The 144,179-nt window shown below is 39.9% G+C and overlaps 5 protein-coding genes, 1 long non-coding RNA gene and 1 pseudogene across 14 annotated transcripts; 5 read left to right on the top strand and 2 right to left on the bottom strand.

Moving 5' to 3' along the window:
- Positions 1-32,900: 32,900 nt before the first annotated feature.
- LOC148702680 (uncharacterized) lies at positions 32,901-35,254 on the top strand. Of its 2 annotated transcripts, XR_016396166.1 has the most exons (3): positions 32,901-33,076; positions 33,437-33,690; positions 34,972-35,254. It is a non-coding gene; the product is annotated as an uncharacterized LOC148702680 (long non-coding RNA). The 2 variants fall into 2 exon arrangements; XR_015967995.2 differs by lacking the exons at positions 32,901-33,076; positions 33,437-33,690 and adding an exon at positions 34,456-34,883.
- A 4,126-nt stretch (positions 35,255-39,380) lies between these two features.
- On the top strand, positions 39,381-107,088 carry NRPC1 (nuclear RNA polymerase C1). Of its 2 annotated transcripts, none has more exons than XM_039116935.3 (28): positions 39,381-39,700; positions 39,779-39,870; positions 40,013-40,142; positions 41,320-41,469; positions 41,621-41,777; positions 51,460-51,641; positions 51,803-51,915; positions 52,030-52,129; positions 71,975-72,175; positions 72,261-72,409; positions 72,495-72,636; positions 72,724-72,864; positions 75,879-76,067; positions 80,400-80,592; positions 82,821-82,914; positions 83,714-83,948; positions 84,311-84,502; positions 85,233-85,331; positions 96,349-96,552; positions 96,640-96,915; positions 98,634-98,781; positions 99,789-99,940; positions 101,149-101,304; positions 101,387-101,503; positions 101,632-101,699; positions 102,106-102,310; positions 102,453-102,655; positions 106,875-107,088. In XM_039116935.3, exons 2-28 carry the CDS (start codon positions 39,806-39,808, stop codon positions 106,924-106,926), a joined length of 4,113 nt encoding a protein of 1,370 aa, XP_038972863.2. In that variant the 5' UTR covers positions 39,381-39,700; positions 39,779-39,805; the 3' UTR covers positions 106,927-107,088. The 2 variants fall into 2 exon arrangements, with proteins under 2 accessions (XP_038972863.2, XP_038972864.2); XM_039116936.3 differs by having other exon boundaries at positions 39,546-39,700; positions 51,455-51,641.
- On the top strand, positions 44,930-48,080 carry LOC149752979 (uncharacterized). Its single transcript, XM_089924796.1, has one exon. The coding sequence runs from the start codon at positions 45,073-45,075 to the stop codon at positions 47,935-47,937; it is 2,865 nt and encodes a 954-aa protein (XP_089780922.1). The 5' UTR covers positions 44,930-45,072; the 3' UTR covers positions 47,938-48,080.
- LOC149752978 (uncharacterized) lies at positions 47,996-50,122 on the top strand. Its single transcript, XM_089924609.1, has 3 exons — positions 47,996-48,044; positions 48,199-48,276; positions 49,019-50,122. The coding sequence occupies exons 1-3, from the start codon at positions 47,996-47,998 to the stop codon at positions 49,993-49,995; spliced, it is 1,104 nt and encodes a 367-aa protein (XP_089780735.1). The 3' UTR covers positions 49,996-50,122.
- Positions 107,089-109,271: 2,183 nt separating the features above from the next.
- Positions 109,272-118,053, bottom strand: LOC103716675 (uncharacterized). Of its 7 annotated transcripts, none has more exons than XM_088702854.2 (5): positions 117,681-118,047; positions 110,103-110,216; positions 109,864-109,989; positions 109,675-109,732; positions 109,272-109,576 (listed from the first exon to the last, which is right to left on the bottom strand). In XM_088702854.2, exons 1-5 carry the CDS (start codon positions 117,977-117,979, stop codon positions 109,541-109,543), a joined length of 633 nt encoding a protein of 210 aa, XP_088558980.2. In that variant the 5' UTR covers positions 117,980-118,047; the 3' UTR covers positions 109,272-109,540. The 7 variants fall into 7 exon arrangements, with proteins under 7 accessions (XP_088558980.2, XP_038972866.2, XP_038972865.2 ...); XM_039116938.3 differs by having other exon boundaries at positions 109,272-109,573; positions 110,136-110,216; positions 117,681-118,037; XM_039116937.3 differs by having other exon boundaries at positions 110,136-110,216; positions 117,681-118,036.
- Positions 118,054-126,330: 8,277 nt separating this feature from the next.
- EMB2394 (Ribosomal protein L6 family) lies at positions 126,331-135,120 on the top strand. The gene is made up of 3 exons (XM_039116941.3): positions 126,331-126,482; positions 128,083-128,391; positions 134,649-135,120. The coding sequence occupies exons 1-3, from the start codon at positions 126,448-126,450 to the stop codon at positions 134,983-134,985; spliced, it is 681 nt and encodes a 226-aa protein (XP_038972869.2). The 5' UTR covers positions 126,331-126,447; the 3' UTR covers positions 134,986-135,120.
- Positions 135,121-143,935: 8,815 nt separating this feature from the next.
- On the bottom strand, positions 143,936-144,033 carry LOC120109066 (small nucleolar RNA R71; annotated as a pseudogene).
- Positions 144,034-144,179: the final 146 nt, after the last annotated feature.

Raw genomic sequence — 144,179 nt, 5'->3', positions numbered from 1 at the left:
CTGAGCATTAGCTTAGTGGCCCCCCTTCGTCGGAGTTTGATATATCTGAGCCCCAGCTTGCTTCTGATGGTGCAATTCGATGGTTATCTATGTCCGTCAATCTTGTGATCTCTAGCTTACATGAAATGGTTTAAAACCACTTGTGGTTTCCTGTATTGCTGCCTTACACATGACCCTTTCTTTTAAACTCTTCTATAATTGGTGGATGAGTTCTCAGGAAAAATTTGCCTACGTACCATGATCTCCTTTCTTTTTAAATTTCAACTTCCAGATCTTGTAGGACTCTCTCTTTCTATTGGAAATAAGATCAGATTAATAGGAACATTTATTACCTTATTTATCTCCAGTATCTCGATTTTATATTGTAAATCCATTAGCACCTACAGGTTCTTTCCTTTTGGCTCTCAGAACATGCTCATATGATTCTGTAATAAATATGAAAATTGATTATTTCTAAAGGAATAAAAGTAATAGCGCACCGAGATTTCTCTTAAAAATTGATTATTTCTAACTGCACTTTGTTGCTTGCACTAACTAAGCTCAGGCCAACAAGAACTAGCCACCAACATTATTCTTCATTGGATCTCTAGGGAACCAGTGGGGGATTTAAATGCAGTACCTCCTGTACTGCAAGGAGGTATTCTAAGAGGATTTTGAGGTGCCCACATCATGAGAATTTTAATAATATGAAAAAACATAAGATTCATAATCTACCCCACACTATTCAGCCAATTTATAATAAACAAATCTTTATGAATGCGTTGCATGTTTGGTGGGTACAATATGACCAACCCAAGCCATGCACATGTTATATAAAACCAGCCAGAACTTTTCTATGTTGGGCTGCTGTATAAAAACCCAAAACATATTACATTGTCAAGTTTCCAATATTAGCCAAATACGATGTTGAGTACCCAATATCTTCTCGGCAATATTGGAAGTATTAGTAACAACAGTATGCGCCACTAAAATGATAATAAGGTGTAAGATCTTTTAATTAAAACATGCTTCAATATTCATCCAATGTTCATTCTTGGAATCACTAGCAGTGAATTTTGTTGAAAAATGACAATGTAAGTAGTAATTTGGATCTTTAAGTCAAAAGCATAAGCATAAAATATTTTGCCTAATTAAGGATAAAAGGAGTATTCTTACTTATTAAAACTTCAAAGTGCAATGGAGATTGCAAATTTCTGGGCCACTAGCTGACTGTACCTGACAGAGAATGATCCAATCTTAAGTTAGAAGCCAACAATAATATTACCAAACTCCATTAAAATTCTAAATACAAATCTATCTCTCTCTCTGTAACAGAGAAAGGAAAAACTTGGTCCACCCGAACCAGAGAGAGGAAAAATTTGGTCCACCTGAACCACAGAGGGAAATCTCTCTCTTTGTAACAGAGATTTCTCTCTCTGTTCTCTCTCGGAGAGAGATTTCCCTCTTCTGTAACAGAGAGGGGGAGAGATTTCCCTCTCTGTTCTCTCTCTCTCTCCCTCTGTAACAGAGAGGGAGAGAGATTTTCCTCTCGGTTCTCTCTCTCTCTCTCTCCCTCTGTAACAGAGAGGGAGAAGATCTCGCCGTCCACCCGAATTCCCTCCCTGCAACAGAGAGAGGATCTCGCGGTCCACCGTGGACCGAGAGATCATTAAGCGTACAGAGAGAAGAGGATCTCTCTGTGTTATAGAGAGAGATCCTCTCTCTCTGTAACAGAGGGAGATCTCGCAGTCACCCGAGGACCGCGAGATCAGTAAGGGAAGGCATCGTGGACCGCGGTGGTGCGGTCCACGGTCTCGCGGCTAGAGCATGGACCGAGGATCTCTCTCTGTAACAAAGGATCGCGATCACCCGTGGACCGCGAGAGGGGAGGCATCGTGGACCATGGTGCTGCGGTCCACGGTGTCGCGGCTACAGCCTGGACCGCGACATCGCGGTCCAGGGGCTCTTCTTTGTTCATCGCGGTCTAGGGGTTCTTCTTCGTGGTCCACGCTCGAGGAGGACCTCAGCGTGGGCCGCGAGGTTGATGATAAAAAAAAAACAGTAGATTGATTTTGGAAGGTACGGAGAAGAATTAAAATTTTTTTCTTCTAAAATGTGGTTCAAGAGATGCATACAAAAATTAAAAAGAAAAATACATTTTCTTACGGAAGGGAGTCTGACGGCTAGGGTTCTTGGCTCAAGCAGATTTTTAAGTTTATAAAGGGACAAGCTATATAATTATTATATTTTAATATGGGCATTTTTGTCAAAAATACAGCTTTTCGAAAAAGCTGAAACAGCTTCCTCCCAAAAGCTCCAAATTGGAGCTTCCTCCCAAAAGCTGTTTTCAGCTTTCCGCAAAAGCTGAAACAGCTTTTTGAAAAATTTACCAAACACAGTTTTTCATCTAAAAGTACTTTTGGCAAAAGCTCCCCCAAACAGGGCCTAAGTTCTTCGCAAATATCTCATTGGACATGTTCTAAAAGGAATTGATCTTAATATAGTCCATGAAGATCAGAGAAGAAGTCTAAAGTTTCCTGTTTGAAAGACTTCAGTCAACTTCTAAGCAAAAAGGATAAGTTTAAGTTGATTCTGATAAGTTTTATTCAAGGAACACAGTCAAAGAGTCGACCCCCGCGAAACATGAGTCGACCCTTGTGTAGTTTAAAGTAAACAGAAAGTTTTTCATCGCCTGAGAAAAACTTAAAGAGTCAACCCTTGTTCAAAATGAGTCGACCCCGAAAATGAAGAGTCGACCCTTGCGTTTGAAGAGTCGACTCCTGCTCAATCTCAGCGCTGGCCTGAAAAAACTAAAGCGTGAGCCGACCCTTGTGTTTAAAGAGGCGACTCCTGATGAAGATGAGCCAATCCTTAAGAATTAAGAGTCGACCCTTTGAGGATGACACAACAAAAGCTCTCTCCACGATTTGAAGTGCCGATCCAGAAAGAACATAAGTCGACCCCTGAGATACAAGAGTCGACCCTTGTACTGCTGGGACCACAACGGGAAGCTGTGAACGATTTTTGTCTTCTTCTGTAACAGAAAATGATTCTCATCAAAACGGGAAGAAAGGAATTCAAATCCCACTGAAGAATTTGTCTATAAATACAAGGGAACCTCAGAAAGAAAATAAGAAGAAAAGGGAAAAGATTCTAAAGAAAACAAAAGATTTTCCACTGAGAAAAAGAGAAGAAAAGCTTAACAGTTCATCATCCTCACCGACACTGAATCTAAAACTTTCTCCTGTGAGAAAATCAGTCGAAGCTTCTCACTGCATTGTGAAGAGCTGCTGTTCAGACATTGGAACATCCTTCTATAGCCAACTTCTTCAGCTTTTATTTTCATTGATTTACTCATTATATTCTGAAGCTTTGAGTTTTCTAGTTACAGCATTTTTTTAGTTGGATTAATTGTTGCTGTAACAGTTTTATTGATTTGAAACTTGTAAAGGCTCTTCCAAGCTTCGATTGGAAGTTGCTGAATAGGAAATATTCAACAAGAAAAAAAATTTTGGTTGGTTTATCTGAAAACCAACTAGGTTGTTTGTGAGTCCGGAAAAACAAACGGTGTAAAATTTTTGGTTGGTTTATCTGAAAACCAACTGGGTTGTTTGTGATCCCGGAAAACAAAAGATTTTCGGTTGGTTTCCTAGAAAAACCAACTGAATTTTGATTGTGAGCCCGGAAAACAATCAGGCTGTAATATGCTGGGTTATAGTGAAATCTCAAGCTAGGCTTGAGGAGTGGACGTAGGTGCTGGGAGTACACCGAACCACTATAAATCTTGGTGTTTGTGATTGTGCTTCTTCTCTTCCTTTCCTCTGCATATTCTTGACAGTTCTCCTAACTTTATTTACTGTTATATTTGTGCATTCTTATTTCCGCTGTTGAATCTTTAAGATAAAAGTAACTCATACTCTCTTCACGTTTTAACTTTAACTATTTTTTAAAGAGACTCAATTCACCCCCTCTCTTGGGCTGCACCTCTGGGCAACAAGGATTAATTCGAAATATATGTACAAAGGAGAAGAACAAGAGTAGCAGAATTTTTTTTATCTATTTTATTCTCTTCAGTGTTAGATGCTTGAACAGGTGCAAAGGGCAAACATGGTCACAGAAGGGCTAATAGTCCATTCTTGTGATTTCTGAACTTGATCTTTATCTTAAGCAGTAACTATCTATTCTGCAATACTCAATTATTAATTTTTAGGAAAGAATATGACCATCAACTAGCTGATTGACTCTAAACAATACTTACCTCGTTGTGCCATCGGCATCTAATCTATCTCTAGCTCTGTTAGACCCTTGCAAAGCTGGTGTTAGCTTAGTTTTTCATTCAGACCTTCATAATAATACTATTTTGGCTCTGCATTTGTTAGCAAAAAAGGGAAAAGAAAAAGAAAAAAGGCACACAAAATATAAGTGATGGAATCCTTTTTTTTTGGTAGAAGGGGCTCAAATCTAAAGTAAAACCGAGTGAAAGTGATCCCTAGGGATCAACCTGCAGCAGGTAAGCTAATTGAGCTGGAACCATAGAAGAAGGCTCAACTATTACATATGAGTGAAGAGCAGAGGAAGCCAAATAATCCGCCACCTGATTGCCCTCTGTAGATATGGGTGGCTTTGAAGGCCTACATGGATCTCTTAAGCTACCATATATCTCTAAGTTGGGGAAATGTACCCTGGAGCGTTAGCAGAAAATCTATTGATCCAAGTGATGACGGCATCCTCCAACTAGATTGGTCCTGCTCTGAATTCAAACACAAAAGTGCAAAGGCCTTCCTAAGTTGCATATAGCTCAGCATAAGGAATAGAGCAATGGAGTAGCCATTCCTAGGACTGTTGAGAAGGTGACCCTTGTAGTCCCTAATAACAAAGCTGGCTCTTGCTTCCAAATTACTCACAAATCCATCTTAATGCACCTTCAGAACTGCAGGAACAGGGGATATCCAAGTGACAGTAATACCTGGGATCAAAGGGGGCCACAAAGTGTAGGATTATTGTAGTGCCTTGGAACAGTTTTAAGGGAGTCCTTTTGATGAATCTAGGGACATTCGATCGCTAAACATAAGGATCTCCTTTCCACCTCCCTGATGTAATCTGTCATTCGGAGAAAAGCAGATTAGATCACTTATGGGCTTACATTTCTTCTGTTGCGGTCATAACAGCTACCAAGCACTTCACTCCCACATCTGCTTTAGAGCTACCTTCTGATGATCAATCGAGAGAAAATCGAGCATTTTGTACCATATGTACTAGCCAACCACTGGCAATAAAGCTTTTGATTCTTTCAAGACCTGAGGATCAGCGAAATTGTGGCGGAGAGAGTTTATAGACTGAGGCGTGTACTTTTTAGCCTAGATTACTGGCAAACCCCTCCTCGCATGGTCATGGTCTGACTTGATTTATTAGGAGGCCTAAAAATTGTAATAGTTGGTGATAGGAAACAAAGTCATCATAAAAATGCTTTGTAACCATGAGTGATGCAATCTTTTGTTACCAAAGAGTAATTATAGGTGATTTTTCATTTTTTGAAAAGAAATTAAAAGAGGCAATGAAACATCAACATCACTAAATGCATAAAAGTTTAATGATGCAATATATTGCGTCATGATTTCTTCTCCTGCTTATCATAGAAGTTGATAGTCCAATCCCTCTTGAAACTGTGATGTAATTCCATGCGCCCCTTTTTTGGTTCAATCTCAAGCTATAAAATCTAAGCATATATATCCCAACACAAGCATTACTGTCTTTTTCTTTTTAAGGTTCAATTCAATATTTTATTTTGATCCCTACGATATCTTTATATATATGGAGAGAGAGAAAGAGAAAGAGAGGAAGATAGACAATACTCTATTCGACTGAATTTGGTAAATTCGGTCACTTCCATGTCCGCATGAATCCCAATGTGTCTAGCTTTCCATTTTACTGTTAACAGATCGTCCATCCCTCAATCTAATCATTTTAAACCATTACTCTCCTAGCACCACAATGAAGCTTAAAAAAGAAAAAGACATTTTATTTAATGTCGGCCATGCTTTTGGCGGCCCCATTAGAGCTTTAAAAAAAAGAAGAAAATACTTCATTAAATGTTGGGGCCCATATATCTCGTCCCTCATTCTCATGGTCTCAAAACAACACTCTTTGAGTACCACGTTGGATCTCAAAAAATTAAAAAAAGATTCATTAATTATTGGGACCCATATCTAATGTTAGTTCTCTATTCTTGTCCTCCTATCTAGAAATAAATAGATATATCTGTAGAATAAACATTCAATCTGCAACGATAGATAGACATACTGAAACTCTCTAAAATAAACATTTAATCTGCAGCGATAGATAGACATACTAAAAAAATAAATAGAAACTGGACCCCCAACACTTGGTTAGGCTAGGGCTCACTCACGATAAAAAGCAAAGATTGAGGATAAACATAAATTACATTATAATAAATATAGACCTCTACGCACGGAGTAAATACACACTTGCCAATAATAGGTAGAAACCTACATGGGTCTCATTGCCTTCCTTTACCCCTTAAGAAATAAATAGAAACACCTGCAGAATAAACATAAGCACCTCTAGGTAAACACAAACCTCCTATAATAAACACTTAGTCTATGAAGAGAGAGGAGAAGAGCAGCTCTGTATAAGGATAGAGAAGTACCATAGATATGGGTCCTAGCAGTTAATGATTTTTTTTTTTTTTTTGAGACCCAACATGGTATTGGGAGAGTGCTATTTTGAGATGATGAGAATGAGGAATGGGATACATGGATCCCAACATTTAATGAAATATTTTCTTTTTTCTTGAAAGCTCCAACATGGCAGTGGGAGAGAAAATATTTTCTTTTTTTCTTTTTAAGCTCCAATGTAGTGTTGGGAAAGTAAACGGACAAAATGATTTGATTGAAGGACGGGTGCAAGCATGGGTGGCGTATCCCATCCCATTAATTTTTTTTGTTTTTCCCCAAACGGCTGTTGTTAACAGCAAAGTAGAAAGCTAGATTGGATTTAGTTTAGTATTTTATTTTGATCCTAAGCTTGCATAGATATCTTTCGTTATATGTATTTTTTTCTCTACATCTAGTCGTATTGGATTGCATAATCACATTAAGTAGTCACAACTTGATCCAAGAGGATCACCAGACTTGAAATGAACCACTATGACCCCTACAACAAGAATTGGATATGATATATTCGCCCTCCTTTTCTGCCTCATTAATTACCGGTGTGCTAGAGAACTTAGGATCCTACGAAACTCAGTTAGATGTCAGGAGGTGACAAATTCTAATAGCACTATATGATACATGAGAGAGCATGTCGCTGGTGTTGAATTAATTGGAAGGATGATGATTATCCGAAGGGAGGATAAAAGGTTGCATAGGTACAAGTGCCTTGACCTTCAAGGATTTTTGCCACTATTTGAAGAAAATAAATTAAGATAGGAACGAACCATGAAGCTATGATGAAAAGGTTGCATCGTGGAGCTACAATGAAAAGACGGTAGCACAAGGCAGCATAAGTGCATACAACAGAGTTATGGCAAGAAGTGTAGCATGGAGCTATGACAAAAAAAACTAAGTTATGCTTACTCCTAAGATAAAAGGGTAAAGATAAAAATAAGATAGGGTATATGAACTAGATTCATTGATTGTTGAGGGGTCCTGAATCTAGACTCCAATTCTAATATTTATATTATGATATGAAAATAACTGTAACATAATCGTTGGTCTTGACAATTTCCCATCATCACAATCTTCAAGGGTTTTGACGGTTTACTGCTATAATTCCATGTATGGTAACGGCTAGCCTCCTTGCATTATGTCTATTGGTCCATGACTCCAATCAGCACACAATGGCTAATCACTACAAAACCTCTTAACCTTTCGAACTACCCATCCGTGTTCTATTCGAACTCTATTTGTTCAGTCTACATTTCCATACTTAGTGTAATCTATCACGAATGACCTCCCATCATATCTAACAAAAGTTGTGGTTCTTGCCTATCAGGTTCATCAAATCTAACCCACATGGAGCTTGCCATCAACCACCAGCTAGATTGTAGATATCGGGTGTTAATAATGCCCCCCACATTATGTCATCCCATGATCAAGAGGTTGACAAGATGCCTGAATTTCTCTTTTCTCTATATAGATCAGGCTCACTGACTGATTACTACCTTTATCAAAGCATTATTCCTGTCCTCAGCAACATGCTTATATGCTCCTTAATTCCTTTATCATATGCTTCAACCTTACCTCTCCCCTTGCTAATTTCTGAATTGATCTGCAAAATATCCAAAGGATTCTCACAGATTCTACTCCATTTTCTATAGTAATGGGACTTCAACTTTGAGTCTTTTCTCATGCTTCCCATAGTACAGGATAATACTTTTTAAAATATTTTTCGCTAATGATTCAGTAATGAATTTTACCATCCATACTCCTCAGTGCATATACTCCCCTGGGTTGTACTTGGTCTATAATGTATGGTCCTTCTTAGCTTGGGGACCATTTTCCAAATCTTGGATCTCATAGCCCGATCGGAAGAATTGTTTTCCACACAAAATCTCCAATGCCAAAGGGTTTTGATCAAACTTGCTTATTGTAAGGCCGAGCAACTTTAAGCTACTAAGCATGCAAACAATCTTCTGAGCTTCTGATCTTCTGGGCATAATCTCCTCATCATCTTAATCTTGAAGTCCCAAGGTCTCAACATAATAGAATTCGACCTTCTGTCATAGGCTGAAAGCTTTTGAAAGTTAGGTCTCTATGGCAACCTGACATTCCCATATTGCGGAGATTGATGGGTTGAAGCATGATCCATTGCATTTGCCATGCTGTACACCAAAGTGAATAGCGGCAATGGGAAATGACCAGTGCGCATTGAGGCATGTCGATTGATTGACCTGCTTCATAACTCGAGTTAATACAACCTCACTCTACTCCATGAGTGGTCTTAACATAGTGGCTACGTGATTGGTACTCCATCAAAAAGATCGATTTGACTTTTGTTCATATGGAATTTGATCTATACAACTACCTCACATAGAGAATCATCTTGAGAATAAAAGTCACCTTTCCTCGAGCAACTTTCTTGAGGTTCTTTTGGAGGAGTAGAATCTACACGATCGCTAAAATCTCCAGCTCTCTGTGGGGTTGAGAAAGAAAACCCAGATGACACAGGTTGAGAACATGGAAGTTCCTTAGCATGAAATGATGGACTACTTGGTCGTCTGGCAGTTGAAACATCCATCTTCTTCCTAGGTGGCATAATGGTAGTTATGCAGTTATCCCATCGAAACTAATATGACGATGACTATGCAATCTGACCGTGCATGCTTAAAACAGCCTATTGTCCCTCTTTTACTACATTCTAGGTATGCTAGGGAACTCAGGGTCCCAAGAAACTTGGTTGGCTGGTAGGGCTGACAAGTTTTGGCAGTGCTCGACGATACATGCACGAGTGTGCTGTTGGTGTAGATCCAAGAAACTCGGTTGTCTGGTAGGGGCTGACAAGTTAGCCAGAAGAGTGATGATGATCCAAAGAAAATATAGAGAGTAATGTAGATCCAAGTACCTTGATCTTTAAGGTCTTTCACCACCATCACACAACTAAAGAAAATGGATCCGGATAGGAACGTAGTACGGGGCTATGGTGAAAATGTTGTAGCGCAGGGCTATTGTAAAAAGATTATAGCCTGGGACTACTATAAAGGTATAGCATAGAGCTAGAGTAAAGGGTGTAGCACATAGCTACGTAAGAAAGCTAAATTACGCTTACTCCTAGAGTAAAAGGATAAAGGCAAAAATAAGATGAGATAAATGAGCTGATTTCATTGATTATTGAAGAGACCTTTGAGGATGATAGTGTTATTTTGATGATTAACAAGTAATTATCAAGAGTATGTTATAAGTTAAATTGATACTTCATTTATAAGTTCATTACTCTCAGTATATTTGTGTGATTGATAATAGATACATGCTTTGTTCATTTGAATGAATCTAACCTTGAGAATGCAGCAAAGTGTGGATTGAATCGACCCAAAGATTATTTGAGTCGACCCCGGCACATCAAGAAATCATTTGGCACACTCCTGCAAAAATGGCACAGATGAACAGTTGGTTGGGTCGACCCAAGGTAAGCATGAGTCGACCCAAACTTCAAGAACCTCAAAATATGAAGGAAATATGTTCTCTGGATTTACTGAGAGGGTCGACCCAAACAGTGGTTGAGTCGACCCAAGCTTGAGTCGACCCAAACTCTGAGAGGGTCGACCCAAAGGCAAGACAGAAAGACAGACAGAAAATGGTTCTCTGAAATTACTGAGAGGGTCGACCCAAGAAGAAGTTGAGTCGACCCAAGTGAACTTTGAGTCGACCCAAAGAAAGGATGGGCCGACCCAAGTGAAGGAAGGCTGAAATCAAAGTTTCTGTGTTCTCTGAGAGGGTCGACCCAAGGAATGTTTGAGTCGACCCAAGGCAAAGTTGGGTCGACCCAAGGACAGGTTGAGCCGACCCAAACACGGGCTGAACAGTAACGGCTAGTTCTGCAGATGTACTTTTTGTCCTTCCCAAGGTCAGTAACGGCTAGTTTTTGAATTCTAACCATTGGGGCTTGACCAAAGAAGGTGGGAAGCTATTTAAAGGGGCACTATTCATCAGAGAGAATAACTTTTACAAAGGAATATCAAAGAGTACTCAAGAACACAAAAGTGCCCTAATCTTCTTCATCAAGAGCTTCATTCAAGAATCAAAGAAAGGGATTGAGCAGATTCAAAGATGTTAGATGTATGCCCTAGAAGCCAATTTGGCTGACACATTGTTGATTCTAGGGACATAATTTTGTACTTGACTATTTATTATTGAATAAATAAAAGGCATCTTTTCATTCATATTGTTTATGTGTCTATGAATCGTCCAAGAAATTAATAAGATGATGATACATATTCTCAAGAGTTGAGAATTTGAGCCATGTATCATTGGTGATTAATTTCTAAATGCTCCTGATCAATGGATCATCACGAGGACGGTGATCGATCCGATCAGTGCACAGATCACTTTCCTTCTGGATGGACGAGACTTGAGTCCACAGTGTAGGGACACTGAAGTGATAGTGCAGGTGCTTGTTAGAGAACAAGGGTACTGAGCGTGACCAAGACAAGAAGTCACTTGGATGTCTATCCACTCGTCAGTGACTTGCTTGATGTTGCAGTAGTGTGACTGGTCCTTTGACCTGCGGTGCTTCGGCTACTCACAGTGAAGTTATTGTAGTTTGACTGCACACATACATGGTCTCTAGCCATATGGGTCCATGCAGTGTAGATTGGCTGCAGTAGGTTCACTGTAGGAGTAGGGTATGCACCTATAAGGAATCTATCGACCTTGATAGAAAAGGAGTAATCCTATGTGATTTGTTAGACTGAGTTCTAAGACCTTGGCCAGGGCAGTAATATAAAGTGAAAAAGAGTTTTCCACTATCGAACTCAAGTCGAACAAATCTTGACATATGACAGACGATGGGGTTTGACGAGTTGTCCATGACCTCCGTCCTGTAGGGATCCACGATAGTAGGACTGTATCACATGTTAACTGCACCTAGAGGTTCATCATTCCATTCTGCTGGGTGGCCACTACATGCTGCTAGGTGTCACTGGTGGATGGTGGGACTCATAGGGATTATCTTGATGATCGATAAACCCTAATGAGTTGAGTTGGAATCGTTCCAACCCATTGAAAGGAGTTTTCAATGATATTGAGATAGAGATCACAATATATCTCACTACCAGTCAGAATAGAACCTATGGGGTCACACACACTAGAAGTATTGACCGATCCGATGGTTGAAATCGTGATTAGGAATCACAAGAAATCAATTTGATTGATAAAAAGTTGAAGAAGAAAAGGGAATTAATTAATTGGCTTGAAACAAGAATCCTACTTCGGGTAGGATACCTAGAGTTCTAATTGGATTAGGACTGGAAATCCTAGTTGGAGTAGGACTGGGATTCCTACTTGGAATAGGATTCCTCAATCCTAATGAGATTAGGAGTTTTGAATCAAAATTGGATTCCTACTTGGAGTAGGATTCCTAGAAATCCTAATTGGATTAGGACTACGAATTCAAATAGAGTCCTAATTGGATTAGGACTAAAATTAAACAAATCCTAATTGGATTAGGATTCCTTAAGTCTAAATTAATTAATAATCTAATGAATCAACATGACTCCTAATTGGATTAGGATTGAAGAGTCCAATTGAGTCATGGTTCATTCAAGTCCTAATTGGATTAGGACTAGCGTAGATTGAACCCAATATGGTCAATCCTAATTAGATTAGGACTTAACCATAAGAGAGGCACCCAATCCTCTTTGGAAGAGGATTAGGGCATCACAAGAAGGAGGGATCACGCCCCTCCTCCTCTCCTTGTGTGTGGCATGAAGAGAGGGGCCGGCGCCCCCCTTCCCTCTTAGGCAATATGTCTAGGGCTCCTAGATTGTAGGAGCCCTAGATGGCTTTATAAGGAGGCATGAGGCCGGCGCCCTAAAAAGAAGAGCTCTCCCTTTCCTTGCAGCCGTGGCCACCCTCTCCCTCTCCTCCCTTGGTTCAGCCGCCAGCAAAGGGAAAAGAAGAAGGAGGCGTCTCCCTCCTCTTGGTCTTCTTCCTTGGCTTCAGCGCGCGTGAAGAGAAGAAGGCTGCGAAGGGATTTGATCTTCTTCCTCTTCTTCATCCTTCTTCTTCCTCCTCTCAAGCACTTTCAAGAGTTGAAAGAAAGAGAGGAGATCAGCCATCAAAGAAAGTCTCTGCAAGGGAGCTAGCACCCCGGGGAGACAAGGAAGCATTGATCGGATCCTGCTTCGTGTGGATACCCGTAGAGGCCGGACGTTTGAACGGCTTCAAGCGAACCCTCTTCCAAAACCACGAATTCAGATTTGCGGTGATCATCTACCCGCGCAAGGTGAAGATTTGATCTTCCTAATAGTTTTAAAAGTTTTAATTCTTACCTAATTACGAAAGGTCTCGAAACAACGTTCATGCGATGAACGTCGAACCCGTGCATGCCGATTCCGCTGCCATCTGAAAATTTTTTGAAATATCAGCGGCATGGGCGGGTTCCCAATAGTGGTATCAGAGCCTAGGCTTCGTAGATTAAGGTCAGAATTAAATATCTAAAGGCATATTAGATCTGAAAATTGAATGATCATGCATGCTGAAAAATTCTGCATGCAGATTTTTCAGGGGTGCTGATTTTTTGCATGCTGATTTTTATGTGATAAAATGATGATTCTAATTGCGTTGTTAATGAGATTACAAAGTTTAGAATCATGATTAGCATGATCAGCGACCTATGTCATGATATAATCAGTTAGTTTTCAGATCTGAAAATTATAATTGTTGCATACGGTGATGATCATAGGATTCAAACCCTTTTGGTATCAAATGTAATGACCTGCGATGTGATCTGCGATGTCATGTAATTTTTCAGATGCTTGCATGCATCTTGTTTGATGTTTTGAGAGGCCTGCGTGCCTCCTAAAAGAAGATGTAAATTATTTTTATTTTTATTTTACATCTGGTTGTATTTCTGTGATGTGATGTACATCAACGATCAAGTTGAAGCAAAGGCATGAGATGAAAGGTGATCTAAGCGGTTGATGGCGATGGGATCAAGAGTTGATCAAGGATCGAATCAAGGTGGCTTGGAACCAATTCAAGAGTTGAAGACCACTTGATCGATTGATGTGCATGTGCTTGTAATACGACCTAATTAGAATCCATGATCATCACCTAGTTAAAGTTTAGCTTTAATTTAATGCTACGATTATAACTGCCTGTGATGTGCCGTTTGCATGTGATGTAAATGCGAGTCGGGTAGATAGGTTTACATGTGATGTAGCAAACCCAATTGAGACCTAAATCAAAACCTCCTCAATCAAGTCGAGAGTGAACCGACATGAGCAAGTCATATTAGATTAATTGATCTAATTGGTGTCTAGGAAAGCATGAAAGGTGGTTACTTAATTAGGACCTTACTCTCTGAGTAAGGGGAGCCTCCCACCTGCTTACCTGGCCAATTGTTCGATTACCTCTTATGAAGGGCTCAAGTTGCAAACACTAAGACCTGATTAACCAATATTAAGTCAATAGGTCTTCCATTGTAGTAGAGCTGTTAAGGCCTTTCTGATGTTGATTTGTCTCGGCTGGACACAGTGGTCAAGTTGCATCGGAGGGCTGGACCTCTCTATAGACATGAGATGTTGTAGGGTAAAGGTGGGGTTGGGCACCAATAACTGTTAGGTGAGGACCCAATGACGACTTTATTCCTACGGTTATACGGTGGGTCTGACTTAACTAAGAAATGGGACCAATAACTGTTAGGTGAGGTCTTCATGGCTTAGAGACCAAGTTACACTGCAACATGCTTGAGAAGCATTGTACAAGAGTTGTACACTCATCCATCTATGTGTCACCAATAACTGTTAGGTGAGGTGGCATGTAAATCGGTGGGACCGCAGTACCCACTAGAAACCCTAGTCGTGTGGGATTTCCGTTTTCCTACCAGGGGAGTGTGAGGAATTCGAGAAAATAGTGGGAGTTACATTTGTTCTAAAAGACCTTAGAACAGATTAGGATCAAGTACAAAAGTCTAACTAGAATCTTTACTCTCTGCAGATACAATGTCGGCTTCAAACCCTTTGACCCGTATTCTTGAGACCAACCGACTGACCGGAACCAATTACAAAGACTGGCTTAGAAATCTCAAAATAGTTTTGGACTGTGAGAAGATAGGCTACATACTCGATTCAGATATCCCCACACTACCAGCACGTCCTACTGATGTTCAGCGTGAGATGCATAAAAAGTGGTTGGATGATGACATTAGAGTAAAATGCTATATGATGGCATCCATGTCTAATGAACTCCAATGCCAGCATGAAAATATAAAGACTGCTAGGGACATACTGGCACACCTGCAAGAGTTGTATGGTGAGCAGAGTCGCACAGCTCGTTTTGAAGTGTCCAAGAGGCTTTTCAAAGCGAAGATGCGCGAGGGGCAGTCTGTCCATGATCATGGTCTGACCATGATCAAGGACCTAGAGGAGCTTGAGAAGCTCGGTATGGACATGCACAAGGAATTACAAGTGGATTTGATCCTACAGTCACTTTCTGATTCATTTGGTCAGTTTATAGTAAACTACCACATGAATAAGATTGAATGCACTAAGACTGAACTAATCAACATGTTGGTAACTGCTGAGGGAGCCTTGAAAGGTTCAAGGGGCAATGTTCTTGCTGCTGAGTTGACTTCTGGTTCCAAGAGAAAGTCTACTTGGAAGAAAAAGAAGCCTGCTAAGAAGCAGAAGAAAGACAAGAAGCCAAAGAAGGAAGTTCAAAAGAAAAAGGCTAACGACAAAGGAAAATGTTTCCACCGCAATGTCGAAGGCCACTGGAAGAGAAACTGTCCTTCATACCTCGAGAGCCTGAAGAACAAGAAAGGTGACACACCTTCAGAAGGTATAGACTTGCTCATAATTGAAACTAATCTAACGGTTTCTTCTACTTCTAGTTGGGTTATAGATTCTGGTTCTAGTGCTCATTTGTGCACTACCATGCAGGGTCTAAAGGAAAGTAGAAGGCTGGCGGAAGGTGCGGTAACCCTTAGGGTTGGCAACGGGGCAAAAGTTGCTGCTGTGGCTGTGGGCACCTACCATCTGCAACTACCGTCTGAATTTAGTTTAATAATTAGAGACTGCTATTATGTACCTGTTGCTAGCAGAAATTTGATTTCTGTTTCATGTCTAGCACAGGAAGGTCATGATTTTATATTTGACAAAGACTGCTGTTCTATTTATTTGAAATAAAATAGTCGCACGTGGTTTCATGATTGACAGTCTCTATCATTTACATATGGATGTATCTGTGAATGTTACCGAGCAAGATATGAGTGCCAAAGGATCCAAAAGATCCAGAGATGAGATAAACCAAAGATATTTGTGGCACCTCAGACTTGGCCATATTGGAGAGGATAGGATGAACAAAATGGATAAAGATGGGCTTCTCGGCTCATTGACTTCCGAGTCATATCCAGTTTGCGAGTCCTGTCTTCAAGAAAAAATGGCTAGACTGCCCTTTGTAGGACATGGGGAGAGGATCACTGAAATACTTATCCTAATACATACAGATGTATGTGGCCCATTCAATGTGCTAGCCAGGGGACGTTATTCTTACTTCATTACCTTTACCGATGATTATTCACGGTATGGGTATGTGTATCTTATGAGACACAAGTCTGAATCCTTTGAAAAGTTCAAAGAGTTCAAGAATGAAGTAGAAAAACAAACTGGAAAACCTCTTAAGGCTCTTCGATCAGATCGAGGAGGAGAATACCTTAGTGGGGAATTACGGGACTATCTCAAAGAAAACGGCATAGTCTCACAATGGACACCTCCGGGTACACCTCAACTCAACGGGGTGTCAGAGAGGAGGAATCGGACCCTATTGGATATGGTCAGGTCCATGATGAGCTTCACTGATTTACCTATGTTCCTTTGGGAGATGCCTTACTCACAGCGATTTATTTATTGAATAGAGTTTCCTCTAAATCCGTTCCTACCACACCGTATGAGATATGGCATGGTAAGAAACCAAGTCTTGGTCATCTCAAGATTTGGGGATGTCCGGCCCACGTCAAGAGACTACAGGCAGACAAGTTAGAGGCTAGGACCATAAGTGCTCGTTTTATAGGATATCCTAAAGAGTCATTAGGATACAATTTTTACATCTCAGAGGATCACAATGTGTTTGTGAGCCATCATGCCATCTTCTTGGAAAATCAGTTTATCCTTGATAGAGGCAGTGGGAGGAAAATTGAGCTTGAAGAGAAAGTCTCTGAAAGGCAACGAGTCATGGATCCTATTGAACCCATTCATAAAGAGCCAGTACACGATGTCCCTCGACCACCTCGTAGATCTAGTAGGGTCTCCCATCCTCCCGATAGATACTTAGGTATACTAGAAGAGGATACCGAGGAAATGTTCCTGGTGGGAGATAGGGATCACATACAGGATTCCAAAACCTACAACGAGGCGATATCTGATATCGATTCCGAGAAATGGCTGGAAGCTATGAAGTCAGAGTTAGACTCCATGCATTCCAACCAAGTCTGGACCTTAGTAGACCCACCAGAAGGTATTGTACCTATTGGATGCAAATGGATCTACAAAAGGAAGATAGGTTCGGATGGAGAGGTAGAGACCTATAAGGCAAGGCTTGTGGCGAAAGGGTATAGTCAGCGCGAAGGCATTGACTATCAGGAGACCTTTTACCTGTAGCCATGCTAAAATCCATCCGAACATTGCTTGCTATTGCAGCATTTCATGATTATGAAATTTGGCAGATGGATGTGAAAACTGCTTTCCTGAATAGACATCTTGATGAAGATATCTATATGGAACAGCCTTTGGGTTTCACTTCCAGTGATGGAGATCACAAGGTCTGCAAGCTGCAAAGGTCCATCTATGGACTAAAGCAAGCCTCTCGGAGTTGGAACACTCGTTTCGATGATGCAATCAAAACGTTTGATTTCATCAAAAACGAAGAGGAACCATGTGTTTACAAAAAGGTTAGTGGGAGTGCTGTCGTTTTTCTCGTACTGTACGTAGATGACATTCTCCTGATTGGGAATGATATTCCCATGCTAACCTCGGTCAAGGTCTGGTTGTCAAAAGAATTCTCCATGAAAGACCTTGGGGAAGCATCCTATATTTTGGGAATAAAGGTCTATAGAGATAGATCTAAAAGGATGCTTGGCCTTTCACAGAAGATGTACATAGAGGAGGTGCTGAAGAGGTTCAGCATGGAAAACTCCAAGAGGGGTCTCTTACCCCTAAGACATGGAATTCATCTCTCCAAGAAGATGTGCCCCAACACATCTGAAGAGATTCAACACATGAGCAAGATTCCCTATGCATCGGCAATAGGAAGCCTCATGTATGCCATGCTGTGTGCACAACCTGATATAGCTCTTGCTGTGAGTGTCACAAGCAGATATCAGTCGGATCCAGGCAAGAAGCACTGGATAGCTGTGAAGAACAGTCTTAAGTACTTGAGAAGAACTAAGGACATGTTCTTGGTCTTTGGGAGAAGATCAGAGTTGAAGGTAGAAGGATGCACACATATTGATGATAGAAAGTCTACATCAGAATATGTGCAATTGTGGTTCAGTAAATTGGAAGAGTTCCAAACAACCGATCATTATAGATTCTACCTTAGAAGCTGAATGTTAAGCCGTATCTAAGGGTGCAGTGGAAACCTTCTGATTAAAAGTTAATTGCAGAGTTAGGTGTAATGTCATTAGATGCCATAACACTTTACTGCAATAACATTGGCACCATAGCACTAGCTATGGAGCCATGGTCTCATCAGAAGTCCAAGCACATAGAGCGGCGCTTCCATTTCATACACGACTATGATGTAGAGGTGCAGAGAGTAGACTCCGCGGATAACGTGGCAGACCCGTTCACTAAGCAGCTGAGTCAGTAAAAGACTGAAGCCCACCTTGAGAAGATGGGCCTAAGATATATGACCAATTGGCTTTAGTGCAAGTGGGAGATTGTTAGATGTATGCCCTAGAAGCCAATTTGGCTGACACATTGTTGATTCTAGGGACATAATTTTGTACTTAACTATTTATTATTGAATAAATAAAAGGCATCTTTTCATTCATATTGTTTATGTGTCTATGAATCGTCCAAGAAATTAATAAGATGATGATACATATTCTCAAGAGTTGAGAATTTGAGCCATGTATCATTGGTGATTAATTTCTAAATGCTCCTGATCAATGGATCATCACGAGGACGGTGATCGATCCGATCAGTGCACAGATCACTTTTCTTCTGGATGGACGAGACTTGAGTCCACAGTGTAGGGACACTGAAGTGATAGTGCAGGTGCTTGTTAGAGAACAAGGGTACTGAGCGTGACCAAGACAAGAAGTCACTTGGATGTCTATCCACTCGTCAGTGACTTGCTTGATGTTGCAGTAGTGTGACTGGTCCTTTGACCTGCGGTGCTTCGGCTACTCACAGTGAGGTTATTGTAGTTTGACTGCACACATACATGGTCTCTAGCCATATGGGTCCATGCAGTGTAGATTGGCTGCAGTAGGTTCACTGTAGGAGTAGGGTATGCACCTATAAGGAATCTATCGACCTTGATAGAAAAGGAGTGATCCTACGTGATTTGTTAGACTGAGTTCTAAGACCTTGGCCAGGGCAGTAATATAAAGTGAAAAAGAGTTTTCCACTATCGAACTCAAGTCGAACAAATCTTGACATATGACAGACGATGGGGTTTGACGAGTTGTCCATGACCTCCGTCCTGTAGGGATCCACGATAGTAGGACTGTATCACATGTTAACTGCACCTAGAGGTTCATCATTCCATTCTGCTGGGTGGCCACTACATGCTGCTAGGTGTCACTGGTGGATGGTGGGACTCATAGGGATTATCTTGATGATCGATAAACCCTAATGAGTTGAGTTGGAATCGTTCCAACCCATTGAAAGGAGTTTTCAATGATATTGAGATAGAGATCACAATATATCTCACTACCAGTCAGAATAGAACCTATGGGGTCACACACACTAGAAGTATTGACCGATCCGATGGTTGAAATCGTGATTAGGAATCACAAGAAATCAATTTGATTGATAAAAAGTTGAAGAAGAAAAGGGAATTAATTAATTGGCTTGAAACAAGAATCCTACTTCGGGTAGGATACCTAGAGTTCTAATTGGATTAGGACTGGGAATCCTAGTTGGAGTAGGACTGGGATTCCTACTTGGAATAGGATCCCTCAATCCTAATGAGATTAGGAGTTTTGAATCAAAATTGGATTCCTACTTGGAGTAGGATTCCTAGAAATCCTAATTGGATTAGGACTACGAATTCAAATAGAGTCCTAATTGGATTAGGACTAAAATTAAACAAATCCTAATTGGATTAGGATTCCTTAAGTCTAAATTAATTAATAATCTAATGAATCAACATGACTCCTAATTGGATTAGGATTGAAGAGTTCAATTGAGTCATGGTTCATTCAAGTCCTAATTGGATTAGGACTAGCGTAGATTGAACCCAATATGGTCAATCCTAATTAGATTAGGACTTAACCATAAGAGAGGCACCCAATCCTCTTTGGAAGAGGATTAGGGCATCACAAGAAGGAGGGATCACGCCCCTCCTCCTCTCCTTGTGTGCGGCATGAAGAGAGGGGCCGGCGCCCCCCTTCCCTCTTAGGCAATATGTCTAGGGCTCCTAGATTGTAGGAGCCCTAGATGGCTTTATAAGGAGGCATGAGGCCGGCGCCCTAAAAAGAAGAGCTCTCCCTTTCCTTGCAGCCGTGGCCACCCTCTCCCTCTCCTCCCTTGGTTCAGCCGCCAGCAAAGGGAAAAGAAGAAGGAGGCGTCTCCCTCCTCTTGGTCTTCTTCCTTGGCTTCAGCGCGCGTGAAGAGAAGAAGGCTGCGAAGGGATTTGATCTTCTTCCTCTTCTTCATCCTTCTTCTTCCTCCTCTCAAGCACTTTCAAGAGTTGAAAGAAAGAGAGGAGATCAGCCATCAAAGGAAGTCTCTGCAAGGGAGCTAGCACCCCGGGGAGACAAGGAAGCATTGATCGGATCCTGCTTCGTGTGGATACCCGTAGAGGCCGGACGTTTGAACGGCTTCAAGCGAACCCTCTTCCAAAACCACGAATTCAGATTTGCGGTGATCATCTACCCGCGCAAGGTGAAGATTTGATCTTCCTAATAGTTTTAAAAGTTTTAATTCTTACCTAATTACGAAAGGTCTCGAAACAACGTTCATGCGATGAACGTCGAACCCGTGCATGCCGATTCCGCTGCCATCTGAAAATTTTTTGAAATATCAGCGGCACGGGCGGGTTCCCAACAGAAGAGGCATCAAGAGCTCCATCCCCCCTTGAAGAGTGAAGCATCATTGACAAAGAAGAGCAAAGCCACTTCAAAGCGATAAATACTTTCTAACTCTTCTTTGTAGTTTCTATTGTTTCATATGCTCATTTAGGAGTTTGAATCTTTTCTTTTTGTTTGTCAAACACTTTGTAAAAGTTCGTTGGTTAGCCCGCAAAACCAATAAAGGTTTTTGGTGAACCCGGAAAACCAAAGTGTAAAGGTTCGTTGGTGAGCCCGCAAAACCAACAAAGATTTTTGGTGAACCCGGAAAACCAAAGTGTATAGGTTCGTTGGTGAGCCCGTAAAACCAACAAAGGTTTTTGGATTGTGAGCCCGGAAAACAATCCAACTGTAATCCGCGGGATTATAGTGAATTCCCAAGAGGACGCTTGGGGAGTGGACGTAGGTGCTAAGGAGAGCACCGAACCACTATATATTGTTGTGTTTGTGTTGTGCTTGTGCTTACGTTTATTCTTGCATCATCTTCTATCTTTGCACTAGTTTAAATCAATCAAATAGTTTAAGAAAGCATCCACCGCACTTAATTAAGAAAACGGTTAAAGCACCAAAATTTAGAAGAAACCAATTCACCCCCCCTCTTGGCTTGTCACCTTGGGCAACAAGTGGTATCAGAGCAAGGTGCTCTAATAGTACTCATTGATCTCACAATCAAGAGTTAAAGATCATGACAACCCAAGTGGGATGTGCAATGAGTGAGGGGCAATCCACAAATAGACCACCTCTATTTAATGGCACAAACTACACATATTGGAAAGCTAGAATGAGGATATTCATTCAAGCTTCGGACTATGAACTGTGGCAAATCATCACTAGAGGACCTCACACACCCACACTTAACATAGAGGGCACTATCATACCCAAACCAGAAATGGATTGGAATGAAAATGATAGAAGATTAGCACAGTTAAATGCAAAAGCTGTAAATATACTTTACTGCTCTTTAGATGTAAGTGAATTTAATAGAATATCCACTTGCACCACTGCCAAAGAAATTTGGGATAGACTTGAGGTCACACATGAAGGGACCAATCAAGTTAAGGAGTCTAAGATAAACATATTAGTACACAAGTATGAACTGTTTAAAATGGAATCTACTGAGTCAATAACTGATATGTTTACTCGTTTCACTGACATTATAAATGGGCTTAAGAGTTTAGGAAAGTCTTATTCTAACTCTGATTTGGTGCGAAAAATTCTCAGGTCTCTACTAAGGAATTGGGAGGCCAAGGTAACCGCTATTCAAGAAGCAAAGGACCTCAACACACTGCAGTTAGAGGAGCTTCTAGGATCTCTCATGACCCATGAGTTGACAATGAGGCAAAACTCAGAAGATGAGGTCAAAAGAAGAAAGCCCATTGCCCTAAAGACTACCACCCCTAAACAACTAACTGAATCGGAAGATTCAGATGATGATGAAGAAATCGATGAAGAAGGGATGGCTGTGCTTGGGAGAAGATTCAGAAAATTCATGAGAGGTAAGAATAGGTTCCATAAAAAGAAACCCTTTCTTAAAGGTAATTCAAGCAAAGAAAAGGGTAAGGACAAGGAAAAGGAAAAAGAGACTCCCATTTGCTATGAGTGTAACAAACCCGGGCATTATAAGATAGATTGCCCAGATTTGAAATGGATGGCAAGAAAGTTGAAAAAGAAGAATTTCATGGCCGATTAGAGTGAAAGTGAGGAATCAAGTTCGGAGGAGGAAGATCATCAAGAGACGGCCCAAATGTGTCATATGGCCAATGACGATGAGGTAGATTCTGAACTTGACTGTGATTTTACTGTGGATGAATTACATGATGCATTCTTAGAACTCATGGAAGAACATAAGAAAGTAATTAATAAAAATAAAGCTCTAAAAGAAGAAAATCAATCTCTCATTAAAGATAAGTTAAAATTGTCTCATAACTGTGAAACATTAAGTAGAAAACTTGCAAATGAAACCAATAATCTAATTGCTGAAAATATCAAGCTAAAAAAAGATGCTGAAAAATATAAAACTTTGGTAGATAAATTTACTCTTAGTTCTACCAAATTAAATTTGATTCTTGATAGCCAAAAAGCTGTATATGATAGGGCCGGTTTAGGATATAGAACAAATAGGAAACAAAAATTATTAAAGAATATTTTTGTAAAAGCTAAAAGTGAAAATATTACTTGTTATTGTTGCAATAAGTTAGGACATAGAGCATATGAATGTAACTTTAGAAAATCTAATCAAAACAAATTAAGTAATAATCAAAAGATTAAATTCAAGAAAGTTTGGGTTCCAAAAGGAACATGGAGCACTAACCCTAAAGGACCCAACTTAGTTTGGGTACCTAAAGTTTCTTCTTGATCTTGATTGCAGGTGTGTCTTGCAGCTGATAAAATGGAAAAACGATGGTATCTAGATAGCGGCTGTTCAAGACACATGACCGGTGACGAAGATCAATTTGTCACCTTGGAACCAAAGAAAGGTGGAGTAGTAACCTATGGAGACAATGGTAAAGGGTATATCATTGGAAAGGGTAAAATTTTCATTGCTCCATCTATTTTTATAGAAAATATCTTATTAGTTAAGGGTTTGAAACATAACCTTCTTAGCATAAGTCAATTTTGTGATAAAGGGTTTAAAGTTACATTTGAAGCATCTGTATGCATAATCACTAATCCTAAAGATAATAGTATTGTACTTGTAGGACAAAGGCAAAGAAATATTTACTTAGTAGATCTTCATGAGTTAGGCAAGAAAAATGGTTTATGCTTAATTACTAATGAAGAAAAGAAAATTGAAACTAGTTGGCTTTGGCATCGAAGATTAGGACATGCTAGTATGGAATTAATATCAAAACTAGTTAAGAAGGAATTAATAAAGGATGTGCCAAAACTGATCTTTGAAAAGGACAAAATATGTGGACCATGTTCATTGGGAAAACAAACTAAGTCATCTTTCAAATCAAAGAATGTAGTATCAACAACTAGACCATTTGAACTCATACACATGGATTTATTTGGACCTACTAGAACTACAAGTCTAGGAGGAAAGAAATATGGACTAGTTATTGTTGATGACCTTTCGAGGTATACATGGGTTTCATTTTTGGCACATAAGAATGAAGCATTTTCAGAATTTTTGAAACTATATAATAATATCATAAATGAAAAGAAACTCACCTTAGTAGCAATTCGAAGTGATCATGGTACGGAATTTGAAAATCAACACTTTGAAGAATTTTGCACTAAAAATGGAATATCACATCAATTTTCAGCACCTAGAACGCCTCAACAAAATGGGGTTGTTGAAAGGAAAAATAGGACATTGGCAGAAATGGCACGCACAATGTTGTGTGAGTCAAGTCTTCCAAAGTACTTTTGGGCTGAAGCTATAAACACCTCTTGCCATATTCTGAATCAAGTTTTAATACGACCAATAACTAAGAAAACTCCTTATGAACTTTGGAAGAATAAGAAACCAACTGCTAAATATCTTAAAGTTTTTGGATGTAGATGTTTTATCTTAAACAATGGCAAGGAGGATCTAAGTAAATTTAATGCCAAGTCAGATGAAGGTATCTTCTTAGGATACTCCACATCTAGCAGGGCATACAGAGTATTCAATAAAAGAACCTTAGTAGTGGAAGAGTCAGTCAATATTATATTTGATGAGTCTGATAGTGAGTCTACTAGGAAAGAAAATTTTGTTGATGATGATACAAGAATTATCGAATTTGAAAAGTTGAATATTGATGACGTGTCAAATCAAGATAAGGGAGATGATTGCGTGCCACCACAACCCCAAGACGTGCCAAAAGAATGGAGGTATGCACATGGACATCCTAAAGACTTAATCATTGGTGATCCATCTCAAGGGGTAAGAACTCGATCATCTCTTAGAAATTTAAATGATTATCTTGCTTTTGTTTCACAATTAGAACCTAAGACTTATGAAGAAGCTGAAAAAGATACTAATTGGATAAATGCCATGCAAGAAGAATTAAATCAATTCAAAAGAAGTAATGTATGGACATTAACTGAAAGACCAAAGCATAATTCAGTAATTGGAACAAAATGGATATTTAGAAATAAATTAGATGAAAATGGATTAGTTATAAGAAATAAGGCTAGACTTGTAGCTAAGGGATACAATCAAGAAGAAGGAATAGATTTTGATGAAACATTTGCTCCCGTAGCTAGATTAGAGGCTATTAGATTACTTCTAGCATTTGCATGTTTCATGGATTTCAAATTATATCAAATGGATGTGAAGAGTGCATTCTTAAATGGTATTATTGAGGAGGAAGTATATGTAGAACAACCTCCAGGATTTGAGAATCATGAATTGCCAAATCATGTGTTTAAACTGCATAAGGCATTATATGGATTAAAGCAAGCACCTAGGGCTTGGTATGATCGTTTAAGTAAATTTCTGCTTGATAATGACTTTAGTAGAGGAAATGTAGATAAAACTCTATTTCTCAAAAGAAAGGACAAGAATTTGTTAGTGGTACAAATATATGTAGATGACATAATCTTTGGTGCCACTAATGATACTCTGTGCAAAGAATTTGCTGATTTAATGCATGGAGAATTTGAAATGAGTCTAATGGGAGAACTAAGCTTCTTTCTAGGTTTACAAATCAAACAAACTAAAGAAGGCATTTTCATTCATCAAACTAAGTATACAAAGGAAATACTAAAGAAGTTTGGGAATGAAAATCATAAGGGAGTAGGTACTCCAATGAATCCTACTAGTAAGCTAGACAAAGATGAAAAAGGGAAGAGCATTGATATTAAGCTCTATAGAGGACTAATTGGATCTTTGCTCTACCTTACTGCTAGTAGACCCGACATCGTATTTAGTGTAGGGATATGTGCTAGATACCAATCGGATCCTAAGGAGTCACATTTAAGTGCTGTTAAGAGAATCCTTAGATATTTAAGAGGAACTACCACTATTGGATTATGGTACTCGAGAGACTCCTGTCTAGATTTGCTTGCATATTCAGATGCTGATTTTGCCGGATGCAAATTAGATAGGAAGAGCACAAGTGGCACATGTCAATTCTTAGGAAATAACTTAGTATCATGGTTTAGTAAAAAGCAGAATTCAGTGGCACTGTCCACAGCTGAAGCTGAATATATAGCTGCTGGTAGTTGTTGTGCTCAAGTATTATGGCTTAAACAACAACTAGAGGACTATGGAGTTAAACTAGATAATATTCCTATTAAGTGTGATAATACTAGTGCTATCAATCTTACTAAAAATCCAGTTCAGCACTCTAAAGCCAAACACATAGAAATAAGGTACCATTTTATTAGGGATCATGTGCAAAATGGAAATGTATGTATTGAGCATATATGCACTGAAAAACAATTAGCCGACATATTTACAAAACCATTGAGTGAAGATAGATTCTGCATGCTAAGGAGGGAATTAGGCATATGTGATCCTTTTTATTGAAGAGATATAAAAGGGAGCTAGTAGTCTCATGATACATTCCTCTAATTTCAAAAATCCCATGAAACATGAGTCAAATTTGTTATCTATAGATTCCCTACTCATGTATCATTGTCCCAGAGAGAATTTATAAGGATTGGAAGCAAGAAAAATTTTTAGAAGCAAAAAGGAAGAGAAAAGAAAATTTCTGCACTTGGGTCGACCCAACCCAGAACATGGGTCGACCCAACGTTGAGTCGACCCAAGAAAAATCTTGAGTCGACCCAACGTCGGGACCCCACTGTTATAAGGGGGCCTGAGAGCATTTCTAGGGCACTATTTGGCCTTTGTCTTCTTCCGAAAAACCTACTCCCCACTCTCCAATCTCCACTAAACTCCTCCAAATAGTAGATTTCCTAAAGATCTTGGAGAAATGGGACCCAAACGAGCCGTGGCCAAGAGATCCGGAAGAGTGACTCGGATCCAACGGGAGGAAAGGCAACCTACCGAGCCATCTCCCGTGTCTCCACGACGTGAGGCACGTGCGGAGGCCCCTCCTCCTCCTTCCCCCTCAGTGATTCTTGCTAGATTTGCGGGGAGGCCGGTTACAACGGGGAGAAGGATCCATTCCGAGTTTTTCAATCAAGAAGGGTTTCGGATTTGGGAATGGATCCAAAGACAAGGTTGGGAGTATCTTTGCTCCCTAGATGTGGTAATCTACCCCGGCTTGGTACAAGAGTTCTATGCCTTCCTCAAGACTGGATTGGGAGGGCTTGTTTCAGAAGTTAGAGGGGTTCGAATCAGAGTATCCGAGGAGAGCTTGAGTGAGCTACTTCATCTACCCTGCATAGGAGCCACTCCGGAAAGGCCAGAAAACAAAATGAGAGCTCTACAATTGATTATGGAAAATGAGAACTTCGATTTCTCCACAAAGGTAATAGCTAGTTCTCTTTCCGCAGAAATGAGATTACTGCTCAATATGATCAATAGGATTTTGTTTCCAAAGACCGGGAGATTCGATCTCATCACTGAGCGAGATCTAGCAGTGATGGAGTGTATGATTCGAGGGATGCCCCTAAATCTTCCGGCTATAATATTGAGACAGATGAGGAAGGTAATGTGCAGCAACAGGGTATCACTACCTTATGGTATGATACTCACCTTGATATTTAGACAGCACGGTTTACCTCTCGAGGAGGAGGCATCCAAGAGTCTGCATCACACTGACACGTACACTGCACGGACACTTATACGCATGGGATATGAGAAAGTGAACGGGCAGTGGATTCACACAGGTGCAGGCATTCAGGGTGAGGCACCAGAGGGAGATGCACCAGAGGATGAGGATGAGAAGCATATGGATCATCCTACTGCACCCTCCGAGGCTGGACCATCGTCATCCATTCCTCCAACAGATACGGATGACTTCTGGAGCAGGATGACTGAGCTCATGTCAGCTCAGGCGAGGACTATCACTGACGGGCTGACGAGCCGATTGGACGCCCGGTTGGATGTCATGTCTGCTGAGATCAGTGATCTGAGGCAGTAGATTGGAGCACTCCGGAGAGAGAGAGAGACACATGGACCATCTGTGCCACAGGCTGCTGAGTCAGAGATATCGGCACAGAGTCATCCAGCTCGTCGTGCTCCACGCCAGACACAGTCTCACCAGGCTCGACCTTCCCTCGCCACGTATACTAGGAGGATGAGGACTAGATCCCAGCCATTGGATTCTCCCTAGGTTGATCTTAGCATCTATGTTTAGAGCCTAGGCTAGATATCTAGTTCTCACATGTATCTTGTTTTTCTCATATGTATCTTGCTTTCTCTCATGTATCTTTAAATCTTGATTAAGGAACATTGTATCTGTTTTTGTTTTTAATGTATGAAAATGTTCCTATTTTGATCAATGAAGATTGAAGTTTATGGTATATTGCATCTTTCCCATGTATCTGTTTGATGATAACAAAAAGGGGAGAAGAAAAGAAAGAGTATTTAATTTGAGAAGTAAAGAAAGAGTATTAATTTTGGGAGAAGTAAAGATATTGTTTAGGTTAAACAAAGTAACAAAAAGGGGAGAAGTAAAGATGTCTTAAGAGTAAATAAGCAAGCTAAAGAAAGGATTATGTAAAGAAAGAGAAATAAGAACTTATGCAAGAAAAGAGAAATAAATGGGCAAACAAATTGAAAATCATATAAGAAAGCTTATACATCTAAGGGGGAGCAATTTGTAACAATGAAATTGATTAAATCAAAAATTTCTATCAAATTTCAGAATTTGGCACATATAAATTCAGAATTTGGCACGCACCTCTCGCACCCCGATACATAAGCTGAAACTCATATTTTATCTCAAATTTTTGAAGTTTCATCACTAATGAATTATAAATGAAAGGGGGAGCAATTCAAAGAGTCAAATTGGCAACATTTAAATGATATAGGGGGAGATTTCACTCTTATATATGAAAAGCTGAAATTCAGCAATTTAATCCCTTTTATAAACTGATTTTAAAGACAAGTATCAATAGGCTTATACTCTTTATTTTGTAATCATCAAAAAGGGGGAGATTGAGGATGATAGTGTTATTTTGATGATTAACAAGTAATTATCAAGAGTATGTTATAAGTTAAATTGATACTTCATTTATAAGTTCATTACTCTCAGTATATTTGTGTGATTGATAATAGATACATGCTTTGTTCATTTGAATGAATCTAACCTTGAGAATGCAGCAAAGTGTGGATTGAGTCGACCCAAAGATTGTTTGAGTCGACCCCGGCACATCAAGAAATCATTTGGCACACTCCTGCAAAAATGGCACAGATGAACAGTTGGTTGGGTCGACCCAAGGTAAGCATGAGTCGACCCAAACTTCAAGAACCTCAAAACATGAAGGAAATATGTTCTCTGGATTTACTGAGAGGGTCGACCCAAACAGTGGTTGAGTCGACCCAAGCTTGAATCGACCCAAACTCTGAGAGGGTCGACCCAAAGGCAAGACAGAAAAACAGACAGAAAATGGTTCTCTGAAATTACTGAGAGGGTCGACCCAAGAAGAAGTTGAGTCGACCCAAGTGAACTTTGAGTCGACCCAAAGAAAGGATGGGTCGACCCAAGTTTTTGAAGGAAGGCTGAAATCAAAGTTTCTGTGTTCTCTGAGAGGGTCGACCCAAGGAATGTTTGAGTCGACCCAAGGCAAAGTTGGGTCGACCCAAGGACAGGTTGAGCCGACCCAAACACGGGCTGAACAGTAACGGCTAGTTCTGCAGATGTACTTTTTATCCTTCCCAAGGTCAGTAACGGCTAGTTTTTGAATTCTAACCATTGGGGCTTGACCAAAGAAGGTGGGAAGCTATTTAAAGGGGCACTATTCATCAGAGAGAACAACTTTTACAAAGGAATATCAAAGAGTACTCAAGAACACAAAAGTGCCCTAATCTTCTTCATCAAGAGCTTCATTCAAGAATCAAAGAAAGGGATTGAGCAGATTCAAAGAGGCATCAAGAGCTCCATCCCCCCTTGAAGAGTGAAGCATCCTTGACAAAGAAGAGCAAAGCCACTTCAAAGCGATAAATACTTTCTAACTCTTCTTTGTAGTTTATATTGTTTCATATGCTCATTTAGGAGTTTGAATCTTTTCTTTTTGTTTGTCAAACACTTTGTAAAGGTTCGTTGGTTAGCCCGCAAAACCAACAAAGGTTTTTGGTGAACCCGGAAAACCAAAGTGTAAAGGTTCGTTGGTGAGCCCGCAAAACCAACAAAGGTTTTTGGTGAACCCGGAAAACCAAAGTGTATAGGTTCGTTGGTGAGCCCGTAAAACCAACAAAGGTTTTTGGATTGTGAGCCCGGAAAACAATCCAACTGTAATCCGCGGGATTATAGTGAATTCCCAAGGGGACGCTTGGGGAGTGGACGTAGGTGCTAAGGAGAGCACCGAACCACTATATATTGTTGTGTTTGTGTTGTGCTTGTGCTTACGTTTATTCTTGCATCATCTTCTATCTTTGCACTAGTTTAAATCAGTCAAATAGTTTAAGAAAGCATCCACCGCACTTAATTAAGAAAACGGTTAAAGCACCAAAATTTAGAAGAAACCAATTCACCCCCCCCCCCTCTTGGCTTGTCACCTTGGGCAACAACCTTAATATAGAGCACAATTCTAATATTTATACTATGATACCAAAATAACTTTTGGTCTTCACAACTGTCTATATCTCCATAATCTTCAATGGTTTCGATGGTTTACTACTATAATTCCACATTCGGTAACGGCAAGTCTCGATGCTTTAGGTTTTTTGATCTATGATTCCCATCAGTAAACAATAGCCAATCACTACTAAATCTCTTAACCCTTTTGAACTGCCCATCCGTGTTTTGGCTGAACTCTATTTGTTTAATCTACATTTCCATACTTTGCGTAATCTGTCACGATTGAACTCCATCACACCCGGCAAAAGACATGTGGCTCTTTCCCATCTAATTCATCAAATATGACTCACATGGTATTTGCCATTAGTTGCCAACTTGAATGTAGATATGGGGTGTCAGTAGGTCTAAAGGCAATATATTGGGAAGCTAAATCACATGTTAAACTTTTGGATATTCTAACTTACCAATATGATGTATCAAGATGTTTTTTTTTTTTTTTAATCTGGTAAACTTTTAAGATTTATAACACAACATCATTCTTTAAGAGAGTGGTGTATCGAACGATTAAAGTCAAATTCTATCATTTTGGTCTTTAAATGGTTTGATTAATGTTTTTTTTTTTTTTTTGAGAAAGACTCTGATTAAATTTATATCTCCGCATTTAGGAAGAATTAGGTAAAGGGGTCGAAGATAAAGTTTATGTAAAAGTTAAGATTTAACTTTTATAAAATTTTAGCTTTCCATTAATATTTTTGTTAGACATATTTATTTCGGGAATGCTATGTCCTTTTTTAACTAGAAGAGAAATCTGACTTATATGATGGTGAACCTCACTGGCATCAATAGAGGCTTTATAACTCAGTTTCATCATTTGTTAATAAAAAAGGAGACCTAGACCCTACTTTTATGAATTGTTTAATTTTTAAATTTTTTTTAATAGATTTAGGTTGAACAGATTGAAAGAATTACTTCTCTTTAATTGAATTACAACTCTTTTTAAAAATTAGTTTTTATTATATAGAAGTACTATTAATTATGTCTCTAAAAGTTAACAGATCTAAATATTTTTCTCTCTAAATATAATTGCTATTTTTATTTTTGGAGCTATCTTGATGGATTCAGCCTATTCAAATTTCTGAAAAGATCTATATTTTTTTTCTATAGGCTATCATAGAAACTCTCTAAGGTTATTGTAACTGTGAAATTAAACAAAATAAAAATCTAAGTCCATCTTTCTCAACATAATGAGGTGACAAAGATCTGAGACATATTGGATTGATCGATCATATAGCAGGACTTTAACTCATGTATCAAAGTTGTGAATATTTTCTATTGCACATAACATTGGAGGTCTTCTATTCTATCAATTAAAACATGTTACATTTTATTGATATATAAGAGTTGATCTATTATTCAACACATAAGCATTCATTTTTAGTACGTGTACTTCATAAAAAATGAATTGCGCAAATAATCAAATCATCATATCATTTTGCTCATTGCAAATTTTTATACATGATGAAACTATTTTTATTTTTATTTTTGGTACATTCTGATTAAAATGCATATCCTGCATTGCTTGAGCTTTAATAAAATATATTAGGCACAAGATTCATTATATATGTTTCAAGTCCATCCATCTCATTAATTTACTATTTTCATCGAATTTGATTACCATAAATTGCTCTTCACAATGGAAATTACATGTGCATGACATTATACAAAAAGTTTTTGAAACTATTTTTAATATGTTCGATATATTTATAATTTTGATTAAGTTTCATATGGCGAAATAAATGAGCTTTAAGCAAACTTTATTAGATGCAAAATTGGGTGGGTTTTAGCCTAAGATCATTTATTAATTTTCTTATTTTTATGTGATTTGATTATCATAAATTATTATCTTTTGATGTGCTTTTCAATGAGAATATCTTTCTTTCTGTAATATATACATTTACATTATACGGATCTTAAAATTTACATGATGATATTTTTATAATTATTTATATATTTACAAATCACATGATGTATCATAATTATTTTCTTATCGCATAGCCCGTGTTTAAATATTTTATGTGCGTGTCCGCATGTGGCTGTTATACGGCTGATTGTTATTGTAATTATATTTAAATAAAACACAAAAAAATATTGTTATTATTATATTTAAATTATAAACATTTTGTATTTTAAATTAATGTTGGGGGTCGTCCCGGCAATGGGCTTTTTCCCTACCCGAGTGCGGGGGGGTTCTATATACACCCCCCCTATTGCTAAGGACACCCCCCAAAAACCAAAAAAAAAATACCCAAACTAACCTTTAGTGTAATTACCATATTGCCCTTGAAATTTTTTCAGTACACCCCCCCTTCCTCCTCCTCTGTTTCGTTTTGAAAAGAAAAAAAAAAACACCCCTCAAACCCCCCTTAAACCCCTCGATCCATTACATCGTTTAGGCGATCTTTGAAGGAGATTTAAGCCCCATTCGAAGCATGGACAAGCAACTAGTGATTTGGGACGAAGAATCGGCCGCAAAGGTACGTTCCACCTTGTTTCGAAATTTTTTTTTTTTCACGGTTCGTGCTCCGTTCGGCACTGGATCGCCGAACAAAAGGCTTCTGTTCGGCTGAACAGTGCCGAACAGAAGCCTTCTGTTCGGCAACCCTCAACCGAACAGAAGCCTTCTGTTCGGCTGCACAGTGCCGAACAGAAGGCTTCTATCCGGCACTGTGCAGCCGAACAGAAGGGTTCTATCCGGCTCTGTGCAGCCGAACAGAAGCCTTCTGTTCGGCACTGTGCAGCCGAACAGAGTATAATTGGATCGAGTATAATCGAATTTTGTGCCGAACAGATCCTCTGATTCATTAATTCTTGGTGATAAATTATTTTATATGTAGGGCTATGCTACAACCGAATCGAGTATAATTGGATCAGAATTTGTACTGGATTACACAAGCGAATTTACAACTTACGAGGTATTATAATGTATTGTGCAATTTTGTATTAGTTTAGCGAGCTATTTTTACAACTGTGTACTTACATAAATTGTTTAATGTATAGATCTTCAAGAGTAGAGAGGACTTGTGTAATTGGTGTCGTGAAGCTGGGAGGCGAAATGGTTTTGTTGTTGTAATCAAATCATCCGATGCAGGTACCATTTCTAAGAAACCCAGAATTACGTTAGGTTGTGAGAGGGGTGGGACGTACCGAACCAAAAAAGAAAAGCGAATAAAGACTGCCTGTGGGACAAAGAAGTGTGGATGCCCTTTTGCATTAAGAGGAAAGAAATTGGATACTGCGGATGATTGGATATTACTGGTCGTATGTGGAGTGCACAATCATCCCGCTGCAGAGAATCTGGAGGGGCACTCATATGCAGGGAGATTATCTGAGCAGGAGACGGAATTGTTAGTGGATATGTCGAAGAGTTTGGTTCGTCCAAAGGACATATTATCCACATTGAAGGAAAGAGATGCCCTCAATGTTACGACTATCAAGACTATCTACAATGTACGTCAACGGTTTAAGGTTGTAGAGAAAGCCGGGAGGTCTGAAATGCAACATCTATTAGGTAAATTATCAGAGGCTAAATATATTGAGTGGCATAGGATACGGGATGTGCCGTGCCGAGATGTGCCGATACGGGATGTGCCGATACGGGATGTGCCGTGCCGAGATGTGCCAATACGGGTGTGCCGTGCCGAGATGTGCCGATACGGGGCATGTCGGTACGTGCCGTGCCGAGATGTGCCGATACGGGACATGTCGGGACGTGCCGTGCCGTGCCGGTACGGGATGTGCTGAGACAGATAACTATTTGGATATTTCTGCCATTGTTACATATTTTCTATCATTTGATATTATTTGCAGGTTTTTCGTACTAGAGCCCAGTCACATACGCCCATTATCTATATTGATGCTATTCCTTCTGCCTTGAGACCATACATCCAGCATATCAAGGATGTAAAAGCTGATGGAAATTGCGGATTTAGGGCAATAGCTGACTTACTGGGATTTGGAGAAGATGACTGGGTGCGTGTTAGGAAGGATTTATTGCAAGAGTTGCAATGTCATTCGGACCACTATCGCACATTATATGGTGTGGAAGGGACGATTGCTAAGATCACTCATGCATTATCATATTATGATGATTGTCCACCATATGACAGATGGATGACTATGCCGGACATGGGTCATCTTATAGCATCCTGCTATAATGTTGTCCTATACCATCTCTCGTTGCAACAATGTCTGACCTTCCTACCTCTCCGTTCTGTGCCAGTACCTCTTCTATCCCGCAAAGATATCGCTATCGGATTCGTAAATGGAAATCATTTTGTTGAGGTACTACGTTCACAACACTTGCGAATATTTAATTTTGCTTATTTATAATTTTGTAGCTATTAATATTTTCTTATTTCTAATTTTGAAGGTGTTCTTGTTGCCGGGACATCCCGTTCCGCCAGTAGCGACCAACTGGCGAAAATATCATCTTCCTTGTGCTACCGGATGGGAAAATTCATATGAAGCCCGGATTCAACAGTTCAAAGAGAGCATCTCACCTAATGTTATAATTAGCGAGACAGTAGAGTTAGATTGATTGTTTATATATGTACAATTTTTGAAAGTTGTAAATTTTTTTGGGCTCTTAGAGTCATGTACTGTGAAACTCCATCATCAATATAAATCAAAAAATATCTGTCTTCGCATTGTTAGATTGATTGTTATGTGCACTGTTATATTTGTGTAAAATAGAACGGGCCAGGCTTTACAAAGATTACACGTAAATGTACCAAAAATATATATTTTTCATTAATATCAACAGTTTCAAATTACACAAAAAAAAAAGTCGAAGCTACATAATCAAAATAAAGGCTCCATCATCAATCCCTATGACGCCGTCATCGACGCGTGTACTGCTGTACGTCCGAATGAGAGGGTGCTGGATCCGAATGAAAGGGTGTTGTACTCGGGCCAGGCTCATCACCCAGAAGTAACTGATGCATCTGACAAATAGCATGAAATAGGTGCCCGGCACCTAGTGACGTAGCCTCTGAGGGACCCATCCGTACAATGTCGGTACTGATACCGAGTGCATCTGCAATACGCCGCCGGTGCATGTCAGCATCATCATGACCTCCCCTAGCTCCAGAATGAGTACTCGAGCGCAGATGAGGAGGCTGAACTGCAACGTGCGTGATACGGAGATACCACTCCATGTATCCCGGTACGCTGTCTGATGGCCGGGTAACTGGGTGGCTCCTGCTCGCCTGGCTCAGCACGTGGTCCTCCCACCGCTCCCAAAGCTGATCCATATAGGAGTAATGTATCCGGTACGAGCCTGCTGTGGAACCTCTGTTGGCTCGCGTAGGGGCTAGTGGCGCTCGAGGGATGGTCTGAATACGACCAAACTGTCTAAGAACCCTTTCTGGATGATAGGGTTCTACGATATCAAGGCACTTGATGGAGCCACTAAAAAATGCGATATCAACATATGGGCGATCTCCCCGAAGCCGATGATGGGGATCCCAAATAATCTGCAAAACAAAAGGTCCATTTCAGTTTTATACTATATCGCATATTAAAAGTACTGACAAACACAAGCAAATGGTAATATGATACGTACCTCATCGATGCTCAAAAGGTCCAATGACTCACGTAGAACCACTAAATGGTCCATCGTGGTACGGGATGGAGTACCGGGCATCCAGCGGTGCACGCGGGGACTGGCATCAGTATACTCAAGCGACGGGTGAGGACTAAGTGCTGAAAAATGCTCATAAATCCATGCCTGCAGAAGCGTCATATAACCACTGATCTGTCTCACTGATGACCTCGACGCAATCCCTAACTGCCGATACAAATATGCTAAGGCAGCTGTACCCCAGGCATATGTGCTCACCCTATCCAGATCCCGCAGTAAACACAGATACGCTATAGGCACCCTGGTCCCACTCTTATCAGCAAAGAGTGTGCAGCCTAACAAAAATAACAAATAGGCTCGTGCTGCACACTCTATCCTCTGCTGGCTGTCTCTATCAGATACAGAGTGAAACTGAGTCCTCAGCCACTCCATCCTCACAGACTGACCGCGCGATGACAGTACCTCCTGACGCGCGTCTCCAGCTGACACCCCCAACAACTCCACAAGTAGCTCCTCAGCATCCTGATCACTCATCCTCTCAGGAGAAACTGCTACTGAGGCACCTGCGACAGGAATCCCTAAAATGGCGGATACATCATCCAACGTGATAGTGATTTTGCCAAATGGTATATGGAAGGTGTTCGTCTCGGGCTGCCATCTCTCTACGAAGCCCGAAATCAGAATCTTATCGGTGAATCGATAAGAGCACTGTACTAACTCTATGAGGCCCGACTGCCTCAATAGTGCTTTGAACCTGGTATTTGGTTGGTTTGAAGACCACCACTTCCATTCACCAACCTTGGCAGTATGGTTCATGCACTTTAGTGGAGCCCGTTCCTGTAATATAAATGTATAATTACTACTACTTTATAAAACATCAATAAACAAAATATAATGCTATAACAAATAAACAATACCTGTTGCCTCCAGATGGAAGCTGCTATATGCGTCCTGAAACTGATCAGGACGGACTCATCCTCTGGACCTCCTGGACATGGTCCAACGGACTCATCGTCTTCGCCCCTAGCGGGCATATCATCATGCTCTGACTCAGGAGAGGGCGATGGCATGTGAGCAGGCTCGGGAGAAGCAATCCTAGCACGACGTCTCCTAGCTGACGCCGTAGGTCTAACTCTGGAGGGACCGGGATCCATGTCTGAAAATATAGAAATTCAATGTTAGGCTATATCAAAGAAAATAATTCAATTGCATACATAAATGATAAATGATAAAACAAGCCAAAAAAGAAACAAGTTACTTCTTGGAATCTACATGATTGGGTTTTGTGATAAATAATTCAATGTTACTTCAATTGCATACATAAATGATAATTCAAAAGTATACGACTCGTAAACTCAAGACATAACTCAATAATAGACTTTACCTAAAACTATGCCGCAGTTCTTAGTTTTTGTTTTTAGTTTTTGTTCGTTAACTAATGTTGTGGTTTTATTATTTGATAGAGCATTTGATATGAGATAATCATTCCAAGATCAAGAATGACATCGATGAAGGTAACAAGATCATCATATTTGGATGCACCATGTTAATGCTATATGATAATGATTCTAAATTATCCCTACTTCTCAAATTACTATCTAATCTAGTAATGAAAAACTTGTCCTTGATGTTGGGTATCCAATTCACCCTAAGGACGTGATCTAGGCTAAAATTTGGGAATAAAAATAATCCTTAGTCTAGCAACAGAAAAAAAAAAAAAATTTGGATTCGGCCCCATGGGGACCAAGATACATTGGGTCGGCCTCATGGGGCCGAACCAATGTATTTTGGTCGGCCCCATGGGGCCGACCCAATTGCAGCGGGTCGGCCCCATGGGGCCGAACCGAAGGCACTGGTTCAAAGAACCAGTGCCGAACGATTTGGGGAGGCGGGGGGGGGGGGGGGGGGGGGGAGCTACCTCGAGGTGGTCGTGGAGGCGCCGGCGAGGTGCTCGTTGCTCGGGAGATGGCCGGGGAGGTGGTTCCGGAAGAAGCCGGCGAGGTGGTCGGAGATCGGGAGAATGCCGGCGACGAGAGGGAGAAGGGGGAACAGGGGGGTTTTGGGCGTTGGCGAGGTGCTTTGGGCGGAACAGTTCAAAGGGAGACGGAGGGGGTTTGGCCGCCGGCGAGGTGCTTGAGGCGAGGTTTTTTGGGCGGAAGGGAGAAGCCGGCGGGTGTTTTGGAGGGGACGAGCGGGGTGGGGGGGGGGGTTTGGGGGGTGTAGAGAGCAATTTAGGTGAGGGGGTGGGGAGGGTGAGGGGTAATTTAGGAATTTTTAATTTTTTAGGGGTGTCCTTAGCAAATTGGGGGGGGGGGGGGTAGTTCTATATACACCCCCCCTATTGCTCAGGACACCCCCCAAAAACCAAAAAAAAAATACCCAAACTAACCTTTAGTGTAATTACCATATTGCCCTTGAAATTTTCTCATACACCCCCCTCCTCCTCCTCCGTTTCGTTTTGAAAAGAAAAAAAAAACCCCCCCTCAAACCCCCCTTAAACCCCTCGATCCATTTACATCGTTTAGGCGATCTTTGAAGGAGATTTAAGCCCCATTCGAAGCATGGACAAGCAACTAGTGATTTGGGACGAAGAATCGGCCGCAAAGGTACGTGTTCCACCTTGTTTCGAAATTTTTTTTTTTTCACGGTTCGTGCTCCGTTCGGCACTGGATCGCCGCCGAATAAAAGGCTTCTGTTCGGCTGAACAGTGCCGAACAGAAGCCTTCTGTTCGGCAACCCTCAACCGAACAGATCTGTTCGGCTGCACAGTGCCGAACAGAAGGCTTCTGTCCGGCACTGTTCAGCCAAACAGAAGTCTTTTTTTCGGCGATCCAGTGCCGAACGGAGCACGAACCGTGAAAAAAAAATTTCGGGAGAAGCCGGCGAGGTGGTTCCGGGAGAAGCCGGCGAGGTGGTCGGAGATCGGGAGAATGCCGGCGACGAGAGGGAGAAGGGGGAACGAGGGGGTTTTGGGCGTTGGCGAGGTGTTTTGGAGGGGAAGAGCGGGGTGGGGGGTGTAGAGAGCAATTTAGGTGAGGGGGTGGGGAGGGTGGGGGGTAATTTAGGAATTTTTAATTTTTTAGGGGTGTCCTTAGCAAATGGGGGGGTGTAGAGAGTATTTAATTTTTTTTTAATTTTTGGGGGTGTCCTGAGCAATAGGGGGGGTGTATATAGAACCACCCATGGGGGGGTGTAGAGAGTATTTAATTTTTTTTTAATTTTTGGGGGGTGTCCTGAGCAATAGGGGGGTGCGCGAAGATGGGCCGATCGGGTCCATTTGCCCCTTGCGGGCGATGCAAGCACCTCGCATGAGACTGCCTCAAGATTAAAACCCGCCAGTATTCGCCGCTGCTGCCGAACGCGGAGGCGGAGGCGGAGGCGGAGGCGGGTGTTCTTAGCACGCAAGGCTACGGTGTCGCTACTCGTGCCCCGCCCCACGGGCATCGACCTACAAGAACTCCAATACCCTCCCAAAACCCTGACAAAACCTAGGGTTCTTCCCCTCGGATTAGCAATCGTGATTTCCGATCGCCCTATTAGCTTGACGTTCGCCGACAATCTGGTCTCCTGAGTTTGATTTTCTCTCCTCTCTCAGTGTTTTTCTCGGCCTTCCTCGCTCGTAATGATGCAGGAGAAGCTGAGATGCACGAAGGAACCCTATATCGAGGACGTCGGCCCTCGAAAGATGTAAGGCGAACGAGTTCTTGGAACTCTGACTTCAAATATTAGACTGATTTCCAGTTTTGCTTTCTGATGTCAAGTTTGTTCTTTGGAAGTGCAATCATTCTATTTTACATTATCTCCTCCCTCTGTCTCATTTTTTCTGCAGAAAAAGCATTCGATTTAGCACCTTTTCTGGTGAGGACATACGGAAATTGGCGGAGGTGCAGGTCTGGAATAATAGAATCTACGACCTTAATCTGAAACCGATCGAGAATGGTTTGCTTGATCCTCGAATGGTACTTCTTGGTCTATTTGTCTTTTATTATCTCTTGATTTTCTTCTTCTTAGTTACATCTTCTTGATTGGATTAGCATATCTTGTACCATCACGCTCTTTTTCTGTTAAAAGAAGATTAAATATAAATACATGATATGAATCTTCTGATTTCATGTTACATTGGTCTTCAACGGGAAATAGATGCCAGAGAATTAGGATGATACGAGGCAGTCTCAATAAGTTTGTGATGGCATCATCATGAATTTTAACCATTTACGTGGAAGACTTACTCCAAGTTTTTGACACACTTCGAACTCAGCTGAATTTTAGTGTCTGTTGCATCTAGCAAGGACTCTTTGGAGAGTAATTAAACAACTCCACTATACATGCATCTTCATGCTTTATAGGGATGATGATGTTCGTAGGCCGGTGAACATGGGCCAGGAGTATGCAGTAGTTTTATGACCACATGAAGTTTGCTCTGCTAGTGCCTGTTACTCATGTTTTGTCACTGGAAAATTTCAAAGTTGTAAATCTATGACCAGCGCCTGATGATCAAGAGTGGGCAGTAGTTTGATGACCACATGAAGTTTGCTCTGTTAGTGCCTGTTACTCATGTATTGTCACTGGAAATTTTCACAGTTGTAAATCTATGACCAGCGCCTGATGATCAAGAGTGGTTGCCTTGAAGGCCTTCCATGAATGATACTGGTGTCTCAAAAAGCTGACCTGCTGAATGCAGTTCTCGGTGATACTACATAAATGCTGTTTAGTGGGAAGCTTGCTGAAGTCTCTCGGTCTCTCCATTTTCACCTTAAAAGAAATATTGTTATTATATCAGCAAACACATGATATTTCTTAACAGGGGTATCCATAGTTGCCGTATAATAGTTGTTATGTCAATGGTAATGAAAAATTATACTAAGTGAAAAAAAGAGGGGGTACAATTGGAGAGGCGCTTCCCCAAGCTGACATGGAAGCAAGATAATTGATAAATATCTGCGTACATGCCCATCATAGCATTCAGATTCTTGCTAGAGTCACACTCACTTAGGATATTTTTTCTTAGAAAAGAAATTTTAAATACTAGTGGTCTTTGTAGGATACGTAACAAAACTATCTGTCTTATAGTCATGTTTCATTCTAATAAAATGCAAATGTATTCTGGTGTCATGTTCTCTTTATTTAAAATTGCAGGGGGCTCCCAACAGACAAACTGAGTGCGCTACGTGCCATGGAAATTTCACTGATTGTCCTGGACACTTTGGATACTTGAAGCTCATACTCCCTGTTTTTAATGTTGGCTATTTTAATTCTATACTAAACATTTTGAAGTGTATTTGTAAGGTACATCTCTTCCTCTAAGACAAGTTTTATAGTTTTCTTGAAATTTAGAGCTCGAGTCGCAAATTTTATTTATGTAATTTATCAGAAACTTTTACTTTTATTATGTAATGATGCTGATTTTAATGTTAGTGTGCTATGATATGCTTTATAGGGCTGTGGTAGGATACTTCTTGACGAGACACTTCGCAAAACATATTTGAAGAAAATGAGAAATCCTAAAGCAGATATCCTTCAGAAGAATGCTCTCATGAAGATAATTAGAGACAAATGCAAACCTTGTCGTTGCCTCCGTTGTGGATATGCAAATGGTTAGTTTTATGCTATTACTTCTTTATAGTGCACTTTCTTTGTTGTTTGCCATCTATTATATTGTAGGTCCATGCATCATGTTTGACTTTCAAATGAATCTTTCATTTTAATGCCTTCTGTTGCTTTATTGTGAACTTGAATCCTGGAGATGAATGCATTTAAAATTATTTCAAATTGCCCTTTACCTCATGGAATGTTATTTCTCATTTTAGACTGGTTTATCTAAGCTTTGTCATTCACTAGTCTCTTTCTTCCTGTCAATCAGGTTGTTTGACCTTTTCTGACTAAGTTGTGGATAAAGTTATGTTGAGGTAAAACTTTGAAGGAAAATTTTAAAGAGCCCATGTTTCCATGGATTACATGCTTTACATAAATTCTTGCTATGAAACATCTCCATTAAATGCTGTTTGGCATCAAAGAAACCAGGTAGTCTGAATATCAAGGTACACTGAACCGGTACTGGTAGGCGTACCGGTTGCCTACTGGACCGGTTCGGGACCGGTTTGTACTGGAACCGGTCCGATATGAACCGATATTTGTTTTTATTTTTTTTTTTTTTGGTTCACGTCTGCGCGCGGATGTGGTAGAAAAAGAAATTTTTTTTTTTGGTTTGCGTCCGCACGCGGAAGCGCCAGGGCTGCCCCGTGCGGGTGCGTTGCCCCACGCGGGCGGGAGAACCGCGCGCGGGGCGGTTCCAGTGCAAGGAATCATGCCTGCACGCGGGGAGGTTCCTAGCATGGGGAATCACGCACGCGTGCGGTTCAAAAGGAATCACGCTCGCGCGCGGTGGAACGGCGCTCGGAAACGCATTGGGCGGGGATGTTAGCCACCTCAGCCCGCCAAGCCAAATTTCTGCAAGTTTGGCCGAGGCCAACCTCGGCCAAGAGCAACGCCTGGGTCAAATCCACTGCTTGGAAGTCTGCCCAAATAGTGGCCAGCACATTCAGCCTTCGGCGCAGCCCCGCACAGGCCATTCCCAGCGCCCGCGCGAGGTTCTGCGCCCCCTGCAGCAGCGCGCGGCCCACCGCGCGCACAGCCGGCCTCAGCCGCACGCGGCCAACCGCGCGCCCAGACGAGCCACAGCACGCGCAGGCCCCTGCGCGGCCTCCTTGCAGCAGCACAGCCGGCGGCACCCGCGCCAGCCAGCGCGCGCACCCGCGCGCACGACCAGACGGCCGCCTGCACACGGCCGCCAGCCCGCGCGCGCACCGGCACGCATGCCCGCGCGCGCCCCCGCGCGCACGCCTGCGCGCCCATCCGCGCACCCGACTGCGCACGGCCCCCAGGCAGCACGCGCAGCCACGCGCCAGTCCGCGCCCGCCCAGCGCGCCCCGCGCCCTGCGTCCGCGCCCGCCCAGCGCGCCCCGCGCCCGCGCCCGCCCGGCGCGCCCAGCACTATGCGCCCGCGCCCGGACCTCACCAGACCAGGAGTCGGCCAGCACTCAGCAGGGCCGCCTCCCCGCCTCTCGCCAGCAGTTGGCGCCCGCGCAACAGTGGGTTGCGCGCACGCCAAGCATGGGCATGAGCACGAGCGGCAGCCAAGGGCACCAGCCCATACGTGCGGCCATGGGCACGCACGCATCAGGAAGCACAGCCAGCCCAAGGCACGGCCAGAACAGCATTCGGCCGAGCGCACCACAGTCAGATCAGCCCAAGGGCAGCGCACGGGTCAAGCTCAACCAAAGACACAGCGGAGCAGCCGAACCCGCCCACATTGGGTCCGGACCAGCCAGCGCACGAGCGCCCGAATGCCCAGGATGGAAAGCCACGGTCAGCCTGGCCCCGCGCATCCCTGAAGACACATGGCAGCCATCCGCCGACCAGGCGCCCAGCCAAAGAAGGAAGGCAGCGGTCAGCTCGAGCCCGCGCGCACTAGCAGACACATGGCAACCATCCGCCGACTGAGCGCCCAGCCAAAGAAGGAAAGGCACGGTCAGCCCGATCCAGCGCGCGACCGAAGGCACATGGCAATCATCCGCCAAGCAAGCGCCCGGCCAAGCAACTGTCAGCCCAGCATCGCGCGTGCCAAAGGACAAGTGGCAGCCATCAACGCCCAAGCGCAAACAAGGAAAACCATCAAAAGATTGCGCCCAGCCAAGGCCAACAAACAGGGACACTTGGCAGGCTGCCAAGCATCAGCGTCGAGGCAAACCAGGAAACCGCACGCAAAGAATCCGTGGAGGAGCCTGCAGGCTCTTCCATGGCCAACCGACCCAGGCTGACACGGGCGGCCAGGATGCATCAGGCCGCCAGATGAACGCGCGTCAAGAGGACACGCCAGTGATCCGAGGGAAGCTCGAGCCAAAGGCAGCAAGGCATGGCAAACCAGGAAGCAAGCTCGGCACAGCAGGAAACACAGCCCAGCCGCCCGGCGCAGCAACCAAATCAGGCTGCGCACGGGCAGATGGCAGCATCAGCAAGCGCCACGCACAGAGGCCAAGCCAGCAGCCAATCCCGAGCGCCCAAGGCAAATCAGCACATGGCCTAACCAAAGGCCAAGATTGACCAGGCCATTGCGGCCGAAAAGGAAGATTGTTAGCCTTAGAATTGAGTCCATAATAAGCCACGGCAGTAGGCCTATAAGAGGAGCCTTTAGGGCCCTTTGATCTATCATATCTCATATCTCTTAGAATTTGGTTTTTCCTCAAAGGAGTCAAGGGTTGTATCCCTTAGTTTGTCAGCCGCAAGGCTCATGTTCTAGGGCGGGGAAAATCAGCCCCCCTAGGTTTGTTCTTAGGTAGTGCAAGGTCCCTTCCCGACCTTTGCCAAGAGTCCTATTGTAATCCGGTGTTTAGTGGAATGAAATCATATTTCTTTCAACATTGAGCCCCACCTTGGTTTCTTCCCATCGCCGGCAGCCCGAAGGCAAGCACACGGCGTGGATTCCACGGCAACAAGAAGGAGAAATCTTTTTTCCGCTAGGCACTCCTTGCATCTTCTGTTGAAGTTTCATCTTATGGGAAGGATGAGAGAGCTGCTGCCAGATTCGGAAAGATACCCACCAGCAAGTCGGTCCCAAGGCAAACCGCCAACACCAACCCTCAACCTTAGACGCTTGGGCCGGGGATCGGGACCGCAACCCCCGGGTCGCTAACACTGGTGCTTTCATTGAGAGACTTCAACGGAGATCGTCGGGTAATCGACTTCAGTCCAAATCCACGGAAGGGCGATCTCAAGGATATCTTCTAACTTTTCAGATCTACATACCTCATTGTTTTCCTATTGAGATCTGAAAATCAGATTTGTAATACATTGTAAAAGCACAAAAAAAATCTGATTGTAAGGGGTTGTCTCATGGAGTTGGATAGGGAGTCCTTTAGCCCCCAAAGGCTCTTTGAGACCATTGAAAACCATAACACCGAGATGAGTAGGGTGTTAGAGCACTTGGTAACCTCCCTAGCCACCATAAGAAGAGAGAGTAATGCAAACATAGAGCGGCTTGAGAGGAGGTTTGCAGAAAAAAATCATGAGGGTGAAAGAGAAAGAAAAACAAGAGAGGAAAGAAGAAGAGGAAGTAGGAATGCATGTGGAGAAACCCTAGAAGATAGATGGGCCGGTGGCATCCCCATGGAGGATCGGCCAAGAAGCATGGAAAGACCCATGAGTGAACCCATAGGAAGTCCTCATTCTTGTAGGCCTTATGGCCGACATGCACATGAAGGAAGAAGAAGGGAGGATAGGGTGAACCATGAGGGAGGTTTCGGACCACATGAGAGAGGGATTAGAAGACCCAAGATTGAATTTCCAACCTTTGGAGGGGGAGATCCTTATGAGTGGCTCGACAAGGTCGAGCAATACTTTCATGTTTATGAGACCCCTAGAGAGGAGAAGGTAACCTTGGCAAGCTATCATCTTGAAGGAAGGGCCAATAGATGGTGGCGGTGGCTAAGGAACATATATGAGAAGGAAGAAAATTATTTGGGGTGGACGGCCTTTGTACAAGAATTCATGAATCAATGGGGGCCTTCACCTACCATCAACCACCATGGCCAATTGGCCAAACTCAAGCAAGAGGGCAAGGTCCAAGCTTATATCGACGAGTTCCGACAACTTCAAACTATGGTAGAAGGATGGTCGGAAGAGGCACTACTTGGCACCTTCGTGGACGGGCTCAAGCCTTGGCTATCCAAGGAGATCAAATTGAAGCAGCCCACCCGTCTACAAGAGGCTATGAGGATGGCGGAGATCCTTGACCAAGCCAACATCCAAGACCGGCGGACCAAGGAGAGCTCCAACCGCAATGTGCTGCCACCCAAGTTCCAACCGGCAGCAAGCACTTCCAAGCCTCAAACAGCCGCTGCATCAACCTCCAAACAGCAACCATCCAATGTTAAGAAGCTCAGCCGAGAAGAGGTTCAAGAGAACATCAAAAAAGGATTGTGCTTCAAGTGCGGCGCCAAGTGGGAGAAGGGCCATCATTGCAAACCGGGCCAATCCTATGTGCTGAAAATTGACAGCAGCAGCGAGGAAGAAGTTGATGATGCCTCAACCAGCAGCTCCTCGGATGAAGAAGACTCTACCAAGGACCAACCCATCAGCCCCTTGCCAAAAGACGCCGAGCTATCCCTCCATGCACTCACCGGCGTTCAAAGACCATCAACCATGAGGATGACGGCATGGATCGGCAAGCATGAAGTCTCTTTGCTCGTTGACAACGGGTCGTCCCACAATTTCATCAACCCGGGAGCCTTGCAGCGAGTAGGACTCAAGGGAGCAGCAACCGAGCCATTCGAGGTCAAGGTAGCAAGCGGCGAACGGCTCAAATGTCAAGAAGTTGTCAAGGATGTGCGACTCCACGTCCAAGGGGTAAGAATTTCTGCAGATTTACATATACTACAACTTGTAGGCTTGGACGTCGTACTTGGCAATGCATGGCTCCGAGGCATTGGTAAAGTAGTCACCGACTACAATACCATGACCATGGAGTTCCGGATCAATGGAAGGAAGAAGGTGTGGACAGCACTCAACCACAAAGAAGCCCTACCGTGCGAAGCCAACATGATCGAATGCCTATGCCGGGGAGGAGCCCTTTGCTTCACCGTCGTGATGTCCAACCAAGGAGTGGCTGTGGAGGGACCTCAACCGCAGCCAAAGGATGATTTGAAGGACCTTCCACCGCAAGTACAAGAGCTACTTGCAGCATATCAAGGAGTTTTAGCCATGCCAACCACACTCCCTCCCAAGCGCGCCTTCGACCACTCCATCCGATTCAAGGAAGAAGGCAAGCCAATCAACGTACCACCCTATAGGTACGCGCACTTCCAAAAGGGAGAGATTGAAAGACAGGTTGAAGACATGCTGAAACAGGGGATCATCCAACCAAGCATTAGCCCATTCTCATCACCGGTTTTGCTAGTGAAAAAGAAAGATGGGTCTTGGAGGTTTTGCACCGATTACAGGGCCTTGAACGAGGCCACCATCAAAGATAGATTCCCAATTCCAACCGTGGACGAGATGCTTGACGAGCTCCACGGTACGAAGTACTTCACCAAACTTGATCTTCGGTCCGGCTACCATCAAATTCGGATGCGCGATGAGGATGTCCACAAGACCGCATTCCGCACACATTCCGGACACTACGAGTACTTGGTCATGCCCTTCGGACTTTGCAATGCTCCATCAACCTTCCAAGCAGCCATGAACCAGGTATTCAAGCCGCACCTCAGAAAATTTGTGATTGTCTTCTTCGATGACATCTTGATCTATTCCAAAACCCTAGAAGAGCATATGCGGCATTTAGACCTAGTCTTGCACACTTTGGAGGAACATCATTTCTTTATCAAACCCTCCAAATGTGCCTTTGTACAAACTGAGCTAGACTACCTTGGGCATGTGGTATCCGGGGACGGTGTACGGGTTGATACCCGAAAAGTGGAAGCCATGACAGATTGGCCATTGCCCAAGGACATTTCAGCCTTGAGGGGATTCTTAGGGCTCACGGGCTACTACCGGCGCTTCGTCAAAGGTTATGGCCTCATTGCAAAACCCCTCACGGCCATGTTGAAGAAGGATGGATTTGCATGGACATCAGCCGCACGCCAAGCATTTGAAGACCTTAAAAGAGCCATGACGCAAACACCAGTGCTTGCATTGCCGAACTTCAGCAAATCATTCCAAGTCTTCACCGACGCAAGCAATGAAGGAATTGGACGGTACTAGCTCAAGACAAGCGGCCCATAGCATTCATTTCCAAAGCACTCGGGCCACAAAAGAAAGCATGGAGCACTTATGCACGGGTGCTTCTCGCGGTGGTACATGCGGTCAAGGTTTGGAGGCCTTACCTCCTAGGGCGGCGCTTCACCATCATCACCGACCAACAAGCTCTCCGGCATCTCCTTCAACAGAAAATCGTGACCCCGGATCAACAAAAATTCCTGGTAAAGTTACTTGGTTTTGAATATGATATAATATATCAACCAGGAAAGGAGAACAAGGTGGCCGACGCTCTCTCACGCAAGGAAGGAAGTCCATTGCTCAAAGACACCCCTGAGGACAAGGGTACTCTCCAAGGAGGGGGGAATGTTAGCCACCTCAGCCCGCCAAGCCAAATTTCTGCAAGTTTGGCCGAGGCCAACCTCGGCCAAGAGCAACGCCCGGGTCAAATCCACTGCTTGGAAGTCTGCCCAAACAGTGGCCAGCACATTCAGCCTTCGGCGCAGCCCCGCACAGGCCATTCCCAGCGCCCGCGCGAGGTTCTGCGCCCCCTGCAGCAGCGCGCGGCCCACCGCGCGCACAGCCGGCCTCAGCCGCGCGCGGCCAACCGCGCGCCCAGACGAGCCATAGCACGCGCAGGCCCCTGCGCGGCCTCCTTGCAGCAGCACAGCCGGCGGCACCCGCGCCAGCCAGCGCGCGCACCTGCGCGCACGACCAGACGGCCGCCTGCACACGGCCGCCAGCTCGCGCGCGCACCGGCACGCATGCCCGCGCGCGCCCCCGCGCGCACGCCTGCGCGCCCATCCGCGCACCCGACTGCGCACGGCCCCCAGGCCGCACGCGCAGCCACGCGCCAGTTCGCGCCCCGCGCCCCGCGCCCTGCGTCCGCGCCCGCCCAGCGCGCCCCGCGCCCCGCGCCCGCGCCCGCCCGGCGCGCCCAGCACTATGCGCCCGCGCCCATCTGGCGCGCCCGGACCTCACCAGACCAGGAGTCGGCCAGCACTCAGCAGGGCCGCCTCCCCGCCTCTCGCCAGCAGTTGGCGCCCGCGCAACAGTGGGTTGCGCGCACGCCAAGCATGGGCATGAGCACGAGCGGCAGCCAAGGGCACCAGCCCATACGTGCGGCCATGGGCACGCACGCATCAGGAAGCACAGCCAGCCCAAGGCACGGCCAGAACAGCATTCGGCCGAGCGCACCACAGTCAGATCAGCCCAAGGGCAGCGCACGGGTCAAGCTCAACCAAAGACAGCGGAGCAGCCGAACCCGCCCACATTGGGTCCGGACCAGCCAGCGCACGAGCGCCCGAATGCCCAGGATGGAAAGCCACGGTCAGCCTGGCCCCGCGCACCCCTGAAGACACATGGCAGCCATCCGCCGACCAGGCGCCCAGCCAAAGAAGGAAGGCAGCGGTCAGCCCGAGCCCGCGCGCACTAGCAGACACATGGCAACCATCCGCCGACCGAGCGCCCAGCCAAAGAAGGAAAGGCACGGTCAGCCCGATCCAGCGCGCGACCGAAGGCACATGGCAATCATCCGCCAAGCAAGCGCCCGGCCAAGCAACTGTCAGCCCAGCATCGCGCGCGCCAAAGGACAAGTGGCAGCCATCAACGCCCAAGCGCAAACAAGGAAAACCATCAAAAGATTGCGCCCAGCCAAGGCCAACAAACAGGGACACTTGGCAGGCTGCCAAGCATCAGCGCCGAGGCAAACCAGGAAACCGCACGCAAAGAATCCGTGGAGGAGCCTGCAGGCTCTTCCATGGCCAACCGACCCAGGCTGACACGGGCGGCCAGGATGCATCAGGCCGCCAGATGAACGCGCGTCAAGAGGACACGCCAGCGATCCGAGGGAAGCTCGAGCCAAAGGCAGCAAGGCATGGCAAACCAGGAAGCAAGCTCGGCACAGCAGGAAACACAGCCCAGCTGCCCGGCGCAGCAACCAAATCAGGCTGCGCACGGGCAGATGGCAGCATCAGCAAGCGCCACGCACAGAGGCCAAGCCAGCAGCCAATCCCGAGCGCCCAAGGCAAATCAGCACATGGCCTAACCAAAGGCCAAGATTGACCAGGCCATTGCGGCCGAAAAGGAAGATTGTTAGCCTTAGAATTGAGTCCATAATAAGCCACGGCAGTAGGCCTATAAGAGGAGCCTTTAGGGCCCTTTGATCTATCATATCTCATATCTCTTAGAATTTGGTTTTTCCTCAAAGGAGTCAAGGGTTGTATCCCTTAGTTTGTCAGCCGCAAGGCTCATGTTCTAGGGCGGGGAAAATCAGCCCCCCTAGGTTTGTTCTTAGGTAGTGCAAGGTCCCTTCCCGACCTTTGCCAAGAGTCCTATTGTAATCCGTTGTTTAGTGGAATGAAATCATATTTCTTTCAACATTGAGCCCCACCTTGGTTTCTTCCCATCGCCGGCAGCCCGAAGGCAAGCACACGGCGTGGATTCCACGGCAACAAGAAGGAGGAAGATACCCACCAGCAAGTCGGTCCCAAGGCAAACCGCCAACACCAACCCTCAACCTTAGACGCTTGGGCCGGGGATCGGGACCGCAACCCCCGGGTCGCCAACAGGGGAACCGCATGCGGGCGCGCGGCCCCGCGTAGGGCGCTCTGCCTTGCGAGAGCGTGCGTGCTGTGGTTTAAAATCTACAGCATGTGTACTGTGATTAAAAAAAAAAAGCCGGTACCGGTGCCAACCGGCCGGTTTGCACGGGTACGAGACCGGTACGCATGCATACCGGTTGGTACCGGCCTGAAAACAGTTGGAACCGGTTTTCACGTTGTCCGGATACTGGTTCTAGATCGGACCGGTCCGTACCGGGCCGAATTGGCCGGGACGGTCCGGTTTGGCAGACCATGCTGAATATTATACATGTTGAATGCGTTGTCAGCATCCAATTAGTGGATCGTTTGCTCACACATGGACTGCAGCCTATACTTTTTTGTGTGCTGTTTGTTGTGAATTTGCAAAGTTGGGAACTAACCCTTCTTGTTGAAATAGTTTTTGGTTTGGGGCTTCACGTTATTTTGGAGTATTCTACAATGAGGGTGGAATATTTCTGTCTAGAGGGTGTCGCTCTCCTTTCTTTTGTCATTGCTTTAGTCTTTTCCTCTTGTGGGGCTTTATAGTGTTACCGTAACTGGGTAGAAGGCAATATGACTATTCCATCATAGTGCGGGTGGGTTTGAGTTAGGGTCAGCTAGTACGAACAAATCCTGGTCAATTCTCACTTTTTGAAACCTGATAGGAACCAGATAATCTCGAGATAAAACGAACCAACACAACCAAGACCGGGTACGTTCAGTTTGGTTCTTAGGTTAAAATTAATTAAAAATTCATTCCAAGGAAACCTATTAAGAGACAAGTGGTAAACAACATGAACCAGCAAATAATATGTTCAAGAATATCGCAGAAATAACACATATGATTTTTGTTTTGAAAAGTTAACTTCCTGTTTCAGCCATTTTTTTATTCTCTCTCTCTCTCTCTCTCTCTTTCTGACTAGCACTTGTATATTCTTAAGTGCAGGTGTGGTGAAAAAGGCAAGATCTGGACTGTATTTTATTCAAGATTTTAGCAAAACTGCTGATCCAAGTGTAGAAGAATTCCGTTCTGCATTATCTCACACAAAAGATAAAACATCTTTCCAAGTTTCCCATGTTTTAAGTGCTGTTGCAGTTCTTTCTCTTTTCAGAAAAATGCTTGATGAGGTATAAGCTCGTTGTTGTCTACAATTTGCTGGCTACCTACAAGAACCCCCCCTCTCCCCAAAAAAGAAAGAAAAAAAAGGAAAAGTTTGTGTTAGGATGGAGTTTTGCTTGTTTCCTTTTTTAAATTTATAGGTTCATAATTTTGTTGTTTTGTGGTACAGGACTGTGAATTGCTTAATCTTTATGATCGGCCTGAAAAACTTATTGTGACACATATTGCAGTACCACCTGTCTCTATTCGCCCTTCTGTCATCGTGGATTCTGGAAGATCAAGGTCTGTTTGTGCAACATTTCCTTTCTTATGCTATAGTTGCTTCTCTAGGAAAATAGCATTTTGACAGGACATTTTTTTCACATGCTGAAGTAACTTGATTTTTTAATCGTGCAGCAATGAGGATAATATTACAAGCATATTAAAAAATATAATCAATACAAATTCTATACTTCGAGAGGATCTTGAAGGTGCTGCCCCTCCATTCAAGTGTTTGGTGAGACTTATTACTACTCGTTTGTCATCTCATCATTTCTTGGTACTTTGTTTAAACATTTTGGCCAGATCTACTAGTTTCTTGAAAGTTTTGATGAGATGTTTGGATTTGTTGTGCTAAATATCAAATTTTGTTTGAAGTTCTTTATTCAGTTTCCCTGTATATTTCCTTTATGTTTTACAGAGTGTGCTATCCATATTGCTTTTTGTGAAACCTTTATTGGTGGCAGTAATATGCTAATTGACATGTGGATCTTGAGCACATAACCATAATTATGATTATAAAGTCTTGTCCTATATATATGGGGTTGGCTCTTTGAATCCTCATTCACTGAGTATTCCTATTTAAGGAGACCTCCAATATCATCTCAAGCTTTTCCTTATTTTTCTTCACAAATTCATCCTTGTTACTATAGGCCTTCCCCTCTCTCCTACATCTGAACTAAAGACTAAATTAACCTTCCTTATTGGAGCTTGTTCAAGTTTTCTTGTACATGCCTATAGTATCTTATTTGATTCTCCATCACTTTGTTTGGCCAAAGTGATAAAAAATCCGAAAATCCAGGTATGTGCAACTTCAATAGTTTTTGTAGTTTGACTCAAGATCTGTGAGCTGTCCCAAATCGGGTGGCATAGAGCATGACATACTGACTCAGCCAAGAAACAAGACCGTTCAAGCTTTGGGTTTGGGCAAGGGCTGAACCTCTCTGTTCCATGATTGGAATTGACCCATCTGGGCAGTACAAATTGTTATCTACCAATTCTCCATCTGCTTAGCGATCTAGAGAAAATAGGTTTTTGAACCTTTTCTCTGTTGTTTCTTGCTTGGGTATGTAGAAAGAGAAGAAAATGGAGGGAGAGGGTGAGTTTGGGAGGAGATCCCCCACCATTGTAGCTGGATTCAAACCTAAATAGTGAGAATTTCCCCACCTCTTCTCTTGTTTCTAATTTTTATGCCAAAAGTGACTGAATAATGAAAAAAACCTAAGGGAAATCATGCCAAAATTTTGTACTTTGGCATAATTTATTGATATATTGTAGACCTATTATGATCTACAACTAATATTTATCTTTTACTAAACTATATTCTTGGATAAAAAAATTTAAAAAGAAATAGTTTATATCAAGGTTTGCCGTACTGGATCCGGTAGGCTTACCGGTCGCCTACCGGTATGGTTCCGGTTCGTTCCGGAGCCGGCTGGTATGAACCGGCCAGCTCTTCCCCGCCGAAGCTGGGGAAGAAGAAGAGGAGAGAGAGCGTGGGGAAAAGAGGGTGGGAGGAGATCCGTGGCCGCCATCGGAGAGCTGCAGAGGGGCAGCGGAGGCCGGGGGGCGGCCGAGACCGTGGGGGAAAATTTGGGGATTTTTAAGTAAAGTCGGCACCCGATTTGCCAACTTAACTTAAAATCTCCAAATTAAAAAGCTGCGGCAGCGGCCTCCGCGGGCTTCGCCACCCCCCGGCCTTCGCCGCCCCTCTCCGGCTCTCCGATGGTGGCCACAGGTCTCCTCCCTCCCTCTCTTCTCCACGCTCTCTCTCCTTCTCTTCGTCCCTGGCACAGAACCGGCCCGTACCGATTTTCATTGCTTCGGCGTACCGGTTACAGGCCGGACCGGTTCGTCAGACCTTGATTTATATATTCATCAGTAAAAATTAGGAGCAAGTTGTCATGATCCAGAGGGATGTATGCACTTGTTATCTTTTTTTTTGGCAGCATTTAGCTTATTTTCGAGCATGTTTAGGCAAGGTCCACCGAATTGGTATTGGGACCTATATCGGTCGGTGGCCAGATCGGTACGGTACTGGTTCGGTATGGTACCGGTTCGATACCGTATCAACACGGTATGTAGAGGAGTGCCGGTTCCAAACTGGCATGCTATTTTTTTTACTATTTTTTTACGTTTGATTCATTGGCAATTAATTTTTTCAATATTTTTAATGATTTTAAGTATAATTTGATGTTTCTTGATATTTTTTTACGTATCTATGATCCTGATATATCCTAAATGATGCCTTTTGATTAATGAGATGATGCATGCTACAAGGAGCAGTATAAAATATTCTAAAATCAATTAGTAAGATACAAAATATAAAATAATACATTCAATTACATATATTTAAAGTACAATATACATACCGATATTTAAAATCTCATCGAGTGGCGATGCCTCTCGTAGATATATCTGAATTATTAGCATAATTAGGTGGTATATTAGCCTCCTTTATCCAAGCGACGCTGTAGTCCTGTACGGTCATTCCATAAGGAATGTTTTTTGGGTTATAACTATTCTTGGATCTCTCACTAAAGCTCTAGCTCTGAGAGGTGTCTTCTGGTTGATAATACGACTGTAAAGGGATCCATCCGAGTATGCCGGCAACAAAATTCGACGTGTAAAATGCTCCGAACTGTGGAGGATAGTAGCCATCGAAAGACGATACCTTAGACACTATATCCATATCCGTATGGGTCATATATTGCTTGTGGCTGCTGGTAATAAGATCCAGCATACTACTTGGAACTCGATAGGTCTATTGATCTTACTCCATGTGTGAGGTTATTTGCAACTACAGCTGTGGATTGGAACCTCGGGTTCCGGTAGTAAGTTGCAAATAGAGTTCATAATTATTTTAGTAAAATTGTACAAGTACAATCTAATTTTTAATGTTCTTGCTTACCTGCTAGATGCAAGTTCCTACCGTTCAATGATGTCGATGTACTTCTGGGCATGCGTCGAATCTGCCTTTCTGATTTGATTATTTGCCATCTCTATTATATGATACAAGAAACCCATCTGGGAGTACTTCTCACTATCCACATTCTGAAGCACTTCGTACAATGGCTTGATAGTCTTTATTATCTTCTCGACTCGCTGCCAGAATGTTTGCCTTGTCACCAAGTCCTCCATAATGCTTTCCTCCGTGTCAACCCTCATAAATCTACTTTTGTGTTGCTCAGCATTGACAAACATCTAATGTAGGTCTGCTTTTCTCTTGAGGAGGCTATTAAGTACAATGTAGTTGGTAACAAACTGTGTCATATCTGGTCTAAAATTCTCTCTGCATACCTTCTCATAAGTGATAGGATCCATATATGGCTATACATATATCTGGTGATGGCTTGAATTGTCTCTACTGCTGCATCCTACGAATCTTCACAATGTCCATCAATATAAGGTCAATACAATGTGCAGTATATGGGATCCAAAAAATATGTGGCCGTTGTTCCACCAAGATCTTTGCGATAGCCTTATATTATGGCCTATTACAGTGATAACTTGCACGACATTCTCTTTTCCTATTTGATCAATTACCTCTATCAATATAAGGATGTACATGGTGTTGGGCACCTGATTGGAAGCATTAATCGACTTCTGGAAGAAAGTCTTCGTATCACAACATGTCAAGAAGTTGATGCTTCGCCTGGTAGGATTGGTCCAACCATCACACATCGTTGTCAATCCATACATGAGCTATTTGCTCCTGTACGAGACAATCTACTTCTCTAGCTTCTTATTGTTGTCAAGAAGCTCACCATAGATGTTCTTCAGTCATGGAGGATCTACACCGGGATCAACAACCTATATGGAGAAAATGACAGACTTATAGTACGTGTTGTCTGCCGCATTTGCTAGAATTTAGCTGAAGTGGAAACATGATCTAATAGCTCGCCACATATCTTTCTTCTTATCCTTCTTTGGTGTGGTGTCAACTCTCTATTGTTTCAAATCCTTACCGGGGAAGGCACGGGGATCTAAATCATGGATGATGGCTCTTGGTGGAATTTTTCAAAATTTTTTTTTTACTATGAAAAGCCTCCAGCATAGATGCAATACGGCTACCGCCTCTACTGACGGTCTTTTTAACTGAGGAGGTTCTTTTGAACTTTGGATATGCCCTGCTGGTTGTAGAGTTGGAGCCGGACTCACAGCGTGAGGGCCTAAATCGAGCTCTATATCGGGCCATCTTATTCTGCTGCCACTGATTATCCAAGCTTGCCTGAATGGCAGCCTAGATCTGTGCCTTATCGTCATTTGGAGCGGACGCCTCCTCTGACTTCTTGGAGTGATAAAAAGGTGGCTCTGCCGCTCAGCGGTCCATCTCTGCTTTGTTCTTGGCAGTCCTTTCTTTCGTTGCTATGAAATCAGCGAAGTGCTTCTTTACCAGTTGCCGGATCTCTTGTGGGCATTTTCGGTATATGGATACGTCAGGATAACCACCAACTAGGTGCTACTTCAACCTAGTTACTCTTTTCTTAAACTCTGTGTTGCACTAGTTGCACCTTCAGTAGTGTCGGTCCGTGAGCATTTGCCTATAATCCCAACCACTATCACGCTCTGAGTCCTTTTCCTCAATAGTTCCATTTCTGTAGATTTATCAAGCATGTCGGTTTATTAATTATTTAAAAATACTAAAATTTTGTTACGATAAAAAAATATTTTTTACTTCAGAAAATATATTTGACTTATCTAATACATAATACTATTTTTTATATTTTTTAATTTATTTATCTATTTTAATAATTTTAAATTTAAATATTTGCTTAAATACCGTAAATTCAGAAAAATATGTTTTCTACTTTAGAAAATACTTCTGAATTATGTAATACGTACTACTAATTTTTCATAGTTGGTATTAATTTTATATTTTAATTACTTTTTAAATTAAAATAATAATTTTTAAATATAATTATTTTAGAAAATTAATTTGAGCTCAGATCCATATAAAGCCTACTATGGATGCCATATATATTTTTCTAAGCCCGCGGGCATGCATCAAAGGCTATTTATTTTTCATTTTTTTAAAAATTTTGGCCTAGGACACTGCACATGATCGCATCTAAACTTGAATAAATGGACACCATATCTAGCTGAAGAGTAGCTTGCATGCCCCTAAATAAGTTTCTGATTTTACAGTCATTTTTTGAATTTATTTTATTTTTTAAAATTTTAGTGCAAAATTTTGGCCTAATCTTTCCTTATTTTGGAAAATTTTCGGCATTTTTCGGTATTGAAAAAAAGAAGAAAATGAGGTAAGAGAGGGGAAACATAGCTTGTTTTGGGTTGGATCCTCCTTGAATTGTCAAAATCAGCACATTTTTTTGGGCAAGGATGGGGTTTGAAGAAATGGTGAAGGAACGCCTGAGAAGGCTTTGAAGAAATGGTGAAGGAACGCCTGAGAAGGCCTTCATAGCGCACTTAAAAACATAGGGGGAAGGGGCAACTGGCTCGGACCAGTGTGAATCGGGCGGCTTGCACTAGTTCCGCTTGGAACTGCTTGGTTCGGACCGATTTTGAGTTCTATTGCCGAACCAACCTAGTCTCGCGCCTGGTCGGCTCGGTACGACCTGAACCGAGCGGTTCGGCCCGATTCGGTAGACCTTGTTTTTAAGGCTACCAAATTAAAGACCAAAATTAAGTAAATTTGAAAATAAGTAGGCAAAAAGACTTCATAGGCTCCAAAGAAAAAAATGTGTAGTATCCCTTCTAGATAGCTGCATTAGCCCAAATTATAATATAATTTTTAAATATTATTTTTTTAATTAGAATCTTGTATCCTAGGGCCACTAAATTTAGAAAAAAATGAAATATATGACAAATAAACATATAAAAACCCTAGATTTGAGTTGCATCATCTTAGAAAAAGGTCATGACCTAGTTATGGTCCCGGTAATTCGAGGTGTTAGGAGGGGCAAACTAGGATAGACCAATCTTTTGTTTTTGTTTTTTTGTGGTACCTTAGGATTCAAGCCCATGCCATTGCACTTGTCAGTCCAAACCTTTTACCATTACACCAAGCAATGGCCCCTTAGTTCAATCGTCTTGAGAAAACTTAAAATAAAAAAAAATACCTTAGGGATTACGGGGGACAGATCATAATGATCATGTGTACTCTATATTAGTATGTCCGTGGTATCATACCATATTGACACTACTTGACTAGCATGAGTCACAGTATTGATACAATTAACTTGGCTTAACATGCTTTGTGTTTGACTGTTAACCTGTTATCAACCCTCCGCTTTTTAACTTTGAGGCTTGGAAGCAACAACGATGGTGTTATAGATCTTGAGCACATCTTGAAAACTAACTTTAAAAAGCCTTATTTTAAAAGATTTATCTTCTGTGCCTGGTTTCTTTGCTAATATGGACAATTTTAGTAAAAAGGGTGTCCGGCGAATGAGGCTCTCTTCACTCTGGGCTCTGGTGAGGGTTAGAGATACACAGCCTTACCCTTCCGTGTGGTTTCTTAATATGGTCAATTTTAGTATCATCTTTATTTCCTTGGATGATAAGTGAACACCAACACAAGTGTTAAACTTGAAATCAGCTATTATCAGAGAGACCAAGGAAACATAACACATTGGACTGTTGCACCGACAGAACAATCTTAAGCCATAGTTTTAGTTCCTGTCTTCCTATTGGAAAAATGGTTAGCACCTTTCTCTTGAGATGGAATCTCTTATTTGAGGAAGGATCATGATTTCTTAACCTAGTCTCCTCTCTTTTCATGCAGGATTGCAACAATCCACTGGCTACTATTATACAATATTAACAATTTAACATCATCACTCCCTCCCAATCGCAAATCAAGACCATCTTTAGTAACTTTTTCATCTTGCTTCGTATTAGTTAACCAACATTCCCCTCCACCCTAATTGAGTCTGACATCAATTTCATACAAATTGAACAGAGGATAGATGATAACCAGATAGACTTTATGGGTTCCAATGATCATGTAGGAAATCCATATTGAGTGGAAGTTACACAGAAGGCTAAAGGCATGTTATTTGTGTAAGTATGATCCAGGTTCGTTATATTGGTTGAATTAGTTTGGATCCTATTATTTGTAATCTACCATTGGTCCCTTGGTCCCTCAGTTTTGAAATACCATTCCTTTGATTGCATCCATCCATGCACCTGATGTAAATAGGTTCATATGAGAAAAAGACACATGATTTAAGGTGATTGCACACCTACTTGAGTTTTGAATCAACTTTTTGCTGTCTCAGACTCTCCTCTATCAGACGTGCTTGACACTGGACACTGAACACAAAGACGCTAACTACAGTGTTTGGGGCATAGTGTTCATCTGTTACCTATTGGAAATGCACAATTTCTTCTTCTCTATCATCTCAACCATACGCATGTTTGATTTTCCTCCCAGGATATGTTTGATTATTTCATCAATATTCTTACATTTTCCTTATGATTATGCTGGCCTTTACGTTTCCTTTACTATTAAATTATTTGGGTCAGAAACCCTAAAGTAGGCATAACATAACCATCCCAAACCATGATATTGGATGGAATGAATGGCACAGCTTAAATGTAATCCTTTTTCATCTGTTTTCTGTAACATCATCCAAGGTCTATGTTTTTGCTCATCCAAGATCTATATTTATGCTTGTGCTATTCAAGTTCATGAGTAATATATAGCTGTTAGTGTTGGAATCTCTCGCACACCGCAGAAAATTCCAGAAAAATTCTGCGCGCAGCGGAAGAGGCATGCACGAGATCCCGTTCATCACGCATGAACGTATTTTAAAAACCATCGTTCGTAGATAGATTAGGATTAAATACTTTTACATAATATTAGGAAGATCAAATCTTCACCTTGTGCGGGTAGATATTCACCGCAATCTGATGATCGTAGTATTTGTTGAAAGGTTCACTTGAAACCGCACATGCGTCCAGCCTCTACGGGTATCCACACGAGGCAGAGGACCAATCCAAACTCTCTAATCTCCCCGGGGTGCTAGCTCCCTTGCAAAGATATGTTTTGATGGCTGAAATCCTCTCTTGATTTATCAACTCTTTGATAGATCTCAAGAGAAAGAAGAAGGACTTGAAAGGGAGGAAGAAGATCCCATCTTGCTGCCTCCTTTTCTTTTATTCTTGTGGATGGAAGAAGGGTGAAGAGAGAGCCACACGCCACCCTATTTTTCTTTGATGCTCACGGCTGAAAACCCAAGAGGAAGGAGGCTTTCCCATGGCACAAAAACCAAGAGGGGAGGAGGCACTCTCACGGCACAAAAAGGGGAGAGAAGGGGATCTCACAGCATCAAAAACAGCCTATTAATTCCTTTGCGGGGTCCGCCCCTTATTCTCCTTTTTTTTGTGTTTGTTTGCGGCTGAACTCATCCTTGGAGAGGGGGCTGCCGTATCCTCTTTTTTTTTTTTTTTGATGAGAGGAGGGGGGCCACATGCTCCCCTTTTTTGAACCCTAGGCGTGAGCTCGTACAAATTAGGAGCTCACGTCTATCTTTTTGGCAAGAGGAGGGGCGTACGCCCCTCCCTTTCTCTTCTCACGTAAAAACCAAGGGGAGGGGAGTACCTCTTATCCTCTCATGCCCCATGCCCAAGCCTCATCTCATGAGGTGCGTGGGCTCCACTTTCAGCCTCCTTAATTTCCTCATGTTTATCCATAAGATTAAATCAATTATGACTCTTAGAGTCCTAATCTAATTAGGACCCAATTGAATCATGACTCAATTGAACTCTTCAATCCTAATCCAATTAGGAGTCATCTTAATTTATTAGATCAAAATTAATTAGGACTTTAGGAATCCTAAATTAATTAGGACTCATATAATTTTAGTCCTAATCCAATTAGGACTTTAGGAACCTACTCCAAGTAGGACTCTAATTTAATTTGAAGTCCTAATCTAATTAGGAATCTAGGAGTCCTACTGCAAGTAGGACTCTTATTAAATAAGATCAAGCCCAATTAATTAAGTCCAATTGATTTAATTAAATTGCAATCCAATTGCAATTATTTCTTCTTCTACTCACTAACTTTTAGGGAGTTAAAACAATTATCAATCAAATTGATAATTATAAATTATTTGTGATTCCAAATCATAATTCAACCATCGGATCGGTCAATACCTCTAATGTGTGTGACCCCATAGGTTCTATTCTGTCTGGTAGTGAGATATACTGCGATCTCTATCACAATATCATTGAAAACTCCTTTCAATGGGTTGGAACAATTCCAACTCAACTCACCAGGGATCATCGATCATCAAGATAGTCCTTGTGAGTCTCACCATCCACCAGTGACACCTAGCAGCATGTAGTGGCTATCCAGCAGAATGGAATGATGAACCTCTAGGTGCAGTTATCGTATGATACAGTCCTTCTATCGTGGATCTCTACAGGATGGAGGTCATGGATAATTCGTCAAACCCCATCGTCTGTCATATGTCAAGATTTATTCGACTTAAGTTCGAGAGTGGAAAACTCCTTTTCCACTATACATACTACCCCGGCCGAGGATTTACGAAATCAGTCTCATAAATCACATAGGATCTCTCTTAACCTATCAAGATCGATAGATTCCATCTAGATGCACCCCTACTCCTACAATTAACCTACTGCAGCCAATCTGCACCACAAGAACCCAATTGGCTAGGGCTCATGTTTATGTTCTCGTCAAACTACAGCAACCTCAACGAGTGGATAGACATCCAAGTGACTACTTGCTATGGTCACGCTCAGTACCCTTGTTCTCTAACAAGCACTTGCACAATTGCTCCAGTGTCGCCACACTGTGGACTCAAGACTCGTCCATCAAAGAAGGCGATCTGTGCACTAATCTCAGCGGATCGATCACCGTCCTCGTGATGATCCATCGATCAGGAGCAATTCAGAAATTAATCACCAATGACACATGCCTCAAATTCTCAACTCTTGAGAATATGCGTCATAATCTTATTAATTTCTTGGACGATTCATGGACACATAAGAACATGAATGAAAAGAATGCCCATTCTAATAAATTCATTATTAGGTCAAGTACAATTTTATGTCCCAGAATAAAATAATGCGTCAGCCAAATTGGCTTCTAGGGCATACTTCTAACAATCTCCCACTTGCACTAAAGCCAATCAGTTATAAACCTAAGCCCCATCTTCTCAAGATGCGCTTCAGTTTTCTGCTGACTTATCTGCTTAGTGAATGGGTCCACCACATTTTTTGTGGAGTCTACTCTCTGATCCTCTACTTATTTCTTTTCTGGGTAGTCGCTTATTTGGTTAAGCCACCGCTCTATGTGCTTCAGCTTCTGGTGAGATCTTGGCTCTTTAGCTAGTGCTATGGTGCCTTTGTTATCGTAGTAGAGTGTTATTGCATCTGATGACATTACACCTAACTCAGCAATGAACTTCTTAAACCAGAAGGTTTCCACTGCTCCCTTAGATACGGCTTAACATTCAGCATCTAAGGTAGAATCTACAATAATCGGTTGTTTGGAACTCTTCCAATTTACTGAACCATCATTGCATATAATCTGATGTAGACTTTCTATCATCAATATGTGTGCATCCTTCTACCTTCAACTCTGATCTTCTTCCAAAGACCAAGAACATGTCCGTAGTTCTTCTCAAGTACTTAAGACTGTTCTTCACAGCTATCCAGTGCTTCTTGTCTGGATTTGACTGATATATGCTCGTGACACTCACAGCATGTACTATATCAAGTCATGTACATAGCATGGTATACATGAGGCTCCCTATAGCCGAAGTATAAGGGATCTTGCTCATCCATTGAATCTCTTCAGATGTGTTGGGGCACATTTTCTTGGAGAGATTTACCCCATGCCTAAGGAGTAATAATCCCCTTTTAGAGGTTTCCATGCCGAACCTCTTCAACACTCCCTCTATGTACATATTCTGTGACAGGACAAGTATCCTCTTAGATCTATCTCTATAGACCTTAATTTCCAAAATATAGGATGCTTTTCCAAGGTCTATTATGGAGAATTTCTTAGACAACCAAACCTTAACCTAGGATATCATCCACGTACAATACGAGGAATGCAATAGCCCTCCCACTAACCTTCTTATAAACACATGGTTCCTCCTCGTTCTTGATGAAATCAAACGATTTGATTACATCGTTGAAACGAGTGTTCCAACTCCGAGATACTTGCTTTTGTCCATAGATGGACCTTTGCAGCTTACAGACCTTGTGATCACCATCACAGTATCATGATATGCTGCAACAGTAAGCAATATTCGAATGGACTTCAGCAATGCTACAGGTGAAAAGTATCCTTATAATCAGTACCTTCGCACTGACTATAACCTTTCGCCACTAGCCTTGCCTTATAGGTCTCTACCTAACCATCCGAACTTAATTTTTTTCTTATAGATCCATTTACACTTAATAGGTACTATACCTTCTGGTGGATCTACTAAGGTCCAGACTTGGTTGGAATGCATGGAGTCTATCTCTGACTTCATGGCTTCCAGCCATCTCTCGGAATCGATGTCTAACATCGCCTCGTTGTAGGTATTGGGATCCTTACCTTGATCCCTATCTCCCATAAGGAACACTTCCTCTACATCCTCTGTAAGCATACCTAAATACCTTTCAGGCGGACGGAAGATCCTGCTAGATTTACAAGGTGGAGGAGGTACTACGTGTACTGGCTTAATATGAATAGGTTCTATAGGCACAATAGCTCGTTGCTCTTCAGAGACTTTCTCTTAGAGCTCATTTTTCCTCCCACTGCCTTTATCAAGGATAAACTATTTCCATGAAGATAGCATGTCGGTTCACAAATACTTTGTGATCCTTTGGGACGTAAAAATTGTATCTTAATGACTCTTTTAGGATATCCAATAAAACGAGCATTAATTGTCTTATCCTCTAACTTGTCCGTCTGTTGTCGCTTGACGTGGCCCGGACATCCCCAAATCTTGAGATGACCAAGACTCGGGTTCTTACCATATCAAATCTCATACGGTGTGGTAGGAACAGACTTAGAGGAAACACTATTCGATAAGTAAATTGCTGAAAGTAGGGCATCTCTCTAAAGAAACAAGGATAAATCAGTGAAGCTCATCATGGACCTCACCATATCCAATAGGGTTTGATTCCTCCTCTCTGACACCCCGTTGAGCTGAGGTGTACCAGGAGGGATCCATTGTGAAACTATACCATTCTTCTTGAGATAATCATGGAACTCTCTATTAAGGTGTTCACCTTCTCGATCCGATCGAAGAACCTTAATGAGTTTTCCTGTTTGTTTTTCTACTTCATATCTGAACTATTTAAACTTTTAAAAGATTCAGATTTATGTCTCACACACATATCCATACCGTGAGTAATCATCGGTAAATGAAATAAAAATTACAATCCCTAACCTGCGCATCGAATGGGCCACACACATAAGTGTGTACTAGGGTAAGTATCGCAGTGGACCTCTCCCATGTCCTACAAAGGGTAATTTGGCCATCTTTCCTTGAATGCAGGATTCACAAATCGGATATGACTCGGAAGTCAATGAGTCTAGAAGCCCATGTTTCTCCAATTTGTTTATTCTGTCTTCTCCTATATGACCAAGCCTGAGGTACCACAAATACTTTAGATTTATCTCATCTCTAGATCTTTTGGATCTTATGGTACTCACTGTTTGCTCAGATACATTCACAGATACATCCATATGTATGTGATAGAGACTGTCAATCATAAAACCACGTTGAACCAATTTATTTCTCAAATAAATGGAATAGTAGTCTTATAAAAATCTTTATGTGCTAAACAAGATACAGAAATCAAATTTCTGCTAGCAACAGGTAACAGTCCCTAAGTATCCTGAGCATATCTGACATACCTTCTGGAGGTCTGTCACCCTTCATGTTCTTTATGCTTCCCATATATGTAGGACAGTTCCTCTTCCAATGGAAATATTTTTTCTTGCAATTGGCCTTTTTCTTGAAAATTCCTTGGTGTTTCTCGGTCTTCTGCTTCTTCGCAGGCTTCTTCTTCTTCCAGGTAGACTCTCTATTGGAAGTAGAAACCAACTCGACAGCAAGAACGATGCCCCTTGAACTCTTCAAGGTCCGTAAGGTAGTTACCAATTTATTTTACAATTCTATTTTAGTGCATACAATCTTGTTCATATGGTAGTTTACTATAAACTATTCATATGAAGCTGGAAGGGATTGCGGGATCAAATCCGTTTGCAATTCCTTTTGCATGGTCATGCCGAGCTTCTCAAGCTCCTCTAAGTCCTTTATCATGGTCAAACCATGATCATGGACAGACTGCCCACCACGCATCTTGGCCTTGAAGAGCCTTTTGGACACTTCAAACCATGCTGCGCGACTCTGATCACCATACAACTCTTATAGGTGATTTAATATGTCCTTGGCAGTCTTCATGTTTTTATGCTGGCATTGTAATTCATTGGACATGGATGCCATTGTGCAGCACCTAACTTTATTGTCATTGTTCGTCCACTTAGCATGCGTCTTACGCTGATCAGTGATCAGACGGATTGGTAACACGAGGATTCTATGGTCTAGCATATATCCGAATTTCTCACAATTCAAAACTATTTTGAAATTTGCTGAGCCAGTCTTTATAATTGGGTTTGGTCAAACGGTTGTTCTATAGGATATGAGTTAAGAGTCTAGAAGCTGACTTTATAATCCTCAGAGAGTAAAGATTCTAGTTAGAATTTTGTACTTGAACTCTATTTGTTTTAGAGCCTTTTAAAACAAATATTCCTCCTACTATTTTCTCGAATCTCTCACACTCCTCTGGTAGAGAAACGGAAACCTTGCGACTTTAGGTTTCAAGTGGGGTGCTACGGTCTCATCAATTTACATGCCACCTCACCTAACAGTTATTGGTGACACATAAACGATGAGTGTACAACTCTTGTACAATGCTTCTCAAGCAAGTTGTAGCGCTATCCGGTCTCTAAGTAATGAAGACCTCACCTAACAGTTATTGGCCCCATTCCTTAGTTAAGTCGGATCCACCGTATAACCGTAGAAGCAAAGCCGTCATTGGTCCCTCACCTAACAGTTATTGGGCCCAACCCCATCTTTACCCCTACAACATCTCATGCCTAATAGAGAGGTCCAGTCCCCCGATGCAACTTGCCCATTGTATCCAGCCGAGACAAATCAACGCCGGAAAGACCTTAGCAGCTCTACTACGGTGGAAGACCTATGAACTTAATATTTTTCGAGGAGATTTAATTTAGGTCTCTTTCATTTAATTATCTACATCTCATGCAAATAATTATCTACCCGCTATGCATAAACATAAATATAAACATCCAGGCATAATAACAAAAATTAAACTGGTGATGATCATAAATCCAGGATGGGGTCATAGTACAAGCACATGCACGTCAATTGGTTAGATCGTCTTCAACTCTTGACTCGATCTTGAGCACCCTAGGTCCAATTGCGATCAACTCCTTGATCCATCTCTAATCAACCCTTGATCTCGATCCGCGCAAATCGTGCTTGTAGAGGCATGCACCGATCAACCATTGACGTGCAAACACATCACAGATTACATCCCAGATAAGTTTAAAATAAATAAAATTAAATAATAGTTACAACCCTTTTTCATGAGACACGCAGGTCTCTAATACATCAATATAAGATGCACGCAGGCATCTGAAAATCTTATTTACATGCCATCACATAACATCACAGAACATCGCAAAATATTTCAGCACATTCACAAAGGGTCATCCATGATCATCACCATTCGCATCACATGCATAAATTATAATTTATAGATCTGAAATCTAATTGATTACGTCATCACATGAGTTGCTGATCATGCAAGACATGATTCTAAATATTTGTAATCATATTATCAAAGCAATAGAATCATTAATCAAAACATTCAAAAATTTCAGCATGTAGAAAAATCTGCAACCTGAAATTCTGCATGCATAAAATTCAGCAAGCATAATCCTTTAAATTTCAGATCTAATATGCCCTTTAATAATTAATCCTAACCTTAATCAACGAAACCTAGGCTCTGATACCACTGTTGGAATCCCTCGCACACTGCAGAAAATTCCAGAAAAATTCTTCGCGCAACGGAAGAGGCATGCGCGAGATCCCGTTCATCACGCATGAACGTATTTTAAAAACCATCGTTCGTAGATAGATTAGGATTAAATACTTTTACATAATATTAGGAAGATCAGATCTTCACCTTGTGCGGGTAGATATTCACCGCAATCTGATGATTGTGGTATTTGTTGAAAGGTTCACTTGAAACCGCACATGCGTCCTGCCAATACGGGTATCCACACGAGGCAGAGGACCAATTCAAACTTTCTAATCTCCTCAGGGTGCTAGCTCCCTTGCAGAGATATGTTTTGATGGCTGAAATCCTCTCTTGATTTATCAACTCTTTGATAGATCTCAAGAGAAAGGACTTGAAAGGGAGGAAGAAGATCCCATCTTGCTGCCTCCTTTTCTTTTATTCTTGTGGATGGAAGAAGGGTGAAGAGAGAGCCGCACGCCACCCTATTTTTCTTTGATGCTCACGGCTGAAAACCCAAGAGGAAGGAGGCTTTCCCATGGCACAAAAACCAAGAGGGGAGGAGGCACTCTCACGGCACAAAAAGGGGAGAGAAGGGGATCTCACAGCATCAAAAACAGCCTATTAATTCCTTTGCGGGGTCCGCCCCTTATTCTCCTTTTTTTGTGTTTGTTTGCGGCTGAACTCATCCTTGGAGAGGGGGCTGCCGTATCCTCTTTTTTTTTTTTTGATGAGAGGAGGGGGGCCACATGCTCCCCTTTTTTGAACCCTAGGCGTGAGCTCCTACAAATTAGGAGCTCACGTCTATCTTTTTGGCAAGAGGAGGGGCGTACGCCCCTCCCTTTCTCTTCTCACGTAAAAACCAAGGGGAGGGGAGTACCTCTTATCCTCTCATGCCCCATGCCCAAGCCTCATCTCATGAGGTGCGTGGGCTCCACTTTCAGCCTCCTTAATTTCCTCATGTTTATCCATAAGATTAAATCAATTATGACTCTTAGAGTCCTAATCTAATTAGGACCCAATTGAATCATGACTCAATTGAACTCTTCAATCCTAATCCAATTAGGAGTCATCTTAATTTATTAGATCAAAATTAATTAGGACTTTAGGAATCCTAAATTAATTAGGACTCATATAATTTTAGTCCTAATCCAATTAGGACTTTAGGAACCTACTCCAAGTAGGACTCTAATTTAATTTGAAGTCCTAATCTAATTAGGAATCTAGGAGTCCTACTGCAAGTAGGACTCTTATTAAATAAGATCAAGCCCAATTAATTAAGTCCAATTGATTTAATTAAATTGCAATCCAATTGCAATTATTTCTTCTTCTACTCACTAACTTTTAGGGAGTTAAAACAATTATCAATCAAATTGATAATTATAAATTATTTGTGATTCCAAATCATAATTCAACCATCGGATCGGTCAATACCTCTAATGTGTGTGACCCCATAGGTTCTATTCTGTCTGGTAGTGAGATATATTGCGATCTCTATCACAATATCATTGAAAACTCCTTTCAATGGGTTGGAACAATTCCAACTCAACTCACCAGGGATCATCGATCATCAAGATAGTCCCTGTGAGTCTCACCATCCACCAGTGACACCTAGCAGCATGTAGTGGCTACCCAGCAGAATGGAATGATGAACCTCTAGGTGCAGTTATCGTATGATACAGTCCTTCTATCGTGGATCCCTACAGGATGGAGGTCATGGTTAACTCGTCAAACTCCATCGTCTGTCATATGTCAAGATTTATTCGACTTAAGTTCGAGAGTGGAAAACTCCTTTTCCACTATACATACTACCCCGGCCGAGGATTTACGAACTCAGTTTCATAAATCACATAGGATCTCTCTTAACCTATCAAGATCGATAGATTTCATCTAGATGCACCCCTACTCCTACAATGAACCTACTGCAGCCAATCTGCACCACGAGAACCCAGTTGGCTAGGGCTCATGTTTATGTGCTCGTCAAACTACAGCAACCTCATTGTGAATAGCCGAGGCATCGCAGGTCAAAGGACCAGTATACAACTGCAGCATCAAGTAAGTCACTGACGAGTGGATAGACATCCAAGTGACTACTTGCTATGAGTCACGCTCAGTACCCTTGTTCTCTAACAAGCACTTGCACAATTGCTCCAGTGTCGCCACACTGTGGACTCAAGACTCGTCCATCAAAGAAAACGATCTGTGCACTAATCTCAGTGGATCGATCACCGTCCTCGTGATGATCCATCGATCAGGAGCAATTCAGAAATTAATCACCAATGACACATGCCTCAAATTCTCAACTCTTGAGAATATGCGTCATCATCTTATTAATTTCTTGGACGATTCATGGACACATAAGAACATGAATGAAAAGAATGCCCATTCTAATAAATTCATTATTAGGTCAAGTACAATTTTATGTCCTAGAATAAAATAATGCGTCAGCCAAATTGGCTTCTAGGGCATACTTCTAACAGCTAGTTACTGATTCTACTTGACTTTTTTTAATGTGGCAATTAATAATCTTTTTTAATTGTTTATGTATCTCTTTTTATTTTCTCAAAACATATAAGCTTATAAATGTCATCAAGCCTGATTTGTGATATAAACGTGACAAATTGCACAACTTCTGAGTGGCTTTAAATTGACGTAAAAATTCTCTCCTCTCTCTACATATTTATTTATTATATTTATCATCATTACTAGCTCTCCTGATGTTTAACATACCTTCACCATGAAAGAGGTGATTAATATTCTCACTAGTTTCTCAAAATGGACTCATCCAGTGGATAAGCAGATTCCTGCTTTTTCTCAATGCTTAGAAAATGTGTTTCTTGATAAAGCAACCAAGTGAAAATTGCCACCCTAGGCAGCATTTTTTGGGTTCTAGAGAGAGTCGGTCATGGGTCAGGTGGCTTGCCTAAGCTGCCCCAAAATTTAGTGGGCTTGGGCATTGAAAATAGGCTTGTGGGGTGGGCCTAGGCAAAAAGTAGGCCCAATCTAAAAATTGGGCCGTGCTTGGAAAAATTAAAAATGGTCTAGCTCAGCCCAGCCTAAGATCATATATATGTATATATTTTGTACATTAATTATAATAACTAATTATATATTATAATGAAATAATAATATATATTGCACTTAGCCTATAATAGTGGGGGGAAGAGGAATTTGGGCCAGGTGGGTGGGCCTAGGATTGGCTCTTCAAGATTGGGACGGGCTTGGGCGTAGGCATTGAGTCTATCTTCTACTGTAGAGCTTGTCTTGAGCCCGACCCGACAAGGTGTTTGATCAGCTCGAATTCTAGATAACAGATGTGGTGGTACCATGATCTGCTGAACCGGTCGGAACCGACCGGTTCAGCCTGTACCGTACCGGTACCGGCCTCCACCGGTACGGTAGATCCAAAGGGGTCAGAACTGAATGGTTCCTTGCCTGTACCGGTGTGGTTCGCACCGGTACAAGCCCGGTATCCGTGCGAACTGCACCGATACTCGTGGGGAAGAAGGGGGAAGAAAGGAGGAGAGAGGGGAAGAAGACCTCTCTTGCGCTACCGGGCCTTTTTCTTCCTCCCGAGCACCTCGTAAGAAAGAAGACCTCCCTTGCTCGCAGAAGGGGGGAAAGAGAGGAGGAGAGAGGGAAGAAGAGAGGAGAAGGAAAAAAAAAGGAAAGAAGAGAGAGAGAGAGAGAGAGAGAGAGAGAGGCCGCGGGGGCGCGGGCGTTAGTGGGGAAACACATCCTCCGACTCGCGCCCGCGCACGTTCCACGCGGTGGGGATCGCGGTTCATGTGCGGGGCAGCGAGCCCACGCGCTACCCCGCATGGGCTTTTAATGCGGCAGAGTGGCATGTCACTCTGTAGCATAACGCGTCCGCGCATTTTTTTTCTTCTTTTTTTTTCATAACCGGTTCGGTACTGGTTCCAATCGGTACCAAACCGGTACCGGTCTTCATCGGTACGTCGGTTTGGTCGGTTCCGCGTATCTTGGGTGGTACTTTGAAATTGTAAAGATCCCAAAGCACTATCAGATAGACACCAACTTCTTTTTGCTTTGTGCATAAAGTTTCAGCAACAGTGAACCCAATTCAACCAAGAGCATTTAGAAAGGCTCTCACTGTATAGTCATGGGACATATGTTTAACTCTAACATGAAATCATCAGCATTCAATGTGAAAATGCCAATTCTTACTTGATATTTCACTTACGTGCAGAGAAAATTGTTTCTTGTTGCACATCCTTTGAAAATCTTTTTACTTGGAACATACCTAGAAAGCCATATGGTAATTAAGAAGCCAAAATCTTAGCCAACCAATTGTTCAAAATTTGCATTACCCCTAACTATACTGTACAAAATTTTGAAATCTTTTTCAAAAATTAGAACATTCCTTGCCAATTGAATCTTTAGTCTAGCCTGTAGCACAAAAATATATATTGATAACTAAACAATGCTTTGAAAACACTCCCAGGCAAAATAATTACACTTTGATGGATTATCTCTATGTAAAACCTTTGATGAATGAGACTCGGTCATTCTTTTGATTATGGGATGTGACAGAAGCATAATATTTTGAGTCTTCTTTCTTTGAGGAGACCATTGTTTACTGGTGACATACTAATCCCTCATTTTATGTTACTGAATATGCTGAGATTTATATGAATGTGCAGCAGAAGAAGAACTGTATAAATGAAAACAAAGGCATGGGAGTGAGGCTTGTTTTCTATCACATGTTTATGCGATGGTTGTAGATGCTATTTAGACACCTTTAAGAAATACCTCTCAATATCATAACTATGCTGTATTTAATAAGTTATGCTGTATCTATTTGGCTATATGTTATATAAGATGGAGTCTTTCAATCTAGTTGTTGATATCATATTCAGTTTTCTATTCTGACTTGATTTGTTCTCAGAAAATAGTTCTTGGCATTTAAGTGTCTTGCTTATCCGACTTTATGTCTTGATTAAATTATGCAAGCCTAGATGGGTTTTCGATTGTTCTTTGATGTGTTAAAAAACTGCTGTTGATTCCTTATCAGGATTGCTGGACACACCTTCAAATTCAAGTTGTCGAGTATATAAATAGTGAAGCTCCTTGTATTCCTGATTCAAAACATCGCGGGCTTGTTCAACGGCTTAAAGGAAAGCAGGGGCGTTTCCGTGGTAACTTATCTGGAAAGCGTGTTGAGTTTACTGGAAGGACTGTCATTTCTCCTGATCCAAATTTGAAAATCACAGAGGTAAGCCTATTTAGAGATTGTGGACCAGATATTAGATCTTCCTGCATTCATTTTTTCCCCTCATGTTGTTATCTGTGTATTCCAGGTAGCAATTCCCATATTGATGGCCCGGGTTTTAACATATCCAGAAAGGGTTTCTAACTATAACATAGAGAAGTTGCGACAGCTTGTTCGCAATGGGCCTTCCAAATATCCTGGGGCAAATTTTGTTCTACGACCTGATGGCTCAAAAGTGTAAACTGTTAATTGTATTAGCTTCATAACTTGTAGTGTATCTACGCTCTTGAATTACGATTTAGTTATTGGTGTTCTCTTGTAGGCATTTGAAATATGTGGATAAGAGGGATATTGCTAATGAGCTGAAATATGGTTATGTTGTGGAAAGGCATTTGGAAGATGGAGATATCGTCCTCTTCAACAGACAACCGAGCCTGCATCGGATGTCCATAATGTGTCATAGGGTATGCTCATTTGTTTATCATGACATTCATTTGTTGAAGTTCTCGACTTGGTATTTACTTTTTTTTTTTTGGTCATCATGGCTGTAGGCACGGATAATGCCATGGAGAACACTGAGGTTTAATGAATCTGTCTGCAATCCTTATAATGCTGATTTTGATGGTGATGAGATGAATTTACATGTTCCTCAAACAGAAGAAGCTCGTACCGAAGCTCTTATGCTTATGGGGGTATTTTTCAAAACTCATTTTGTAATACTTGGTAGCTGTATTAAATTAGTTTTTCAGCTTGAGGTTGCAAGGCGCTTTCGTTTCCTTTGTAGCCATCGTCAAATTCTAAATTTGAAAGGAGTCTAGTGAATGCCATAAGTCTCAAGTCAGCAATGTTCTTTGAGTTTCAGTAGAAAAATGTTAATATGGGGAATGTCATGGTGAACATTGTAAGGAAGCACAATATATTAACAGAGCATTGATAAAATGTAAATATAAACTTATGAAAGAATCTACAAATAAGAAAGATTTTGTTTCTTTTAATTGCTGGATCTAGATGGAGAGTATGGTTTTGTTTCTATCTAAGAGGCAAATAAGCTCATATTCACAGTCCTATACGATAGATTATACTGGAAAAGAACTTGTTGACATACACAGGGTATATTATTTTAGACACTATATGTAGAAAACAATTTTATAATACTATCTCATTAGTCTTTTCTTTTCTTTTCTCTTCTTTTCTTTGTGGGTCTTTTCAGGATTTTCAACTTCAAAACCATCCTTGTATTATGAACTTAAACCAATCTCACAAATATGATGGGTTAGGGTTGGCAATTTGGGACCTGGACCTGGCAACCTGTCCAAAATAAGTTGGTTTGATTGATAATTCTTCATAATTACGCTAGTTGCGGGGATATGCAAGACCAACATGATTATAATTGGGTCAGCTTAGGGTTTGGCCCTCAGACCCAACAGATCTCCATGGGTTCAACTGGCCCTTAAAAACCAGGCTAGGTCCCTAGAACAATGGTAATGCATAATAGTGTCATCAGCCACGGGCAGAGGCTCTGTGGTGATGAGGCCAGGCAGTTTATGCTTTACAGAGTAAAAAGTATTGAAGAGAAAGTGGAGGGTTAAACTACATGATTCTGATTCTGATTTTGTTCTCCATGTCAATTTCTTCTCCTTACCTTCTCTTGCATGGAAGCAGCCTTAGATCCCTTCCTCTTGGTCCTATTTCCTTTTCATTTCTGCAGGTAATTGACAAGTGAAGTTTTAATTGGGCTCACAAGTTGATACATATCCATTTGAAATAAATGGGCTGGATACGTGTTTATTAGTTGTTTCCTCCAAACTTATTATAAATGAGTTGAGTCCAGGTTGAGAGTTTGTTTTGACTTAATCCAAATCCAACCTGAACCAACCCATTGCCTCACCTATGTAGCTCTTAATATGGCAAAGTTCTTGTGTGAAATTCATTATTGCTTATATTAGGAAGTTAGAAATGAAGATGTTCACATAAAACAAATGGGAGGATGTTGAGCATTTCAGCAACGCTTTAAAATGATTTAAATGTGAAGTTGGGAAATAAATCTTTAATAAGAAAGATTATCTTTTGTTACGTGAGGGGAAAAGGTAGAAATAGTGTTATGTTTGTTTTAAGTGGATTCTCAATTAAAGGAGACTAATGCTTAATAAGGATCAAGGAACTTATCGACTGATAAATATGTATCCATGCTTTGTTCTTTTTAAGTGTAAGTCCTGATGTTCCATAAGTTCTTGTAAGAAGTCCATATACTTCATTTCTAAAGATACATAGTTGAAAAATGAATCTCTAATTGGGCTGACAGGTTGGGTATGGGTCCACATAAAATAAAAAATTGGGTGCATTAATTTCATGGGAATTCGGATGTTGTTCTAGATGAGAACTTTATCATTCTGAGCTCCAGGGGGTCATAAGTAGCATAACTATTATTTTGCATTTGAGGGGATGCTGACTTCTGTGGATTGTAATGATGATTAGTTATGAATTTTGTCTTAGACATTGCATGGTTGAAATAAGGAGCAAGGCCTTGGTCTCTGGATTGTTTGCGGGGGAAATGTGTTTTTCCTTTTTCTTTTTTGCATCATATATATGAATAAGAGTTTGTGTATGTGTAAATACGTAGTTTTCTCCCATCCATTTTGGGATCTTGAACTACCTAGCTTTTTAAGAATCATTTATCTTATGTTTGAATATTTTGGTTAGATCCTTTTAAATTAGATGCTTATGGGGCAAAGAAGTTACTGTTGGCATGTGGTGAACCCAAGAAAGGTAGAGTTAAAAAGGGAGTAAGAAGTCCTTTTGGTGATGAAGGAGTCGAAAGAAAAACAAAAAGAAGTTCCACATACAATACTTTGGAAGGAAACACTATCAGCTATAGGAAGTTTGCAAGGAAATCGTTGTTTGAAACGACATGTTGATGTTCTCTGGTTTATGATGTAATTAATATCTTCATATTTTCATACTAATTAAAAAGTTGCAGTTTGGTATTAGATGGTTTGTGGAAGTTTAACAAGCTTATGTAGGTGACAATTTATTATTTGTTTCCCTGACGATAGGTATAAAACTGGCTTCTCTTTGCAACTAGTGGTAGTCCTATTAAGAAATTATTCTATTCTCAAATCATAAAAGGAGTAGGGGAACAACTGGCAATGTGGTAAATCCAGAGTAACCTCTGGACATGGTCTGCCGTACCAGTCGGTACGGGTCGGTACCGGCCGGTACATATCGGTACTGGACCCTACCGGTACGGTACAGCTACATATTTCGGTACCGAACCGTACCGGCCCGGTACCGACCAGTCCGTACCGGCTCTAAATTTTTTTTGGCTTTTAGCCCCATCAGTACGTACCGGTTCGGCTCGGTTTGGTTCGGTACCGTACCGGTACCGATGCCCACCGGTACAATCGGTACCGCGTACCTTGCCTCTGGAAACTGTTTTCCAATGCATTGCTTGTTAGTTTACCATGCTTTTTTCTAATGTTTTCTAACATTTCTGCACCCCCCCTCTTCTTTTGTGTTATTTGGGCTAATTGTAACCACTCCTTTTTTGGTTTTGTCTGTGTATCATGTCTTGCACTAATTTTCCAGAGTCATAGCTCTGGTCCCCGTCTTTTTTTTTATGTTTGACTTTATATTTCTGAATGTTCGACCTGTTTTTCATTGTGTTATCAAGGCATTTATTTCCTTTTTCTGTTTTTTTGTTTCACAGGTGCAAAATAACTTGTGCACACCAAAGAACGGAGAAATATTAGTAGCTTCAACACAGGACTTTCTGACATCATCCTTTTTGGTTACAAGAAAGGATACCTTCTATGATCGTGCCTCCTTCTCTCTTATGTGCTCTTATATAGGTGATGCCATGGACCCCATAGATTTGCCAACACCAGCCTTAATTAAGGTCAGATCTTCCCCCTCACCCCCTCCTTTTTTATGAAGGTACAGATTGCATTAGACACATCAATGAAGTTATACTTCATACTTGCAGTTTGTGAGGTTCTTTTTGCTTTATATATTTATATATATCTGTATCTATCTATCCATCCATCTATGTATATATATATATATATATATATATATATATATGCTGTTATCTATTATTGCTTAACAATTAACAGGTAGTTCTTATTTTATCATCTAGCTTATTATCAATCTATATGCACATGACTCCTAGTTATCTGACTATGTAAAGGATTAGCTTCGACTACCCTGAATATTTAACAATTTGTTCCTTCTCTTGATCATGGTTACTATCATAGGGCCAGAACTTTTTGCGAATTTTTCACCAAGTTCTGCGCCTTGTGTGGCACTGAATGCCTCATTCAGTCAGCCTTCCAACCCGCACGCACAAGAGTGGCTGTATGGGACTTTACCATAGTCTATGGGACACAGCAGTGGAGGGCCAAAGTGTGTAGAACCCACACGCACCTTGTAAAAGAGACCCTTTTCCTAATCTTTATTACAATCCACAAGTCACAAAGATACAATGGCCCTTTAGGGATAAACCTCCCATTATTCCCTTCTTTCCCAAACATATGAGGTCACTCAGCAAGTCTCAACCCTATGAGACTTCCTGCCTCACTTTTCTCTGCCCTCTGTGCTCATCTCTGCCCAAAGGATTGGCTAGTAGGCCTACCTATAGCCATGCGGTGGACAATCCCCCAACTGCTAGGAAACTCCCCCAAATTGCTAGAAAGTGCCAGGTCCAAGTCTTGGACAGGAGCAATTGTTGATGGTAGTTCCAACCTCTAAATCCACTGGAAACCCCCTTGAGCAAACCATCTAGTAGATCGGTTTGCTTGCTCATGCCTGAGTCCCAGCACGTCCGTGCGGTCGTGCTCCTGGGCGCCCGCATGCCCATGTGCCTGGGTCATCCACAAGTTCGCCTGCCCAGGTCTTCTATATGTTCACCCGCATGGGTTGTCCGTATGCTCGCCCTGCGCCCGCCTAGGTTGTCCATGCACCTGTGCTTGGGTGCTTGAGCCTCTGCCTGTGCGCGCCCAAGTCAGTGTGCTGCACTTGGGCACCCGGCCTCCGCCCGTGCATGCCCAAGTCAATGTGCGGCGCCTGGGCCTTTCCACAGCCTATGCACCAATGGGATGCATGCCCATAGCCTGCATGCCTGCGACTTGAGTGCCTCTTGGGCCCATAGCTTGGGCGCCATGCCTCGTGGTATGCACACCTATGCCTTGTGTGCCCACAACTTGTACACCTTTGGCCTGCGCATCTTGCACCCATGCCTCGGGTGTGCACGTGTCTGTGTCTGGTGTGTGCGCCACCGATTAATCCCTACACGCACATGTCCCTTAGTGCATGCCATGCATTGGCACCCTAGCCCAGCACCAGTGCCCCTCGTCCGAGTCACATTCGGTCTTGTCCATGTCTATGCCGCATCTTGCAGCCAGTGCCCAGCCACTTAGGCACCATGACTTGCCGAAGTCATCACCACCCATGGACCATCAAAGCACTGGACCAACAAGTGCCACACTCGTGGCCTGTGTAATCCTCAAATCATGCTCTACCAGCAAGCCCTCTCGCCGCTGATGTGGGCCATACTCCATGCCCACAATGGTGCCTTGCCAAGGCATGCCTCCTACGCATGCCCCTTTTCACCTAGGCTAGCACATCCTCGGGCACGAACCCGTGCCAACCCATGAGTGCCGCTAGTGTAGCTCTAACCATTACAATATAGCTTTTATTGAAGGCCTATATAAGGAATTTGTTTTTTATCTATTCCGACTGATGTATAAATTTAGCTTCCAACATATGTTCCCAAAAATACGATAACCATGCCAAGAGGGCCATACATAATTTGTAATACTAAATGGTCAAGTGAAATCTGCCACTTGGTGCATCTAGCATGTGAGCAGCAACTGGATTCTTGGGCCATGATACGGCATTAAAATGAAGTTCCTCTTGCATCTTTCGGTTCCCTCCAGAATTTTGGATAACCCTTGAATAACCCAGTTCAAAAATTTATGCTTGCTCCCTCTCCCAAAATTTGTGTGGCTCTTCCTGCCCCCACCATTTTTTTGGTAGCACTTGCTCTTCGTGATACATTTAAAGACCTGTCTCATTGTTCGGATTCCAGCATTGTATTCACCACATACTACTCTTTCATACATCTCATTCAAAATTTCAGGCAACCAAGTTTAGTCACTTGTCGCCGCTATAAAGTGAGAATAGGCAAAACTTCACTGCATATTAGCATGTGGCAATTTGGATGCTACCAAAAAAAGTGGCAGCTTTGAACAGAAAAAGGAAGTCATAAATTTGCGAATTAGCAACTCAAGAGGAAAGATATAAAGCCTATTCCCTGTCAAATGATGGTCCATGTTCTTTCTCCTTTGGCCAAAAGTCCTACCACGCTTAGTATTCTGAAGGTCATCCTAATCCACATTGCTGATGTTCCGGTTTTCATACAAGAACTGGGGGCTTGTTTGACCTGATGGTGGGCAGATGCATGGTCGAAGATGTCCTGCAAATTTACCATGGCATTATAATTCATTTGTTCCTTTACTCCTACTAGAGAAATGAAAAGCTGATCCAGAAACATCATATTCTTGGGAGTTCAGTTTATTGATATTCAATTCCATGGTCTCTGTAAGCTGCCCCAGCAATCAAAAGCAAGGAGCATCACAGAGGAAATGGAGAGACGAGTTCAAGGAAAATGAATTGGCACCACCTCTACACTTTGTTCTTCTATTTTTTCCTAAAAGTAAATATTTATTTTATAGTGAAAAATATGAGCATGAAATCTTGACAAATGTCATAAACTTTGTTTTAGTTAATGGAACATGCCAGCAGGAATCAAAGATCTATTAGTTTTCGAGCAATGATAGGACTCTCCTTTATCTATCGCTTTTTATCTTATTGTCCATTTGGCTTCTTTTGCAACAATACTTTAATTGTTGGATTAAAATTTTGAATGTCACATATTTCTATTTTGTTCTTATTGCTTCCTGAAAACAAAATACTGTGAGTTTATATTATTTATGTATACTTCCAATTCTTGTTTTGATTCTTAAATTCCTTTGATATCAATTTGTCTGCTCAGAAAAAAGAGAATTATATAATATAAATCAAAGGTACATATTGTGTGATTAAGCAGTGGTTTGCAGCAATTTTCATACATTTAGTCAACCGTAACAGGTCTGAACCAACTACAATATACGGTCCCTCTGCGCAATAGCGCAATACCTTGGCCCCGTGAGGGAAAAATCTTCACTCAGGCTCTGTTGATATTTCTGATACCGATCGAAGTTTGACTTTTGGCAGCTACTGTAACAGCTGAAGGGCTACACAATGGGAGGAATATTGACATTATGTAAATAACGAGTCATAAAATGTAAATCAAACTCTGATTTGAACCCAAATTTTGATATTCATGAATGTGGCCTAAATAGGAAAGCTTGGCAAGGGGAGATTCTTGAACCTGAACCTAAATAGTGGAGAAAGGCTTTACGTTATGGTTATTTTATGGTTTTGACCATAATAATTCTTCTAGATACAAACTGTGAAAGGGAAATTATTCCTCCACTTTTTTCCCTGGAAAGGCCAATAGCTTCTCTTTTTTTTGTTTCTAGTGGAAAATGTTAATTATTTACACTTTGTAACTCTGCATATGTATGAAATGTTATCGTGATATTAAAACATAAGTTGTTCTAGGATCTTATCTTGCTTGCATTTTTGTTCTTTGCCTTCGTCTCCCAGAGACTATGTTCTAACTCATAAAGGTATAAAAAAATTGTTAAGCTATTTCTATCTTTCTATCTTCTCATTGGGGATATGTTGCGAGTAGGAACTGAGATCTTGATATTGTAGGTATTTTCTGATCTTTTACCTTGCATGTTCTACTCATGCATATGTAGCTGCCCTTACAACGTTGAGATCCTAAAGTAGTGTGCCAAAGAAATCCCAATAACTACTGCTATCTTCATCGATTCACAATAAGTGGTTGTTTTACTTTGAAAGATCTCCCATATTTTATGAGATCATGGCAAAAGTTTGAAGTTTTCTTCTTTTTCTAAATAATGCCTGTCATCTTTTAGATATTACTAGCTTTCACTTTTCTTTAATTTTTCTTCTTTGGTTTAGAATCTTTGGGTTGTTTAGTCCATTTTTTTAAAAAAAATTTCTGATTTTTTTTTCCTGCTGTCTATTCTACAAATTTAAATTGATGCTGCTAGTGTTGATTTTTTAATTAATTTTCCCCATATATTATGTATTGCAGCCCATTGAGCTTTGGACAGGGAAACAGCTATTCAGTGTTCTCATACGCCCTAATGCGAATACAAGGGTGTTTTTGAATCTTATTGTGAAAGAGAAAATCTATAGCAAATCTGAAACAATGTGTCCCAGTGATGGTTATGTCTATTTCCGGAACAGTGAGCTAATGTGTGGGCAGCTTGGGAAGGCTACTTTAGGTAAGAGGGCCCTTTGCTTACAAACCTTGGCTAGGAATACTTTTGTTATTTTGAGAATCTTATCTTGCTTATTTATTTTGTTTATCCATATATCTTTTTCCCATTTTCATCTCCAATTAAAGAAAGATCATGTGCCCCCTTTTTTTCCCTTGTAGAACTCACTTCCCTTGAAGTAGATCTGATATTGATTTCAGCGACTCTGTAGTTCATAACAAGGATTTACATACAGTAGTAGTGTATTCACATATCTTACAAAACCTCTAGGGAATTGGTACCTGGTACGGTCACCATACCATACGTCGGTACCCTGGGATGTCCTGTACTTGACACTTGGTATGAGGTTTACTTGCTGGGTTCCCGTACAGGTTCCAAAACACTGATACTTAGACCTTGGTTCATAACCTATTTGGCAGGTATTTTATCACTTACAATTTATAATATTGACTTTTGAGACAAGGCCCCTTCTGAATGCAGCTATATATGTCAGAAATATCCTGGAATTTTCTGTAATCATATGCTTTAAAATGATTAGGCATTGATATGCATCAACCTTATTTTGCTCTGAAGACTTTGGTTGATTCATACCTGAGCAAACACTATATTTGAGTGTGAAACTGCAAGAAGGTACATTTAAAATTCTTCAACTATATAATATATTTTGAATATTTTTGTTTTCATTTTTTCAATTTTTTATTTTTGATCTGTCATATTTGGATTCTTTGTAACTTCCACGGAATCCAGAGCTGAAACCACAAAAACTGTCAGAATTTCCGAAATTGAAACTCATCTGGTCCAGCTGAATTTGAGTCTGAAGCTGAGTTTTCAAACCTTGGATTATAGTCAAATATTGCATGAAGTGGTTGCCTCATGATGGACCAAGGTTCTCCAAATTTGCAGATTTGTCTCGATCTTAAGTTTTCAAGGGTGATTAGTGCATTCTATAACCTCAGTAAATGATCCTGCAGAGCTTATCATCTTTTTTATCAGGCTCTAGGGCTTCTAGTCCATAAACTAACCATAGTATTATGATTCTGACTATTTATACTAGCTTTTTAGTCTTTGTTACAATACAATACATATGAATGCCTATGCAGGATACAACATATGTCACTCAACTGTAAGCTAGGTGCATGCTTCTGATATTTGGCATGTGCAATTATATTGTAGCTTGATAATTCCCAAAATATGCACGACCTAATGAATGCAGGTTAATATTTTCTGAGTACTGTGATCTGTACGAGTATTGTTTAGTCATATATGTGGTTTATAATTTTATATGCGAATTACTTATGCTATATAGAAAAAGAACAAAGCCCATGGGTTTGTCAGTTATCTACCAAGATTGTCATTTAATTTTTGAATAGAACTTTATTGAAATGGTTCTACGAGCTTATTGGTGTAAATAGTAGAAATAACACATATAACTCGAATGCCTCCCATTCCTATCTCTCACTATCTTATCTTTCCAAGCTCTGTTGCACTGGACACATTTAAATTGTTGAGAAATATCTGTTATTTTTTGAAATCCCATTATAGCATTGTTGATAAAGTTTGACCTACAATCTATTGTTTCTAAAAGTGCCGTTGTCTTTGCTTATACACTAGTTATAGTATTTGAATTGGAATTACAATAGGTGTTAATTCTTATGCTTGTGAACAGACTTCTATCAGTGCCTAAGATATGATGTTTGTATTAATAATTTATTTTCCATTTTTGAAACTTTCAAGTCATATCCTGATAAGCAATTACATCTAATAGAGTTCTAGCTCTTTGAAATTGTTTCATGTTTGAACATATACTGTTACAAGTTGCTATCACCTAATCAAAGTGCACATATTGAGCTACAGGCCTTTGTGTGATGACTAAATATTTGCCTCCTTTGAAGTTATAACCTGTTGTAAGTTCTCAGCGATTTACATGGTGTCTTGGTGTAAAATCTTCTAGGGAGTACTGTGATAGCTTCATAGGGTTGTACTGTATACATGAGCTTTTTGATGTTCATCGGGTAATGTCTATTTGTCTTTGAAATTAATTCATAATTTCTTCCTTCTGTTGATATATATTTGTGTGTTAAAGTTTGTTTTTTCATGACTAGATGCCTTTGTCAAGTATCCTTTTTATGTTCTTAAATGATGATGTGATTTTAAATGAATTTTGATATGCCAATGGTTGGTCTGGACTGTTCAAATGGATTAAGATGTACATGCTACTATTTTTTCTACTCTAGGAAATGGCAATAAGGATGGGCTATTTTCTGTGCTCCTAAGAGACTACAATCCACATGCTGCTGCAAGTTGCATGAATCGCCTTGCAAAATTGAGGTAGCTTTTTGTTATGCTATGAGGTTCAAATTAAGCCTTTTCATATAGTCAAATATGTAAATAGTTTGTTTCAGGCACTTCAACATTGCTATAGGTTATGATTGGTATTTCCAATTTTGGTTGTCACCTGAAATTATGAAGATTATCTCCAGGGTCAGCCATGTAACTTTGTGCACGCAAGCAATTTTGTTGTTAAATAAGTGAGTTAAAGGAAAAGAAAATGGGAACAATGAGGGAAAATGTCAACTACTTTGGGCATACTCCTCTCTCTCTTTCTAAATTTCTTTATAAGCACTCATACGTGAACTTGATATGACTTGTGGGAAGTTCCAGAAGTTTGTTTACTTTGTAGACCACAAGGGCTGATTTACACATGTTTTCCTTGTATTCTAGTACTGTATAAATACTAGAAAAATAATTGTATTCTGTGCTTGACCCCTTTATTTTTGTGTTTGTGTGTGTGGAGAGACCTAGGATGGGAGAAATCCCAGCTAAAGTCCATGTGAAGGTGGGACTTCAGCGCAGGTCCTTGGTACTAACTCCCAAAGACTACCAACTGCACTAGTTGGCATTTTGATCATGGACAATTTTTATCATATGCAATAGGAACTTCTTTGTTTTTTTATTTTTGAAAATCATATAATTCTTCTAGCAGTATACTGATTTTTGTTGCGATCTTATATGCTTTCTCATATTCATGATAATTATAATATTATAATAAGTATATTTATATTTAATGTTTTTCTCAATATTGGCAGCCGTAAGCTTTTCATATAGTTATCTTTTGTTGTATTTGCAGTGCCAGGTGGATTGGGAACCATGGTTTTTCAATTGGAATCGATGATGTCCAGCCAGGAGAGAATCTCAACCAGCAGAAAAGGAAGAAAATTAATGAGGGATATAGAGAATGCCATGAACTTATATCCTCATACAGCAAAGGGCAACTTACTTTGCAGTCTGGTTGCAATGCAGCTCAAACATTGGAACTTAAGATAACTGGCGTGCTGAATCAAATTAGATCTACAGCTGGAAATGTATGGGCACTATCATTTTTGTTTTCGTCATAGCAAATTACTTCCTGTATTACTATTTTTCATTGCTAAATATCATCTGCATGCTTTTTGTTTTGCATCCCATTGTTTTTCTTAGTTAAACTGGGGTTATCAAAACATATTTGTTTTCATCATGATTTGAACTTCTATTCAGCATCATTTGGACAACATCTATCTACATATTGTCTTTTTTTTTTTGTCACCTTAAATTTAGTGCTAGAGTGCTGGTTCCAATTTGCATTAAGTTTTTAGTTTTTTGTGAGGTAAGTGGAATCCCATTGTAACTATTTCTTATTTCCAGTGGATCGCTAACCAGAGAATCTTCAATGACTTTTCTATTTCAGGTTTGTATGAATGAACTCCATTGGAGAAACAGCCCTTTAATTATGTCACAATGTGGATCTAAAGGTTCTCCAATCAATATCAGCCAGATGGTTGCATGTGTGGGCCAACAATCAGTTGGTGGGCGTCGCGCTCCCAATGGATTTATAGATCGAACTCTTCCTCACTTCCCTATAAGTTCAAAGACTCCTGCTGTAAGATTGACGATAGATTAGTAGCATTTTTACTCCCTCTATTTCTTGTTTATGCCATGTTTTATTGCAGATCTCTATATATGAGTGTTATGATTTTATATAATACCCTGCTCAGCTCAAGTCAACTCAACTAAGCTTTCATACTGAACTAATTCGGGTCTGCTTCATCAATTCTTTTCCTCCATTCTGCTTGGTTTAGGGCCATACTTTCTGAAATATTTTACATAATAAACCTACCTTAGTGACTTTCATATGAGATGATCATAGTTTGTTGCTTGGTTTTCCTTTCTTTTTGGTATAAATACCGATTTTCATCAGTCTAGTCCTATGATTCTCCTCCACCTTTCATCTGCATGTATTTTAATGGAGATCTATAATATAGCAGTCTACTATTTTTTTATGATCTTTATTTGAATCTACTGACTAGTAGAATCTGTTTATCCAACATAGGTGCGCCAATTTTCCACTGTTGTGATAAAAACTAGGCAATTGTTATCTCTTTACTGATATGTCCATAGGTCCCACTGATTGTATTTTCATCAAATCTTTATGTTTTAGCCATTGGAGATATGGGTCATATTGACCTACGCGTAACATTCATAATTTATTCAACTGACTTGCATTGTTTTCTAGAAGTGCCACATTGCATATGTTAATACGTGATTTTTTTTTTCCTAATTTTAGTTGTTAAATGGAAAGCTTAGTGATGATGATGTTATTTGTATTGCAGGCTAAAGGTTTTGTAGCTAATTCATTCTATACCGGGCTGACACCCACAGAATTCTTTTTCCATACAATGGGTGGGAGAGAAGGTCTTGTGGATACAGCGGTATGTGTCAGTCTGTAACATTTCCCTACAATTTGATTTATTAAGTTATGTTTGACACCGGGTAAAATCTCTCCCTCCCTCCCTCTCTCTCTGTTTGTCTCCATGTATGTGTTCATGTGTCTTTTGGAGGGCTGGGATTAACTTTTGTGCAGTGACATATTCCGAGTTAAAGGATAATCTTCAAATTTACCCGTGTGACTGGACATAGATGCATTTGTCGTGCAATTTTAGATCAGGAGTAGGAATTTGAGCCTGATAAAAGTGTTTTTTAGACTCTCAAATTGAGAGAAACAATTAGAAATATTGACTGTGGAGATGACACTTGGTTGCAAAGACAAACCAACAGCAATTTCTGCACCAAAAGGAGTTGAAGTTGATCAAGGTGTCAGTTCCATAGAAATGTTTACTTTGCCACTCGGAAAGTGGGGATTTAATCATAGATCTACTGTAAATTAGTTGATACTATGGTATGCTGTACCGGCCCGAATTGGGCGGTACGGAGCGTACCGTACCATACCGTACCAGTTCGATACCGGTATCCGGTATGGATGGCGTACCGATACTACCGTACCAACATTATCTAGCGTGGCACCGGTACAGAGTCCGGAATCGAGATGTTGAACCTTGGTTGATACAATGTTGTGAAGCAGTGAAGAACTGGCATTTCATGCTTTAATAACAAACTTGAAGGAGCAAAATTTCAAGATACTATAGTAAAGGCTAATGCAAGGTCTGCCGTAATGGGTTCGGTAGGCGTACTGATCGCCAACCGAACCGATACGGTTCCGGTTCGTACCGGAACCAGACGGTACGAGCCGGCCAGCTCTTCCCCGCCGGAGCCGGAAAAGAAGAGAACGAGAGAAAGCGCAGGGAAGAGAGGGAGGAGACCTGTGGCCGCCGTCAGAGAGCCGCGGAGGGGCAGGGGAACCCGCGAGGGCGCGGCGGAGGCCAAGGCAGCGGCCGCATTTCGAAACAGGGGACACGGCCGCGAGTTTTTTTTAATTTGGGGGTTTTAAGAGAAGTCAGCAAATCGGTTGGTTTAATTTGGAGCCCAGCGCCCCCCAGCAGGCTTCGCCGCCCCTCCGCGGCTGTCCGATGGCGACCACAGGTTTTCTCCCTCCCTCTCTTTCCTGCGCTTTCGCCTCTCTTCGTCTTCTTCGTCTTCGGCACAGAACCAGCCCGTACCGGTTTCCACGGCTCCGGCATACCGATAGCTGGCTGGACCGATTCGTACCGGCTCGTACGGGCCGGTTCGGCATACTATGGGCTACTGGCTTATTTGTTGGGAGAGATAACTGGATGTTTATTAGAAATAATGATGGATGATAGTAGGAAGCATATGGAACACTAAATAGTGACAAATTATCCATCATGTTGGTTTTTCTGATTAAGGCAATGTATTATCCCAATGGACCAAAATGGAATTACAAAGATTTAAGAACACATCATTAGATGGGATGAACAAACTTATACAACATATTACTAAGAATACTAAATTGTGTTGAAACAACCATTTAAGCCAAAGTTTGGTGATCATATATTGTGCTCGTACTCTTCAGTCAACTATGTTAGCACTAAAAGAAGCACATGTTACCAGACTTGTGCAGATGTGGTTGGATTAGGAAACCTAACCCATTTCAAATCCTAGCTCTATTTGATGTTGTCATATTCAAGAATATAATACATGTTCTAATAATGCTCGTTCTAAGACATGCTTGACTTAATTGTTTTGAAGCATTTCGAACTCATTATATTAGATCATGCATCTCGAATCAATTTTTAATTTGCATAATGATGTTATCAATGTGAAAGAGATGCAATGAATCAAATCAGCAATCAAGATCCGCCGAACTAGTATCGAGATATATTTTTTTAGTTTTTTAAGTTTGATTAATTGGTAATCAATTTTTTTCAACTTTTTTAATGATTTTAAGTATAATTTGATGTTTTTCTGATGTTTTTTGATATTTCTATGATTCTGATTTAACCTAAATGATATATTTTGTTGTTTTAAAGTGATACAAAATATAAAATAATTAGTGAGATATTGCATACTACAAGAAGCAGCATGAAATATCCTAAAATTAACTAGTGAGGTGAAAAATTCAAAATAATACAATCAATTACATATATTTAAAATACGTACATATTGATATTTAAAATCTCGTCGAGTGGCGATGTCTCTTGTAGATATTCGGATCATTAGTATAGTCAGGAGACACATTAGCCCACCCCTTTAATCAAGCAACATTGTGGTTTTGTTCATTCCATAAAGAATGCGCTCTGGGTTATAAGTAGTCTCGAATCTCTTGCTGAAGCTCTTGCTCTGAGGTGTTCTTTGGCTGATATTACGGCCATGAAGGGGCCCATCCGAATAAGCTAATAGCAAAATTCGACCCATAAGATGCTCCGAGTTGTGTAGAATAGTAGCTACTGAAAAATGATGCCTCATATGCACCATATTCATATCCATGTTCGTATGGGTCATAGGAATGTGGATAATAGGATCCAATATACGACTTAGAATCTGATACATCTATGAATCCTACTCCACATGCAAGATCATCTGCAGTGGCATCGTATCCTGAATGACCTTTAGGAGCCCGTCTCTTATATGCAATCATACCCTCGCAGGCTCTACCAGATCGTGCACTATAATTTCAATTTGTGTAGCATGCATAAACTGAGACTCACCATTGAATCAAAGACCACCTTGCGGCTGTCTCATGAACGGTGGTCTCATGTCCTCCATTCCCTCTCCGGCCAACAATCCATGACCACCAGATTGCTGCTCTTGGTCTCTAAATCTGAGTAAACTGGTTCCTCCATAATCTCCATGGGAGCTGCAGGTGCCTTTTTTTTTTTTTTTTGGTGTGTTGAGCAGCTGCCTGCTTATCCTTCGTATCCCTCTCTATCTTTATCCTTTGTGCCCTTCTTTACCTGCTTACTCTTCTTGCTCTGCTTGGCTATGTTGGGAGCACCATCCTAACCGGGCCGATGGGGTATCGTAGTAGCCTCGTCTAAGCATCTCTCAATCATATCTCTGAGAGGATATCTCGAAAAAAGTCATGTGATGACCGGCTCCCTAGTCCTATAGCTGTGGTTGATCAGTTGGAAGAATGTGTGATATATTGTGATCTGCCCATTGCCCTACATCGATCCTAGTCTTATTGGCTACGAAACTAGCATGTTGCGGAGGCGATCCTCGCTCATCAAGCTTCGGCTCCTGCTGCTAGCCCACAAGCCATCAAATCATATGGTTATCATCATTATCAATGAAAGCACTATGGATCGGATCTGTGTACTTAAGTTTTACTTTCTCGTGAATGCACTTTAGCCTCAATTTTAGATTGTAGTGAACATATACAAGGTCGTTGAGGTGCTTCTGTGTCAAACAATTTCTCTACTTGCTGTGGATTAGGACGAAGGTGGATTAGTTGTGCCCACAGCCACTCGAGAAGACCGTCTAGGAGAAGATCTGGATAGCTAGTCGCTTAAGATTTCTTGTGGACAAACCAAAATGAATCCACCATTCAGCTGCAAAAATATTGAATTAAATTATATATAATATAGTATCATATTGGTAACCATCTAATACCATGTAAATATTCTCCTGATGTGTAATATACCTGAATTCATACTTTTCTTATGATAGTTGCCGAGAATCCAAAGCTGTCAGTGCCCTCTAAATATTTTGGTTTGTGAAAAAGAACCATATTGTAATATGTTAATAATTGAAGATATCAGTTAATTTACACGTTACCTAACTTACCTCTTCTAGACATAGGGCCATGATTTCTGAATCAGGCTTCATCTTGTAAATCATATTATGTAGAGCGGCCAGAAGTTCGTCATCTATATCGATTCTAGGTACGATGTACTGAAACTTCGGATCCAGGCAGTATGCTGCAGATAGAGTTCGTTGTTGTCTTAGTAAAATTGTTTAAGTTCAGGAGCATTCTAATTTTCAATATTCTTACTTACCTGCTAGATGCAAGTCTCTACCCATCTGTTCTCAAGATCTCTCCCCTTGCATATCTTCTCATCAATGATAGGACCCATGTATAGTTATAAATATATTTGGTGATGGTTTGGGTTGTCTCCACTATTTGCTACACCCTATGAATCTTCGCAATGTCTAGCAACATGAGGTTGATACATGCAGCACATGGGATCAAAAAAATATGTAGCCGCTGCTTCATTAAGATATCACCGGTGGCCTTATATTATGGCCCATTATCTGTGATGATCTATACGACAATCTCCTCTCCTACCTGATCGATCACCTCTTCTATATTAATCTGAAGATGTACATGGCATCGTGCACTTGATTAGAAACATCAACCGACTTATGAAAAAAAGTTTTTGTATCACAATATGTCAAGAAATTGGTAATGTTCTGCCTGGTAGGATTGGTCCAACCATAACACATCACCGTCAGTCCATGTGTGGGCCACTTGCTCTTGTATAAGGCAATCCACTTTTTTAGTTTCTTATTATTGTCAAAAAACTCACCATAAATGTTCTTCAGTCCTGAAGGATCTACACTGCCGACAGCCTGTATGGAGAAAATTGTAGACCTATAGTACGTATTATCTGCCAAATTCGCTAGGACGTGTCTGAAGTGGAACTAGAATCCAATAGCTCGCCATATATCCTTGTCTTTTTTTTAGCATTGTGTCAACTCTTTGCTGTTTCGAATCCTTGTTGGGGAAAGCATATGGATCTAAATAATAGTTGGTGACTCCTGGTGGAATCTCTGGAGGACTTCTTTTTGTTATCAAAAGCCCTCAGCATAGATACAATATGGCCACTGCCTCTATTGATATTTGATAGTCTCTCTAACTGAGGAGATCCTTCTGAACTCTGGATCTATCCTGCTGCTTGCAAACTGGAGCCCGACTCGCAGTATGAGGGCCCAAAATTGTGCCCTATGCCTGGTCACCTCATCCTGTTGCCACTGATCATCTAAGCTCGCTTGAATGACAGCCTCATCTGTGCCTCGTCATCTAGAGCGGATATATCCTCTGACTCCCTAGAGTGATAGGAAGGTGGCTCTGGCATTCGACAATCTATCTCCTTCTTGGAAACCCTCTCTGTTGCTTTGAAATCAATGAACTGTTTCTTTATCAACTGTCAAACCTCCTGTGGGCTTTTCTAGCACAGATACGTCAAGATAACCACCAGCTAAGTGATACTTCAATCTAGTTACTTCTCTCTTGAACTCTATGTTGCACTCAAGGTTCGTTGGACCGACCGTACCGACGTACCGGTGAGCATCGGTACCGGTTAGAACAGATACCGAACAGGAGACGCGCGCGTGAACGCGACCGTGTGCGAACGTAAAAAAAAAAGCAAAAAAAATGAAAAACAATGCGTCCGCGCGTGCGCGGACGTGTTAAATGCCACAGAGGGCATTAAATGGCCCATGCGGGCTAGCAGCCCGCGGGGGCATGCTGCCGCGTGCGGGCGTGATTCCTTGGTGGGTAATCGGCTGTGGGCGCGGTCCAGCCCGCGTGGGCATGCTGCTGCGCACGGGCGCGATTCCCTGGTGGGTAATCGGCTGTGGCGCGGTTCCTGCGCGGGGAACCGCGCGCGGGCGTGCACTACGTGTCCGTGCGGGCGCTCTTCCTCGCGCGGGGGGCGTGCTGCCCCGCGCTCGGGCGCTCTTTCCTGCGTGTGGCCGCGCGGAGAAAATGTGTTTGGGTGCAAATTGGGACGGTTCGCACCGGTACAAGTACGAAACAAATCTGGGTCGGAACCGTTTTAATATGTTGTACCGTACCGGTACTTGTCGGTATCGGTTTCAATGGTGCCAACCTAAAAGTACTTTTTCATGATCCTACCTAACCAATGTTATGCTCTGGCTTCTTTTTCTTTGATGGTTCCTTTCTACAGGTTTATCAAGTACGTCGGTTTATCAATTATTTAAAAATAATAGAATTTCATTACGATGAAAATAATATTTTTACTTCAGAAAATACATCTGATTTATCTAATATATAATACTATTTTTTGATATTTTATTTATTTATTCATATATTTTTAATAATTTTTAAATTAAAAAATATGTTTAATTACCATAAATTTAAAAAAATATGTTTTTACTTCAGAAAATATTTTCGAAATATGTGATTTATACTACTAATTTTTCATAATTTATGGTATTAGTTATTTATTTAATTATTTTTAATTAAAAAATAATTTTGAAATATAAATATTTTAAAAAATTAATTTCAACTCAGATCCATGTAGAATCCACAATGCATGCTACATATATTTTTCTAAGCCCGTGGGCATGCATCAAAGGCTGCTTATTTTTAAATTTTTTATAAATTTAGGTCTAGGCTACTGTGTGCATGATCCAATGACTGTTGAACCGGGCTGAACCGCCCGAATCGGTTTGCCTGTTACATTCGGTTTCGGCCTCATACCGGCCGAAACTCATATGGAATCGGTTGGAACCGATTACTTACCAACCAAAATTGGCTAGAATCGGTCATAAGTGCCCGGTCGGTTTGCACCGAGTCAACCCGATTTCAAATATTCTAGCACTGTAGCACTTCGCCTAATGCCTTTTAAAAGCATCAGGTCACCTACTGCGAAGTTTAAAAATGGCTCCGCGGCTTCTCCTTTCCAAAATCTCCATAACAACACCGATTCAGGCTATCAGAAGGAAAATCCAAGGCTAAATAAGGTGTGCTGACTTTTTTCTACCTTATTTTCTCTATTCTTTTGAAGCTTGAAAAAATAGCTCAAAAATTACAAACAAAGGGCATGCCAAAACTTTTGATTTAGGATTGATTTTTTTATATGTTGTAAATCTATGGACGATCTACACGCTGACATAAAAAATTTTAATTTTTAGATTAATATAATTTTTATAAATTAAAAAATATTTTTGAATTAAAAAATAAAAAAATAAAAATAAAAATAAAAATTTTAAAATTAGAATGTATTTAAGGGCATGCAAGCTACTCTCCATAAAAATTTGGCATCCATTCATTCAACTTTTGATGCGATGCACATAGTGGCCTAGGCCTCAATTTGAAAAAAATTGAAAAATAAGTAGCCTGTGATGCATACCCGAGTTCTTAGAAAAATATATGTAGCATCCATTGTTAGATTTTACATGAATTTGAGCTGAAATTTATTTTTTTAAATAATAATATTTAAAAATTATTTTTAAATATGTAGCCACAACCACAGGAGAGCCCGTCACTACATAAATCCTTGTCTGAGATATCTTCTCAAAGATATGATCGAGAGATGCTTAGACGAGATCACTATGCTACTCGGTTGACTCGGTCAGGAGGGTGACATATATCCTCCTAGCATAGCCAAGCAGAGAGGGGCATAAAGAGTAAGAAGGCAGCTGCCCAGCGCGCCAAAAAAAACAAAAGGCACTTGCAGCCTCAATAGAGAGTATTGAGGAGTCAGTACACTCAGATTCAGAGATCATGAGCAGCAGCGATGACAGTTCTGGTGGTCATAGATCTGCCGGCTAGGAAGAAAGTGAAGGATAGGAGACTACTATTTATGAGACAGTCGCAGAGTCTTTTCAATTCACCGGTGAGTTCCAATTTATGCATACTACACAGGATAGAGACTACGGTGCACGATTTGGTAGAGCCTGCGAGGATACGATTGTATATAAGTGACGGGCTCTTCGAGGTCATTCAGGAGGACATGATGCAGTTGCAGATGATCCCGCACGTGAAGTAGGATCCATAGATGTATTAGGTTTCGAGTTGTATACTGAATCCTATTATCCGCTACCACAAGCAGCCTATGACCCATACGGATATGGATATGGATATGGTGCGTCTAAGGCATTTTTCGGTAACTACTATCCTACGCAGTCCGAAGCATCTTATGGGTCAAATTTTGCTGCTGGCATATTCGGATGGATTCTTCCGCAATCGTATTATCAACTAGAGGACATCTCTTAAACCCAGAACTTCAGCAAGAGAGTCGAGAGTGCTTGTAACAAAAGCGCATTCCTTATAGAATGAACGTATAAGACTACACAGCAGGTTGGTTAAAAAGGTGGGCTGATGTGCCTTCTGACTATGCTGATGATCCGAATATCTACGAAAGGCATCGCTCCTTGATCCGATTTTAGATATCGGTATGTATGTTGGACTTTAAATGTATGTAATTGATCATATTATTTTTAATTTTTATGTCACTCCTTGATTTGATAATATTTTATGTTCATTTTATGATTTATATTATTTTGAAACAATAAAATGCATGATCTAAGTTAAACCAGGCTCATAGAAACATTAAAAAAACATCAAAAAAAACATCAAGAAAATATCAAAAAAATATTAAATTAGACTTAAATGCTTTGAAAAAGTTCAAAAAGAGTGTTTACCAATTATTTTTTTTTAAACATCAAAAAGAGTGTTTATCAGTTTGGTACGGTACCGAATCATAACGGACGAGTTCTAATATTGGTTTGGCGGACCTTGTCATGATCGCATCAAAATTTGAATAAATGGATACCAAATTTAGCTGGAGAGTAGTTTGCATGCTCCTAAATACGCTTATGATTTTATATTTTTTTGATTTTTTAATCCAAAAATATATCTTTAATTTTTAAAAATTATATATAAACTAAAAATTAAAAAAAAAAATGTCAGCGTGCATATTATCCATAGATCTACAACATATCATAAAATTAAGTCAAAATCAAAAAATTTGGCATGATTTTTTCTTATTTTGCAAATTTCGAGCTATTTTTTGGAGCCTCCAAAAAGAAAAGAGAATGAGATAGAGGAGAGGAAGCGCACCTTATTTTGGGTTGGATTCTTCTTCAATCTTGCTAAATCAAGGTGATTTCTTCGTGCAATGGAGAAAGTGGGGAACAAAATGAATGTTGGCAAGGCCTGAGAAACTTCTCGAGCCTTCCCAATGGCTCTTTATAACAAGAGGGGGAGGGGGCTAGTTCGAAACCGGCCCGACTCGGTGCGAATCGGACGGTTCCCACCGATTTCGAACAGAACCGGCCGATTTACGACCGATTCCGGCCGGTTCTAGGCGGTTCCAACTGGTTTTGGACAGATCCCGAATAAAATAGGTGAACCGATTCGGTCCCCCACCGGGTTTGATTGGTACCCGGGTTCGGCCTAGTTCGGTAGACCTTGTCAGTAATTTTGCCTTTGTATATGATGTTGAACAAAAGTTACAAAATAAAGTCAACATATGATTTGACATTGACACAAGATGGCCATGCCAAGAAAGATGCGGAGTCAAATGACATTGAAGCACAAGATACCCAACAAATTTTGTTGTGCTAGTAGTAAGATCACATTTTTGGGCTATGTGCCTCCCATCATCACAGTGTTGAATGTCTAGGAGCATCATGGTGGCATTGCCATGAGTTGGACGTTGTTCATGCTATGTGGGGTGGAACTACAGATTATGTCCAAGTCATCTAAATTCATTAATGCTCACTTTAATATCATATGTATTTACCAGTATAAGTCAATTGCATTTACTATCACAAGGCTATAAGGCTAGCGATATTGTTGTCATTGACAGATAATTGGTGTAATATGACTTTGATGCATTCTGATGACTTTTCCCATTGTCCCATAGGAGTTCTTGCCCGCCCGGAAAGGAGTCATAGCCTCATACATGTTTGTGCAACTTGTTCTTTTACTTTGCTTACTACATGTCGGTTGTTATAAGCACTTCAACTGGGGTCCCATATTCTGAGGTAGTGTTGTTTTTACAATGTCGACCTGGTCAAGTATCCAATGCGAATGCCCATTTATATCTTCTAACTTTTTGTGTATTCTTTTATTACTAAATTTAGACTTGGGTGTGGTGGTAAGTACTGCTTGTCTATGAATGCCTATAGGGCAGAATGCCAATCTATGTTTTGGGGACCCCATCATCACATCCTTAAGAAACAAATTTTCAATTTAATTATCCCAGCTGACAAACACAAAGCATTAACGATCACTATGTGATCCTGTAATTTTGTTGCTGTGTTTGGATGATCACGCTTATGTTGCTGAGAATTTGGGATAAAATCTTCTTCAGAGAAAAACAGCAAAGATTGCACAGAAAATTAAGGTACATGGATTGGTTTTAAACTTTTAGTGATTACTTTCCACTGGTTACTTCGTGCAATAGCATATCTTCCAACAAGAGCGGCATCCTCATATCATAGTCACACCTTCAACCAAGCTCCTACAAATCTTTCAACACTAGGCCTCTCTTCTTTCCTTTACTGTGGCCTTTTCTGCCACAGTTGCATGCCTCCATGCAGCTCCGATCTAGTATCTAGTTTTAACCTTTTGGAAGTTATTTATAGCCGTTTTAATTCTAAGAATTTTCTAGTGACTCTCTAACTTCCTATTCTTGCTCTTTTGCATGCTTTCACCCTAATATTCTTCTTTGTGCTATGCATATTACCTTCTGATTATGAATAAGCAATGTTGCTAAAAGGTACCTAAGTACTTGTTAGAACTTATTGTTCAAAAACTTTCTATAATTTCATATTTGATGTTTATATCCTTGCTAAAGTTCTCTCACTTTTCTGGTTATATCAGATATTGTGTGCCATTGAATTTCTAGGGAAGAATAGTCATCATCTAAATGTTTTGAAGTTCAATAAATTTATGTGTTTCACACCTTGTCTGCTGTTCTGCGGATTCATTCTAAAGCTTCTCTTTTGAATGCTAAGGAAACAATTATCTGCATAAAGAATTTTCATCTGTCCACCCTTTGACATTTAATCCAGGTAACAGCAGTGAGACTGTGAGAGAATTTTGGTTTTTTCTGATCATTCTTGAGATGTTCGTTTCTATTCTGTATTGTAAATATCCTCTCTTATTCCAATTTCTGTGTTAGAAAATGCCAAACATTTCATGCTGGATGATGAACTGGTAGGGGTCCTGCCAAACCCTGGTTTCTTTAAAGGGAAAAGGAAAATAGAAAAAAAAAAAGAAAAGGTTAAAAAATCATGTTCTACACTTAATTCTGCACTTATGCAATGTAGGTGAAAACAGCAGAAACTGGATACATGTCCCGCAGATTGATGAAAGGTTTGGAAGATTTATCAATTTATTATGATCAGACAGTGCGAACTGCTAATGGATCTATAGTTCAGTTTGTTTATGGTGATGATGGCATGGATCCAGCAAAGATGGAAGGAAAAGATGGGATTCCCTTAAATTTGGATCAGTTGTTCATGAAAGTCATGGTCTGATTTTTTTCTTTTACCTTGGTTTATGGATATGCTGTGAAAAGAAGTAACCTGTTGATACGAGCTTTCTTTTCCATTTTGCAGGCTACCTGTCCCCTTAGAGAACAAGACACTTTATCTCCAGCAGAAATCTTACATACTTTGGATGACAGGCTCTCAAAATATGATACGACTCCTGAGGGTGGTTGCTCAGCAGCCTTCAAGAAAATGTTGTCAGATTTTCTGCATAAACACGCTGCTGCGTTCAGTAATATAAGAAGGGCGCTTCAGCTTGATGAAAATCATGTTCAGAAGAAAGATTCTAGTGTTCTTGAAAGTGTTGCTGCAAATATATCTGGAATTTCTGCTAAACAACTACAGGTTTGTGTGATATTCCTCTTTTGCATTACTATTTTCCATTTGAAAATGTGCAGAAGGTCAGGCATTTGGAGTAGATGAGGTACAACATCTGGATGAAAGATGGGAACAGAAGCTAGGTTAATTTGGTTAACTATCTTATTTATCTTCATCTTGATAAAGAAGATTCTTAATGGTTGGAATTCAGTGACACTGCTTTATAAATATTGGTCTACAAAATTATCCCCATTATCTTTTTGTGAGACATAATAATGTTATGCCCAAGCACCGCACTGCATGCTCATACCGAACAGGACCTGTGTGCTGCTAAAAATTGTTGTTTCTTGCTAAATGCAAAGTAGTGCCACTACCAAAAAAATATGTAACTAGCATGTTGTTATTATGTAATTTTATCTCTTTTTTTTAATTGCTGAGTTGTAGCCTTTTTTTGATTATTTTTGTTGAAACTTGAAAATGTATATGCCTTCAATTCGTGAATCTTTTGACTAATCTATAATCCTAGACCATAATAAATATGTGTTAATTGTTTCTAAACAAGTCATGGGCATGTGTATTGCACTTTCTGATGTACATTAACAGTGCATGCTGCTAATATCGATTAACGTTATATTAGAAAATAGAAAGGAAAAAACCTTGTTTCTTGTCAAATCTGTGGGTGTTACAAACACACTGCTATGGGATTTCTGTAGAATGAGTGGACCATGTTAGATACTATGGATCTAGGTAAGGTTGGAGCATGCTTTCTGTTTGACCAGCATCGGAGAAAACAATCTATCCAACCAGCATTTGATATTTGGTAAGGAGTATATTAAGAGTTATAAAATCATGTCATTTGGGGGATATGAGCTGATGGAGAATAGGTTTTTTAAGTAGTTTTGGTTTGTAGAGTTCTAAACCAAGGAATTCAGAACCATCCCAAATTGTTCGGTTCGGGGCTACCGAGCCATGCTGGCGGCGAACCGGGATGGTTCCGGCATTCAAAACGAGAAACCGGTAGGAGGGTGAGAGGCAATACGAGTCCGGCACAGAACGACATGAGGATGCACCAAACCATTCTGTCGGCCGACTGGTATGGGCTCTGGTACGAGCACAGCGAATCTTGTTCCAAACCCTCCTAATATTTCATTGAAATACATTTCCCTTCTTTTATTAAAATTAGTTGGCAAGAGTTTCTGAGTAGGGCAGATGTAGAACTTTTAATGGAGAAAAGATTTGATGGTCAATGCCCCAACTTTTAGGGAAATATTTTCGATATGGACATTAAAAATATGAGTTCATACAGGAAAAACTTTCGGAACATCACTTGTGTATAGCAGTGGATTGGAGTTAGAAAAGAAAATTCAAAAGGGCTTCTTAACGAAGTCCTAAATCTTGTCTAATGGTGATACAAATTTTAAGAAAGTATGGAGTTGTTTGAACTGGTAGTGTCATAAAGAGTAAGCGAAAGTTTGACTTATATTTGTTGTGTTGGTAGTACTTTCTAAAAAATTTCATCCAATTGTTTTGTGTTATTGACTTGTTAAAATTGCATCTTAAGTCTCAGATCACAATTGCACATTGCCTTTTAAAAGAAGAAATGTAATCCATAGGTCTTTAGTTTGTATTAATACTTTAGAATAAAAGATATCCTTTATTTTTTGCTTTTCGTCTGTAGAAAACAAGGCATTTGTCTCGGATATTTCTTGAGTAGTTTTATCTAAATAACAAATTTCCTGTTTTAGGTTTTCCTGGAGACATGTATATTCCGTTATCATTCGAAAAAAATCGAAGCAGGAGCAGCAATTGGAGCAATTGGAGCTCAAAGTATAGGAGAACCAGGGACTCAGATGACACTGAAAACATTTCACTTTGCTGGAGTTGCTAGCATGAGTATCCTTTGGACATATTCATTATTAAACTGAAGTAGCCTTTAATTTCTTTCATGTAGTCTGTAAATGAAAATTCCACCTTCGAATTTCTTTTATTTTATCTATACCAATTTCTCACGCACTTCTTTTTTTCCTTTTATGCTGTTTCCTGTTCTCAAACACTTTTGTCTATTTTGAGGAACTAGGCAATTCATTATTTTTTTCAGTGTGCCAAAATTATGAGACCAACTTCTATAATAAGTTAACAAATCTATCATCTTCATTTCATGCATATTGATAGTTTCCTTGTTATTGCACCAATTTTATTTGCATGAGTCAAAATTTGTATACTTTTGATTTAAGATCTATTTGTAACACATCTTTTTGTCCCAAATTAGGTAAAAAAGAAGAATGGCAAAATGCATGATGTTGATGTATACAATAATGATGTTCACTGTGCTGAAGATCTTTGATTTTCTTCTTTTCCAACTCTTGCTCTTTTGACATTTCTTGGGCTTTCATGTAGGAAGATATTATCATCTAATATTTTAAGGTGACAATAAAAAAACAATCCAGAAAAACATGAAGTTGCCATTTTCTACCGCTGTATATATATATGCTATGTTTGAGGAGGAACGCAAGTTAGTAAAGCTGCTATCAATCATGTATATCTTCCTAGTTTGAGATATTTACTAGTATGAAGTTTCTTTACCTTTTAGTGTTGTTATTTCTGACTTTGTTTCTAACCAAGTCATAGTGCTATTAAAAGCTATCACAATTAATATCCAAATCCAGCGAGAAATGCTTGAACAACTTCCATCTCCTTCAAATATTTCTTCAACCATTTACAGAAATACTCCCATCATCTGCTTCCTGTTGCACAGTATGTGATATCCCTGTATAAATAAGGGATATATGTGTCTGATATTCTTCAAGCTTTTTCTACATATTCAACTTACACAAAGATTGGATATTTTGCTTATACTGAATTCTATATATAGTGCAAGTGATCTCTTGACTGAGCATTAGATGTCACTCTTGGGGTTCCTCGCATCAAGGAAATAATAAATGCTGCGAAAAACATAAGTACGCCAATTATCACTGCCACACTTGTCTCTGACCGTGATGTTATATCTGCACGTATGGTGAAAAGCAGTCTTGAGAAAACTGTTTTGGGTGAGGTATGTTTCTTGCTAACGATAAGAAGTCACACATCCTTTATGTAATACTGCCTTGGAGGTCTGTTAGTAGTTCTTACTGAAGTGCTAATTGTAATGGAATGAGACTTTTCCTTTTCCCTCTGCTATTCTGTGAAAAGCATCTGGAGTCTGGACTGTTGAAATTGAAAAATCTGGAAATCAGTAACAGATTAGCTCAAACATGCCTTGTGAGTTATTACCATCATCTCTTTATATGCTAATGTTGTAATTTGACAGTGGCCATCCCTTAATCTATGCACGATGCAAGCTAGCTTAATGGCAAAGTAAGATTGGGAAAGCCAACAATATAAAAGAAGGGTTATAAAGCTTGCTGTTCATGTTCATGTTGTTGTCCCAGAATCCGATCCATAACTCATCGATTTTTGTGTGAATGGCCCTTTTTTATCTGGAGTAAATTTTCCAGTCAAGTAGTAAATGAGACGACTTTCAAAATGCATATTTTAATTACCTCTAATGAAGATAAAACTAATAGTATGATGATATGGTCCATACCATTGTCACATTTTGTGAAGGTTATCTTTTCTGGTCAATGATAACCATGGCAATTCTTCCAAAATGTTGAAGAGGCTAAGTACTTATTTTGATATGTAATCAATGGACCTTGAAATGTACATTTTTCTAATACTACAGGATGCCCATGATATGCAGCTACACATGTAGTCTAAAGTTGGTCTTTCACTAATGCCCATCATTTTACTACAAAGACACATTTAATCCCATCACAAAATTTGAAACTATTAAACATGCTATATATCTTTCTCGTGAAATTAACGCAAAAACGGATAGGATCATTAGATGTTCTGCATTAATCTTTCATACATATTTAGAAGGGTTCTATTGGTTGCTTCAAAATTTTCCATTGGAAGTGGTTATTCACGCCTTCCTCCCACATCTTAAGTAGTTCATGAGTAGTTTTAAGTAGCTAAACAGCCTTGCTAGCATGATGCATCTTCTATTTCTTTTGTTGATTTGTGACACCAATTGACCTGCAGAATGATTGCCTTCCATAAATCATTAGAAGATGCTGAAGTTGAATATGATGGTCCATGCTGATCTGTATATGATGATTTGATTAATCCACTTTTCTTTGCTATTTATGTCCAAATATCCATATTTCGTAAAATACTATGTTGAAGCTGGATGATTGTTGACCTCATTTGATTGTGCAGGTTGCTAAAGCCATAAAGATTGTACTGAAATCCAGTCAGCCTTATATAGCTGTTAAACTTGACATGGAACGAATTGAAGCCTTGCATATGAGAATTTCTTCCCAGTCTGTACAACAGGCAATCCTGAATCATCCAAAAATAAAATTAAAACCTGAGGTATGAAGATATCCTTACCTTAGACCCCTGCAATCATTCTTTCCATGCTGCACTGGGTCTTCATCATGCAGCTTGCTTGCAGCATATCCGTGTCCTTGGAAACAACAATCTGAAAATATACCCTCCTGAAGCAGATAGGAGTAAACTACAATTTGAGCTGCATTCTTTGAAAGCTGTGCTTCCAAAGGTTATCGTGAAGGTAAACTTATGTTTCTGCCCCTTGATAGTCAATTTTAAGAAACTCTTTGATGACAGAGTTTCATCCTTTAGATGTAAGATTTTGTTAAGGAAGGGAATCCTTATGCTTTTTTTGTAATTGATGCTCAGGGTATTGCAACTGTTGAGCGTGCAGTTATCAATAATACTAATGGAGTATACAACCTGCTAGTTGAAGGGTTTGTCTGACTTGTGTTCCTGTTCATGCACTATGCTTTTTGAATTGAATATTCTAGTTCTTCATATTCCACCCTGATGCTTTGGTCAACCATGGACTTCCTCAATGACAGTAATCAAATAGGAAGTGAACGTAACAAATTCTATAAAGCACTCTGATTTGGCATCAGCACTAAAATGCTTTCTTAATTATATATTTCGGACAGCCAGAATTAATTGAGTTATTTGAATAATAAATATGGGTTTATTTTTGTTCAATTCTGAAATTCTTTTCTTAAATATAAACAAAACTGAATGGATCAATAATCTTTTTTTGCAATCTTCCTAGTATAAATTTGTCCTACTATAATGGCACTCTTTTTAACAGTTCAAATGCATTGACTTACTATGCTCTATAAATATGTGCAGTACAAACCTTTTGGCAGTCATTGGCACCCCAGGAATCAATGGAAGTAAAACTAAAAGTAATCATGTCATTGAAGTACAGCAGACACTTGGAATTGAGGCTGCGAGACAGTGCATCATTAACGAAATTCAATATACAATGCGTAATCATGGCATGAGCATTGATGCACGGCATATGATGCTTCTGGCAGATTTGATGACTTACAGAGTAAGCATTATTTCATATTCCTGGTGTGTATGTCCGTGATGTAGATGCTGGGACTTGTTAATTGTGGCTTGTTTATCTTCAGCTCTTAGTATACATTTGCTTAGCAGGCATATTTGTCATTTATTGTGATTGCCTATGTCAGGGTGAAGTTCTTGGAATCACTAGATTTGGCATCTCAAAGATGAAAGACAGTGTTCTGATGCTAGCATCATTTGAGAAAACTGCAGAACACCTGTTTAATGCTTCATACAATGGTAGGAATGATCAGATAGAGGGAGTAAGTGAATGTATTATAATGGGCATTCCGATGCAGCTGGGCACCGGAATACTTAAAGTTAGACAGAGGTATATACCTAAAACATCTTCATAATCTGCAGTAACACATTTAGGCCAAATGATATGCAATTATGATTGTTGCATCAGCATTTGCATGTTCGAGTCACCAATACATGTTCTTTGATATTCATATTATCCTTATGTGGCTATATATGCATCAACTGGATTCGGATAACATTTTGGTGTCATTTATCACTATATATAGTGTGATTATTTGGACATGCCCATGTACATACGTACACATACATAGATACATACATAGATACATACATATGTACATATACACACACACATATACATATACATATATATGTATATATGTATATATACGTATACATATATATATATATATGTGTGTGTGTGTGTGTGTATGTACATATATATATATATATATATATATATATATATATATATATATATATATATATATATATATGTATATGTATATGTGTGTATATATATATATATATGTGTGTCTATATATATATATATCACATTACAAATTACAAGTGTTCTATTTTCTGTTCTAAGGAAAGAGGACATGTGAGGGCAAACATTTATTTGAAATGTATGGTTCGCAACATTTTTCATTAATAACCAGCTTGACAGTTAGTCATGTCAAGCCCTCCGCATGATAGACCTTTTTGTGAGTAAATGTGTTCATTGAGAAACTACATTGTGACTTTATGAGCTGTGATACGTGTCTTATGCTTTTTAAAAAAAAAATTAATGTGGTGATTCAAATGTAGTAATTTAATCAAGGATTTGAACCAAGGACTGTTGTGCCGAAGTCGAGGCCTGGACAGTTTGCTCAATGGGATGGGTAGGTACGGCCTTGTGCCATTCCGTGTCGGGCTTGTACTGACATGATAGAGGGGGCGGGAGGAGAGGGAGAATGGGAGAGAGGAAAAGAGAGAAGGGGGAGAGAGAGAGGGAGAGAGGAGGGTGGCAGAGGCCGGTGGAGGGCCGGCGAGCTGCGCGAAGGGGTCGAGCAAATAGGGGAACTAGAGACGGAGCCCCTCCTCTGCAGCTCCCCATCCCTCTGCCGGCCGGCCTCCACCTCCCTCTCTCTTCCTTCCTCTCCCTCCCTCCCCTGCTCTCTCTTTTTTTCTCTCTTTCCTTCTCCTTCTCCCCCTCCATCGCCAGTTTCTAATTTGGGTTCGTGGAACCGTCCCAGTCCGCTGTCGGTAGGGCTCGGTACGCCCCAAACTAGATAGTTCGGGACGGTTCCGCCGACCATGATCTAAACCTTTAAAAGGTATATAATGTTTTTCCTCTTGCCGAGTCAAAAACAAGGACCCTTGTCCAGAACTGATTCTCGTATTTGTGTCCATACAACACTATCTATGATATTGCCGTTATAATCATCATTAGCAAACTAAGAGTGTTCTTTGAATCTATGATTGGTTCTATTACATGTGCACACATTCATATGAGTTAGACCCCGCACACACATATACATACATGAGTTATAGACCATGCACTAAATGTTAAAACTTTGAGAACAGATTTAAAAGATTTAATGATTCCAAAAACAATGATGGTTCACTCAAATTGGAGATCCACACACATACAACACCATTAAGAGTCTATACCCTTAAAAGAAAAGGCAAAATAGCACGATTTTTTGCTCTTCAAGTAACATCACTAATGATATTGTCGTCATAACGTCATTAGCAAGTTGAGAATGTTGTTTAAATCTCTAATAGGTGCCATAACATGCATATTTGCGCTTGCATTTGTGTGCATGCACGAGTTAGACCTAAGGTTCAAAATATCAAGGATCAATATTAATGTTTACCATCCAGACTCCATACCGGTACCATCATATTACAGTATTAGTATGCAGTACGGTACGAGATGATGAGGCAGACTGCATATCAGTATAGTATGCCTGGGACTGTACGGTACTGATCGGTATGGTGAACCTTGATTGATACCATATCGAGAAAGGTGGGTGCAGTACGTGTCATCGCATTAAGGATTGTGCGGGCAAAAGGTATTGATGGATACATATAAATACACCCCAAAGCCCTTGTATGGCCTTTTCTGGCCTCCAAACTTTATATCTAGATTTTCTTTAATAACATTTTCATAAGAAATAAGATAGGAATATCGAGTTAAATACTCCAGTCAAGGTTTTTTTGTGCTAAAATCATGACATGCTAAAATATCGCACGTCACTTAATTTGCAATCTAAAATACATTTTAAAGATTCACATGTCAAAATTAGCAACTAAAATGAAAGTAAAGAACGAATATTATTTATAGTGTTATTTAATAATAGTAGCAAAAAATATTATTTATAACGTTATTTAATAATAATAGCATCTGAACCCCCAAATCATTCTAATTAGTGCTTCTAATTTCTACCATCAACAAGCACTAAGGGCATGTTTGGTTAGAAGTTGGACTCTGAAATGGAAATGTGAATGAGTGACTAAATAGCTTTAGCTTACTTATCCATATTTTAATCAATTTTTTTTTTTCAAAATTTGTATAGCATGTTCTGAAGTGCAAGTTTGTTGCATGAACTAATTCCATTTGGTTCATTAATTTATCTTCTCTTTTTTTTGTTGATTTAGAAGCATTCTTTAAACATATATATTTTTTGATGATTAAAAATATAATTAGTTAAAAATTTATGATAATTTCAATTTTGGCTAGTGGAACCTGGGCATGTCAAAAGAGTACCAATTGTGCGTCAAATTTTTTGGCAATATGCACCTATCGCTAGAGCAAAAATAGTTGTAGACTGGTCAATCTAGTGTGAAAACCCTTTTAGTGATTCATCTCTCTTCTCATTTCTGCTTTCAAGTAGTGGAAATTAAGAGAGAATCATCCCGTCACCTACTTCCCGAGCAATACCCAAGTGTACCACTCGGTTTAAGTGGTTCAATGTCAATTTAGGATAAACCAACCTTGATGCACTCCTGAACCATGGGATTCTCCTCAGTTTAGGTGCTTCGGACTGTTTCTGTCTAAAACAAGGTTCCATGTAGCGAACCAAGACTTGCCCTTTTTAGGAGGCCCCAAATGGCACGTATCAAGACATGCATGCTGAACTGCTTGGGATTTCAAATGCTGGCTAGACCACACAGAAGCATATACATATGAGTTAAGACTACATGCTAAAGGTTCAAGCTTTGACAAAAAAATTTAAAAGATTTACCAATTCAAGAAACAATGATGGGGCATTCAAATTGAAGATGCACACGAGTCAGACTATATACTAAATGTTAGAACTTTGACAAGAAATTTAAATGATTTAACAATTTCAAAAACAACAATGGGTTACTCAAATTGAAGATCCACACCATTGGGTTTGATCTATACTTTCAAAAATGGGTCAAATATCATTTAGTTTAGAGATCTTTAAGCTTCTTCAAATGAGTACAATTAATGGATGGCTTTATTTGTGCTAGTAGGCCAAGTACATGATAGGGCAGACATATGTATGAATTGTAAAGTAAGGCATGTATCAAGCTATACTCAATAACCACTACTGATAAGTAAACATTAGTTTTATGTACCTCTACATGGTTTCTGCATTGTTCCTTTTTTTTTTTTAATGCACAATATGGTCTTACCTCGCAGACCCAAGGAAAGTCGAAGGAATGTGATTTCGAAATTTACCATGGTTTGGCAGTCATACCTTTTAATACTTGGATATATAGTTTTTCTAGCTTTAGAATATGCTATGTTGTTCTTAAAAGGATTGTCTAGGTTTTCTTTTGTTGCTGATATCTGTATAAGGTAGTTTGTATTTGAGATCAAATGGGTGTATTCCCTTTGTGTACCTATAAAAGAAATATCACCAGCATAGTTGCATCATCAAATCATAAAGTTTGAAATGACCCAAACATGTGATGCATTCTCTCTGCTTCTAAACGACTCCAAAGGCAAGGAGGGCAACCTAGTAGGCTACCTGCAAAGACCAACAAATATAAAGTCCAGGAGAAGAATTTAACAGTGCCGCAATTAGCAACTAGCTGTCAACCAAGTTTTCAATGCCTGAACCTTGTGAAGTGTGTTAGAAGATATATGATAATTTGAAAATATTTTTATCTTTGGTCCATAGATGGGCTGTTGCACATCAGGCATCGAATTTTTGGTGGGTAAATAGGTCAGGATTCTAGAAATGAACAATCTTCTTTGATAAATATATTTTGATTATGCATGCTTTATTTAGAAAGTTGGGTTAATTAGTCAAATTTTGTGATGGCAGGGTTGAGCAGCTTCCGGAACTTACTTACAGGCCTGATCCAATTATATGTTGAAATCTAGCAAGCTTAATGCATCTTTGACATGTATATGAACAGCAGTTCTTGTATTGGAACTATGCAATCAGTATATGATTTCATACTAACAGGTATATGAAGTTTCTTCATTATGCACTTTTTGAAGAGGCATATATGAAAAATGCCATGTGGATTTATTAATGGGTTCGGTGAAACCTTTTATGCTGATTGTGAAGAAAACTTGACCCACCCCCTTGGGATATGTGCGCAACACCATTTCAGCCAGGTATGGCACATTCGTAGTCCATGCTTTTTTCTCCCTTCAACGATATCACATGCCAGGCTAAGCAAATGTAGTGCAACATTTTTGATACTAGACATCGCACAGAGTTTTGCGAGGCTTCTATTGATTCTCAGTGCAGTAATCCGGCACTGACATATCCTTCATGCTGGGATTAGCATGGATACATTTAGGAGATAACCTTCTGTATGGCTTGGTTTTTTCCTAAAGCTGCAATGCTGATACGTCTGATGATCTAATCTCCGGACTTCTTTAATTTGTCATCTAAGAATGTGGCTTTAGAATCTGTATGGAGTTCACCCATTTAACAACGATGAACTATTTCATGCTTGCCATGACAGTGTCGCTGATGATGCGGAAAAACTTGATTTTATTTCTTTTATGATCCCATGCATCATCTTGTAGTCGCTTTCTGTACTCTGCTTTGGTTAATGGACTCCCCAAGGAAGAATGGGCTGTTAGCACATCGCATGAGCTAGACAGAGTTGCAATGTAAAAGCTCTGCAGCAGCTCTTTGATTTAAGCTTAGGTAATACAGACCCTGTATTCAGAAAAATTGCTTCACGCAATCACCCAACATTATCATGCAATTTTCATATTTTTAAATCTGAGGCAATTTAAATCTGAGGTTCCCTTTTCATATTTTTTGCCAGGTAAATTAGTAATGCCTCTTGGTTTTTGTATCAGAGGCCTGGGTTCCAAAGCCACACGCGTGGCCATTACCGACAGGCCTCTTCCACATATATATTAGAGCAAAAAAGAAACAACATTGTAATATTCTTGTTTTTCTTGATACAAGGATCATGCTAGTTTCAAGCGAACAATTTTGAAGTGATGATTGGTGTAGGTGATACATGCGTATCCAAGAGAGTTGATGGGTGGAGCAAATACGGTAATGGATGAGAAAAACGAGGTTAAATGGATAATTGCACAATTATAAAAATGGTGATACGATACAAGCCCATTGACCCCCGACCCAACCCAAAAATAATAATATGATGGTCATGTTTTTCTTCTATGTCAAAAAGCAACGTTAAAACCAAAACGTGAAATGGATATTTACAGTCCCGATGAACGTTACTCTTCACAAATAGGCGGACTATAATCGAATAAGCATATTATTTAGCAATTATGCCTTTCTTATCTCATCTAGGTCAAGTGTTTTTTCGCTCCTTTATGGATGAGGCCTTGAGTGTTCTTTTTGTTTTTTCTTTTGCTGAAAGACCTCGAGTGTTCTTTTGACCACCCACATTTCTAGCATAAGCTACTTGAGCCTATTCTTAACCTTCCTACACAAAAACAAAAAACATATCAAATGCGAAAATTTCGAGATGATTTAAAAAGTTAATGATCAGTATTTATATATATATATATATATATATATATATATAGCAACAATAAATTGATGTTAACAATACATGATTGATGACTAATGAGGGCATCCTGTAGACAAATGTCTGGCATAAAGGCCTGCAATATGAACTTAAGCATTTTTAGTTTCAGAGTTTTCATTGTAAAATCACGTTCAGCCTCAAATTTCTTCTTTTTTTTAATTTGTCAACAAGGTCACTATATTAACCCACTTCAGGTAATTTGCTTACTAGCAAAGGAGACAGGTCACACGTAAACAGGTTTAAATCTAACAACTCATTTCTTTGATTAAGTCAAGGTCATGGACAGACCACATATAATTATTACATTTGGATGTTTCCTGTACTGATTTAGGAATGCACTCAAAATGCTGGAAATTTGTAAAAACAACTGATTTCACACCTGGGCCCTGTACAAACCCTGGGAATTGATTTCGCCCGAAGCATAGGACCAATGATCATCCATGACTTCTGTGTACCACTGGTGCCACAAAGGCCTTTGGTGATCTTATTGGCGTGGGTTGATCCCACCATGCCAAAAGCTTCTCAAGCTCAAGCATTTACATTTACTTTTCTAGTTAGAGACCAACATCTTGGGGCTAACATGAGATCTGCTCAAGGACCTCCTGGGTTAGGTAAATATCTCATGCCTTTCCCGACTAGAGAGGCACATTCAATCTGCTGGGCAATAAAGTATCAAACATATTGAGGCATATTGTGCAGTTTGTTCAGGACATCGTAGTATTAGCTTCAGAACAGATGTAGCAGCCATTTGAACCAGTCTAAATTTACAGACCGTCAGTATACTGAATCGTAATTCACCTATGATGGCCCACAAAATAGGCACACCACCAGCGTATCATACATGCCAAATGAAACAAAAAAGCCCTACAAGCAGGTCAGCACAAGGATGACGGTATGAAGGCAGTTAGTACCACAGAAAAGTAGCCAGAAGCACCGTGTACCGCTGAAGTATCGGCTCTCACGTCTTTCCTCCAGTCCTAGCCACAGCTGTCTTCTGGTTTGAACGTGGAAAAGAAAGCTTGTCAAAATCATCAGCAGATATTAATTCATTGATCTCCCATCCAATCAGCTGAAATACCATTAAATCATTACCGCGTCAGATTTGGCCTCGCCATTGGTTTGAGAAGAAGAATTAGATGTGTCTGGAAACCTGAAAGGCATAATATCATGCAAGAAACCAGCTTAAGTCACAATCACAGGGATCACCGCAATCATTTTTATGCATCATGTCAGCAGGATCTCAGCCAATACAAGCCAGAATTACAAGGATTAAGTACTTACCTGTTTGCTCTTGCCTTTCTTTTTTCTTCTTCCAAAGCATCAGGTTCGGGGTTCTGGATAAATCTTTCCAATCGAGCCTTCTTCTTTGCTTCCTCATCAGCTGGAGAGTATCCTGTGAGCCCAAACCTGAGAAATGACAAAAGATGATGCCTCAATGCTTGTCTAGTAGATTACCAATGATCTGAGAATGAGCAATGAACATGTTAGTGATCCATGTATTTGGAACGAGAACTAATCACAATTGATTTCGACAATGACACGCAAGATGAGACCTCTCTGCCCGTGCCTTTCTTTTCTGCTCCTCCAATTTTCCCTCGACAGTTTTACCAGATGAGATAGGTCCAGTGCCAAACCTGCCAAAGAAATGGCCCATAACTCATACATTCTTAGAGGACATGGTTTGGATGCGTCATCAATATTAAAAGCAACTTTTATCAACCACAAAGAAACCAATATCAATAGGTCAAAGGCTTAAATATCATAGGACAAGTAATGTTTGCCTAAGAAAGTAAACATACAAAAATATAGCGGCCAGTAGATAGTTCAGCAGACCTCATCAAAAGAAGCAGAAAGATAGATAGTTCGGCAGATATCATCAAAAGAAGCAGAAAGAATTTACCTAGACAACTAACATTTGCATGGCCAACATGAATGATTGTCGATGCAAGCAAGCAAGAAGGACGCACAGTTATATAAAAGGTCACAACAATCCATTATCAATGGATCCTTCCATACAATCAGTTACACGATGCAATTACAAGAAACATTGTGGGACTGCACATATCGACAAACTAAAGCAAATGGTAGAATGAGGAAGCAACAACTCGCCACCAGGGAAATGACAGATTAAAGAATGGAGATTCATATGCTATGATTAAATGACAAAAAACCTAGTTGTGAGAAATCTGAATTGCGCTCTGATTGTCAAGATTAGAAAACATAAGATAGAGAGAGAAGGTAATGACTCAGGCATCGAATACAATAATGCTTGCAGAACACAAGCAACTACTAGCCAAGATATTGCCAGTGAGGAAGACAGCACTAGTTGATGATAAAATTTCAAATCAAAGAATGATTTGCTTGTAAACTAGAACCTTCTGCTTCAGTTGATCGGAAAAAAGAGACACATTTGTCAAGCAAGCAGAGAAATCAAAACGTAATCTAAAAACATGAGTGCAATCGAGAAATCTCAATGGTAACATAAAGGTCAAGAAACTAATAATGAGAGTGAAGATTCTTATAGATACAAAAATAACATGGGTCTGCCAAGAATTGGCACAAATAGAGGATGGACACCCTTTTCCCAACTTTTTTCCATCCTATCTTGAGTATCATGCCACCCCCATTTCCCTTTTCTTTTGAGTTATGAAGCATGGAAATGGATATTGGATACAAATATGACAGTTTCCTGGTATTGAAAACCTTCAAAAAAGTAGGATACAATACAGCTAGGATACGTCCATGAGAGCAATGTATGACTTATACATTCATATATGCATACATGCATACACAAGTATATAAATACATGCATGTAAAAAAGCATCTATAAAGTATAGTAGGTTAGCAAAATAATCCAATCCTTTACACAACAGTATGAACTTTTACAGATTCATCATGTAGTTATCATTCAACAACGCTAACCTATATTTCATAAGTACATATTAATGTTGTAAATTAAAAATTTAACTATTCATCATTTACATATTAATATTATAAACTATAAAATTGGCTATTCATCATAAAAAGGTTAATATCAAAAAAAGAATGCCCTCCCCCTCATTTTTTGAGATATCAAGGAAGTAATTGAGTATTCTGAGAAGTAGCTGAAGGTTTTTTTTTTTAACTTTGAAAAACAGGATATTTTTCACAAGTATATCTGAGAAGTATCCAACAAATATCAGTATCTAACATGTATCTAATATGACTACGGCATGTGATTTGAAGTTTCCATGCCTCTTTGCTAACGAGGCTAACCTAATTGGCCTGGGAACCTTAGTAGGCTATTTAAGAGGTGGTTGCATCAAAGCAATTGGAGTTTTGGCAGCGATTTGTTGGCTACTACCATTGCATCTTCTTCATCTTCTCCTAGTGCAGCACAATGTTTGATCTGAAGACCAAGCCTTCCTCAAGGTGGTTCGTTCTCCATGAGCCATGGAAGTGCACTTACGCACCTTCACTAACAGCAAAATCCTCACATCCAGTAAATTTCTCCATACTTCTCTTCAGTCATTCCTCTTCTCTACAGTTGTTCCTTGAAATCACCATATCTTTCATCTTCATTCCTATTCTGTGAGAGCCTCCTTGCATATTCTTTGTCACCGGACAGGCCCTAAAATCCTACTTGAGAGCCTCATCCAATATTAACCTAAAAATACTTGGTTTTGGTGTTTTGAATTCCTCTCTGCTTGAAATTTCTGTAGGATTTTTTTTTAAGCTTGATTTTTGTTTAATGTCTCTAAGTTTGATCATTTCATGCAAATCACTTGACTGGTCATCATCAGATTCGCACTTCATCTTATCTTTATCATCAGATTTGGAGATGTTTGTTGGCTGAAGTTAAAATCCATTAGTTCTGAATAATAAAAGGTTCCCTAAAATTGATTCTACTAAACTAACCCTTGAGTACATCAATAAGGATAATAGTCTCCTTCCGCCTTGCAACGTTCCTTGTTAAGAAAATAAGGATATAGCTTTCTTCCACCTTGCTAGAGGCATGTTTGGCATTGCTTTACATTCTTAAGAAGTAATTTTAAAGAATCACATTCATTTAACTTCGCAAATAGAAAGTGCCTTTTGGTATATTTGGTGTTTCGTAATTACATACCATAGAATCATTTTTTATCAATGAGCTTACTATATTTAGAAGACAAGGAGAAATCTAACAAAAGAAGCTAGAAGCTAGTTTTTTCTAGCTTCTTTTAGAAGTGCTCTTTTGGCTTCTACTTCTTGTAGAAGCACTTCTCAGATGATATTACCAAACAGTTAATTTCTTCGGAAGCACTTTTCTACCTGTAAATTGACAGAGCACTTTTTTTAAGCAACACCAAGCATGCCCTACGTTTTTTTTTTCCAGTCTCTAACCTCTTAGAAATGTACCCATGATTTTCTCATAAGAACCAACAAGAACCACATCATTGGTTGCAACCGACACTAAAAATTTGGACAAAGGAATTCAAGGGTTGTTCCTTTACTCTCATAATGAGTTTCAAGCATTGATATTGGCAGAAGTGTCTGTCAGCAGCAAGTACAACACATGATATTTGGTGCTGAGCTTTGCTAAAAGAAATATTCAAAGTCTTGACAGTTAAAAATCCATTTTAATTAAAGAATATTGGTACATGCTATACTGACCCTATGCCAATACTAGCTTGCCACTTGAAAGACTGGCACGTAAAACCTTGGTGGTAATTCTTTCCAACTTTGCTAAGGTTTCTTCCTATTTTTACTTCCTCATAATGTATCCATTAATTTAGCATAAGACCCCAAAGAATCATGTCATTGTTGGTAGCGAAAACTAAAAAGTAGGATGGAGAATCATAAGGGTTGTGCCCCCTATCCAACGGTCTTTTTTTAGCCTATTTAGGAAAGTAGATTTATAGAAATTTCACAAGTATTTTATAAAGGAACCCATATATTTCAAAGATCACAATTTTCATAAAATCAGATTTCTTGATAGCATCTTTATTTTTGTGTAAATCTCACAAATGATCAAAGAGCACTTGAAGATCTCAGTGCACAAACTTGCACATCCTCTATAAAACAAACGATTAAACTTCTATAAAGTTGTTAAGATGATTGAAATGTAGTTGCTGTCCACCTTCTATAATGTTTGTTGCTATCATTAAATTTCCTATGAACAAGAAATGGCATACGCACTTTGTTGTTAGCAAGCAACCCAAAATCATGACATAGAATTTTAGGGGTTTGCCCAAGCTGAATGCTCACAAGAAAATTCTTTAGTCTAACTTTGGCATGAAATCTGTCATTCAAAAAGATTTTCCAACTCACAAAGACATTTTAATGAAAGCATGAAAATGCAACATTATGTCTCATGATAACAACATTGTCTTCCACAAAAAGTATATTTTGTCTATCATAATAACAATATATGCATCAGACCTTCATACATCACTAACAGTATATGCATCAAGGTTCAATTATTCCAGAAAAATAATCAGCAACGTAACAAAAATAAGCACAGCATCATAAATTAAATGAATGAAACATATGCATATTAATACAAATAAATGCAGCAAACGTTCTATTATACCAGGAAAAAAGGCAGCCACATAATTAAAAAAAAAAATCACAGCAGACGTTGAGATTAAGATTTAAGAGTGAACATTAGCTCCCTCAATCCTCCAACTTCACCAAGAAACCCAACCATCATACAAAGTACGAAGAGCAGGAAAGGGAAAAAAAATCAAGAATCCAAAAGGAAAAATGGTCTCCATCAATGCCAGAGAAGAATGATGGGAAAACAAAAGGTTTTGGAGGAAGAATGAAGAAGATCCAAGGAAAAGAACATTGCCCTATGTACACTAGAAATGCTGCTGCAAATGCCTGTTTCTTGCTGCCAGTTTCCTAGCACAGACAACACTCCTCTCTCACTCTTCTCTTCATCTCTTCCCTCCTCTCTCAAATAGATAAGAGATTATCACACAGGAAAGGATGGAGACCAGCTGAATTTAGCTTAAGTTATTGGATGCAAACCTGGGTAACAAACCTGCTTTACCTGAGCTCAATAAACAGCTAGCAGATTTAAAGAACCCTAGAGGTATCCCAGGAATATCAGGATGCATTTTACAAGTACCTTGACCACATTTTAATTATAAAAAATCATGACAGATTTCAGTGCTTGAGATGGATCGAGGTAGTAGCCAGCATGCCAATATGTATTTCTATGAACAAGTGGTGTTTTGGACTACCCAGGCTCCAAGATTGATACTTCACGTATCAAGCCTTTTCCCAATTATTTGGAGTCAGCATTATAGATCCTCATTCATCCAGTATTTCTATTTACAGCCACTTCTGATGTTATTTACAGAGAACACCCCAATGTTCATGCGTATCAAATATGGATAATTTCATTGTTGTTGACAGGTTTTCATGACTGGCTGTCCGCCTGACTTCATGTCCTAAACTATTACTTTCATTTTGCTTGATTAGCAAATTTTCAATTTCCTGCATTCCATACCATTTAACTTAAACCCATGTATGAGTATGGAGACAACAATATCTCCAAACAACAGTCAAAAGAAAATCTCTTTGAGATTTCTCAACTCCAGAAACATTCACTAAATGCATCTTGAAGGAAATGTGATAAATAGAAAATAAGAAATAGTGGGGTATTAAATGCAAAGCTTCCTCCCAATCAGTTCTCTCTCAATAGGCAAGTTACTTCTCCAAGCACTTTTAGTTCCAAGTGTTAGATTATTAGTAGTGGAGACAAGATATATAGACAGGAAAATGAGAGAGTAGATATTACAAGTGCATATCTTCCTCCCAAATAAGTACTCCTCTAGGAGGCAAGATTCTTTTCAGGCTGTTGTAATTCCAATTCCAATATTATTGAAGATAGCAACACTATTAGTAGGAAGCAATAACTGAAAGAGAAAAGAAGTCATCCATGAAACTAATTAATTTGGCTAAGAAAATGCTCACCCTATCACCTTAAAGCAATGCTCACTTAGGTGACAAATCAACAAGTAAGACATACATTCAAAACAAGATAAAAGACAGAGATGTCATTCTACCAATTGAAGGTAAAATAACAGCATAAAGGAAGGTCTTAGTGAAGGCCTCTTCGATCAAAGCAAAGTCACCCACACTCAACATGAGTCTAATAAATACTGCCTAAAAACCCTAATGAGTTATAGTGAAAGATAATACTTCATGGGGCTATTTTGTGGCCTTATAGATTGTTCTTTATCAAATTGTTTATGATTTTAATTCATAATTGTGGAATTCATTATATCCGATGGTTGTATTAGTGAGAGTGCTTAAATCTGGACCATTTGGTTGCATTTTCAAATCCTATGAGTGACAACAATGATGGAGCATTGTAGTTTATATCGTGCCCAATTAAGGGTTATTTATGGTGTCCGTGATGGGGTGGAACCCAAATCTAATTTAAACAATGGTGTAAGGTCTCACTCTACGGACCATCCAATTAACTTAGAGAGAGAGAGAGAGAGAGAGTTAAGACCATTGGATCATTTTTTTTGGACTAATGAGGTGCTATGATAGGACAGTTTAATCAACTTATTCAGTTAGTCTGGGATAACTATTGAGAGATTATGCATTCTCTCTCTCTCATTTTGCACCACCATTCCCCATTCTCACCATCACTCTTCTCTCATCTCCCTCTATTGGATGGAAGGCCATCATAGGGTGGATTGATAGAGGGGTATAGCAGAGGAAGAAACCTTCAATTAACTTTCTCTCCTCCATGTTTCATCTCAAAGGGCAGCAAGAAGCAGGTACGAAATCCTTTCCTTGAATTTCACATACGCATGATGTTGTTATTTCAGCATTTATTAGGTCATGGGAGATCTTCGGGCTCATGGTTTTGATCCCCAAAAACTTACAGTACTTTATCAGTCTTCTTGTACTATTGAAGTTAATTTTGGACATAAAATTGATGATAGCAAAAAATAAACCAGGCTTGTTCTTTGAAAATAGGCAACACAATATGGTTTAGCATGCATATTATGGATAAATCATACTTTATCACGTATGTTTTTGTTCCATAAATCTCCACTAATTTTTCCCATAACATAATGCATATGTAGCACTTTTTCCTATGACCATTTTATATCAAAACTAAAGTTTGCTCCCTAAAATCTATTGTTTATAGGATTTGACCACAGTCCATATTAACTTGTATTTCCCCTATAGCTATATTCTACTTTTAGATTTTCTTTTCTGTTCCTCAAAATCAATAGAAGCTATATTAAAATTAAAGTTTCTCTTTTCCAGCAAAAATTTCGAAGCACACATAGATGCATACATACATCGACATGCAAATGTACATACATGTTTTTGAGATTAGTAAAATGAAAAAAGATGGCAAGGGGAAAGAATAAAGAATAAAGGGCGGATACCCCGGTAATCAGGAAAAGTATTTTTGGAACTCAAACAATGGGAGCAATGCACCAGAGTTTCCTAAACCCTAATAAACATATTTGAGTCTTTAATCATCCATGTTTGAGTAAAAGCCACAGGAATGTGTCTCGGCACAGCTTTTGGAATTGTTGTGGGAGAAAAGAAGAAAATTTAGAGCAATCCATTTTTTCCGATATGAACACCAAATGCTGTTGTCAAACCAACTTTTTGAGAGAAAACTCACTTGAAGCTATCTCCTTTTACACCATCCTGTTTCATCCCTTGAATATTCTACACATCCAATCTCCTGAAGTTACAATCTTCATCTCACTCTCAGGCCCTGCCTCTCGTCCTCAATCAAATCTATAATCAGTTCAAGCCAAGCTTGAGATTTGACAGCAATTATCTCAGACATTCGTCTTTATAACAGGAGTTTTACTTCTAATCCCCCATGTCCCTTGATCCTCGAAAACTCTCCATTTCGCAAGTGAAAACAAAACTCAATTCAATTCTATATCAACAAAGAGAGGGGAGCAGGAAAGGAAGAGAAGACATAAACATTCATGAAGAAAGAATGCAGCAGACCACACCATCAAGTACCCGTAGTATCTAGTAATTACGAGAATCCCTAAACAGAAACCCTAACTATGAAGGGCACAAAGCGAAGAAAGAGAGAGGACATGATAAGCAGGGAGTTCAAAAAGTCATACCGCTGGGCTCGGGCAGAGCGCTTCTCCTCCTCCGAGAGCTGGACGGACATCCCGAAGCGCTCCGCCCGGCGGAGCTTCTTCTCGAGATCGGTGGCGGGTGGCGGCGCCGGCGGTCCCGACGTGGTGGTAGTCTGCGCGCTCGAGGGCTCGGCTCCTCCCTCCTCGCCGGCGGCAGGCGGCAGCAAAGGGGCAGGAGGGGTTTCGGGGCCCCCGGCGGTGGGAGGAGGAGTCACCGCCTCCGATTCTAGGGTTTTAGCGTTGCCAGGCTCGTTCTCTGTCTCCCCCATCTGCGACTCCATGAGGAGAGTAATGGTGAATGGTAGCGCCTTGCGCTGCGCGTTGGATTTTTAGAAAAAGGGCAACAGAGGGGCCGACGCCCTCTGATTTTTTTTTTTTTTTAATTTTCTAAAGTTTTTTTTATTTTTTTTGGGCAGCTGCCTATGCTACCCAGACAAGCACATAGACAGTAGAATCAAAAGAAAGAAAATGACAAAGCAATAAGGAGACGACCCCATGGTGTGGCCAGAAGACCTCTCCGAAATATTGGGCAGCATAGGTGGCAATTCAGTCGGCGGCTTTGTTCGCCTCTCGGTACACCAACACAATCCGAAATATGCTACAGTCCCCTACCATCCATCGGATATTACAGAGCAGAGAGCCTCCATCCCCCCTCTGCCTCTTACCCTGTATTCAGTCGATCACCATCGCTAAGTCTCCCTCCTAGATGATATGCTTAGCTAAGGCAACCGTCTTGCATAAGTGATGCCCTTCCATGCTGCTCTGAGCTCCGCTTCTACAACTATCAATCCGATGGTGCTTGGTCTCCAGCAACAATCAGCCTAAAATCATGACTCCGGATCACAACCACACCTGCTCTGCCTTCATTATTGGAAGCGCTACCATCGAAGTTTACCTTAAGATGATCGAGAGATGGGGGCTCCCAAATCATGTCCATAATGTTCCATGTATTGCATCATAATTGTGATATTGCATAAAATTTGCACGATACATGCATGTTTCCTTGTCACCATCACACAATATATTAACGGTCATATTGTAAAATAAGTCTTCTCTAGCTCAATAAAGAATCTCAACTCCCTGGTCGATTTTAACTAATATAGCTGTATTAAAAGGCAAATGAGTAATTTTATATGGCTAAACAAAGCCTTTAGCATTATCTCATTTGTGATCACATTACAGAAATGTTTCTACAAAATGTGTCATGTAATTAGGATGAATATTTTTGGACACCAATTAAGAAGAGAAAAGCCATAACACCCTCACATATGAATTGTGTTATAAGCTACTATATAACAAAATGATGCACATGGCATAGTTAGATATAGAAACACTTTCCAGGGGGAATATTTAAATATTCATGCTTTTTCATAGTTACATGCTTTTCCTAACCACAATTATTTATCGAGATTCCTCTTTATCCTTGAATTATTGATTTTTTCACCTTAAATATTCACTCAAAGTATTACGTACATTAATATTTAAATTATTTAGGAATAATTACAGTTTACCTACTTGAGGTTAGGTCTGATTTCATTAAGCCTATCTGTAGTTTGCAAAGTAGGACTTAACCTACCTAAGGTCAAATCTGTTAGATTCTGTCGTGCTCCGTTATCCATTTGTGGTTTGACAGGACACGAATTTATCTTTACAAAACGATTTCCTCTCATCTAAGGCTTATATCACGCAATTTGATCTTCCTTTCCTCCTCAAATCTCCAAGCTTAGTTCTCCAAATCCAAACCTTTTTCTTCAAATCCAAGACACCCTTCACTGAGGCTCCAAATCGGTCGGGTTGACCACAACCCGCCCCGTCCCGCCCCGACCCACTTTGACCCGATCCAACCCGATTTAAAAAACCTATAGAGCCGGGTTGGATTCTAAAATTGGACCTATTTCATTTTCTAGGTTAGGTCTAAGTTTACTAAATTCTAACCTGACACGACCCATTTGATTTTTGGAGTAATTTTAGATTTCCTACCCTATGACCCAACCCGAACCCGGTGCACCATTAGGGCTTGCAGGGGTGCTTAAGGGTCTCTAACTCTCTATTCCTCTAATCTCTTCTTGTGTTTGAGGCCGAGAAGAATGAACGAGACTATTTTTATGTACTGTCGGATGGCATAAATTTTACATTAAGGCTTAAGTTGGTTATATTCAATGAGAACACTATTAACCTAAAAAGAAAGTTCAGACTAATGAAGGCAAAATAAAGCATAACTTTTTCATATGGAAGAAGATAGGTTCATGATGAGTCCTTTGCAGTTGTTGCATTTTGTAATGTGTCATTATCAAAACTATATTCCTCATCTTGGCCTATGCATACTTTTCTAGTAGTATGTTTAAAAAAAATAGTAGTAAATGTACTCTACAAATTTAGGGGATATTATTACTGTGTAAAAAAGATTAGCATAGATGTAAAAAAGAATTGCATCCATGAATAAAAAAATTTTATGTAGCAAACAAGATTCGGCCTATCATTATTAGGTTAGTTTATAATAGCATCAATTCTTGATAATTAAGCACTTTCACTTGTATGATCTTGCATAATTTGTTTTCTGTAGTTTTCACTCATTGCAAAAAAAACCAAGCACAAAAGATAACAAGTACAGAGATCCGACCCAAATCCGACCTGGATCCAACCCAAACTCGAATTTTGTGGGTTGTGACTGGGTTATACATGGATCTGACCTAACTCAAATAACCCATTGGGTTAGAAATTTTAGTCATGGACCCAATCTGTCCCAACTCGATCTTCTATTAGGTTGGGTCTGAGTCCAATATTAGGACCTGAATAAGAAACCAAATTGGGTCAAGGTCACTCATGACCCTATCTGACCCAATCCATTTGCACCCCTACCCCTCACCAATCCGAAGGAGAAGAGCAAGAAGGATGCCATGAGATAAGCTACATTTTGCAATTCTTATTTCAGTTTTGAAACTTGTTAAATTTCTGAAAAGATCAGGATATATGTACTATAAAGTATGTCATCAACTTTATCTTCTATGAGCAACAATAGTAGCAGATATATTTTTTGCGATTACATGGAAAGATTGATTATTAGAACATCATGGATTGTGGAAAATTTCAGAAGACGATTCCGAGATTGCTCCAAATATGCGGTAAGTTCTTGAATGCTTTTTTATTTCCATATTTTCCTAGTTAGGTGAGAGAGTTAATATAAGTATATGGAATGTCAGCCCTAATCTTTGATGCATATATTCTCCACCCATGCTCATTTTTACAGACAGTAGATATCTTATGCCCCTCATTTAACTTAAACATAAAATCAATGGACTTTCTTATAGCATACTCTCTCAACACAGCTTTAAAGACTACAACATTAGTAAATTTCATCCCTAGCAAGGATTCGATGATCTCCTTCCTCTCAGCCTCTGCAGCTTGGTGCCACGTGACATGTAGCTCCTTCAAGAGCTCAAAGACCCTAAGCTCTAGTTCTTCTACCATGATTTCAGGCATCCTCAGCTCCGCCTCCATCTTAGGCCCCATTTGGGGAAGCTTTTGGAGGGCCAAAAAGCACTTTCTGGTCATCCAAAAGCACTTTTGGATGAAAAAGGGTATTTGGTAAAAATTTTGGAAAGTTGTTTTAGCTTTCTCAGGAAGCTAAAAACAGCTTTTTAGAAGAAGCTCCATTTTGGAGCTTTCCGAAAAAATTGTTTTGAGCTTTGTTGGAAAGATTTTTTTTGACCAAAATATCCATAATAAAATATAACAATTACATACTTTGTTCCTTTATAAATCTAAAAATCTGCTGAAGCCCTAACAAAGAACCCTAGCCGTGGATCAAACTCCCTTCCTTGCAAGAAAATGTATTCTTGTTTTTTATTATTATTTTATATCTTTATTATTGTATTATACTATACATACAATATTATATTACATTATATCATAATATATTAATATGATATGTTAAATAATTTAATATTATGTTATATTATGAAAAATTAATTTATGCTAATAATTATAATATTTTACCTTTATTATTGTGTTATACTATAAATATAATATTATATTACATTATATCGTAATACATTAATATGTTATGTTAAATAATTTAATATTATGTTATATTATAAAAAATTAATGTATACTAATAATTATAATATTTTGTACCTTTATTATTGTATTATACTATAAATATAATATTATACTACATTATATCATAATACATTGATATGTTATGTTAAATAATTTAATATTATATTAAATGATTATGCTATAGTAAACAATATTATAGTACTATATTATAATAATATTATATTACTATATTATAATAATATTATATTACATTACAATAATATTATACTATATCATATATTTATATATTAATATATGTTATATTTATTATATTATGTTGTATAATACTATGCAATGTCCTTTATAGTAATTTTATCATACAAAAATATTTTTTTAGTTTATTTACTAAACATATGTTAAAGTGCCATAGCACTTTAGAAATGTAGTTACCAAATAGCAAACAACTTTTTATAAAAGTTCTACTTCCAATAACTCTACTTCCAAAAGCTTTACTGCCAACAGCTCCCCCAAACAGGATCTTAGTCGCCCTCTGATGAGTGATAGCAACTTTCTCCATTGCCGTTCGATCGCGTAGATGTTTCAATTCGCTTTCAACTTCAACCATCCTCTCCATAGCCTGTTGAAAAGCTAGCTGAAGCACCTCAAGGTGATTCAGAAGCCATTCTACCGGTGAAGGATCCATGGTGAAAGGGTAAGAGAGGACGGAGAAGATGGACTTCATCCCATCCATGAGGGGTGACACCCCTCCTTTTATAGAGTTCCTAGATGGCTGAGATCGAGCCATCCTATCTGATTGTTTGCCACATATCGAGTTCTTCAAGCCCCTAGCGTTCAACCTCCCTTTCAGAAAATATTCTCTAGGGCTCATCCTTCGAAGGACCATTGCCTTAGAGTTATTGCCCTCATAAAGATGACACAAAGTTCAGCAAACTATCTGCACCAAACAACAAGACTGAGAAAAATTCCTTGAAACAATAAAAACGAGTAAGTGTGACATCATCCGTACATTCATAAGGTAAATGGGAAATCTTGGAAGATCACCCTAGATGCATGACATCAACCATGCTGAGACTAGGAGGCAAGCGACCTGCGAGCCTACATCGGTTCATCCACTGACCTACCTTAGTGGACCTATGACAATGCACATGCTTGCTTGCCTTGCAGACCTACGTCGACTTGTGCGTCGACCTATCTTGGAAAGACTACATCGGCTTTGGCACCAACCTGCTTTGGATGACCTAAGAGACTTGGCAAAAATTCAAGCTAAGCCTACGGTTTTAGCTACATCGAGCAAAGCACTTAAAAAACCAAGCAAACAAATACGAGATGAAAATATAATTCATTTCATTTCATCAAAGGATGTTACTCAAGAGCAAAAGATGGAAGAGTGCAAAATAACAAGTCGTACACCCGAGTTGGAGAGCTATCCTACTCTTCTTCTCCTCCTCCTTCTCCCTCTGAGGAAGACCCTTCACCGGCGAATTCTCCAGGAACGGTCACCGAGTTAAGGTCAACCTTAGGAAGCAGCTTGTTGACCCTCATCTTGCAGGTGATGAAGCCTTTCCTGAAAGGAGTCGATGGTGGCCTCCATCACTTCATCGTGGAACTCCTAAGAGTTCCTGAATTCTATTGTGGTCTATCATGCCTCTTCCTTAGCTCGGATGACCCTTTTATTGATTTGGGTAGCCTTGTCTTCCACCCAAACAAGCCTCTCCTCAACCCAAGAAGCTCTATCCTCTGCCTCCACCACCTTGCCCTTCAGGCGAGTAATCTTGATCTCCTCATCGATCTCCTATTGTATCTCCTTGAGCTTGGCCTCCAACAAGATGACCCTGGGCCTCAGCATCCTCCCTCGCCTTCTTAACCACTGACCACTTCATCTCTATCTGAGCTCTTGCTTGCTTGGCCTCGTAGATCTGATGATCGGCACCCTCTAAATTGCGCTGGTAAGAGTGGCTCGTCCAATGTAGAACCCCTACGATTAGAAAGAAGAAGGTCAGTCCTACTAGTCAAAGAGGAACTTTGAAATTCTGAAGCTTACACCTTACCTCGATGGCAGCTTGGCACAAGGCGGTGTTGAGACTCTCGATCGACTGCCTTTGGAGCTCCTCCTCATCCTCAAGGAGCATAAACCTTGAATCATCTCCCACATCATCTGAGGATCGTGGTTTGGAGCACCCGATTCAGTGACCTTGATCAACCAATCCAATTGAAAAGTTGCCAACTTGGCCCTCGGCCATGTGGATTGGGATGCGGAAGGTGAAGCACGTAAAACCCTAGATGCACCAGTCAAGATAGGCATTGTCCTTGTCATCGGTGTTCAATGTTGGTGGCCTAGGAGCAGCCGCCGGACCTCCAAAGGAAGAGCAAATTGATTTTGAAATTGCTAAAGAAGAGTCAAAGAATACTGTAGTTGATCTAGTCGTAGAGATTTGTAAGGTGGAGTCATATAATGTAGAAGAGCATTCTACTGAAGCTCTCCAAGATATGGATGTCTCTTTTGAAGATTTAGTTAGCCATGAGGATGAAAAACTGACTAATTTTAAGTAGCTTTAGATATCAAGCAACAGGAACATGTGCTCGGTTTGGATGAGTCACGTTGTGCCTTAGTATTTGATAAGATTTTTGGTGTGCCACTTAATTTCAAAGCTACTTTAAAGTTTGAACTGTTAGAAGACTATGCATGAGAATTTGCTTCATGTGTATGAGCCAGCTTTATGCAAACATGGAGTTGCTCAAGCGATGGCATGTGAATGTGGTCAAAGTTTTGCTATTAATTTTACTTATTTGTGGCTATTGGTTGATGCCCACAGTGATTGCAACTAACAACTTGATGTTTGTTGGTATAAGAAATATGCTCAATCGAATCTCGGCATTATGATTGAGAGCCAATGCTAAGTGAAAGGTTGGGGGACATCATTGATTTAAGCACATACATCAAAAGGGACAAGCCAAGGAAGGTGTTGTCATTCGAGCCAATGATGAAGTTCCATACATCAAGTATTTGTTTATTAAGTCATTGCATGTTGCTATTACTATTATAATGATAGCAATGGCCACCATGTCATTTCATGGCATCCACAAGTTCAGCATTGTCGGTATAAACTTTGTAATAATAAGAGTATTGAGATTTATTGCCAAGTCCTAATCTTATTAGGATTTTCTATAGCTGGTTATTAGTTCTAATAACTTTAGAATTCAAATCTATATTAAGTTAGGCTAAGCCTTAGGCTCAATATACTTGAGTTTGTTTTTAAGCGGAAGTGGGATAATAATGCTTTCATCTTTTTTTCAGAAGATGATGATGTTTTTGTTTTGTAGCGAGAGAGAGAGAGAGAGAGAGAGAGAGAGTATGTAGTTTTATAAAGAGGGAGAGAGAGTGACGTGAAGAGTCGGAAAGAAATCATTTTGGAGGAGGGGGGGGGGGGGGCTTGGAGAGGTTTGAGGCTTACTTGTGAGAGAAGTCGAACTCATTATTTCCATCCTTATTTTTTTGAATAAATTTATTTTTTGCTTCTTTTTTTTCTTTCACTATTGTTGGTTGATTTAATTAGGGTTTATTTTGGATCTTGAGCTAAAATGTTCAATCTACGTCGCATAGCATGCCATTCTACATAGAATATGATTGTTAATTTACAATTAAACTTTCAGATACCTGGATATTTTAGAGGAGGGTACTCAAGTGAAATATTAAAATATTTTTTAATGAATTTTGAAAACATAACAGTGTCTTAAGACATGTTATCATATGATTAGAAATGAGCTAGTTGTCCAACATACGATTAGAAATGAGCTAGTTGTCCAATCTATCAAACTTCAAGAATGAAACATAAACAATATATTTTTTACTTAAATACCTCTACAAATATGGCTTATCTTATGTTCACCCTTCGAAAACCAATATTTGCATGTATACCCCTTAAATCATTCTAATTTTGCTATGATACTTTTCCTATTATTTTTTTTGGTCTAATGATATTAATAAACAATTATTTTAGATATGATAACTTGATTGCTCTCTTGTTTTCATACCTTGAAAAATTCATACAAAAATATCTTTTTATGTTATAAACCTTATGTTAAACTTTCCTTAGGGTATCAATATAAAAGATAATGTTGTCCTTTTACAATTAAAATGGTTATTTACTCTACAAAGTCAATCAAAATCTAATTCGAGGAGGGGCATATTTGCAAAAATAAGATGATTTGAGAGGTATATATATGTAAATAATAATTTTTGAATATTAAGTATGCAAGAAGTTGGTGGATTATCTATACACACACATATATATAGACATAAACATATATGTGCATATGTATAGGGAATGAAGTCCATGAACTATTTATTTGGTGAGATTGATGTATGTTGGGAATTCAGAAATATTTTGAGACTGAAATTATTATGAGAAATGAGAATATGGATTATAGTAGTAAGAATAAATATCTAATGAGAGAGAGAGAGAGAGAGAGAGAGAGAGATCTATGAATATGGTTTGGGCCGCCTCGGACAGGATGACCATCCGGCCCCATCCGACCAATGCAACCCATAAAACATCGTTCCGTAGGTCTATTTCGAACACAACGCGGTCGAACCCAGCCCAAATCAGATGAGGATAGGAGAAGACGGGGCTGAATGGATAAAGGGAAAGGAGCACTCCATTCGGCGAGGACCGCGAGCTGAGTGGAGGCCATGGCGTCGCTCTCCTCTTCAATCCACTCCTCTTGGTGAGCCTCTCTCTCTCTCTCTCTCTCTCTCTCCCACAGATGGTATCCGAAAGATGGATCATTCGAGAATGAAGCCATCAAGGCTCAGACAAAGAAAAGTTCAAAATTTTGATCCGGGAGCATCCCCGAAAATGTCAAAATTTGGTACTTCAGAATCAAAGAAGTCTTTATTCCCCCTTTTTTTGGTCGGTGATATTTCAGTTTATATGAAGCAGTTTGATAACTTACTGATTGTTATTCTTAATGCACTGCGCTCTTCCATATATTACAGCGTTACTTCGGCAGTAATATAAGGATAAACAACAGCACTTATCCCAAATTTTCGGTGGATTCTACGTATTTTACTTTATCACCGGTTTCTTTTGGGGAATTTCTTTTCCGAACTTAAGCTGCATTCTCAACTCCTTACATGTTCCCACTTGAGTTGCAACCAATGTAAAATTTTCTTTTTGACTTGCCCAAGTTTAGAAATTATCTTATGGGAACCGGTTTTAGATATCCAGCAGGCGATATAGTTAACCTCTGCAAATAGGATGCATGATATGGGCTTCTCTTGGATTTCAGCAATTATTGTATCTAAAATGGGAGTGGAAGTCCTGGGAAGGCCTATTGACAATTAGAAACCCCCTATCCCATCATAAGCAGCTCTTATGTTTTTAATGTGTCCCGTAAGAGCCATCAAATTAGCTACGTTTTAGAGTGATGCTGATGTTAGCATAACATTTAGAGAATGTTATATACTGCACCACGGGTAGTGTAATAATGAATTTTAGCCTATCTTTGATGGGCTTTCCTCCTGATGAGGATAGCTGGCTAGGCCGCCATTGCATCACTCTTTCTTTTTCTTTCTCATTTTGCTACTATGATCATAAATAAAGGATGAAAAGGGTGAATTAAATCTTCATAACTGTTTAGTTTTGAAACCTTCTTTCTCCATGGACAAATCAATAGAAATATGAAATCAGATTTGGACTAGATGGGTTCATGAAGCATAAATTCATGACCTGTGAAATGCTTTCCCATAAAAATTCCCTGTTCTCAGATCTTTGGAATCTTCTTGCTATTTCTCAGAGAAGTCTGAATATGAATATTTGGATTTAGGCTTTTGATTTGGGTGCACCTTTCTGATTGCAAACTCTAGAATGGGTTGTGCCTTGTAGATTGGGCGCAATATCTCTTGTGTGTATTTTAAGAATTGTATTGCATATAAAGAAAGGAAAACATGCACTTGATTTTACCCCATATATATATATATATATATATATATATATATATATATATATATATTTAAAATAATTGCATAACTTCTGAAATCTGTCTCAACATATTACCATTTGTAATGTGAGTTTAGAACAAGTTCTTTATTTCTGAAAATTGCTAATTCCTTCTCCGTCATTTCATTTTACAGATCTAGGAGATTTAGGACAGTTGGAGACCTCAAGTTGTTTAAACCTATATATTTTCTTTCTTATTGGAATGTGTAGTAGCATTGATTACTTCAAGTGATTCAAAACTAGAGCCTTGGATAGTTAACTGCACATATGGGAGGCTTGAATTTTATTGGCTCATGCCTAATGTCGATCTTCTTCTTATATTTCAGGAACTTGAAATCTCTGTTTCTTGGTGAAAGAAAGGGAATTTGTATTACTAGTAGTCCTGTCAGTAGGATTGGATTTCTGAGAAAGCCAGTGCAGTGCAAGGAATCTAGGATTGGGAAGATGCCAATTGAAGTGCCACCTAATGTTACCATTGCATTGGATGGGCAAGACTTGAAGGTTAAGGGTCGATTGGGTGAACTCTCAAGGACTTATCCACGTGAAGTTAAAATTGAGCGATTGGAATCTGGAACTCTAAGGGTCTTCAAAGCTTTGGATACTAGAAGAGCCAATCAGATGCATGGGCTTTTCAGGTAAGCTTTATATGCTCATAGCATTTTACTAGTTTATTCAGTTATTCTCTCTGCTATTACTTTCATCTTTAATTTTTGGCTTTTGTTGATTCTTGAACCTATTATATGACATAATTATACTGTGTATGCCCCACCTGCTTGAAATCTCTGCATCAGATTAATCTGTTTTATGTTACCACCTCTGCATTACATCTTGTTGGCTTCATTGCTTGAGACTTGAATACTGATACCTGAGAGCTTAAGAGTGAGAAATCTTGGCTTGTATCAGGTGATTAATTCCTATAGTTACACATGATTAATCATTTTCTGTTTCTTGGTGGTTATATAATTCTCCTCTATACACATTGTGTGTCTCTGCTTTTCAACTTATGCACGTGCAATGGCCTCGTTTTTGGAGCAGTAAATGCAATTGAAAAAGCAATTCAATTTTTTATTAAAAATGAGACTTATGCCTTTCACATAATCTCATTGAGAGCCCAAGAACCACCTATATACTTCCAAGAATACACTTAAGCAAGAGATCATGAAACAATGGGATTGCATTCCCCATATCTCCCAAAGTTGCATTTAGTGGATGCATGCATATGATTTTATTTTATTTTTTGTCATGGTTGTCTCTCTGGATCTCCAGCTAAATTGGTGAAAAATTATATGAGATATGCAAGTCGAATAATTTTGACTAGAAATTAGCTGCAAAAGTAAATGCTAGCTTACATGCTTTCTATAATGATTTTGTTGGAAGAAATTTATTTCTTTTTGGAACATCTGCTTAGTTTTTGTCTGCAAACTGTTCTTATGGAGCGGAAAGAGTTTTTTTCCTGATTCTTGTTCTTTTTCTCTCTTCTTATGAAAAAGAACTAGGGCAAGTAGGAGATATGGATCCATTTGATATGTCTGTGTGCATGTGTGTGCACGTGAACACATGCACATGTGTGCTTGTGTTTGCATGTGCCCATTTGTGTGCTTTAGTTATATTGTTTACAAACCATTCAGTAAGATAAGTGGCTGCTAGTCAAGGACTTTCTCAAGGTTTCAATTTAACTTTGGAGTATTTTAGTTAGCTAAGTAAAAATACATTATATTCATAATCAGTCCATATCAGCGGTTTGGTAGTTGGCTGGTTTCAACTGGTTTCAGCCTGTCCAAGCAGAACATATTGATTTTAAAAGGGACCTTTACTGGCTTCGTCTAAGAGCAAATGCAGATGTTTCAAACAAAACCAACCAGTCATAGGAATGAGCAAGATAGTGTCAAGCAGTGCACTTGTTTTGATTAGCATTGTCAAAGGTGCTCTGGATGCTTGCCGAGGTGCTTCAATAGTTGCTAGGTGAGGTGAGTTTACCAAGGCGATGCCTAGATGAATGCTTGGGACCATGGTCTGCCATACCGGTCCGTACCGGCCGGTATAGGCCGGTACGTACCGGTCCGGCCTAAGACCGGTACCGGATCAGCGTGGAATCCAGTACCGGTAGTTTATTGTTGAAGGACCGGTACGGAACCGGTACGGAACCTGTCCGGGCCGCCACCGGTACGCCGACCAGTACCGGTATGGCGGACCTTGCTTGGGACAAAGAGCAAGGCTGTGGGGCGAGCACTCTTCAATATCTGAAGTATTCTTCCCATCTCTTCTTGCCTATTTTTTAGTGCTTTAATAGCTTTAGTTTGAGGATCATTTTGCTCTATAGGAGTCCTTATAAGTAAAGGGCTACTCTAGGATGTTTAATGATTTATTTTTTGTGTTGCGTTTTGTTTATAAACATTAAATATGTTTTAAGAAGTGGTATTTTGCTATCATCTTTGAAGCTACTAAGGGATGTCCAGTGGTTTAATTTTGCTGACTTTTGTTTTAAGACATGACATGGAAAGTGGAATTTGGATATAGTGTTTCTAAATATATGAAACATGATATCTAATGTAAAAGACAATTATGATTTTTGATGTTGAAACTTGAACAACTAATCTTGTAATGCTTGCATTGTTTTCATACATACATACATAAATACATACATACATGCATATATATATATATATATATAGAGAGAGAGAGAGAGAGAGAGAGAGAGAGGGAGAGATGAACTAGGCTACACTCAAGTGTATCCAAGTACGGACCGAATCGCCTCTACCATCATTCAATCAGCGTGCAACTTGAAGCCTGGAAACCGGCCATTAACAACAACCCTTCACCATGACATCCAAAAAGGAAAAACAAAAAGAGATAGAACATTAACGAGATGGGATAGCACTCATGCCTTTTTCCTCCTCTCTCGGATACAACACTTATACCTTAATCGGAGTGACACGCCGCCCATGCCTATGCCCATCCCTTGGGACACTTATACCTTAATAGGAGTTTCTATTTATTTCTGCAATGTTTCTGTTTTTTTTTTTGCAGAATAGGTGTTTATCATGTGGGGGTTAGTGTTTATCATGAACAATGTAATGTTTATTTCAATAAAGTTAGTGTTTACTCTCAGCAAGTTAGTGTTTATTTTTGAGCACTTAGTATTTACTCCTTTCAAACTTTCTGTTTATCCTCCTCTGTTGTTGTTTACTATGAGGCAGCCCCCACCTGACCGAGAGCTGCTAGATCTTTTTCTGTTTATTTCTGTGAGGTTTGTGTTTATTCTCGCAAACTGGGTACTTATCATTTTGCGGATAGTGTTTATCCTGGACGTCTTAGTATTTATTTTTGCAGCGCGAGGGGGAGAGAGGGGGAGAGAGAGAGAGAGCACGGGCAGCACGTCCCATCCTATTAATTAATGCTTCTCTTTCTCTCTCTCTCTCTCTCTCTCTTTCCTAATGCAATAGACCTACTAATGACTATTTGAATGCCTCAACGTATGCACTAATCGAACGATGATAGAGCTGACCAGATCCAGGCTTGGCTACACTTGAGTGTAGCCAAACCCATCTCTCTCTCTCTCTGTGTGTCTCTTTCTCTCTATATATATATTTGTTGAACTTTGTTAATATCAATGCCTTGCTTTCTTCAGGCAAGTACCCTTTTGGTGCCCAGTGCTTGAAGCGATATAGGGTTCATGTAGTCTTAAGAGCACCTTTTGCTTTTGATAACGTTTGTTTTGATCCCCCTTTTGGCTTGGATCTGAACATGATACATGTCATGTAATGCACTTAGCAAAAAACAAAATAATAAATATTTTAAATTATGCAGTAAGTCACAGAAAATAGGATTGACATTATTTTGAAAGCCTTAATCAAATGGAATGGACTATTTACTTCCCATAGATTTTATTTTCAACATAACATATAAAATATTGAAGAATATCTAATTGTCATCACAGAAAAAGCATAAAAAATATTTAGATTGAACATATTCATTGGAAGTCCATTTTATCGGGATATCGTTGAAAGATGTAAACATAGGAATCATGGGTACTGCTCCTCGACATTAAGTAGCAGACTTAAGCTATCCGAAGAATAGTCCTTTGTAATTAAGGATATGCAACAACCTGGTGTCTAAAACCAATGTAAGAATTAAAACAAGAGCTGTGGAGCATGGACATACACAAAGGCGATATGGATACAACACACTTGATTTGACAAGTCTTGGAAAAATAGAATATGCTACGGCAATGCAACAATAAATAAATATACATTTTTTACACATATGTAAAAAACCATCCATAAAGCATAACAAATTGTCAAACTAACATAATCATACTCCATAAATAATGTTAACACTCACAAACTTTGTCATCTATCATCATTCAAAAATATAAACTGTAATCTATACTCCAGACATTTATCAGGTATTCAAGTCACAGAATAATTAAGTTAGTCATCCATCAAGTGCATCATTAAAAGTTTAGCAATCACCAAATAAAAAGAAATGCCCCTCTCCCTCATCTCCAAAATCTGAGAAGTATCCCCAGACGGGAAACCTCTGAAGTCCCTTTTTTAATTAAAAAAGGATATTTAATGGAAATATTCGATATATTTTAGTCATATCTTTTGCATTTGGATATCCGATGCATGTTGCTTATGGACTTGGTGCCCAATTTGGAGTATTTGTATCCTAGACTAAGAGATAATGAATTTATGTGAATGAACCAACATGATCAAGTAGATAATTCAAGCCCTCTCTTTTAATCAATGAAAGCAGAAGAATCTTGTTTCAAGAAATCATCGTAACACTAGAATTTTAATACTTGGAAGTTTCTACCTAGGGCACCTTATTTTGCTTCGGAACTTTGTGGAATCTCATACATGCACTTTCTTCCTTGGCACTTAGCTTTAAATGTTTTCTAAGAGCTCTGGTTTCTTCTTTCAGAACCCAAATCTGATCATCCATTCTCTTCTTATTCAAGTGACTAACTTTTTAGCCAGCTAAAAAAAAATCCAGGCATGCGTAAAACAAATCACATAAAACATCTTAAATTCCTAAAGCAGGCCAAGAGACAGTGAGGGAGATGGTGTGGCTCTGTTGAAACTTGCGATGGTTTGCAAAGAGAAAGAAGGGGTTGGTTTTCTATAGTTGAGAATGGAATCCTTCACACTGTAGTGTCAATGGATCTGATGAGATGTTGTAGGTGGAGAATAGAAAAAAGAAAGAAAACCAAATTCTAACCTTCTATGAGGACTCCAACTAGAGGAACTCTAGTTGGTGCTTGCAAGGGACTATCATAGACCAGCATGGATATGTAGAGGCTGCACTGCAGATCGAAATGGCACAACCCTGGAGGTTTTCCCACACTATAATGGGAGCAAGGGAATCTGGGGATGGGGTAGTGCTTCTCTGCACCTACAGGAGTCAAAGCAGATTCACAAGGCTAAGTGGAAGCAAGTGACCACCTCATGTCCACATGGCTCCACCCCTGAATATGTAGCTGGTTAAGTATTGTTAGACGATTAATTTTACGACTTTTTTTGGTTAATACTCATCTTAGATGTAGTAAATGAGTTGATTACAACAAAAAGGACAAGAATCTTGGTGCAGAAAATCTCTTGGAATTCCAGGAAAATTGGCAAAGTTTGTCACGCACTTTCCTTCTTTTGACCTTGCTAATTATAAAATGCATCATAAGATGGCTTAAAATATTCTTAGGACTATCACCAGGCTGCCAACCAAAAAAAAAAAAAAGCTTCAGGTATCAGAATTTGTAAACCCACTTGTCACCCTGGCCCACGTGAAGAAAAAAAAACAAAAAAAAAGGATTCACCACTGAAACTCTTGTGATCCCATCTCCCAGAAAGGAAGACATGTCAATACCATATTTTCCCTTCATCTGCACCTTGTTATCCCTTTCATGTGAAGCTTTCTAATGCATGAACTGAAAAGTACAATCTGTTAATTTAAACATCATATTATCATGATCAACAATTAAGTTTGTCTCTTTTAGGTTAAAAAGCAGAAGCGGAAGAAAATAGTTTGAAAAGTGGTAGAAGTTTTTTTATTGAAAAAAAAGTGTTACGAGTGGTGAAGACTCTACTGGACATGGATGAGGTGGGGTCATAATGCATATGATCCTATTGGAAGAAAAAGCAGTACTTAAAATTTTTCCCTTTGAGTTGACCATTAAAATATGTCATCTTAAAAGTAATTTGATTTAATTTTAACGATTGTTTTTTTTTTATATTTTTGGCTAGATTGATGCTTAGAGGTCTAATAAAATATGCAACTGCATAACTTAATTTTGAACCTAATGTGAAGAATTGTGAAAGATGTTCCAGATATCCATAATCCTGATACATCATGCAACTGCTATGTCTGAATTAGCATCTTGGGCATTCTATTAGTTTACATGTTATTTATAACTGATGAACTGGAAAGTTAATTGTCACTGAACTCAAAAGATGTCATTGGGCAGTTTGGGCCTCCAAACATATCAGCAATCTGCAGTCAAATAACAACCACAATAATTTTGCATACAGGCCATTAGATATATGATACGAGTTATTTATGAAAATGATTAGGCAAATCAAGGATATATGTGATATTTCATATGAAAACTTGTGCAGGTTTCAAGTTAGCTAGAGATGTCCCATCTTGAATATGTTCTTGTAAAGGCAAAAGGTTTTTTTCCCTTTTTTTGTTTTCCTGATTATTCTTTTGCTGGTGGGTTGTGCCAAAAATTGTCAATTTATGAAGTTATCTTTTAGGTTTGGAAATCTGCGCCTTCCTCCTTACATGACTTCTCTAGTTAAATCTTCCTGAAGATAAAAACAGAAGCTTGCCTCAGTGTTTATTCTGCTAACCATTTCTCCTATTGCTCACGTTTTTTCCAAAAAACTGACAGAACCCTCACTGATAACATGGTAGTCGGGGTCTCAAAAGGATTTGAGAAGCGACTTCAGCTAGTTGGGGTTGGATATCGTGCGATGCTGGAGGGCAGAGACCTTGTACTTAACCTTGGGTTCTCACACCCAGTCAGGATGGCCATTCCAGAAGGCTTGCAAGTGAAGGTGGAGGACAACACCAGAATTGCTGTGAGTGGATATGACAAGTGCGCCATTGGTGAGTTTGCTGCATCAATAAGGAAGTGGAGACCCCCAGAACCATATAAGGGAAAGGGCGTCAGGTATGCTGATGAGGTTGTAAGAAGAAAGGAGGGAAAAGCTGGGAAAAGGAAGTAGAACTGGTGTTTCACTGTTCTTGGATGTTTTTTTTTTTCTTAAACATTTTGTTGCACCTAACAGACCAATGGGTGTGAAATGTACTCGAGTGATGGTTTCCAGTAAATTGTTTAGAGTTTTGTTCATTATATGAAACTGCAATTTGTCTGGTACTCCACAGCTTGGTCTATGGAGACAATCCCAAGTCAGAAGAAAACAGAACAGAAACAAGCAGAGTCTCTCTTGGAATTTGGATTGAAATGCTCGGAAGCAGTTTATAAAACTTAATAAGATCCCTACTTCCCAAGTAGCACGAGTGATTCAACGTTCGACTTTGAAACCTAGGTGAAAGGGAAACCAGCACAATCCAATACAGACATTATTAAACATAAATAACTACTATTTTGGCCCTCCTTATTCTTCATTCTGTTTATTATAGTATCTGCTACTAAATTATATGTGCATGGATCACATTTCCTGCAAAGGGCATGACTCAAATCACACACAGGAACATTTGCTAACCTGCAAAATTATACAAGATGTCCTTACTACAATTCCATCACAATTCCCTTCCTGTTAATATTACATAGCCATTCTGTCAAATTGTAAAAGAAGAATTAACTGCTCGAAAAAGCAATATATAACCTAAATTGGCCGTCTTATTTCACAAAACTGTGTGAATTGGTTCGTACAGGGGTCTGTTTTCGAAATAAGAACGGAGCTGTTGAAATAGCAGCCATGGTGGACCCTGCTCTTTTTTTTGTGAGCAGAGGTTCATGACCTCAGAAGCATGGGATGGGAGATGAGGGTATTTGGGACCAAGCACTTCCCCTTAGGAGTTATCACATTGCATTCCACATTATTTCAGGCATGCTGCATGCTCTCCTTCAGTGCAATCTTATATGTGGAAGGCCTTTCCACACACCATATTTTCTGCCCAGCCAATCAGCCATAACTTCTTGAACTAAAGTAACCATACCGCATGGTTCTCCGTAAAGTAACAAACCTGATGAGTACCTTCAGATAAACTGAGTGGCTTAAAGCAACAAAAATGCAACTAATTTTCTCTTAAGGATAAATACAAAAGTATTCAACAAAATCATTAGGATCATTGTTCTTGAAATAAGAAGTTATTTAATTCTCTGAGCCCTTTCAGACACTATTAAAATGGTTTGCCTTCATATTGGTCCTGGAAGTACCTGCCCATGCACCAACTTCACAGTCCTTCCTTCAGGTAACTACATCAGATATGCACATTAATAATGCATCCTTCATTCTTTGTGATTCATATTTCAAAAATCTGGTCTAACAGAAGTTGAAATTAAAAAAAAAACTGTTGCAGTTTGAGTATTTGGACTTCAAAATCTTTACATACTAGCAAGAGTTGAGCCTGAAAGAGTAGATGCCCTACAAGCCAATCGCAATATGTATTGCGAAAGGTTTTTTCTTTTGATTTGTCCAAATCATGTACATGACATTTAAATATGAATAAAGGCGTTATGTTTTATCATATGCTGTTGATTATATTTATGATAAACTCCTTAGATTAGGGCAATGGTTTTAAGACTATGATGAGATCATACTAGTGAGACTTAAAATCCTAAAATTCTAATCTTAAATATTCCCAGTCATTGGTACATTGAGTCGGGGATCAATGATTACCGGAAAGACTGGCATGTCTTATGTATGCTCGATGCAGAGGATGAATGATCTCACAATCATTTGTGTGGAGACACTAATACAAAGATGTGGGTGCTCATTAGAGGAATGAGTTTACTGAATTGACCTACAAAGAGAAATCTTATGAAGTCTTACTTACATGTCAAAAGATGATTCTCTTAGTGGGAGTTGTGCAACTGATCCTATGATCTGAGATCACCATGGTATCTTGTGCACATGAACCCATATTTTGGTTTACATTCATTCATGACAATAAGTTATGTACGAGGTCTTCTGGATATGGTGAATTGTGTACGAAGATTATGAGTAGGTCAACAAGGAATTAATCACTTCTAGTAAGAGAAGATAGCATCCTATTTATTCTAATCATATGATAATTCAGGAAGCCTTTGATCAAAGCAGAACGAAAATTAGAAAGAGTTTCTAATGTTTCATTATTTGAATTATCATTAAAAGATTGAGAAAAATATGAATATGAAATTGAGTTTGACATATATTCATACTCATATACATATTTGGGATGCAGTTTGATTAAAGGATTGAATTGCATGGTAACTTGCCATTGAAGGGTATTTTTGGTATTTCCACCAAATTTCATATTTTCCGGGTAGACATGACACGTTGCTAGACGTCAATCTTGTTTTATAGGTTTGATCAAATTAAAGAGTTTAATTTGATCACCAATTAGAAAGGATTCTAATTGTTAAGTTCGGGTTCGCGCATTTTGGACTTAAATCGATTAGAAGAGTTCTAATCAAGTTGGGTCAACTCGCACTCACACCTATTGCTGGCTAAGTATAGAACCCAATGGGTCACACACAAGGAAACTTATCAAGGGTCTAATTGGATTAGATCATGTTTGCAAGATAAACATCCTAGCAGGTGTTGCAAACCTTAGCTCCTAATTCGAATTGGATTCGAATCTGATTCGAATTGGATTCGAATCTGATTCTTAATTGATCTAATTTGATTAGATCATATTCTAATATGGGTTAGCCAAGAGTTGGCACCTAATTGGCTTGGTTTGAGTCTAATTGGATTAGATTTAATAAATCATTCAATCTAGACCGTTAGATCTTGATCTACCGTTGGATGAAGACATAATGGAGAGTTGGTTTAACCCAATTGGATTGGGTTAGAGGATGGCTACCATAATTGACCATTGGATCTTAATCCCACCATTGGATGAAGACATAATGGGTCAAGTGAATGGCGCCTTGCATTGGAGCCCTTGGATCATCATCATGAAAGATCAAGAGGTGAGGCGTGATGAACATGTGATTAGCATGTGATGTTGACTTGGTCAAAATATGACACCACATGAAAGGACATATCATTTGATACACCTCCTCACTTGATCTGCACCTCCTCTTATTTGATATGGCCATTTAGATAATGCCCTTTCATGAGAGGATGTGTGGATGGGATGCATCCCTTGGAGATGCATACCTACACCTATTATAAATAGGTTAGCACTCCATGGGTTTCATCATTCCAATTCCACCCCACTCCTCTCTTCTTTCTTTCTTACATTAGTTTCTTTCTTTCTAGCATTGCTTCTAGTGTGTCCTAAGCCAAGACAAGGTGGTCTTCTTTAGGACAAAAGGATTAGAAGTGATTTTAAAAGGATAAAGGAAAATAGAAAGGAAGGAAAGCAAGCCATTAGAGTTCTTTAGAAGAATTCTGCATTAAAGATCAAAAGTCTTTGGAGCTAAAGTCTTGATCAAGTTTTCGTGTGGATCACCATTGGAGGGCGGACACTTGGACGCCTCGTGGAGATTGTACACTTTGGATTAGCGTTTGAGGTATTCTACTAATTCTGCATTTATTTTATATCATTTGATTGTAATCATTAAGGTGATCTAGGCTTAAAAGGGTTTCATGCATAGGGACTTTATTAAGAAATTTTTAAAATCCCTAGCTTCCGCTGCGCATTATAACATGCTAAAACCCTTCAGTGGTATCAGAGCCATCCTTAATTGGTTCAATCAAATAATTATGTATGATGTATGATTATTAATTTACTATGAGATAGTAATGTCATATGCTTAGAGAAATGCTGAAATGTATGATTCATATATGATATGTTATGTAATAAAATATCATGATATGAAATTTTCCATATGAAAATATGTTGAAGCATGTTAATTAATTGCTTATGATTTATACATGCTATGAGATAGCCATGATGCATAATAGTTTATTTTAGACATGTTAAATATATGTTACAATTAAAGAATGTGCTAGAGACTAGTAAGCCCTCAATAAAAATTATATTAAGTCATAGTGTTGAAAAACTTTGGGCTAACCCATATTAGAACAATTGATCTAATTGGTGTCTAAGGAAAGCACTAAAGGTGGTTCTCTAATTAGGACCTTACTCTCTGAGTAAGGGGAGCCTCCCACCTGCTTACCTGGCCAATTGTTTGATTGCCTATTATGGATAAGCTTAATATTGATATAACACTATTGATAGCCTTCCTTTATGCCTCGATATTATTATGTCAAGATCCAAGCTAGTTTGTTGTGCTAACACAAGACTTGCAATGGGGACTGATGTTATACTGTCTTGGTGCATTAAGATGCTTATGGCATATTTTAATATATTGCCTTGTTGTGCAACCACAAGGGCAATATTATTCGAATATGACTATATGGAAATGAAGGGTTTGACTTAACTAAAAAAATATTGTTTGTTGTGCTAACACAAGGCAATAAGTATTTTAAGAGGACAAGATAAAGTTGAGAATTGCATGAGATGCAATTGGAAAGAGTTTCCTACCTTTGAACTCATAAGAGTTTGTTGTGTAAACACAAGACTTTTTATGATGAATTAGGATCTCAACCCTACTAAGAAAAATTATATTTTCACGTTTATCATAGGAGAGGGCTATGATATTCGATAAAAATAGTAGGAGACAAATTAGATTAAAGTCCTTATCTAGTTGCAAACATGTCATCATGATTGGTCTGCTTATATTAGTTTTGTTCTTGCATATATAGAATTATTAAATGGCTTCTTCACTTTCACTAAGAGGCATCTTAGATGCCAACAAGTTGACCGGACCAAACTATGTGGACTGGTTGAGGAATTTGAAGATAGTACTCACTCAGGAGAAAATTTCCTATATACTTGAAACCCCTGATCTTGGAGATCTAGGGGATGATGCTACAGAAGAGGAGGTTGCCACACATAAGATGTGGAAAAATGACAGTGTGACTATCAAATGTATCATACTTGCCTCTATGAGCAATGAATTGCAGAGGCAACATGAAGGCATGGACACTCAATCCATACTTCTCAATTTAAAAGAGTTGTATGGAGAACAAAGCAGGACTGCTAGGTATGAGATATCTAAGCAGTTGTTCCGTGCTAGAATGAATGAAGGAACTCCAGTGCAAAACTATGTTCTTATGGTTATAGACTTGATCACCAGATTAAGTCAATTAGGTTTTGCTATGGATAGTGAGCTCAGTCAGGATTTGATCCTACAATCACTGCCTGATTCATTCTCTCAGTTTGTTGTGAACTTTCACATGAACAAGCTGAACACCTCCCTGCCCGAGCTGTTAAATATGCTCAAAACAGCTGAAGGGCATATTAAGAAGGATAAAGGTCCACTCCTTCTTATAAATAGCACCTCTATGAGGAAATCGGGAAATAAGGGTTCTAAGAAACGATTGAACCCCAAAAGTAGCATCAAAAAGAAAAAAGGAAAGAAAAACTCTGGATCAAGTACCTGTTTTCATTGCGACAAAGCTGGCCACTGGAAAAGGAATTGCAAGAGTTTTCTTGCAAGTATGAAGACCGATGCAAGAGTTGCATCAAAAGGTATGTTTATGTTATGATGAGAGCACAAAAGTGCGATCTAAATACCCATTAACTTAGCCTAATGCTAGCAAAATAATGATAAATAATAGGTGTTAACATTTGCATGATTAAATATTTTATCCTTAGCACTTATTATAATTTTTATCATTATTTTATATAAATTCATCTTAAAAGAATGCATCTTCCTAACTGCAGAACAGAGCCCAGATTCAGCCATCCACAATGCATCCCGAGCATTTCCACGTCCGCATCCAGTGCGTCCGAATCTAATTCTGCAGCCAGTTTCCGAATTCATAGCATCCCGCGTTTCCCTCTTTCCTCATTTCAAAGGGGTCCACGTGTTCATCCAGCATCCGCGTGCAGCCCAACATCCCGTGAGCATCTCCGCGTGTGATCAGCTCCCAGCCTCCTCTCCACGTGCGATCAGCTCCATCCAGCTCTGGGAATCCGCGATCAAATCTCCTTCCCCAGTTCCCGCGATGCAGCCGTCCACGCACCTCCCAGCGTCCGCGTGCACCCCCCTGCCTTCCCGTCTTCTCCGCGTGCAACGATCCAGCTTCTTCGGAGTTCCAGCCACATCAGCTCCCAGCCTTCCGTCTTCCTCGCAATCTCCGTGTCCCAGCTCCATCTCAAGCTCATCCGTTCGCTACCCAACCTCCCAACATCCTGCAGCCGTCCGCGTTCGAAGATCCCGCATCCCAGCTAAGTTTCTGCGTCCGCACTTCATCTTCCGCCTGCGATCCATCATCCGTGGAGCTTCTTCCGCGAGCCATCATCGGTTCAGCTCCCACGCACCCTAACCGAGTCCGTGATTCCGGCATCCCGTGATTTCAGCATCGGCGATCAACTCCCGTCTGCATCTTAGTTTCATCTCAGCCATCCAAGAGTCTTCATCCTTCGGCATCAGCATCCACCCGTTGATCTCCACCGCGAGAGATCAGGGAACATCGCTGGCCCTAGAGTTTGTGAACTATATGAGGCTCTCTCGGTTAGGGCTGGGGGGCTCATTCTTCCCATTGGAAAACAGAGGAGGGGGGAGTCCATTCGAAAAAAAACAGAGGAGCCTCAGCCGGCTATTCAAAGAAGAAAAAAAAAGGGGGGAAACAGAGCATGCTCTGTTTCCAAAAAGAATAGAAAAAAGAAAAGAAAAAAAGGGAGTTTTCTTTTATGTTAATGGAGGGCTGATTTCTTAGGGAGGGAGATGGAGGAACCTTTGATGTATTGCTCTTTGAAGTAAACTCTAAACTTTTGCCTTGAATGAATTATATTTACTGATATGTTTTTGATCCATGCATAGTTATTTCGTAGATAGCTCTTTAATGGATTATGATTATTGATATATGGATTGCTTTAGTGTTTGATTCGTCGTAGACGTAGAAAGCACGACGAATGCTTAGAAATTGAGTTCATATGTTCATGAAACATATACCATGATTAGATCTATCCTATCATTCATTTTTAATCAAGAACCATAGAGCTTATTTCTTAGATGCAATATCATCAAGGGGGATTCCAGATCCCTACCATCTTTATTTCATTGAACTTTGTTTATTGCTATATTGTTCTCCGATTTTAATTTATGAAAATTAAAACATCATCTTAATCCACAAATTTATTAAATTAATTAATCTAAAATTATACTAAATAATCTTATAAATATTTCGTTCCCTGAGGATTCGACCTCGGACTCCCGAGAATTTACTACTTGTGCGATTCTCCTGCACTTGGGAGAACAATTTTATTTTTGCATCAAGTTTTTGGCGCCGTTGCCGGAGAACGGCTGATTTATTAGTATAATTTTGATTTAATTAGTACTTTAGTAGTTAGTCTTTTTCTTTCGAAAAAAAAAAAATTCTTTACTGCTATTTTTTATTCCCTGCACAGTCTGCATCAAGCTCTGATATCAACGTAATTAACCGTCTGATTGAACTCAAATATGGTCGTCAGGTGCAGGACCTGTGTTTCTTTCATCTGAACGGTCTGATTTACATTCTGAGACTTTTAAGACCATTATATTAATACGAAACCTTGCTGCTTTCTGTTTTGAATTTTCTGCATTTAATTGTTTTAGAATCAGAATTTTATTGTTATCATATCTCATTAACCCTTGTTGCTAATTAAAAATTTTAAAAAAAAAACTTTAAGAAAAGATCAAGGGTGATTATTCAAAAATAAAAAAAAAGAGGAAAAACCTAAAATTTCAAATTTCAAATTTCAGAATTCAAATTTCAAACTTCAACTCATAAAATTTTAAAAAAAATAAATAAATAATTTGCTTGATTACCTATTTAATGAAATTTAATGTCATGTCATAAAATATTAAAAAAAAAATCTCTTGATTGTTGCATATAGTATAAGGCATCAGCATAAAATATTCTAAGGGCTGAACCCATTTAAAAAGATAAGGTCGGGATTTCATCACTCGTCCTTAGCCCAAAAATCACCCCATTGCATAAATATCCTAAGCTTAACTAAAATCAACTAGACGTTGGCCCCTAAGGACATTCGAGCTCAATAGGATGAAGACCACCGAAAGTTGCACCAATTTCGCTCTGTGGCTTAGTTGATGTCTAGGCAAGCTTTGTCCCTATAAGGAAGACAGTTCATCTGTTCGAGGCAAGTGGGTTTTAAGTGGGACCTTTGCGAACGCATCGTGACCCCTCCACTTACCTGGGAGCTTACCTGGTCAACTCGGTTCATTAGACCGGATTGGAGGCTTAGGTGCCCTCTTCAAACCAGTTAGGAGCTGTCTAGACATTTAAGAAAAACATTAGAAATTGAGGTGTAATGTTTAGTTGCATGTTTGATTGTGAATAGATTTTTGTTTTAGGGTGTAGTTTTAGGGTATCTTTAGTTGGTACTTACATTTATATTTATTTTTTAAAAAAAAACATAAAAAAATTAAAAAAAAATTTAATTAAATTTTGTATGCTAGGTTGGAATAGGGACGACACCGGTCGATTAAGTCGTACAACTTTAGATCATCCCTTAGGACACATCCTTGAAATTCCTTCGCAGTATCTCACACCTTGTGAGATGGCAAATTTTCCTGATGATGTAGGAAGTCACCATGGTGATGAAGGTAGACCTCCAGTTATGACACTTCGACAATACTTACATCCCACTAGGACTAGTCAACCTTCATGCATGATTATTCCTGAAAATGTAGGACACTTTGAAATCAAACCAGGAGTAATTCAATTGCTGCCCAAGTATCATGGGATGGAATTCGAGAACCCTTATCTTCACCTTAAGGATTTTGAGGAAATTAGCATCACATTTAGAGTGCCAAATGTATCGGAAGATGTTCTTAAATTGACCTTGTTTCCTTTTTCCTTAAAGGATAAAGCCAAAACATGGCTGAACTCCTTGAGACCTAGATCGCTAGGAACATGGCATGATATGCAAAGAGAATTCTTGAAAAAATTCTTTCCTGCACAAAGGACTAACTTTTTGAAAAGGCACATTAGTAATTTCCAACAAAAAGACCATGAAACATTTTATGAATGCTGGGAGAGATTTAAAGATTTGCTTCTCTCTTGTCCTCATCATGGGTTTGAAACATGGAGAACCATTAGTTTCTTTTACGAAGGGTTGTCTCCACAGTTAAAACAATTTATAGAGACTATGTGCAATGGTCTATTTTTGGAAAAGCAACCCGATGAGGCATGGGACTATTTAGACTCTCTCGCAGAGACTGCAC

The sequence above is a fragment of the Phoenix dactylifera genome, chromosome 8, assembly GCF_051530095.1.
Source record: "Phoenix dactylifera cultivar Ajwa chromosome 8, Ajwa_hap1_PhDact_Kaust_v1.1, whole genome shotgun sequence".
In the NCBI taxonomy this organism is placed as follows: domain Eukaryota; kingdom Viridiplantae; phylum Streptophyta; class Magnoliopsida; order Arecales; family Arecaceae; genus Phoenix; species Phoenix dactylifera.
The sequence above is the reverse complement of the archived record's forward strand: the minus strand, read 5'-3'. Positions and strand labels throughout refer to the sequence as shown.

What these genes read in the sequence shown, in the direction of transcription:
- NRPC1 (XM_039116935.3), top strand. Translation starts at nt 39,806, where the DNA reads ATGATGCAGGAGAAGCTGAGATGCACGAAGGAACCCTATATCGAGGAC. An exon ending in TTTCTGCTAAACAACTACAG is followed by an intron (nt 96,916 to 98,633) that starts GTTTGTGTGATA and finishes TTCCTGTTTTAG; the next exon opens with GTTTTCCTGGAGACATGTAT. An exon ending in AAATAAAATTAAAACCTGAG is followed by an intron (nt 101,305 to 101,386) that starts GTATGAAGATAT and finishes GCTTGCTTGCAG; the next exon opens with CATATCCGTGTCCTTGGAAA.
- LOC149752979 (XM_089924796.1), top strand. Translation starts at nt 45,073, where the DNA reads ATGGAGTTGGATAGGGAGTCCTTTAGCCCCCAAAGGCTCTTTGAGACC.
- LOC149752978 (XM_089924609.1), top strand. Translation starts at nt 47,996, where the DNA reads ATGGAGCACTTATGCACGGGTGCTTCTCGCGGTGGTACATGCGGTCAA. An exon ending in CGGTGGTACATGCGGTCAAG is followed by an intron (nt 48,045 to 48,198) that starts GTTTGGAGGCCT and finishes TATATCAACCAG; the next exon opens with GAAAGGAGAACAAGGTGGCC. An exon ending in AGACACCCCTGAGGACAAGG is followed by an intron (nt 48,277 to 49,018) that starts GTACTCTCCAAG and finishes CATGGGCATGAG; the next exon opens with CACGAGCGGCAGCCAAGGGC.
- LOC103716675 (XM_088702854.2), bottom strand. Translation starts at nt 117,979, where the DNA reads ATGGAGTCGCAGATGGGGGAGACAGAGAACGAGCCTGGCAACGCTAAA. An exon ending in AGAAAGGCAAGAGCAAACAG is followed by an intron (nt 109,733 to 109,863) that starts GTAAGTACTTAA and finishes TATGCCTTTCAG; the next exon opens with GTTTCCAGACACATCTAATT. An exon ending in GCGAGGCCAAATCTGACGCG is followed by an intron (nt 109,577 to 109,674) that starts GTAATGATTTAA and finishes CGTTCAAACCAG; the next exon opens with AAGACAGCTGTGGCTAGGAC.
- EMB2394 (XM_039116941.3), top strand. Translation starts at nt 126,448, where the DNA reads ATGGCGTCGCTCTCCTCTTCAATCCACTCCTCTTG. An exon ending in TCTTCAATCCACTCCTCTTG is followed by an intron (nt 126,483 to 128,082) that starts GTGAGCCTCTCT and finishes CTTATATTTCAG; the next exon opens with GAACTTGAAATCTCTGTTTC. An exon ending in CAGATGCATGGGCTTTTCAG is followed by an intron (nt 128,392 to 134,648) that starts GTAAGCTTTATA and finishes AAAAACTGACAG; the next exon opens with AACCCTCACTGATAACATGG.